Source organism: Bos javanicus, chromosome 7, assembly GCF_032452875.1.
Source record: "Bos javanicus breed banteng chromosome 7, ARS-OSU_banteng_1.0, whole genome shotgun sequence".
NCBI classification, from domain to species: domain Eukaryota; kingdom Metazoa; phylum Chordata; class Mammalia; order Artiodactyla; family Bovidae; genus Bos; species Bos javanicus.
In genome coordinates, this window is record NC_083874.1 from 16593131 (window position 1) to 16715026 (window position 121896).

Here is a 121896-nt window from a genome sequence, read left to right on the forward strand (position 1 = left end):
CTCTGTGGGAGAGGGAGAGGGTGGGAAGATTTGGGAGAATGGCATTGAAACATGTATAATATCATGTATGAAATGAGTCGCCAGTCCAGGTTCAATGCACGATACTGGATGCTTGGGGCTGGTGCCCTGGGACAACCCAGAGGGATGGTATGGGGAGGGAGGAGGGAGGAGGGTTCAGGATGGGGAACACATGTATACCTGTGGCGGATTCATTTCGATATTTGGCAAAACTAATACAATATTGTAAAGTTTAAAAATAAAATAAAATTAAATAAATAAATAAAAATAAATTTTAAAAAAAGTTAAATACAAAAAAAAAAAATAGAACTAGGCAAACATTTACACATACCCAAAGATCCCCTGGAGAAGGAAATGGCAACCCACTCCAATACTCTTGCCTGGAAAATTCCATGGACGGAGGAGCCTGGTAGGTATAGTCCATGGGGTCTCGAAGAATGGGACATGACTGAGCGACTTCACTTTGACTTTTCAAACACATGGTAGTGTTTTTTTTAAAAAAACATTTATTTTATTGAAGTATAATCGATTTACAGTGTTGTGTTAACTTCTGCTGTATAGCAGAGTGATTCAAATATATGTAAGTACATATTCTTTTTCATTTACTTTCCCATTGTGGTTTATCACAGGATTTTGAATGTGGTTTCCTGTGCTATACAGTAGGACCTTGTTGTTTATTCATTCTGTGTATAATAGTTTGCATCTGCTAAGCCCAAACTCTGAATCCATCCCGCCCCCACCCACTGGCAGCATTATTCCAATATTCACTTAGCCAAAGCTTATAGTGCCCAGTTAAGTCAACTGTGATATTATAACATGATCACATTGGCTGCTGCTGCTGCTGCTAAGTCGCTTCAGTCGTGTCGGACTCTGTGCAACCCCATAGATGGCAGCCCACCAGACTCCCCCGTCCCTGGGATTCCCCAAGCAAGAACACTGGAGTGGGTTACCATTTCCTTCTCCAATACGTGAAAGTGAAAAGTGATGGCTAGACAGTCATTAAAAATGCTTTTAATGCTTTTTAAGTGCATGAAATGATTTTCTAATGACACAGAAAGATTTTTTTTTTTAACAATATGACAAGTGTATGTGTTAGCTGCTCAGTTGTGTCCAGCTCTTTGCGATCCCCTGGACTGTAGCCCACCAGGCTCCCCTGTCCATGGGGTTCTCCAGGCAAGAATACTAGAGTGGGTTGTCATTTCCTCCTCCAAAAGATCTTCCTGACCCAGGGACTGAACCTGGGTCTCCTGCATTTCAGGCAGATTCTTTACTGTCTGAGCCACCAAGTAAGTGTTTTTATAAATAGTATTCTAAGGAAAACATGCATGCAGGTAGAAGCCAATATTTTTTTCTAGATTTTTCTGTGATTAAAGATCCCAACGGGGCTTCCCTGGTGGCTCAGTGGTGAAGAATCAACCTGCCAATGCAGGAGGCAAGGGTTCGATCCCTGGTCTAGGAAGATCCCACATGCCACAGAGCAACTAAACCCACGTGCCACAACTGTGGATCCTGTGCCCTAGACTCCAAGAACTGCAATTAATGAAGCCCGTGTGCCCTACAGCCCACGCTCCACCAAAGAGAAGCCACCGAAATAGGACGCCTGCGCACTGCAACGAAGAGCAGCCCCTGCTCACCACAACTAGAGAAAAGCCCTCACAGGAACGAAGACCCAGCTCAGCCAAAAAAATAAATTAATTAATTTAATTATTTTTTAAAAATCCCACTGCCAGGAGTCCCCTGGTGGTTCAGTGGTTAAAACTCTGCACTTCCACTGCAGAAGGCATGGGTTTGATCCCTTGTTGGGGGACTAAGATCCCACATGAGGCACAGCATGCTCAAACAGAAGAAGAAAAAAAAATCCCATAGCCTATGAAGCAATAGGAATTTTCATTCAGTGCTGGTGGGAAGGCAAAATGGTCTAATCACTTTGGGAGACTGTTTGGCGGGTTTTTATAAAACTAAACATATTCTTTTTAAAAATAATTTATTTATTTTGGCTGTGCTGGGTCTTCATTGTCGCGTGGGCTTTTCTCTAGTGGGGTGAGCAGCGGCTACTCTCTGGTTGCGGTGCTCGAGCTTCTCACCCTGGTGGCTTCTCTTGTTGCAGAGCGCAGCCTCTAGGGCGTGCGGGGTTCATTAGCTGCAGCTCACAGGCTCAATGGTTGTGGTGCCCAGCTTAGTTGCTCCATGGCGCGTGGGATCTTCCTGGACCAGGGATCAAACCCATGTCTCCTGGGTTGGCAGGCAAATTCTTTACCACTGAGCCACCGGGGAAGCCCCAAACTTATTCTCATCATACGATCCAACAGTCACCATCCTTGATATTCACCCAAGTGAGTTGAAAGTTCTTTCTACACAAAACCTGTGCAAAGATGTTTGCAGGCTTATTCCTAACTGTCAAAACATAGAAGTGACCTGGGTGTCCTTCAGTAATTGAGTGAATAAATAAACCGTGGTACATCCAGACAAGGAAATAATATTCTTCATGGAAAAAAAAAAAAAGAACTGCATCTTCTCTGTCGGTTCATCTGTTGTTGTGCATTTGGGTTGATTCCATGTCATGGCTATCGTGAATACTGCTGCAAAGAACACTGGGGTAGTGGTGGTGGTGGTTTAGTTGCTGTCATAATTCATTTTGAATTATGGTTTTCTCAGGGTACGTGACCAATAGTGGGACTACTGACGCATATGGTAGTTCTTCCCAGACGGCGCCAGTGGTAAAGAACCCGCCTGCCAATGCAGGAGACATAAGAGATGTGGGTTTGATCCCTGGGTTGAGAAGATCCCCTGGAGAAGGACGTGGCAACCCACTCTAGTATTCTTGCCCAGAGAAACCCATGGAGGGAGCCTATTGGGCTAGAGTCCATAGCATCGCGAGGAGTCGGACAAGGCTGAGTTGCCTTTGCGCAGCACATGGCAGTTCTATTTTTAGTTTTTCAAGGAATTGCCATACTGTGTAAAGCAATTATAGTCCAATAAAAAATAAAAATTTTAAAATTCACATCTTAAAAAAAAGAAAGAAATGAATTACCAAACCATGAAAAGACATGGAAGAACCTTTAGAGTGAAAGAAGCTGATCTAAAAAGGCTCTTCCAACTCTATGACATGCAAAAGGCAAAACTATAGAAAGAGTGAAGAGGTAGGTGGTTACGAGAGGTGGAGGGGTAAGGAAGGATGAATAAAAGGAATGCAGGGGATTTTAAGGTAGCAGAACTATTCTGTATGATACGGTGATGGTGAACACATGTCTTCACACATTGGTACCCATAGAGCGAACGACCCCAAGAGTGAACTGTGACGTCAGCTACAGACTGTGCTGGTTGTGATGTATCAGTGTATGGATGCCATGCTAATAGCAGGGCAGGCTGTGTGTGTTGGGGGGCAGGAAGTATTTGGGAACTGCAGGTGGTAAGGAACTAGTGGTAAGGAACCTGCCTGCCAATGCAGGAGACACAAGAGATGTGGGTTCCATCCCTGGGTTGAGAAGATCCCCTAGAGAAGGAAAAGGCAACCCACTCCAGTATTCTTTTCTGGGAAATCCATGGACAGCGGGGCCTGGTGGGCTACAGTCCATAGCATCGAAAAGAGTCGGACACGACTGAGGCAACTTAATATAGCACTTGTATTTTTTTTTTTTTTTGGCTGCTTGTGGGATCTTAATTCCCCAACCAGGAATTGAACCTGGGCTCCCTGCATTGGGAGCATGGAGTCTTAACCACCGGACGACCAGGGAATTCCCAACTACCTGTACTTTCGGCTCAGTTTTTTAATATCATCATTAGTAAATTTTTTGGCTGTGCTGGGTCTTCGTTGCTGCTCAGGTGTTTCTCAAGTTGTGGCGAGCAGAGAATATTCTCCAGTTTTGGTGCACAGACGTCTTGTGAAATACAGGCTCTAGGGCACTTGGGCTTCAGCAGTTGTGGTACCAGGCTCTAGAGTACAGGCTTAGTGCTGTGCTACAAGGGATTAGTTGCTCCATGGCATGTGGGATTTTCCCACATCACGGATGGAACCCACATCTCCTTCACTGGCAGGTGGATTCTTTACTACTGAGCCACCAGGGACGCCCTCTACTCAGTTTTGTTGTGAGGCTACAACTGCTGTAATAAATAAAGCCTATTTTAAAAAATAAAATCCTGAAAACTATATTCAATATCTTATAATAATCTATAAGGGAAAAGAATCTGAAAAAGAATATCAGTTCAGTTCAGTCGCTCAGTCGTGTCCGACTCTTTGCCACCCCATGCAGCACGCCAGGCCTCCCTGTCCATCACCAACTCCCGGAGTTCACCCAGACTCACGTCCATCGAGTCAGTGATGCCATCCAGCCATCTCATCCTCTGTCGTCCCCTTCTCCTCCTGCCCTCAATCCCTCCCAGCATCAGAGTCTTTTCCAATGAGTCAACTCTTCGCATGAGGTGGCCAAAGTACTGGAGTTTCAGCTTTAGCATCATTCCTTCCAAAGAAATCCCAGGGCTGATCTCTTCTAGAATGGACTGGTTGGATCTCCTTGCAGTCCAAGGGACTCTCAAGAGTCTTCTCCAACACCACAGTTCAAAAGCATCAATTCTTCGGCGCTCAGCTTTCTTCACAGTCCAACTCTCACATCCATACATGACCACAGGAAAAACCATAGCCTTGACTAGACGGACCTTTGTTGGCAAAGTAATGTCTCTGCTTTTGAATATGCTATCTAGGTTGGTCATAACTTTCCTTCCAAAGAGTAGGCGTTTTTTTATCTCATGGCTGCAGTCACCATCTGCAGTGATTTTGGAGCCCCAAAAAATAAAGTTTGACACTGTTTCCACTGTTTCCCCATCTATTTGCCATGACTTGATGGGACCAGATGGCATGATCTTCGTTTTCTGAATGTTGAGCTTTGAGCCAACTTTTTCACTCTCCACTTTCACTTTCATCAAGAGGCTTTTTAGTTCCTCTTCACTTTCTGCCATAAGGGTGGTGTCATCTGCATATCTGAGGTTATTGATATTTCTCCCGGCAATCTTGATTCCAGCTTGTGCTTCTTCCAGCCCAGCGTTTCTCATGATGTACTCTGCATATAAGTTAAATAAGCAGGGTGACAATATACAGCCTTGACGTACTCCTTTTCCTATTTGGAACCAGTCTGTTGTTACAACCATGTCCAGTTCTAACTGTTGCTTCCTGACCTGCATAGAGGTTTCTCAAGAGGCAGGTCAGGTGGTCTGGTATTTCCATCTCTTTCAGAATTTTCCACAGTTGATTGTGATCCACACAGTCAAAGGCTTTGGCATAATCAATAAAGCAGAAATTGATGTTTTTCTGGAACTCTCTTGCTTTTTCCATGATCCAGCGGATGCTGGCAATTTGATCTCTGGTTCCTCTGCCTTTTCTAAAACCAGCTTACTGAGCCACTTTGCTGTGCACCTGAAACTAACATGACATTGTAAATCAATTACACTTCAATAAAATATATATAAAAATTAAATTAAATTCTGTTGCCCTTATGCTAAATGAAAGAAGCCAGTCTCAAAAGGCTGCACACTGTGTGATTCCATTTGTATGACAGTCTCAGGAAGACTAAACTCTGGTGCCAGAGAACAAATCAGCAGTTGCCTGGGGAGCAGAGAGGAGGACAAGGTTGAGGTTACAAAGGCACACTGCAAGGCAATTTTGTTGAGTGATGGAACATTCTGTATCTTGACTACTGTGTGATTTTTTACGAGCATATTCAAATGCGCAGAGCTACATAACAAAGGGAAAAAGTCAATTCTACTTTAAAATACTTTTAAAAGATTTTAATATGCTGAAGAAGCTGAAGTTGAACGGTTCTATGAAGACCTACAAGACCTTTTAGAACTAACACCCAAAAAAGATGTCCTTTTCATTATAGGGGACTGGAATGCAAAAGTAGGAAGTCAAGAAACACCTGGCTGCTGCTGCTGCTAAGTCGCTTCAGTCGTGTCCGACTCTGTACGACCCCATAGACGGCAGCCCACCAGGTTCCCCCGTCCCTGGGATTCTCCAGGCAAGAACACTGGAGTGGGTTGCCATTTCCTTCTCTAATGCATGAAAGTGAAAAGTGAAAGGGAAGTCGCTCAGTCGTGTCCAACTCATCGACCCCATGGACTACAGCCTACCAGCCTCCTCCATCCATGGGATTTTCCAGGCAAGAATACTGGGGTGGGGTGCCATTGCCTTCTCCTAAGAAGCACCTGGAGTAACAGGCAAATTTGGCCTTGGAATACGGAATGAAGCAGGGCAAAGACTAATAGAGTTTTGCCAAGAAAACGCACTGGTCATAGCAAACACCCTCTTCCAACAACACAAGAGAAGACTCTACACATGGGCATCACCAGATGGTCAACACCAAAATCAGATTGATTATATTCTTTTCAGCCAAAGATGGAGACGCTCTATACAGTCAGCAAAACAAGACCGGGAGCTGACTGTGGCTCAGATCATGAACTCCTTATTGCCAAATTCAGACTTAAATTGAAGAAAGTAGGGAAAACCACTAGACCATTCAGGTATGACCTAAATCAAATCCCTTATGATTATACAGTAGAAGTGAGAAATAGATTTAAGGGACTATATCTGATAGATAGAGTGTCTGATGAACTATGGACGGAGGTTTGTGACATTGTACAGGAGACAGGGATCAAGACCATCCCCATGGAAAAGAAATGCAAAAAAGCAAAATGGTTGTCTGGGGAGGCCTTACAAATAGCTGTGAAAAGAAGAGAAGTGAAAAGCAAAGCAAAGGAGAAAAGGAAAGATATAAGCATCTGAATGCAGAGTTCCAAAGAAGAGCAAGGAGAGAGAAGAAAGCCTTCCTCAGTGATCAATGCAAAGAAATAGAGGAAAACAATAGAATGGGAAAGACTAGAGATCTCTTCAAGAAAGTTAGAGATACCAAGGGAATATTTCATGTAAAGATGGGCTCGATAAAGGACAGAAATGATAGGGACCTAACAGAAGCAGAAGATATTAAGAAGAGGTGGCAAGAATACACAGAAGAACCGTACAAAAAAGATCTTCATGACCCAGATAATCACGATGGTGTGATCACTCACCTAGAGCCAGACATCCTGGAATGCTAAGTCAAATGAGCCTTAGAAAGCATCACTACGAACAAAGCTAGTGGAGGTGATGGAATTCTAGTTGAGCTCTTTCAAATCCTGAAAGACGATGCTGTGAGAGTGCTGCAGTCAATATGCCAGAAAATTTGGAAAGCTCAGCAGTGGCCACAGGACTGGAAAAGGTCAGTTTTCATTCCAATCCCAAAGAAAGGCAGTGCCAAAGAATGCTCAAACTATCACACAATTGCACTCATCTCACACGCTAGTAAAGTGATGCTCAAAATTCTCCAAGCCAGGCTTCAGCAATACATGAACAGTGAACTTCCAGATGTTCAAGCTGGTTTTAGAAAAGGCAGAGGAACCAGAGATCAAATTGCCAGCATCCCCTGGATCATTGAAAAAGCAAGAGAATTCCAGAAAAACATTGATTTCTGCTTTATTGATTATGCCAAAGCCTTTGACTGTGTGGATCACAATAAACTGGAAAATTCTAAAAGCGATGGCAATACCAGACCACCTGACCTGCTTCTTGAAAAACCTATATGCAGGTCAGGAAGCAACAGTTAGAACTGGACATGGAACAACAGACTGGTTCCAAATAGGAAAGGGATTACGTCAAGGCTGTATATTGTCACCCTGCTTATTTAACTTATATGCAGAGTACATCATGAGAAACGCTGGGCTGGAAGAAGCACAAGCTGGAATCAAGATTGCCGGGAGAAATATCAATAACCTCAGATATGCAGATGACACCACCCTTATGGCAGAAAGTGAAGAGGAACTAAAAAGCCTCTTGATGAAAGTGAAAGTGGAGAGTGAAAAAGTTGGCTTAAAGCTCAACATTCAGAAAACGAAGATCATGCCATCTGGTCCCATCAAGTCATGGCAAATAGATGGGGAAACAGTGGAAACAGTGTCAAACTTTATTTTTTGGGGCTCCAAAATCACTGCAGATGGTGACTGCAGCCATGAAATAAAAAAACGCCTACTCTTTGGAAGGAAAGTTATGACCAACCTAGATAGCATATTCAAAAGCAGAGACATTACTTTGCCAACAAAGGTCCGTCTAGTCAAGGCTATGGTTTTTCCTGTGGTCATGTATGGATGTGAGAGTTGGACTGTGAAGAAAGCTGAGCGCCGAAGAATTGATGCTTTTGAACTGTGGTGTTGGAGAAGACTCTTGAGAGTCCCTTGGACTGCAAGGAGATCCAACCAGTCCATTCTAGAAGAGATCAGCCCTGGGATTTCTTTGGAAGGAATGATGCTAAAGCTGAAACTCCAGTACTTTGGCCACCTCATGCGAAGAGTTGACTCATTGGAAAAGACTCTGATGCTGGGAGGGATTGAGGGCAGGAGGAGAAGGGGACGACAGAGGATGAGATGGCTGGATGGCATCACTGACTTGATGGATTTGAGTTTGAGTGAATTCTGGGAGTTGGTGATGGACAGCGAGGCCTGGCAGGCTGCAATTCATGGGGTTGCAAAGAGTCAGACACAACTGAGCAATTGAACTGAACTGAACTGAATGCAAGAAAAGGAAAATCTTGTTGCCAGATATTCAGCTGTCCTCAGTTGACCCAAAAACTCTGCTGTGTTTGGGACTCTGAATCAAGGTGTTACATCTGAACCTGCTCCAAGCTAGAGATTCTCAGAAAAACGCACAAGGCAGCATATCTTACAAATAATTCCTGAGGTCCTCAGCCCACCCAGGCATCCCTCTTTGTGGAGCCCCACTTTGTCCGTGGGACCCTAGGCCAAAATCTAATGACTCTTCAGATCCAGCAGCACCTTCTTCATCTGTGGCTCCTCCCACGATCCCACCTCACCGAAGTTCCCCTCAGTCACCATGATGACACTTAGCCAGAAATTGGCACATCTTTTTCCATTCCTTCCTTTCCCTGCCTCCAGTCAGTTGCTTACATCTGTTGACCTTACCTCCTGAATGCCTCCCAAAACTTTTTCCAAAATATCTGCCCCAGAAATATAGCTGACAAAGAACCTGTGGTCCAGCATATACAAAGAGCTCCTACAAATCAACAAGAAAAAAAAGCAGGAACCCCAAGGGGAAAATGGGCCCCTCCCAAAGGATTATCTCCAAATGGCCACTGAATGGAACCATTTCTTGTGGAGGCAGCAAGAAAAGTGAAGAGTGGGTTTTAAAAGAAAATAACTTTCTGACAAGTACTAAGGAGACAGTTATAAGGACTTTGTTGCAGTGATGTTCATAAGAGTCAAAAGCTAGAAGTCACTGCAGTGTTCATCAGTGGGGTAGTAGAGAAATGGAAAAGAGGATGGTCCTGTGATGGAATATTACACAGGTGTGAAAAGGGAACAAATAACTTCATCCATCTCTGTCTCTACATACATGGATCTCAAAAAGATACTGCTGAGTGAAAAATGAAGAACCTGTTTGTGATAATAGTGTGATACTGTTTATATAAATTAAACACTGAGCTGTGTTGCTTCCACATATATCTCTACCTGCTTAAGTAAATACAGATCATGAAAGTGATTGTCCTTGCTGGCAGTGTAGTGATTTTGCTCTGGGTGCTTTCATCATTCAAGCATGTCTCCCCACACTTGTCTCCCCACACTTGTCTCCCCATTGTAGCTCAGTTCAGTTCAGTTGCTCTGTCGTGTCCAATTCTTTGTGACACCATGAATTGCAGCACGCCAGGCCTCCCTGTCCATCACCAACTCCCAGAGTTCAGTCAGACTCACATCCATTGAGTTGGTGATGCCACCCAGCCATCTCATCCTCTGTCATCCCCTTCTCCTCCTGCCCCCAATCCCTTCCAGCATCAGGGTCTTTTCCAATGAGTCAACTCTTCGCATGAGGTGGTCAAAGTATTGGAGTTTCAGCTTCAGCATCAGTCCTTCCAATGAACACCCAGGACTGAGGAGAGGGGCAGGGCACAACCTTTAAAAGAATGACAGAGACATAGGACATGACGAAAACTGGTTAGAACCAACTAGGTCTGAGATAGCAGAAGATCTGACTTCCAGTATTCCTTGAACCTCATCATATACTCATTGTAACATGTTAGCATCTAAATGACACACCCACCAGCACCATGATGGTTCTGAGGTCAAAAAGTGAGTGGTGGCCCAATTCCTGGAAATCACTGACCCTTCCCCAAAATAATTGGAATAATCCTCCCACTCATCAGCCTATGAAATTATCCAGCTCATAAAAAAACTAACCACATAATATTTTGAAGCTGTCTTTCTTGGTTTCTGAGATGGCTCATACTCTATCTGTGAAATGTGCTTCTTTCTAAAAAAAAAATCCACTTCTTACCTATCACTTCATCTCTGAACTATTTCATGATGAAGCAAGAACTTTAAATTCACTGGCAACAACCATAGTCCAATGGCCAGAGTGGAATGCTACCTGATAGTCAAGGCAGCCAGGCACATCAGTGTGATGGAGGTGGCCACTGGGGCCAGAGGGACTACAGATGGCCCCAATACCACCATATGTCCATCATATATAAAGAGCTCTTACCAATCAACAAGAAAAAGGCAGAAACAGCATAGGGGAAAATAAGCTTTTCACAAAAGGGAATCTCCAAATGGCCATTAAATTAAAAGATGCTTGTTATCATGAGTCGTCAGGGAAATGCAAGCTAAATAAAAATGCCATGTCACCTACAAGAACAGCTAACATGAGAAAGACCATACCAAGTGACGCTTCTGTGCTGCTGGAGGAGAGTAGAATAACACAGCCACTTTGGGACACTGGCAGGATCCACAAAGCCTAATCAACACCTACACTAGGAATAAACTGAAAGGAAATGTGGGACTTTCACTCTTGGAAAAACCTACAAGAATGTTCCTAACACCTCTGCTTGTAAGAACCCAAAACTTGAAACCATCTAAATGTCAAAAAAAAAAAAAAAATCAATAAATTGTGGTAATTTCACAAAATGGAATACTATACTGTAGTGATTTTTAAACTGGGGGTGATATTTACCCCTGAGGGAACATTTGGCCATGTTTAGGGACATTTTTTGGAGAAGACAATGGCACCCCACTCCAGTACTCTTGCCTGGAAAATCCCATGGACGGAGGAGCCTGGTGGGTTGCAGTCCATGGGGTCGAGAAGAGTCAGACACAACTGAGCGACGTCACTTTCACTTTTCACTTTTATGCACTGGAGACGGAAATGGCAACCCACTCCAGTGTTCTTGCCTGGAGAACCCCAGGGACGGGGGAGCCTGGTGGACTGCCGTCTATGGGGTCACACAGAGTCGGACACAACTGAAGTGACTTAGCAGCAGGGACATTTTTTAGCTTCCCGGTGACTCAGACAGTAAAGAATCCAACTGCAATGCGGGAGACCTGGGTTCTGTCCCTGGGTCGGGAAGATCCCCCGGAGAAGAGAACAGCTACCCACTCCAGTATTCTGGCCTGGAGAATTCCATGGACAGAGGAGCCTGGTGGGCTATAGTCCATAGGGTCACAAAGAGTTGGACATGACTGAGCGACTAACACTTTCACTTTCAGGGACACTTTTGGCTGTCAGAGCTTGGGACATGTGCTACCACCATTTCATGGGTAGAAGCCAGAGATGCTGTTCAGCATCCTACTTCTTGGACACCCCAAGAAGTATTCAGCCACAAATGTTAGCAGTCAGTTAGAAACTCTACAACCATGACAACGAACGAGGATTATGACCCAGAACAACGGGGAGAAAACTTGCCAATCCAATGCTGCCTGAAAGAAGGCAGAACAACCTGTCTGCTTTCATTTATAAAAAGTCTGAATGACAGGCAAAGTAGTTCTATACTAGTCAAACTCAGGTTAGGGGTTACCCTGAAGGGGAGCGGTGTGTGCAGCACGGGGACTGACAGAAGAAGGTACAGAGAAGACATCTGAGGATTGGTGACGTTCTGTCCTCCATCCATCAGGGTGCTACACAAGCTTGTTCACGGTGTGAAAACTTTATAACGTACATTTGTGACCTGTGCATTTTTTTTTTTTGGCATGTGTGCTATACTGAAATAAAAGATTCTAAAAGTTGAATATTTTCCCTCTTCCTTCCACTCCTCTGCCCTTTGCAGGCCTTAACAACTGTGCCCTGGGTGATTGCCCCACTTCTCCCCAGCCCGTCCTCCAGACAGCAGCCAGGGAAGTTCCTCCCTGCTTTGAACTCCACCATGGCTCCCTATTGCCCTCCCCCAAGGTTAGATCCAAGACTTTAAGGACTTCCTTGGCACCAGTGCTGCTTCTTTGGCAGTCTCCTATCCACCTCGTCTCTCTGCTGCTTGCACCATTAAGTTAATGAGCAACGCAGAACATACGGTTCAGACCTCTGGGTCTTTGTACCTACTGTCCTCTGCCTGACTGCCCTGACACACTCTTGCCTTCCAAGATGCCTTTGCTTCAGAAGCCTCCCCCAGCTCTCATAACTGGGGCCAGCTGGCTTTTGGACCAGAGAAGATTTTTTTTTTTTTTGGCCTTGGCTTGCAGGATTCTACTTTCCTGCCCAGGAGTCTCACCTGTGCCCACTGAAGTGGAAGCGTGGACTACCAGGGAATTCCCCCTGAAATTATTTTTCTTCTAGTCAAAGCACACACACACACACACACACGCACACACACACACACACACACACACAGTCTGTAAAATACAACAGAAGGCATTGAGTACTATGTGAAAGCCTTGACCCAATCCTCAGAATCTTTGTCTCCAGGGAAGCCCCACCCCTCTGGGACGCTCCAGGGTAGGGGTGGAGGGTCTGAGAAACTCCCCGGCTTTGCACAAAGACCACCCCTCCCCCAGTGGTAGCAAAAGGGGAAGTGGGGTGAGGTGGGGAAGTTTCCAGGGAGGTAAATTTAGGTCAGTCCCCCACCCATCAGCTCACATCCCCAGTCTGGCTCCCGGGCAGACCCCTGGGAGACTCAGCCAAGCCTGTCTCCTGCTATCTGCTGCCTCTCAGCCTATGTACCAGGCAGGCTCCACTCAGAGCCACTAGCTTTGCACAGACAGAGTCACTGGCTCACTGCCGGCTGAGCAGGAACATACTGCCCAGGTTCCAGCCTCAGCTCAGCCATTCACAGGCTGTGTGACTTTGGGCCAGTGCCCTAACCTCTCTGTTTCTCAGCTGCCTCACTTGCAAAAGCATAAGAGTACCCGCCTCACAGGGCTGTTGAGGGATCTGATAAGTTCGTTTAAAATAGTGTCTGTCGCTTAATGTCCCATAAGGGTTTCTGGTTGATGTTATTTTTAATAGATGAGAAATGGAGGGCAGGCCCTGCCTTTGAGAAATGGTCAGTAAAGGCCACTTCCCCCTCCCCACTCCTCGCTTTCCTCCTGTCCCAGGAAGATGTGAAGGTCAAGCTCAAGGTCTAAATTGATCTTTCAACTCTTGACCTTCAGCCTCAACTGTCCAGCAAAGCTGCTCAGTGAGCCTCCCCCGCCTGGGTGCTGAGATGGCCCCTAGCAGTTTTGGTGGGGTGGGGGGGGAGGGAACCCTCCTCCTCTTTCCCACTCCCCCTACAGAGGCTGGCCACCATGGGGCCTCCTACCACCCCATGCCTCTCCCCTGGGCTGACACCAGGGACCCTGCACCTCCACCTCAGACACACTGAATCTCCAGTGCATGCCTGGATTCTCCCGGCCAATCTGGCCTCTTCCCTCCCAACCTGCCTTGGCCCTGAGCCTACCACCACCACCGCCCCTCACCCACTCAGGGACACCCACATGGCCACCTGGCCAGAGAGGGATACCAACCTAGTTGCACAGTCAAGGCCTGCCCTGTGACCTCCCTCCCACCCCCATCTCCTTCCTCCAGCCTCCAGACACCCTCATCTCAGGAAACAAGCCTCTTTCACTCTGTTCTCCCCGTGCACCGCCCACGCTGAGCCCCGTGACCCTCCAGATTGCTAATCAGAGCTTGATGCTCTCCTATAAAAACTGGCTGTGGCTCCACTGAGTCTGAGCCCCAGGGCTCCCAGGCCTAAGAGGACAAGGCCCCCTCCAGCAGCCCCCTTGGGTCACACTGGGCTTTTGTTTCAGTGGAACCCCCGTGGCCCAGCCCCCTGCATCCCTACCCACTGTCCTCCTCGGCTGAGGGACATTCACTCCTTGGGAAGGTTGTCCTTACCTCCTACCCACGTCCTGGACATCCCATTCTCACCCCCACACCCAACCGCTGCACTGACCTGGAATTACCAAGGGGCCTTCTTATTAGCTTCGGCTCACAGGTCCCAGAGAAAAGCCCCTCCAATTAACAGTGGCCCCAAAACCCCAGGGGGCGGAAATAAAAGGGCTGATTGGAAGGAACCGTAACTTTCTGAAAAAGTGTCCAAATTGTGACAAGGAATTCATTTGAACAAGATGTGGGTTATAATTGAAACTACAGCTAATTCTTGAAACACATTCATTGGACTTTTGGCAAGGAGCATTCCCTTTATAAGCATCCTCCCTTGGACAGCAAGGAGATCAAACCAGTCAGTCCTAAAGGAAATCAACCCTGAATGTTCATTGGAAGGACTGATGCTGAAGCTGAAGTTGGCGCCCCAATCCTTTGGCCCCTGATTCAAAGAGCCGACTCATCGGAAAAGACCCTGATGCTGGAAAGATTGAGGGCAAGAAGAGAAGGGGACGACAGAGGATGAGACAGTTGGATGGCATCACCGACTCAATGGACATAAGTTTGAGCAAACTCTGGGAGATAGTAAAGGATAAGGAAGCCTGGTATGCTACAGTTCATGGGGTCTCAAAGAGTCAGACGTGACTGAGTGACTGAACAACAACAGATTTCCCTCACAAATTTGTATTTAATAGTTTAGTAATATTCCTGGTGGCTCAGATGGCAAAGAATCTGCCCATACTGCAGGAAACTCAGGTTCAATCCCTGGGTCGGAAAGATCCCCTGGAGAAAGGATAGGCTACCCTCTCCAGTATTCTTGCCTGGAGAATTCCACAGACAGAGGGACCTGGTGGGCCAAAGCCAATAGGGTCGCAAAGAGTCAGACACAACTGAGCAACTAACACACATACTGTGTAATATTCCAGAAGTCATGTAAGAATGTGAGAGTTGGACCATAAAGAAGGCTGAGCTTGGAAGAGTTGATGGTTTTGAATTGTGGTGCTGGAGAAGACTCTTGAGAGTCCCTTGGACCGCAAACGAGATCAAACCAGTCAATCCTAAAGGAAATCAGCCTTGAATATTCATTGGAAGAACTGATGCTGAAGCTGAAGCTCCAATACTTTGGCCACCTGACTCGAAGAGCCAATTCATTGGAAAAGACCCTGATGCTATAAAAAATTGAAGACAAAAGAAGGGGGAGGCAGAGGATGAGATGGTTAGATAACATCACCAACTCACTGAATCTGAGCAAACTCCAGGAGATAGTAGAAGACAGAGGAGCCTGGTGTGCTGTAGCCCATGGGGTCTCAAAGAGTCGGACACGACTTAGTGGCTGAACGACAACAACAGTGTAATATTTTAATAGCATTCTGGAAAAAGTCATTTTGGGGGGAAATAGACACACACAAGGAAAACAAAACAAAACAAAAATACCTGGGGGGCTATTGTGAGTTGAATTGTGTCCCCAGCAAAAGATAGGCTGAAACCCTAACTTCCATTACTGTCAGTGTAACCTGATTCAGAAATAGTGTTTGCAGATGTCATCAAGGCAAGAGGAGGTCACCCTGGAGTAGTGTATGTTTAGTTGCTCAGTCATATCTGACTCTTTGCAACCCTGTGGACTGTAGCCCGCCTGGCTCCTCTGTCCATGGGATTTCCCAGACAAGAATTGAGTGGGCCCTAAATCCAATGACCAGTGTCCTTACAAGGGAAATTTATGGACTTCTCTGGTGGTCCAGTGGTTAAGAATCTGCCTTGCAATGCAAGGGATTTGCAGGATTGATCCCTGGTTGGGGAACTAAGATTCCACATGACACAGCACAACTCAGCCCAAGAGCCACAGCTAGAGAGCCTACGTGCTGCAACAAAGATCTGATGCAGCCAAGTAAAGAAATAAACAAGAGAAATCTGGACACAGAGAAATAAACACACAGAGAAGTGAGGACAGGCAGAAACTGGAGGGATGCTCCTGCAAGCCTAGGTCTGTCGGCAGCCACCGGAAGCTATAAAGAGGCAGGAAAAACATTCTTTCCTAGGGCCCTTGGAGGTAGCATGGCCCTGCCAACATCTTGATTCCAGACTTTGAACTTTCAGAACTGGAAGAGAACAAGTTTCTGTCTCTAAGCCATCCGGTTAGTGATACTTTGTTACTGCATCCTCAGAAAAACTACACACAGGTCTTTGGGTCTGATTGTTCTGGTGTTTTGAGTCATCTCTCCCTGGAGCAGCCAATCCTTCCTTTGCCCGTGGCCCGCTTCTCCACTCTTTCTTGGATTGACCAGCAAGTCTTTCTTTGGCAATGACTTATCAGCGTTTTTGATCCCCATCCCACAGTCTCTTCCTTCTCACCAGGCTGCAGGGCTTTTCATACCATTTTGCAGTGGAATTGCATTGTGCTAGCACTGTTTTGCAGAGAAGGCAATGGCACCCCACTCCAGTACTCTTGCCTGGCAAATCCCATGGACGGAGGAGCCTGGTGGGCTGCAGTCCATGGGGTCGCTAAGAGTCGGACACGGCTGAGCGACTTCCCTTTCACTTTTCACTTTCATGCACTGGAGAAGGAAATGGCAACCCACTCCAGTGTTCTTGCCTGGAGAATCCCAGGGACGGTGGAGCCTGGTGGGCTGCTGTCTATGGGGTCGCACAGAGTCGGACACGACTGAAGCAACTTAGCAGCAGCAGCATTGCTTTGTGGATTGTTTATAATATCCTGCAACCAGAGGACTGATTCCTCTGCCCTCCCCACTCTCCCCAGAGACAGTCATGTTCCATGGGTGTAGCTCATTTCTGGGGAAAAAAAAAAACCAAACAAAAATCCTGGAGGTTTGGGTATGAGATTATGTCCTCTATCATCAATTTAGTAGTAAACAGCCTTCATATTGTGACAATTCTAATGTTTCTCCACATTTCAAAACTACCCTCCTGGCAGACATGACAGCTCTAGGGATCTTCCCAAAACTGCATCCAGAAAGGTGGATGAGGGACTTCCCCGGTGGTCAGGTGGCTAAGACTCTGCACAACGAAGATCCGGCATGCCACAGCTAAGAGCCGACATGGACAAATCAGTGCTGTTGTTGAGTCACCAAGTCTTTGTGACCCCAACCCAGGGATTGAACCCGTATCTCTTGGGTCTCCTGCGTTGGCAGGTGGATTCTTTACCACTGAGCCACCCGGGAAGCCCAACAGATACCATATGATTTCACTTATGTTTATGGAATCTAAAATATGACATGAACGTATCTGTGAAACAAAAAACAGATTCACAGACACAGAGAACAGACTTGTGGTTGCTAGGGCGGGTGGGGTAGAAGAGGAACTGAGTGGGAATGCGGGATTTGCAGATACAAACTAGTAAATATAGGCTGGCTGAACAACAAAGTCCTATTGTGTAGCACAGGAACCTGTATTCAATATCCTGTTGTTCAGTCGCTCAGTCGTGTCCGAATCTTTGCAACCCCATGGAGTGCAGCACCCAGGCTTCTCTGTCCTCCACTATCTCCTAGAGTTTGCTCAAACTCATGTCCATTGAGTCGGTGATGCCATCCAACCATCTCATCCTCTGTCACCCCCTTCTCCTCCTCCTGCCCTCAATCTTTCCCAGCATCAGGGTTTTTCCAATGAGTCAGCTCTTCATATCAGGTGACCGAAGTACTGGAGCTTCAGTTTCAGCATCAGATCTTCCAATGAATATTCAGGGTTGATATCATTATCCTATGATAAACTATATTGGAAAAGAATATATATATATATATATATGAATGAATCACTGCCGTACAGCTGAAATTAACACAACATTATAAATCAACTATACTTCGATAAAATGAATTTTAAAAAATACGATGGGGTGTGGACATGGCAGCTCTTATCAAAGAATAGTTAATCTCCTTAATATTTAAAAAAGAGTTTCTAGGTGTATCTTACCATAAATTTTTAAAGCCTCTATAACTATAAAACAAACAAACAAAAACTAAAACAAGAACATTTTTCCAGGAAAAGAATATAGAAATCTACCTTTTTTATTGGGAGGTGGTGGTCCTCTCAGTGGGGCTGGTGGGACTTTAGTTCCCCTGACCAGGGAGTAAACTAGGCCCTTGGTGGTGAGAGTGGGTTGCAGAACCGCCAGGACGTTCCCTTTCTTTGTGGGGGAGGGGCAAGAGCCACCTTTCAAAAACGGAGAAGATGCTCAGCCTCACCCTTTTAACCTCTCAGATTAGCAAAGTCTGATAGTGCTGCCATGGTGGAGGTTCAGGGAACCTTGTGGCAATGGCTATCAAATTTCTATCCTCACACATGCCCTGACCAGCAATTTTACTTCTACGAATTTGTGGTGATCTATTTAACCCTGACTCAGCCTCACCCCTGCACCAGGTTACTCGTTATACCATTGCTCAGATTAGAAGCGCCCTTCTTGCCCATGGATAGGGGACTGGTTCCCTCAAAAAGAACACTGTGGAAGGGACTTCCCTGGTGGTCCAGTAGCTGGGATTCCAAGCTCCCAATGCACGGAGTGGGGGATGGGGGTGCTGAGTTCAATCCCTGGCCCGGGAACTAGATCCCACATGCCTTAACTAAAATTCAGTGCAGCCAAGTAGATATAGATATAGATATATATATATATATATATATATATACATATATATATATATTTTTTTTTTAAAACACAGTGGCAAAAGCTGCCCAACTCTGTGGCTTTATTAAAAACCCTTGACTTGACACTGTAAATTGAGGAATTAGATAGTGCGTAAATTATCTCTCTAAAGCTATTACCAAAATAATAATAATAATAAACCAAAACACTCTTTTCCAAAAAACAAAAAAGAACAAGAGATTTCTTTTTGTACTGATATCAAAGCACTCTTAAAAGTATTACATTAAAAAAAAAAAAAACAAGATTCAGGGACTTTTGTGGCAGACCAAATGATTAAGACTCTGAGCTTCTATTGCAGGTGGCACAGGTTCTGTCTCTGCAACAAGAAATTGAAGTCAAGAGGCAGAATACAGAGGGAGAGGCAGAGAGGAAGTAAAGTCAAAAGAGTCTTCAGTCCTGCAAAACATCTTTTGGGACCTGGAAGGATTCCCCCTTGCTGCAACAAAATGGGGATTTTCAATGCACTTGCTTCACAGACAGGACTGCACAGGCTCATCTCTGGCACCAACCTGGTTGTGCAACTCAAACCAGTGAACGTGGGGCCCTGGGAGCTGAAAGGGCCAGACTGGTGCTGGAGAGAAGCCAGGTACTCTGAGCAGCTGGGGCTTTCCTGGTGGCTCAGACAGTATATTTATCTTGCCTGCCTGCAATATGGAAGACCTGGGTTCCATCCTTGGGTTGTGAAGATCCCCTGGAGAAGGAAATGGGAATCCACTCCAGTGTTCTTGCCTGGAAAATCACATGGACAGAGAAGCCTGGCAGGCTACAGTCCATGGGGTCGCAAAGAGTTGGACACAACTGAGCAATTAACACTCTCTGAGTACCTACCTTGCCCTCAGGTGAGGACACAGGCACCGAGCCAGGAGGGTGCTGGGGTGGGGGAAGGGGGAGGGGAAGCAGTAGGATAAGAGAGGAGCTGGACACTGCTCTGGTGGATGGGGGCAGGGGAGAACGTGAGATCCAGAGCCCCTGAGCAGGGGAAAGCAAGGCTGTCCATGCTCAGACACACACACGCAGATACCTTCACAGACAGACTGACACCAGATGGACACACACACACCTAGAGACACACCCAGACCAATAACCAGAGATACACACAGACAGACAGACAGACAGACAGACAGACTTCCAGACACACAGAGAAACACACAGAAACTCAGATGGACATAGAGACACACAGACACACCCAGCAAGCCCTCTTTCTAAGTCTTTCCTGGACAAAATCTATATCTTGTCTGGCCTCTCCTCATCCCCTCTGCCCTTAATGAATGTTTATGAAGCACTGCTGTATGCCAGGATCTGTTCTCGGTGGCAGAAGGTGGGTTTGATTAAAGAATCAAGTGGTGGGGGGCTTCCCTGGTGGCTCAGTGGTAAAGAATCCACCTGCCAATGCAGGGGACATGAGTTCCATCCCCGGTTCAGGGGAGGATCCCACATGCAACTGAGCCCGTGTGCCACAACTATTGAGCCTATGCTCCAGAGCCAGGAGAACTGCAACTACTGAGCCCCTTGCACAGCAACTACTGAAGCCCTCACTCCCCTCAACTAGAAAAGACCCAGCACAGCTGAAATTTTGTTGTGCAGTCTCTCAGTCGTGTCCGACTCTCTGCAACCCCATGGACTGCAGCAGGCCAGGCTTCCCTGTCCTTCACAATCTCCTGGAATTTGCTCAAACTCACGTCCATTGAGTCGATGGTGCCATCCAACCATCTCATCCTCTGTCACCCCCTTCTCCTCCTGCCCTCAACAGCCAAAAAAAAGTAAATACATAAATAAAATCATCAATAACGTAAAAAGAAAAAAAGGAATCAAGGGGACCCCATGGACAAGCAGGAAAAGTATTTCAGCAGAGGAATAGCCAGTGCAAAGTCCTCTCCTCTCCCCAATCCTCCCCACCCTATCTCCTCCCCCAGCCCTGACTCAAGCCATTTGGAATGGGGTAGAGGGGTCCCTCTAGGATCCCCCCACCCCACCTAGCCTGATTATCTTCCATCCTATAGAAGAGGATCCACGGGACTCAGAGAGGCTGTGTCACACACCCAAGGTCACACAGCATGAACATGGGCTCAGATCTGTCAGAACCGAGGGCCTCTGTCATCAGGAAGAGAAGCCCCTCACTGAGGGCAAGAACCCTGATGGGCAAAGGCTGGGCCAAGGAGGTCAGTCAGCCAAGGGCTTGGGACACCTATCCAGTGTGAGGAGCTGGAGTGAGAGTCATGAACTGGATTCTCCAGGGCACGGAGAGGCAGTGACAGACACCTGTGACTCCAGTCCTTGCCCCACCAGGCCAGGGAGCAGCAGCCCCTGAGACCACCAGAGTGGGCACAGAGTCCAAAAAATGGGTGATGGGGACACGTAGCAGGGGGTGTGGGTCTGACCTGGGTGGGTCCTCAGACCCTGGCTGGGTTGTGGGTGCTGATTTTGAAATCGTGTCAGGATCAGAGGGAGACGGGGTCTGACAGCGCAAGCAGGACTCTGGATGGGAGGTTGGGGCTCTGTCTGGGTCTTCTATTGCTACAGTGACAAACCATCAGAAATTTGGTGGCTTAAAACAATTCACATTTACTATCTGACAGTTCTGGAAGTAGGAACCAAAATGGGTCTCACGGGGCTAAAATCAAGAGGTCAGTAGGGCTGGATTCCTTTTGGAAGTTCTAGGGGAGAATGTGTTTCCTGGCCTTTTCCAATTTCTAGAGGCTGCCTGCCTTCTTCCTCCACCTTCAAAATCAACAGGTCAGCATCTTCCCATCTCTTTCCCTCTGACTCTCCTCTCTCTCTCTTATAAGGTCCCTTGTGGGCATTCCCTGTTGGTTCTTCAGTGTTAGGGACTCTGAGATTCCACTGTGGGTGGTGCAGGTTTAATCCCTGGTCAGGGAAACAAGATCCAATATGCCGCACAGTGAGAAGGGCATGGAAACCCACTCCAGTATTGTTGCCTGGAGAATCCCCATGCTATCCTGGCGGGCTACAGACCTTGGGGTTGCAGAGTCGGACACGACTGAGCAACTAACCACAACCACCACATACCATACAGTGATGATGTTGGATAATCCCCCCATCTCCAGATCCTTAACTTAATCAGCCATGCAAAGTCCCTTTTGCCTTGTAAGGTCACATATTCACAGGTTCCAGGGGTTAGGATGTGTGGACATCTTTTTATTCCGTCTAGCACAGGGCTCATTGTCCAGGGTCTAGAGTCCAGCCTCCAGGCCTGGCCATGATGACCCCCAGGGTCTGGAAAAGGCCACTGGGACCAGCCATCTGATGGCGGGGTGGGGGCACAAAAGGGACAAAGAAGCCCTCAGTTTATTACCTGGATCAGGTTTATGAGCCTCCCCAATCCTACCTTCCTGTCCCACCCTCAAGTACAGAGGGTGTGAAAGTGTGGAATGAAGGAGGCAAGGAGCTCCCCAAGTCTCCCTTCCCACAACCCAGACACCCTAATTGGATCCACCAACTTAGAAATGACTCCTTCCCCCTACTCTCACCACCCAGGACCTGGCCTCCTCTGATTCCCCCATATCCTGGCAATTTTACTGCTAAATCCCTCTGGAGTTCCTCTCTTCACTCCTGTCTACAATTTCCGGACCAGACCCCAGCTGCTCCTGCTGCTGTCCCATTTTAAATCTGATTGTGTCTAACTTCAAATCTGACTATGCCTTTCCCCAGAGAACCCTGGAGGGCCTTTAGTGACTGGTCCAGCCCTGTCCTCTCCTCACTCACCATTGGGCCTTAATTCAGCTGAATCCCCCTGGTTACAGATGTTACCTCTTCCAGGAAGCCTGCCCTGAACACTGCATGCTCACAGCTGGAGTGGGGAGTGGGTGGTCACAGAAGGGCAGGGAGTAATGGAGAAGCGGCCCATGTACAGAAGGTCCAGCTTGCATCTCTTTTTGCCAGGCAGAGCCCTTCCTCCAGCCTCCCCACTTCTGCCCAGAAAGTACCTCCCACCTGAAATCTCTCCCTGACCCCAGCCCACCCAAATCCTCTTTGGAGGACCTCCCCTCTACATCTCCAGGAACCTGCTGCTCCTCCTCTGGGGCCTGGACTGCCCCCATTCTACCAGGTCTCTGGTGTCATTATTAATCCAAATGGCTCTCATGTTCTGCACACCCCCAGGTGCAAGGTACCGTGGACATGACTAAGCGACTGAACAACAAAATTTTCACAATGCTGAGAAAAAGAGTATTGTTTGACTTTTCCTCATGTGCAAAGGAGCTCTTGGGCTTTCCCGGAAGCTCAGCAGTAAAGAATCTGCCTGCCAATGCAGGAGACAAGGGTTTGAACCCTGGGTGGGGAAGATCCCTTGGAGAAGGAAATGGGAACCCACTTCAGTTTTCTTGCCTGGGAAATCCCATGGACAGAGGAGCCTAGTGGGCTACATACAGTTCATGGGGTCACAAAGAGTTGGACAAGATTGAGTGGCTAAACAACAAAAGAGCTCTTGGAGGAAGGGGAGAGAATAGAAGGGTGAATATGGATGGTGGGGCAGAGGGGAAAGGGGGGCTCTGAGGACCAGACTGAGAGCTGAAGGAGAAGGATGCACACATTTGGGACAAGAAGGGACAGCCCAGCAGAGGGAACAGAAGGTGCAAATGCGGTGAAGCTGGATAGAGTGGGACAGCTTCAACCACGCTTGCAACAGATATCTGGCTCTGCTGTCCTCCCCCTTTGTGTGTGTGGAAATCAATCTCAGAAGATGTGAAGCAACTTGCCACTGTCAAAATAACCTGGGGTTCACCCATCTCACCCCGGGTCTGCTACAGGGAGCGATTTATTGTTCAAAGGTGAGCCACTTGCCTAGATGTCGTGGGGTTGGCCGGTGGTTCTGGAACCCTCTTCCCTTCAAACTGGCTACAGCTGGACTGCAAGTCTCTTAGATGCTGCCCAGGTGCTCACAGACTACCTCTGCGTGATGCAGGATTGCCCAGCATTCATGGCTTGTCCTGGCTCCCTGCCCCTGTGAGCCGGGGGCCACCTTGTGTTCCTCCCTACAAGAGGGAGCCTGGGGTTTTTCTGCCACCAACACTGTCCTACCTCCCCGCCTTTATCTTCCCAGCTCTGCCGCCTATCTCTGCACCCCACTGAACCACAGACTCACCCACCTGCCCTATAGGCCTCCCAGCTCGCAGGGGGGTTCCTTGGCTTCCCAACTCCGCAGTCGGTCCCATGAACCAAAAATTGGACCAGCTCGGCCTGAGAGCTGGGACAGGTCACCAGACCTTGGAGGCACTGGGGGTGGCCTCCGAGGTCTGAGGTGGTGAGTCGGGGGGCCTTCTGCACAACACCCAGCGGTGCACTCAGGCGGGTCCAGGAGCGCATGGTGTGTCGGCAGATACACGGATGGATCAGAGCCGGGCCACCAAGGAGGACCCCGGAGGGTGCTGGAGAGGACTTGCAGAGAACGGAAGAGAAAGGGGGGCCGGACTGAGCGCGCAGCGGATGGGGGTAGGTTCAAAGGAAAGAGCTACAGCAGAGCGAAGAAACCTGTGGTGGGTTCAGGCTAAACAGCGCCGCAGGGCGGGGCGGGGCGGGTTGGGACTGGAGGCCGGGCCCCTTATGCGGGGCGGGGGTCTAGGAAGCGGCCTTGTCGCACAGAGGGGCCCGAGCGCTTCTAGGACCCCGAGCCTCGAAGGACTCAGCCCGGCCCCGCCCCGGCCCCGCCCCCGATCCCGCCCAGCGCTGCCCCCAAAGCCTGCTTCCCGGCCCCCCGCAGAGGCGGTGCCTGGAGCAGAGTCCGGGTGCCTGGTGCCGGCTGCGCGCGTCTCCTCCTCCGTATCTGCGCCAGGCTAGCTGTCCGCCACCCACCCTACCGCAGGCCCCTGGTGCTCCGGGCCGCCTGCGCCCCCCAGGTAAGTGAGACCCCAGCGCTCCGAACGCGGCCCGGAAAGCCACCCTAGCAGCGAGCTCCGGCCCCGCCTCCACGGCTATGGCGTCCACGGGGGTCCCCAGACACAGCCTCTGTCCCCCATCACCTCGTCCGGGACGGCCTCCCGGGGCTTACCGTCTGGTCCTAGGCCCCGGCCGCCTCCCTGAGAGAGCCCCGCTCCCCCGAGGGCCGGGACGCAGCTAGCGCAGGAGGACGAGGCGGCTGCGTAACGGGCGGGCGGGAGTGGGGACGACCCTAGCGTGGCGGGGGCGGGGGTCGTGGGGAGTCCGGAATGTGTGAACGAGAGGAGCGCGATGCGGGGGTCTGTCGGTCGGTCACCAGAGAATCTATACCTGCTGGGGATGCAGCCGGGGCCCTAGCCTCAGAGCCCGTAGCCCGGCCGCGTAGACTGCTAGGACCCGCGTAAACAGACACAGATTATGCCAGTCCATGCACAGTGCGGAGAAGACCACACCTCTAGGAGATGGGCTAGGGTCACGGAGGAATTCTCGGAAAAGGTGTCAGCCGGGCCTGAGAGAACCAGACAGCGAGGGGTTTTTAGGCCCAGAAAACAGCAGAAGATTATGAGGCAGGGCCCAAATTGGCGTGTCTGCAGAGCGGAAAAGAGGCGAGCGTGGCTCAAGTTCAGTGAGCCGGGTATCTGAGGTGCGAAGACTTTGGCCTCGGGCCACGAAGATAACGAGCAGTGTGTGGATTCCGTTCTCAGGTCTGTGGGGACCACGGAGGCTTAGGACAAAGTGAGTGACCGGGTCCAGCTGTGTCTTAAAAAGATCCCAGCAGCTACTCTGCCCCCCAAAAAGAGATGGGAGGAGGAGACTGTTGGTTTGGACCCGACAGGAAGGGGGAGATGGAAAGTGGGCGGTTTGGGGTTCTTCTTTGGCAGAGGGACTTCGCCTGCATTCCCTGCCTGCTCAGAAGAGGGGCAGAAGAAAGGGGCATGGAAGAGATTTCTGGTGTGGGCAGCTGGGAGTGTGGAAGGATGGGGAAACCGAGGGAGAAGCAGGTCAGCGGGTGTGAGGCTGTTATGACTCAGACTGATTTGAAAAACCTGAGATGCCACCCGAGGGGGGACGTCCTGAAGACACCACTGGGAACCCAGGCCAGGTCCAAGGCGACTGAGTGCAAGGGGGCAGCCTGGATCTGTCGTGTGGGGCCACTTGAAATAGAAATTCTGGAGTGCAGAGGTGTCTTTGAAGCCCCCAGAGTTCCCAGCCTCAACTCAGCCCCCTTCCAGGAGCATGTGTATGTGCTCAGTTGTGTCTGACTCTGCCACCCCATGGACCATAGCTCGCCAGGCTCCTCTGTTCATGGAATTTTCCAGGCAATAATACTGGAGTGGGTTGCCATTCCCTTCTCCATGGAATCTTCCCGACCCAGGAATTGAACCCATGTGTCCTGCATTGGCAGGTGGATTCTTTACCACTGAGCCACATGGGAAGCCCCTTCCAGGAGCAGCTGCTATGAATAAACTTGGCAGTGATGGGAGTTCCTGGAACCTCACTCAGCATACCTGGGTCCCTGAGGCCCCAGCCAGGCTGCAGGGAGGAGGCAGTCGGAACCTTCCTAGCCTGGCCTTCTCGCTCACCTATTTCCAGCTGGGAGGGAGCCTTGGTCATTGCATTGGCCTTGGGGCCCTAGAGAAAGTTTTCCCGGCTTCAGTTTGTCCATCTATAAAATGGGTCCATAGTACCCGTATCTGGGAATGATGTTCCAATCAAAGGCAGCCTCAGCTAAGAAATAAAAAGGGGTTTGGCTAATCCCAGGGGCAGCCTTATGCCTCGGCTGCAGCCCTGGTGGGAGTTCAGGGCCCAGTGAGCCTCCATTTCTTGCTCTGAGAAATGGGAAGAACTCATAAGTGCGTCCACCTCTAGAACCCACAGGCGTCAACAGATCAAGTGAGTCAGGCATGCAAAGTGTTTGGTTGGCCCAGCGCGAAGTGCTCACTGGGCACAGGAACTGCTGTCATGATTGTAGTTGGCCGTGGGGAGCAGTCCAGTCCTCCCACCGCCCCTGGGACTCCCACAGGAAGGCAGGCACTGGGGGGCACACTCCTGTCTTATCTGGGCACTGCAGGCTGTCCCCTCTCTGGCTGCTGGAAGCTGCCTCCGAGCTCATCCTGCCAGTTTGAATGCAGTGCTCCCAGGCTAGTGACTTCGCCTCAGGTTCAATTTCTTCACCTGTAAAATTGAGAATAATAGCAGTCATCACCTCAGAGGTGAGCGCAATGCCCGTTTGGTAATAATAACCACCTGGTAAAGCAGAGTGGATGCCTTGGGGGGTGGGGGAGGCAGAAGGAGGAGCCCAGAGAAGTGACCTGACTCAGCCTTGGGAGGGGTCAGGAGTCAGGCTTCTTGTTGGAGGTGACCATTGGCCTGGTTACTAAAGATGGTTAAGAGTTCATGGGCAGGACTTCCTTGCAGGTCCAGTTGTTAAGAGTCTGCCTGCCAATGCAGGGGATGTGGGCTCGATCTCTCTTCAGGGAGGAGTCCATGTGCTGTGGGGCAACTAGGCCCATGCACCACAGCAGAGGAGCCCATACTCTAGAGCTGTGACTACTGAAGCCTGCATGCCATAAAGTCCGCAGCAAGAGGAGCCACTGCAATGAGAAGCCCACGTGCCACAACTAGAGAAAGCCTGTGCACAGCAACAGAGACCCAGCACAGCCAAAAATAAGTAAATAAATAAAAACTTTTAGTTAAAACAGTAGAGTTCACGGGCAGAGAGACCAGTGAACAGAGATGTGGAGGAGAGTCACCTTGGGTAAATGGGAGAAGCTGGGGGCATGGAGCCAGAAAATCAGCATGAGAGAGACTGCACTGGTCCGGACCATGATGAGGCTGGACCAGGTGGAGGTGTGGTTGAGTGAGAAGTGAGTAGATCCTGGATAGACTTGAAGTTGGACTTCCCCAGTGGCTCAGCAGTAAAGAATCCGCCTGCAAAGCAAGAGACACAGGAGATGTGGGTTTGATCCCTAGGTCGGGAAGATCCCCTAGAGAAGGGAATGGCAACCCACTCCAGTATTCTTGCTTGGGGAATCCCCATGGACAGAGGAGCCTGGCAGGCTACGGCCCATAGTGTCGAAAAGAGTTGGATGTGACTGAAGCAATGCATGCACACCTTTGTCAGTATGATTCTGTCACACCAGGTCTCCACCCTGAAACAGCAGGAGTGCAGCCCTCTCCCCACATCCTCCTAGGCTTCCCATTTGGCTTCAGGGCCCCGTGAGTATGTCTGGGGAGGGGGTCAAGCCCCTGCCAGCCAGCCCCTGGGGATCCCCTTCTACCTTGTGCTGGTCCCCAGTTCCCACCCGCCCCGTCTGTCATTGATTCATTCAGTACGTGCTGATGAAGTGTGCGTGCTGGGAAGCAGTGGGGCCTAACAGGGAACAAAAGGAAGCTTCTTTGCCACCCCCTCCCCAACCACCAGCTCATGGGTGGAGCAGATGTTCTGGGAAGGGGGCAAGAGAAACCTGAAGGATGAGAAGGAGCCGGCCAGGCGGACATCTGGAGGAAGGGCATTTCAGGCAGAGGGACCAGCATGTGCAAAGATCCTGAGGCAGGACCCAGCCCGGCATGTTAGAGGTTTAGCAAAGAGGCCCGTGTGGCTGGAACAGCATGAGCTAGGGGGAGAGTGTCAGATGAAAAGACTGAGGGTCCTTAGGGCCTCAACCCAACAGCTGCAGACCCTGGGTGGGTCCCTGCTCAAGGGGGAGTGAGGTTGCTGGGCCCACTGCTGTGCAATCTGCTTTGGTGTGTTGTTCCCTGTGTGGAGTGGACAGTGTGCCCCAAAGGCAGAGGAGGCTGGCAGGAGGAAGGAAGAGAAGGCCAGCCCTTTCCTGGTGGGCAACGCTGATGCTGGGAAGGATTGAAGGCAAGAGGAGAAGGGGGTGACAGAGGATGAGATGGTTGGATGGCATCACCAACTCAATGGACATGAGTTTGAGCAAACTCTGGGAGATAGTGAGGCACAGGAAAGCCTGGCGTGCTGCAGTCCATGGGGTCGCAGAGTCAGATACAGCTGAGCAACTGAACAACAACAAAGCTTCTCCCCTTCCTTCTGCACATGCTGGGGCCTCTGATGACCTGGGAGGCTTCCTGGAAAGGCTGGAGGGAGTGGAAGGAAGGAACAAGGGGGAGGGCGCTAATGGAGGCAGAGAAGGGGGCCAGGGAGGAAGAGAAGGACACAGAGCCCAGAGCTGGGTGTTGGGGCAGCATGTTCACAGGGAGGTGACAGGAGATGGCAGGCAGGGGCCTGCTGAGCCTTGAGGACGAGCAGCAAAAACCCACGCAGGTGGCCCCCCCACCAGCCCACAGTCACTCCCTTTCCAGGTGTAGGAGAAAGGGTTTGGCGTCCCGCCCCAAACCCCCTGTGAACCTGGTCAGCTGCGCCTGTTCACCTTTCCCACCCTCACCATTCACCCGGGTGTGCACCAACCCCTCCAGTTTCAGACGCTCAGCGGTTGTGGTGCGTGGGCTTAGTTGCCCTCTGCCAGTGGGCCCTTAGTTCCCTGACCAGGGATCGAACCCTGAGGTCACAAAGAGTTGGACACAACTAAGCAGGTATGCATGCATGAACACAGGCCTACAGACCTGTCAGGGGGCCAGAGGAGCCAAGGGTTGAGACAGAGGCAAACCGCGAGCTTTGGAGAAAAAAAGCCAGCCTGGACAGATCTGCTGTTGCATTGCAAGGCAAATTTTTAACCACTGGTCCACCAGGGAAGTCCCTGAAGACAGGCTTAGGTTTCAATGAATCCCAACTCTCCACTTCCTACCCGTCCCCTCCCCTGTGCCTCAGTTTCTCCAGCTGCAAAATGGAGATGACAGAAACACCAGGCACCAGACACCAGCCACAGCTTCCTGGGGGCCTGACCAGGGAGTGGAAGGAGTTGGGGGCAAATTAGACCCTGGGGCGGGACACTTAGGACTTTCCTGTGTATTCCTAGAATTTTTCAGAAACGTGTGAAGAATGAGGAGGGGGGGCTACTTTACTTCTGGTAGCCCAAGTCTCTCTTAAAGGTAATGTGTGTGTGTGTGTGTGTATCTATCTATCTATATATATATATATTTTTTTCCCCTCTTTGTAGGTTTCAAATCTTTCATTTTAGGATAAAAAAAATTTTTGGAACCCATTCTTCAGGACAAATGCCACAACCCTTTAGGATGTATGTGATCAGTATGTTACCTTCCAAATGGCTAATTTCTGGCGTCCAAGTCCAGTTTCCCCTCTTCTGCTGAGTGTCAAGTTTTCTCTTGTCCTAGAGGCTTCTCTGGGCTGCAGTTTTTGTTTTATTTTATTTTGAGGTGGACCATTTTAAAAAATCTTCATTGAATTTATTACAATATTGTTTCTGTTTTATATTTTGGTTTTTTTGGCCTTGAGGCATGTGGGATCTTAGTTTCCTGACCCAGGGTGAAACCCACAACCCCTGCATTGGAAGGCAAAGTCTTAACCACTGGACTATCAGGGAAGTCCCTGGGCTATAGATTTTAAGGCTATTCTTAAAGGAGGTATCAGGCTGTACTCCGGTACCTGCTTCCTCTGATGTAGTTCTCACTGGCAAAGTAGTAACTCTGAATGTTGAAACTGTCACCTTTTCTACACAACCAAATTCACATGACTCCACACACGTGTTGAGGTTTTATAGAATAAGATGCATTTATTTGATCTAAGAACCTGGCTTCCCAGGTGGCACTAGTGGGAAAAAACCCACCTGCCAATGCAGGAGACATAAGTAACGCCGGCTCGATCCCTGGGTCAGGAAGATTCCCCTGAACGAGGGCAGGCAACTCACTCCAGTATTCTTGCCTGGAGAATCCCGTGGACAGGAGAGCTTGGTGGGCTACAGTCCATGGGGTCACATAAAGTCAGACACGACTGAAGCGACTTGGCACGCACACACACGAAGAGCCCTCAGAGCAAGCCTGAGTTGTGGGTCCTGGGTATGCCGAGGTTGATTCCGAGGTTAAGAATTTTCAGAAGCTTTTCCAGGGGTACAGCTATGGACTATAGTCTTTGTGCTTGAGTTGATAAAATCAGGAAGATGCTTGCAATGATGTCTACAAACCAAATAGCTGCAGACGCTTGCCTGTTTCAACCCGTTTCAACCAGTGACACTATTCAGTCAAGGCTCTGAGTGAAATTAACCGACTGAAATTTTAAAACTCGATGAAAAGGTCATGCCTTCGGACCTTGGGAAGTCCAAAAAGCACACAAGGCATCTGCATACCTTGCTCAAACATTACCGAGAAATAGGTCAAAAAATAGTGAGAAACCATCACTGTATGGACATTTGCAGCCACAGCTTTCTTCAGAGCAGTCATTTTTTGTTATTTTATTCATTTCTGGCTGCGCTGAGTCTTCATTGCTGCACAGGCTTTTCTCTAGTTGCAGCGAGCGGAGACTACCCTTCTTGCAGTGCGCAGCCTTCTTATTGAGGTGGCTTCTCTTTGATGGGAAAGGTGGGCTCAAGGTCCCTCGGGCTTCAGTAGCTGTGGCTCAGGGGCTCTAAATCACAGGCTCTGTAGTTGTGGTGCACGGGCTTCATTGTTCTGCGGCATGTGGTATCTTTCTGGACCAGGGATCGAACCTGTGTCTCCTGCATTGGCAGGCGAACTTTTTAGGAGGACATGGCAACCCACTCCAGTATTCTTGCCTGGAAAATCCCATGGACAGAGGAGCCTGGTGGGCTACAGTCCATGGGGTTGCAAAGAGTCAGACACGACTGAGCAACTTAGCACAAACGCCATGTTTCTGAGATTTGAACAGACCTCAGGAATCGTGGCCATGGACTCCAGGCTGAGAAGCATGGAGTCTCGTGGCTGAAGGAGGTTGGCGGGGTAGCGGGGGCCAGGCCAGAGCCAGATCATATAGACCTTGGTGATAACCCCAGGCACAAAGGGAAGATTGACTTCCCACCCCCAGCAGCCCAGTCTCCAGTGTGGGGGAAGGCTTTTAGAGTGGGACTCTGGGACTGCTGTGGGGAAAGAGGAAGTACTCTTGTTACAGCAACACCCCTGGGTCTTAAAGGGCCCATACACAGACTCCCCCTGGGGACTCTTCCCTTGGCTTTGGAACCTCCACCTACCCAGAGGGTGAGCCTTCTCACACAAGCCCAGCTTGGCTCCCCACCCTTACCTGGGAGGGCGGGTAGGTAGGCAGTGGGGTGATGACTACATCACTGAAGGCACTGCTAGCCTGGGGCCACCTGGCAAAAGTGGATCTGCCCAGGCTGGTTTTTTCCTCCGAACTCACAGTTTGCCTCTGTCTCAACCCTTGGTTCCCCTGGGACCCTGACAGCGCTGCAGGCCTGTGTTCATGCATGCGTGCTCAGTTGTGTCCAACTCTTTGTGACCCTGTGGACTGTAGCCCTCCAGGCTCTTCTGTCCATGGGATTTTCCAGGCAAGAATACTGGAGTGGGTATCCATGTCCTTCTGCAGGGGATCTTCCTGACCCAGGGATCGAACCTGGGTTGCCTGCATTGGCAGATGGATTCTTTACCACTGAGCTACCTGGGAAGCCCTTCTTTAGGTTACTCACTTTAATGCTGTTACCAGAAAAGCAGCATTCCATTTCACTTCTCCTTGCTTCTGTTCCCTGTTGTTGAATACTTTAGAAACAACATCTACTAATTGAGAAGGGTTCAATTCAAATACACTGCCAGGGTCCTCTGTCCTTAGGATTCTCCAGACCAGAATACTGGAGTGGGTTGGCCATGTCCTTCTCCAGGGGATCTTCCCAACCCAGGGATTGAACCTGGGTCTCCTGCATTGCAGGCAGATTTCTTTACTGTCTGAACTACCAAACTACCAGGGAAGCCCATACACCATCTAATTTCTGTAATGTTTTAATCTCTGGGGCACTTCGCCTGATGCAGGTCATCTGAGGTCCCAAGGACAGCCCACGTGACAGGACTATTCACAGGAGAATCACCCCGCTTCTGGGAACATCAAGGCCCAAGGCTCCTGTTGCTGCTGCTGTGTCTTTAAGGCCCAGGTGACAACATTTGCCAACTTCCGCTTGAATGCTTAAACCAGGAGGGCTCAGACCTGGGCTGGCAGGCTCCCTAGAGTTCAGTACCTGCCAGGACCAAATGTCATCCTACTTACATTGTGTTTGTTTTATGCCCACTTTCTGCTTATGATGCTGACACTGGCTCTCTTTTTTCCTTTCCCATTAAAATTTATTACATGATATTGAATACAGTTCCCTGTGCTATCCAGTAGGTCCTTGTCGTTTATCTGTATATAGTAGTTTGAATCTGCTAATCTCAAACTCCTCATTGATTCCTCCCCTCACCCTTATCCCCTTTGGGAACTGTAAATTTGTTTTCTATGCCTGGGAGTCTGTTTCTGTTTTGTAAATAAGTTCATTTGTATCCTTGTTTTAGAGTCCACATGTAAGTGATATATGGTATTTGTCTTTGACTGACTTCATTTAATATGATATCTAAGGTCCCTCCATGTGACTGCAAATGGCATTGTTTCATTCTCTTTATGGCTGAGTAATATTCCATTGTTAATATGCACCACATCATCTTTATCCATTCCTCTACTGATGGACTTCTAGGTTGCTTCCATGTCTTGTTTGCAAATGGTGCTGCTGTGAACACTGGGGTGTGTGTATCTTTTCAAATTAAAGTTTTCATATTTTCTGGGTACATGCCCAGAAGTGGGATTGCTGGATCATATGGGAGCTCTATTTTTAGTTTTTTCAGGAACCTCCCTACTCTTCTCCATAGTGGCTGCACCAATTTACATTCCTATCAACAGTGTACAAGGGTTCCATTTTCTCCACACCCTCTCCAGTGCTGGCTTTTCTCTTTCAGGGAAGGAAATGTGGATGGAGGGAGGCAGCCTGGGGAAAACCAGAGGCAGGGGACTTCCCTGGTGGTCCAGTGACTAAGATTCTGAACTCTCAATGAAGGGGGATCAGGGTTCGATCCCTGGTCAGGGAACTAGATCCCTCATGTGGAAACTAAGACCTGGTGCAACCAAATAAATAAATAAAAATAAATATTGATAACATTTTTAAAAAGAAAAGTAATACGAGAGGCAGAGAGATCAAGGTGGAGGTAACCACGAGAATTGAGATCAGAGACGGGTCCTTGGTAGTGGGAATTGAGCGGAGAAGAACTCGCTTGATTATTACGGGAGAGACAGACGCAATTGCAGGACCTGGAGAGTAGCTGAGTGTCTGGGGTGGTGGGGGGCGGAGGTGATGAGGAAGGGTCTGAGATGACTCTCAGATTCTTGTCCCCAAAGACTGGGTACATGGTGGGATGTTGGCCAAGAAGCACACTTACGGTGGAGGATGAGTTGAGTGAGATATATCTGGGCAAGGCATAGCCAGGCGCTGTTGGGTTAACCGTTTTGACATTGGGAGAGAAACCTGGAAACTGCAGGAATCTGGAAAACCAAAGCACAGGCTCACTGATAGTGGGGGTGAGATTTCCCAGGGAGAAAAGCTGGTGTGAGAGGGTTCAGGACTGGCCTCATTTAGGGTCATAGGGGAAGAAAAACAGCTTGGATTAGATTAGCCAGGATGCCATGGTTCTTGGAAGGAGAGACAGACAAAAGGGGCAGATAGACCACTAGGAGGAATTGATGCTTTTGAATTGTGGTGCTGGAGAAGACTCTTGAGAGTCCCTTGGACAGCAAGGAGATCAAACCAGTTAATCCTAAAGGAAATCAGTCCAGAATATTCATTGGAAGGACTGAGGCTGAAGCTCCAATACTTTGGCCACCTGATGCAAAGAGCCAACTCATTGGAAAGGACCCTGATGCTGGGAAGAATTGAGAGCAGCAGGAGAAAGGGACGACAGAGGATGAGATGGGTGGATAACATCACTGACTCAATGGACATGAATTTGAGCAAACTCCAGGAGATAGTGGAGGACAGATAAGCCTGGCGTGCTGCAGTCCATGAGGTCTCAGAGGGCTGGACATGACTTAACAACAAGAACACACACCACTAGGAGGTCAGGAATCCACAGACAGAACTGACCACTGGGGTTGGCGTGGGCCAGGGGGTAGTCACTGAGGATCCAGGCAAAGCCCAGAGTAGATGGGCTGAAGTGTGGGCATAAAGGCAGCAGGTCCTGTTTTCCAAGAATGCAGGGGCTGATGTTCCGTGAGCCCATGTCCATCTAGAACACCGGGTGGTACGGGGCTGAGCTCACATGCAGCCTGGTCAGTTATCAGCTATGTGGCCCTGGGTAGATAAGTCAGTTCATCTGTGACAGGAGAACAGTAACTGTCTTTAGGATGGTACATTTTATGTTAGGTGAATTGTGCAATTAAAAAAAAAAGATTAAGTCACCTTGAAATACACCTCTTGTAAAAATCAGTGACTCACAAAATAAGTGGACCAGCTTCCCCCACCCCCCAGCTTCCTGATAGAATACCTCTCCGGAGTGTGGACGATATCCTTTAGAGCACTGCAATTGCACATGTGTTGGATCTTTTGATGTTGTCCCAAGGTCACTGAGACTATATATTTTTTTAAATTGTGGTAAAATGCATGCAAGCTAAACATTTTACCATTTTAACCATTTTTAATTGCATGACTAGGTAGCATTAAGTATATTCACAGTATTGTCCAGCCACCGCTGTCCATTTCTAGATACACATTTTTATTCAATCTTTAGTTTTTTCTTTTCTCTTCTTCTGTTCAGTATTTGTTATTATCAGTCTCCAAATTAGTTAGCTGTCTTTTTTACCATCTCCGATCTGCTATCAAGCCCACAGTGGGAGGGGAAAAAACACCAAAAAACTTTTTTTGGCTTTTTTTCTGGATACATAATGCTTTCTTTTTCTTCTTGTACAATGTATATTGTATTTTATCTATTTTTTAAGATATAGTTGATGTACAGTATTATATGTTTCAATATTATATGAATCACAGTATAGTGATTCACAATTTATAAAGGTTGTATTCCATTTGTTGTTATCATAAAATATTTACTATGTTCCCTGTGTTGTACAATATGTCCTTGTAGCTTATTTATTTTATATATAATAGCTTGTACCTCTTAATTTCCTACCCTTCTCTTGCCCCTCCCTCTTCTCTCTTCCTACCAGTAACCTGTAGTTTGTGGATCTGTTTCTTTTGTGGTATATTCACCCGCTTATTTTATTTTTTAGATTTCACATATAAGTGATATCATACAGTATTTGTCTTTCTCTGTCTGACTTATTTCACTAAGCATAATACCCTCCAAGTCCATCCCTGTTGTTGCAAATTGCAAAATTTCATTCTTTTTATGGCTGAGTCCACAGTCAATTTTTCTATTTTAAATATTGTATTTTTCAGTTTTAGAATCTCCATTTGGTGCATTTTTTTTTTTTATAATTTCTGCTTCCCTACTGAGGTTTTTGTTGTTGTTCATTCATTAGGAGGTACTTTTCCTTCACATCCTTGAATATATTTATAATAGCCACTTCAAAGTCCTTATCTGCTCATTCCAACATCTGGGTCATCTCAAGGTTGGTCCTCAGTAATTTCCTTCTTTCTTGGGCATAGGTCATGTGTTCCTGTTTCTTCACATGTCAAGTAATTTTGGATTGTATTCTGGACATTATGAAAGATACCTTGTAGACACTCTGGATTCTGTTGTGTTCCTCTGAAGAACATTGATTCTTCCCCACATCCCTTTTTTAAATTTTCACAGGCAATTAAACTGTCTGAACTCAAGTTCCAAAGTCTCTTTCCCCTGGGGTGGGAGGAGGGTGATATCTTACTTTTCTTTAGCTTTACCCAGGCTGGTTGAAGTCTGCCCTGCACATGGTTCAAGGGTTAGCAAGAGACTTGCACAGCAATTTTGGATAGAATTTGAACCTGATTTTTGGTTGTTGCTTTTTGGCTTTTTCCTTTCCTGTGTGTTCTGCCCCATTGTTGAACTGTTATAGTCCCTTTGGATTCTGTCTTATCATTTTTCAATCCAGTTTCTATTTCCAGTGAGAAATGGGAAGCTCACTCCATACCATTCCCTTAGAACAGGTAGAGACTCCCCTCCAACTTTTGCCTATTTTTGGTAACTCTCTAGAGCTGTACTGCCCAGTAGAATTTTTTGCATTGATGGGAATGTTCCATACCTTCACTACCCAATATGGTAGCCACAAGCCACATGTGGCTATTAAGTGTAGAAATGTTCGTAATACAACTGAGGAACTGAATTGTAGATTTTAATTTTAATTAATTGGAAGTTAAATGAGCACATGTGGCTAATGGATACCATATAGGATGTTGGAACACCAAAACTTCAAGGTATAAGAGTTTTTTAGCATTTAGTCCAGAGTTTATCATTATCATCTCCGAGAGGGCTGGTCTGATGCAGCTAACTCCACTGTTATAAATGCCAAGGACAGAACTCTTTTGGTGGTTTTCCATTACATGAGTTACATATCAGTTCCTTAGTGTCTCTGGATTTTGCTTTCATTTTTTCAACTCAGTGATACTACCAAGTCCATGAGCATAGCTTTCCCTCCTCTCTTCATCCCAATTTGATCATTTTCTTAATTAAAAATTATTTTAATTGTGGTAAACCACATATAGCAAAAAAATTATCATCTGGACCATTTTATACAATATTCACATTGTCATGTAACCCATCTCCATGACTTATTCATTTTCCAAACAGAAACTGTTTTCATTGAACACTTAACTCCCCATCCAGCTACTCTAGCCCCTGGCACCCATCATTCTACTTTCTGTCTCTATAAATCTGACTCCTCTAACTAAGGACCCCCTGTAAGTGGAATCAGATAATATCTGTCTTTCTGAGATTGGTTTATTTCACTGGGCATCATGACCTCCAGGTTGGTCTTCCTCCTCCTTTTAAATGCTTATGTAATATTTCATAGTATGGAATCCTGAATTTCTGATGGAATTTCTGATCCCCAGCATTGGACATCCAGGTTGCTTCCAGTTCTCACTGGAAGGGAGAGAGGGAGGAACTCCAAGGGAAGCAAGAAAATTTGGGGAGTGATGGATATGTGTGTGCTCTTTGCTATCTCGTGGACTGTAGCCTACCAGGCTCCTCTGGCTATGAATATTTTCAGGCAAGTGTACTAGAGTGGGTTGCCATTTCCTCCTCAAAGAGATCTTCCCGACCCAGGGATCGGGCCCACAGCTTCTGCATTGACAGGCGGATTTTTTCCCACTAAGCTACCTGGGAAGCCTATAGTGATGGATATCTTGATCCAGGTGATGAGTTCCATCAGTCCATACATATGTCAAATGCATTGAATCACACACTTTAAACATGCATAGTTTTTGTGTGTCACTCAATAAAGTTATGTTTTTGGTTTTTTAAAAAAAATTTTGGCTGCATCACATAGCATGTGGGATCTTAGTTCCCCGACCAGGGATCAAACCCATGCTCTCTGCAATGGAAGCACAGAGTCTGGACCTCCAAGGAAGTCCCAGAGTTGTGTGTTTTTGTTTTTAACTAATTGCCTGAGCAGGAGACATAGGAGATGCAGGTTCGATTCCTGGGTCAGGAAGATCCCCTGGAAAAGGAAATAGCAACCTGCTCCAGTATTCTTGCCTGGGAAATCCCATGGACAGAGGAACCTGGAGGGCTACAGTCTATGGGGTCACAAAGAGTCAGACACGACTGAGCACACACTCAGCAAGCACTCTCCTTACAAGCCCATCAGTTTGCTTGACCTCTCTGAGTCCTGTGCAGGTAACAATCAGATCCTGCTGCCCCACCCCCCTTGCCTCTGGGGCTGGATCTGCTCACTTGCCCACAAAAACTTCCAGAGACCTGATCTCTCTTCCCTCCGTCCTTCTTGAAACTACCCTAACCAACTCCCAACACACCCCTACACTGGGTGATGCTGGGGACCCCACAGGTCTCTTCCTGGTCTGACCCTCCCTCACTGGTAGGAAGGCTCAGCTCTCTAAGCTCCCTGGGGCCAGCCAGGGCTGAACAGAAGCTTTGAAGAAAGGCCCTGGTGGGGTGGGCGGGACTAGGGAGGGAGCTCTGCTTCCTTAGGGTAGGAAGGATAGAGAAGGCCTCTTAAGTAGGGAATTTAATCTGACCCAGGTCTTAAAGACTAGTACAAATGAGCCCAGTGAAGGGGGTGCCTAGTGAAGGGGTGTGGGCACTTAAGGAAAAAGGCACCACCTGTGTAAAGGCTTTGCCGCCACTGGGTGGCGCCCTTGGGGGCTCTAGCACCTGGGATATTCCAGGAGATGTAGGAGGGAGGGAACAGATTCCAGGAGGGTGGATGGATGTCCCACAGTCAGCCCTCAGGCATCTGCAGATCAACCCTCACAGCCCTCCCTGATGGTTACTTTATTAGGGAGAGGGGGCAGTGGTAGGGGGTTGCATTGCCAAGGGGTGATTCTGAGAAGGTGCAGCCAGGGAACCTGGAGAAACAGGCTGTAGTGATGAGGGGTGGCCAATGGGCTGGGGATTCCAGGGAACATGGGCTAAGACTCTATGCTTCCAATGCAAGGGACCAGGGTTCCATACCTGGTCCAGGAAAATCCCACGTGCCATGGGGCAACTAAGCCCATGTGCTGCAACTACTGAAGCCTGCACACTGCAACAGAGACTCAGCACGGCCAAAAGTAAGTAAAGAAATAAATAATTGTAAGCATTAAAAAAAAAAAAAAAACAGTTCAAATGGGATGACAGGACTGAAGCAACAAAATTGGGTAAGGAGATGGAATAATATGATGGCTTCTTTGGTAGTGATCTGAGAAGAATTCTCCAAGGAGGTAACAGTGAAGCAAGATGTGAATGATGAGACAGAACTAGACAGGGGTTGCCTGGGAGAACAGCATGTGCAAAGGTCCTGAGGCAGGAATGAACTTGGTGAGTTGGTCATAGCACATGTAAAGGTCCTGAGATGGGAGTGAGCTTGGTGAGTTTTGGACACAGCACATGCAGACCCTGGAGGAGGAATCTGATTGGTGAATTGGAAGCCCACCAAGCAGCCATTGCAGTGAATTGAGTTGGGGGAGGGGGTGTACCAGCAGGGCCAGAGCATGAAGGGGAGAGGCAGAGCCCTGGACTTGGGACACCCCCCCGCTTAGGATCCTTGAAGGTGGTATCTCCTGGCCTGGCTACATCTCTGGTCGTGAGCACCCCGCAGGGACCCTGCTCAGAGAGGCCAAAGTGGAGGAGCCGGGGCTGGGTGCAGGAGTGGCTGTGGTTATCTACAAATAACCCCCTCTTAGCCCATCACGTGCTCCCTGCCTGGGCCTCTAGCCGAAGGAGTCAGGTGACCCCAAGCAGGCCAGGCTGTGGGGGCAGTGAGTGAGTATGTGTGTATGTGTCTGTTCTTCCCTGCACAGCCCAGACAAGCCCTGCACTTCCAGCCAGATTTAAAATAAAACGTGTGTGCACAGCTCTGCTCTGCTGGGTGTTGCCAGGGCAGGGGGGTGGGGGGCGGAGTTCAGGGGTGCTCTGCTCATCCTCCCCCTCCCCGTGTCAGCACAAAGCCCTGATCGCTGTCTTCTACTTGCCCCTCCAATCTGGGGATATTTTTAGGCACTAAGAAGGATTATCAGAGTCTGGCTCCCAGGTGGCAGAGGCAGGGCTGGGAGTGGGGCCAAAGTGCCTTTGAGAAGCAGTCCAGGCTGGGAGACCAGCTTGGGGAGGAGGGGGAGGAACTCGAGGGTGGGAGGGGAGATGAGGATAAAACCACAGGCTGGTTAGGCCTGACCAGCTGCCCCCTTGGTGATTCTCCAGATGACCCTTCAGCAGCCATCCTGAGCTCATTCATTGGCTACAGCTTTAAGGAAAGGCTGCAGAGGGAGGCGGGGGAGGAGCATGGATGGGAGGATGTCCCTGGGAGAACCACTCAGAACCTGCAGGGATCAATGCCCTCATTCCCAGACTGCTTCCCCCACCCAGCTGCTAACAGTAACTGCATTTTTACTCAGAGCTCACTCCACCCCAGGCATCATTCCCAACCCCTCCCCCACATGGCGGGCGGCAGCGGGGGTGGGGCGGGTTGGGGGGTGGGGGTGGCATTGTTATTCCCATTTTACAAATGAGGAAACTGAAACAGTGGTGAGGTCAATGGCAGGTAAATTGGAGGAATCAAATCCATTGCAAGACCAGCGTGGAGCATACAAGCCACCCAGCTTCCTGAACCTGTACAGGGTGCAGCAAAGCAGAAGATCTGGCTGTACACATTTTTCAGATGGGGCACCTTGAGGCCCAGAGAGGCAGAGGGTCCACAGGGAACAAGCAGAGGAGTTGGAGTCCAAAGGAGAAACAAATGAAAGTTATCCCTCACCACCCTGAGCCTTGCTCCCGCCTGCCCCTTCGGAGGAAGGCATCTGTTAGAGGAGGGAGTGGAAAAGAAGTTTGAGGCTTGCGGGCCATTGATGCATAGTTACAGCCATACCTGAGCCCCTTCTGCATGTCGGACACTGCCCATGTTTTCCACATGCAGGCTCACTGGCCTGCTTGACCACAAAGAAAGGAGGTGGGTGAATTCTCAGAGTTCAGTGTCTCTTCTTTATCAAGAGAGTGAAGGGGGTGAGTGAATAGACAGACACAGTTTAGAGAAAGGGTTTTTCCAGTAGTCATGTGTGGATGTGAGACTTGAACCATAAAGAAAGCTGAGCACCAAATAATTGGTACTTTTGAACTGTGGTATTCAAGCAGACTCTTGAGAGTCCCATGGACTGCAAGAAGATCAAACTAGTCAATCCTAAAGGAAATCAATCCTGAATATTCATTGGAAGGACTGATGCTGAAGCTGAAGCTCCAATACTTTGGCCACCTGATGTGAAGAACTGACTCATTGGAAGAGACTCTGACGCTGGAAAAGATTGAAGGCAGGAGGAGAAGGGGATGACAGAGGATGAGATGATCGGATGGTATCACTGACTCAATGGACATGTTTGAGCAAGCTCTGGGAGTTGGTAATGAACAAGGAAGCCTAGCATGCTGCAGTCCATGGGGTCATGAAGAGTTGGACATGACTGAGCAACTGAACTGACTGAGGAGGTCCAAGGCTGAGTCTTCTGCAGTCTGCAGCCCCCTTTGGAAGGCTCTGAGATTTGGAAAGTGCATTTCTGTTTTCCCTTCTGACTTGATGACCAGACAAGGCTATGCCTGCTTCAGCTGAGAGGACTAGGCATTGAGGTTGGTCATGCTCCCTTCCTTCTCCAACCCCCCTCTAAAGAAGGGCTGTCTGGCCAGCTTCCAACATCACAGTGAATGAGGCAGGGCTGGCAGAGGGTGCTTTAACTGGATCTGAGGTGGGAACAATTGAGAGGTGCCTCCAGGAGGAAGTGGCAACTGAACCGGGTTTTGAAGGATGTGTAGGAGTTTGCCAGACAGGAGAGGTACGTTAGCCCTGTGAGGGCTGAGACCTTACCAGTTTTCATCATCATTTTGTGTTCTCACTACTCAGCATGGGGCAAAAAATATTAGATGGTCATTCTAGGCAGAGGACGGCATTCGTAAAAGCTGGGGTGTGTGCTAGGAGCAGAATGTATCAAGCAGTGGAAGTGGGCTTTGAGCTGGGGACATGGGCAGAGGCCTGGGATTATGGGATGCCACTGCTTGCGTGCATTTTCACTTGTCCCCAAAGCTCATCGTGACATGCCAGCACCATGGGTGCAGGGGACTCAGATCTTGGGAAGAACATGCGGCTGGGGGCCTGGACTTCTGAGTTCTGGCTCCAGCTCTGGCTGGCTGTGGGCCTTCCCAGGCTGCCCAGCCTGCTTACATCTGTACTGAGGGGTGTTCAGATAGGTGTGAGGGCCCTTGAGAAGGCTATAGATACCCTGTCGTGAATGTAGCTCTTGCTGGGAGGTTGTGTGGGGGTGAGGCCAGAAATTCTGGGCAGGGCATGTGCACTCATGCCCCTGTGGGTGCATGGGATCAGGCCAAATTTTCCTGTTAGTGAATTTTTTATGTGTTTTTTTTTAACCATTTTTAAAAATTGAAGTTTTGTTAATTTATGTGTTAGTTTCAGGTGTATAGGACAGTGATTCAGTTTATATATATATATGGTTAGTTGTGGAGAAGGAAATGGCAACCCACTCCAGTACTCTTGCCTGGAAAATCCCATGGATAGAGGAACCTGATAGGCTACAGTCCATGGGGTCGCAAAGGGTCGGACGCAACTGAGCGACTTCACTCACTCATGGTTAGTTGCTCAGTCATGTCCAACTCTTTGCGACTCTATGGACTATAACCCTCCAGGCTCCTCTGTCCATGGGATTCTCCAGGCAAGAATACTGGAGTGGGTTGCCATGCCCTCCTCCAGGGGATCTTCCAACCCAGGGATCAAACCCAGTCTCCCACATGCAGGCAGATCCTTTACCATCTGAGCTACCAAGGAAGCCCAAGAATACTGGAGTGGGTAGCCTATCCCTTCTCCAGGGCAATCTTTCAGACCCAAGAATCGAACTGGGGTCTCCTGCATTGTAGACAGATTCTTTACCAGCTGGGCTACCCAGGAACTATATATATATACTTTTTCAGAATTCCTTAAGTTCTTTTATATATATATATTCTTTTTTAGATTCTTTTCCATTCTAGTTATTACAAGATATTAAATACAATTCCTTGTGGTATACAACTGGTCCTCTTGTTTACCAATTTCATATTTGTGTGTTTAGTTGCTCAGTCATGTCCGACTCTTTGCGACCTCATGGACTATAGCCCACTAAGCTCCTCTGCCCATGGGATTCTCCAGCAAGAATGCTGGAATGGGTAGCCATTACCTTCTCCAGGGCATCTTTCTGATTCAGGGATCAAACCCGGTCTCCTGCATTGCAGGTGGATTCTTTACTGTCTGAGCCACCAGGGAAGTAGTGTTATCTGTTATATGTTAATCACAAACTCCTAATTTATCTTTTTTTAAAGACATCAACCACTTGGGCAAAAGTCCCTCCATCCTCCTATCCATCTGTCTGTTCTGTCTGGGTCTCCTGAACCTTGTGGGCCTAAACTAACCACTGTCACACACCTGTCTTAAGGAAAATTGCACAAGAGGAGAGCTGTGAGTTTACTTTTTATTCAGAGTCTTTATATGTGCGCTCAGTCGTGTCTGACTCTTTGCAACCCCATGGACTGTAGCCCGCCAGGCTCCTCTGTCCAAGGGATTTTCCAGGAATAGAGGTGTAGGTTGCCATGGCCTCCTCGAGGGGATCGTCCCAACCCAGGGATCAAACCTGTGTCTCTTGTGTCTCCTGCATTGCCAAGGGGGTTCTTTACCACCGCGCCACCTCAGGGTCTTCTGGAGACAGCCAGTTGGTAGCTCTGAGTAAACAGCTCCAAAGATGAAGGGGAGGAGCCAGAATATACATGAATTTTGCGGGGTAGGAAATACATGCAGTCCAGCACACACCTTGGGAAAATATGATTGCCTGTCATGAAGAATAGATAAGATAATCATTTTCGTGCTTTTCTGTGTTTGGGAAGATGCGAGAATCTGAGGTCATTGAAATTCTTCTGGCTACGAGTCTAACTATCCAGGGACCCTTTTTGTCCAAAGCACAGAATGCCTCATCCTGTTTTTCTCCTATCCTGAATTCCCCTGTGGGCTCACTGCCTGTAGGTTGCAATTTAACCCTTCATGTAACTGGATGGTGAGCAACACTCTTTGTTCCCTTTTTTTTTTTTCTCACTTTTACCCATCTGTCAGGCTGGGGCCTCTTGGTGTCCCTCCCACGCCAGCGTGTCCAGTGGTGGTGGCTACTCTTCATCACTTCACTGATGCCTGAACTCGAACGCCCTCTGCCATGGTCTTTGGGCTGATTCCTCATGTACACTTCCTCCCTGGGGGATTTCATCCATTACCTGCCCCAACCCCGGAGGAGCTCCAGCCGAATCCTTGGCCTCAGGGACATCCAAGGCACGGCCCTCCAAATCCACCCAACTCCTGCCCCCCAAATCCACTGTCCACTGAAAAAAAAAAAAGCACAACCTAAAACCTGAGAATTATATTTTACTCTGTGGACATTCTGAAGACTTCAAGCCCAGAGACAGCCTCTCAGATAGCTCTGAGGAAGTGCTCTGAAGAGATGAGGGAGGAATCAGGATATATAGGAATGTTTGTAACAAAGACCAGGTAGTCGGAACTTCAAAAGATTACTGCTAGTTAAAACCAGGGCTTCCCTGCTGGTCTGGTGCTTTAAGAATCCACCTGCCGATGCAGGGGACACGAGTTCAATCCCTGACCCGAGGAGATTGCATGTGGCAGAGGGCAACTGGCCCGGTGCCCCACAATGACTGAAGCCCATGCTCCGTAACAAGAGAAGCCAAAACATTGGGTCCTAGATTTTTTTCAAGGCAGATGTTTTAATCTGCACAGAGGAGGGCGCACAGCGTGGAAGCACAGCTCAGCGTGTTTTCTCAACCAGAATACCACATGCATCAGGAGACAGGACATTCCAACCCCCAGCAACCTCTCCTGGCCCCTCTGATCCCTGCCTGCTCCTAAGAGTAACCCCCCTTACCTGGCAATGTGCGTGGGGAGAAATAACGCCCCCCTTAATGACGTCTGCATCCCAATCCAGAACCTGGGGGTATGTGCTACCCCATGTGGCAAAGGGAATCTGAGCTTTCAGGTGGACCTAAGGTTGCTAGTTGGCAGATCTTGGTGGGGAGGCGGGGAATGTAGTAGCTTCTCCGGGTTTATCTGAGTGGGCCCCTATTCTGGCCTCCCAAAGCCACTTCCTGTCTGGGAATCCACCCCCACCCTTGCCATCTCACCTAAAATAAAACTGAGGGCCATAAAACTCCCAGACTTCACAAGATCAAGTGTAAAATGGTGCAGCCACTCCAGAATACAATTTGGTAGTTGCTCATCAAGGAAGATATGCAGTGAAAGTAAAAAAGTGAAAGTGTTAGTCACTCTGTCATGTCTGATACTTTGCGACCTCATGGATTCGGGCAAGAACACTGGAGTGGGTTGCCGTTCACTTTTCCAGAGGATCCTCCTGACCCAGGGATCAAACCAGGGTCTCCTGCATTGCAGGCAGATTCTTTACTGTCTGAACCACCAAGGAAGCCCAAGTATGACCCAGTAATTCCACTCCTCCGGACAGACCCAGGAAACAGAAAGACATCTATTCACACAAGACTGGGGACGTGAATGTTCTGAACAGTTTTGCTCATAACTACCCCAAACTGAATGCATCTCGGATGTCCATCAAGTGAATGATAAGACTTTCTTGGTGGTCCAGTGGTTGATTGGATCCCTGGTCTGGGAGGATCCCGCAGACTTCAGAGCAACTAAGTCCATGGGCCACAACTACTGAAGCCCACGTGCCCTAGAGCCCGTGCTCCTCAACGAGAAGCCATTGCAACAAAGCCTGCTCACTGCAATTAGAGAGTAGCCCCTGGTCACCACAACTAGAGAAAAGCCTGCATGCAGCAACAAAGACCCAGTGCCGCCAAAAAAATAAATAAAACAAATACATTTAATAATAATAAGTAAAAGTTAAAAAAACAAGTGAATGCCAACCAACTGTGGTATATTCATTTAGTGGGGCTTCCCTGGTAGCTCAGATGGTAAAGAATCTGCCTGCAATATGGGAGACCTGGGTTTGGTCCCTGGGTTGGGAAGATCCCCTGGAGAAGGGAACGGCAACCCACTCCACTATTCTTGCCTGGAGAATTCCATGGATTGAAGAGCCTGACAGGCTAACAGTCCATGGGGTCGCAAAGAGTCGGACACCAGTGAGCAACTTTCACTGTTCATTTAGTACCAACAATTTGAGAATTAAAGCTACTGAACTTGCAACAACAGAGGTGAATCTTGAAAATATTATACAAGTGAAAGAAGCTAGACACAAAGATGGGGTTTGTGATTCCATTTATATGAAGCTCTGGAACAGACAAAAGTAACCCCCAATGGAAAAAAAAAAACTGGAGCAGAGGTTACCTTTGGACGGTGGAGATGGAGGTTGACTGAGAAGGGACTGAGAGAGAGAGAGAAGGTGATGGAGGGAGGAGAATGTTTGTGGCTGGAGGTTGGTTTACATAGGTGCGTGTATTGGTCAAAACTCAGCAATTGCGCACTTAATGTTGATGCATTGTGCTCTAGTAAATTTTACCTTCAAAGAAAAAAAAACACGTAAGTCAATATTGAACTCTAGTTAATGATCTGCATGCTGAAATATTTAAGGGTGATGTGACTTGATGTCAGCTACTTTTTTAAAAGAATTTATTGAAGTATGGCCCTAGTGGCAGTGGCAAAGAATCCGCCTGCCAGTGCAGAAGATGCAAGAAACTCGGGTTCACTCCCTCAGCGGGGAAGATCCCCTGGAGGAGGAAATGGCAACCCACTCCAGTATTCTTGACTGGAAAATTCCATGGGCAGGGGAGCCTGGTAGGCTACAGACCATGTGGTCGCAAAGACTTGGACACACCAGTGTGCATACATGCACCAGTGTGCATGTACATGGACACACCAGTGCACACACGGTTGATTTCCACTGTTGTGTTAGCTTCAGGTATACCGCACGGTGAACCAGTTATACACGATATATATTCTTTTTTAGATTCTTTTCCATTACAGGTTATTACAAGAAATTGAGTAGAGTTCCATGTGCTATTCAGTAGGTCCTTGTTGGTTATCAGTTTTATATATAGTAGTATATTGGCACCCCACTCCAGTACTCTTGCCTGGAAAATTCCATGGACAGAGGAGCCTGGTAGGCTACAGTCCATAGGGTTGCAAAGAGTCAGACACGACTGAGCAACTTCACTTTCATATGTATTTTAACCCCAAACTCCTAATTTATTCCTCCCCCTAAGCTGCTTATTTTGTGGGTTTCTGTTTGCTTTTAATGCAAATTCAGATCAGATCAGTCGCTCAGTCGTGTCCAACTCTTTGCAACCCCATGAATCGCAGCACACCAGGCCTCCCTGTCCATCACCAACTCCTGGAGTTCACTGAGACTCACGTCCATCGAGTCAGTGATGCCATCCAGCCATCTCATCCTCTGTCGTCCCCTTCTCCTCCTGCCCCCAATCCCTCCCAGCATCAGAGTCTTTTCCAATGAGTCAACTCTTCGCATGAGGTGGCCAAAGTACTGGAGTTTCAGCTTTAGCATCATTCCTTCCAAAGAAATCCCAGGGCTGATCTCCTTTAGAATGGACTGGTTGGGTCTCCTTGCAGTCCAAGGGACTCTCAAGAGTCTTCTCCAACACCACAGTTCAAAAGCGTCAATTCTTCGGCGCTCAGCCTTCTTCACAGTCCAACTCTCACATCCATACATGAGCACTGGAAAAACCATAGCCTTGACTAGACGAACCTTTGTTGGCAAAGTAATGTCTCTGCTTTTGAATATGCTATCTAGGTTGGTCATAACTTTCCTTCCAAGGAGTAAGCGTCTTTTAATTTCATGGCTGCAGTCACCATCTGTAGTGATTTTGGAGCCCAGAAAAATAAAGTCTGACACTGTTTCCACTGTTTCCCCATCTATTTGCCATGAAGTGGTGGGACCAGATGCCATGATCTTCGTTTTCTGAATGTTGAGCTTTAAGCCAACTTTTTCACTCTCCACTTTCACTTTCATCAAGAGGCTTTTGAGTTCCTCTTCACTTTCTGCAATAAGGGTGGTGTCACCTGCATATCTGAGGTTATTGATATTTCTCCCGGCAATCTTGATTCCAGCTTGTGTTTCTTCCAGTCCAGCATTTCTCATGATGTACTCTGCATATTTATTATTAATAGTATGCCAATTTTATGCTAATATCACAGGATTTTACAACTTAACAAATAGTTATTAAAGTACATTTAGAAAAGAAATGTCAAAGAATTAAAAGGTAAGATAAAAAGACAGCAAATCAAGACGTGGTAATGGTGTAAAGATGGAAATATAGATAAGTGCAACAGAAGAGAAAATTCCATAAATAGATTTTGAAATATAATAACTTTTTAAAAGCTAAAATACTTACTAAAACAAGATAGGAAAGGTGAGCTACTAAGTGGTACTTAAAGAACAAATTGAGAAAAAAGTTCTGATTCCCAGCTTAGTTGTCCCAGCCAAATAAATTCTAAGTAAAGTCTTAAATACACATGTATATGTATGTGCATATATAAAATCACATTGTAGAAACTGTAGTAATAAAAATAGAATATGTATTAAATTGGAGGGTAAATCGCAATCTCTGAAGCAGCAGATAAAATCTTGAGAATAAGTCTTCTTTAAAAAACCATATTATTTAATCTTGAAAGAAGTAAGGCGTTAGTCGCTCAGTCGTGTCCAACTCTCTGCAACCCCATGGACCCCATAGCCCACCAGGTTCCTCTGTTCATGGGATTTCCCAGGCAAGAATATGGAGTGGGTTGCCATTTCCTCCTCCAGAGGATCTTCCCAGCTCAGGGATGGAACCCAAGTTTCTTGCATCTTCTGTATTGGTAGGTGGATTCTTTACAGCGCCAACAGTCTGAACCTGGGTCTCCCGCATTGCAGGCAGATTCTTTAACATCTGAGCCACCAGGGAATGATGTCTTAAGATTAAAACAGCATTAAGAGGAGCTGATTCTTTTGTTGGTTCTCTGCTGTCATAGACTTTGGGGTGATAAAAGTTCTCCTGGGCTGAGCAAGAAGCAACGTTGTGGTCCCCCAGCTGTTTTTTTGAAGTCCACCCAAAAACGCACTGGTGGGTGGATAGAGGGATGGATGGATGCATGGGCAGATGTGTTATAAAGCAGCAGAGCAAAACGCGAATGGTAGCCTAGTGGTGGGTATATAAACACTCACTGTAAATTTGGCTTCTCTGTAAGATGTTGGAGGAAATCATCTGATTCCGCCTCACAGTCCACAGAGCATGACCTGCCCCCACCCCCTTCCTGCACTCACCTCCTCCCACTCTCTCCCCTTGCTCACTCTGCTGCAGCCACAAAGGCATCTTACTGGTCCTCCCCTGCTCAGTGTTGCTCAGTCCTGCCTCAGGGCCTTTGCACCTGCCACTCTGGAAAGTCCCTCCCAGCCCCTCTCCCACCACCACTACCCACTTCTGCACATACCCAAGCCTTCCTCATCTCTAGGTCTCAGCTCAGATTGTGTTTCCTTAGAGACCTTCCATGATAAATCATGTCACCCTGTTTCTACCAGGCCCCATCAAGAAGTGTTGTCTCATTTATATATGAATCTGTTTACTTGTGGGCTGGCTGCCTCCCCCTGCAGGGCTGTGAGCTTCATGGGAACAGGAATGTGTCTGCTTTGTTCCCTGCTGTGTCTCCAACATCCAGCCTCAGGCTCTGGCATGTATAAGCCACTCAGAGAACATCTCATGGATGGATGGGTGGATAGATAGGTAGACAGATGGGTGGATGAACGGATGGATGAGTGGATGGATGGGTGGGTGGATGAACAGATGATAGATGAATTGATGGATGGGTAGATGGCTGGATGCATAGATGTAAAGGTGGGCAGGCATGTGGCTGGCTGGCTGAACAGATGAATAGGTGTGTGGAGGGATGGACGGATGAATAGATGGACAGTGGGTGGGTGGATGGATGAACAGACAGGTAGACAGACAGGTGGGTATGGATGTGTGGACAGGTGGATGGATGGATGGGATGATGGACAGGTAAATGGGTGGATGGATAGGTGAATGGATGGATGGATGGATGGATGAACTCGTACATGTACAGGTGGGCAAGCAAATGATATGGCTGGATGGATGAATAGTTGAATAGGTGGACTGAACGGATGGATGGGTGGGCTGATGGGTGGATGGATGGATGGACGGACAGACAAATGAATGAACAGACTTTGCAAGTGAGGACCAGTATAGGGGTTGGGGCACTTGTTTTAAATCTTGGGAACCAGAGAAGCTATTTGGGCTCCTCAGGACAGCTGGGCCCCACAGCAGCTCCCCAGCAGCTCTTGGTGGAAAGCTGGCCCACCTTGACCATTGCTCCATTATCTGGCAGCAAGCTCGGTTAGACTGTAGGTACTTGCCCAGCCGTGGTCAGGAGAAAGTGAGACAGCTGACATTCACACCTCAAGGAGAGTCCATGCGTGGAAGGATGGCCAGGGAGGGAATTGTGGATTCCTTAAATCCTTCATCTTTGGGCTGTTTCAGAGGAACCTCCCCTCAATGACAGAAAAGCTTCCCGGCTGCTTGAGAACTCAAGGTCATCACCCTAATCAGCCTCTCCCTTCTGCCTGCCTTTCTCATGTCTGTAAAGTACAGTATAATAACTACCATCATGAGCTACATTTAAGGGTCAGTAGTCACCAGGCTAAGCACTTTGTGCACCTTATGAAGCTGGGCTGTGAGGTGGATATTGCCATTCCAGTTTTACAAATGAACTTGAGATTCAGAGAGGTCAGGTCATTTGCCTGAGGACACACGGCCCCAGTCTAACCTTCACACTGGCTCTAATAAGCTCCAGGTTGCCAGGGGCTGGGGGGAAGAGGGCAGGTTGCCCGGTCCTCCCACTCAACGTGTCCTGTGTGCCGAGCTGTCCATTCACTGGACCCTGTGTCCACAGGATGTGGTCCAGCCTGAACGACTGGCTGTGGAACGAGAGGTTGTGGCTCCCCGCCAACATCTCATGGGCTCAACTGGAGGACCACGATGGCCTGGTCTTCCCCCACCCCCGGGACACATTGATGGCTGTGCCCCTAGCGCTGGCCCTGGTGGTCGTTCGCTTCACCTTCGAGAGGTAAGTGACTGCGCCACCCACCCTGCGCTCTCCCATCTGCAGGATCGCATCCTTGTGTGTCCCTGGAGGGAGCCTGGCTTTGAGTCACAGTGCTCTTCTGGCTCCATCCTGCCCCCTACCCCAGCTGCCGCCGCCCATATTCTGAGGGTCTCCGAGGCCTGGGACATTGGCTGCAGGTTTCTGGAAGTGCCAGCATCTCGGAAAACAAGTGGGGGCCTTGGGGGGGCAGGGGATGCTCTTGCTTTGCTGACCTGGGATGGGTCTACAGAGGCCAGTCAGTAAGTAAAGAACTCCCACCCACTCCCTCATCCTTCCTTCCTGTATGAGTGCCTCTCCTCCCTCCCTGGGCCCCACTCTTCCTTCCTGGTTCCTTCCAATGCCTCCCCTTTGATCTCCTTTGTAGCCAAAGGAAGGGCTAGGGTACTCCAGCCCCCACTTTGGGACCCCTGTCACTCAGCTCCTGTAGCCGGGCCCCTGGCCCTGAGTGTATGCTGAACGCACCCATGGGTTTTCAGTTATTTCTCATGCGATCCAGACGCTGCCCCAGACTGCAGTTCTTCTTTCCCTGGCCGTCCGTCTCCTGGGTCCCTTCCCTCTGTCCCACGCTCTTCTACCTGACTTACACTGTGGTCACAGCTCCCACATCTGCCTGGCCCCCACGGCCCACCCGCCACAAGGTTTGCCCCCCTCAAAGCTTCCCACTCGGTGCTAGGGGCCCCTCCCGCTCCCCTTCCTGCACAGCTCACATGTGATTTCAGATTCCACCTTTTTCTAAAAAATATGTATGATCTTCGCTGCAGGATGTGGTATCTTTAGTTCCAGCATGCAGCAGCTGTGGCATGTGGGATCTAGTCCCCTGACCAGGGGTTGAACCTGGGCCCCCTGCATTGGGAGCATGGAGTTTCAGCCACTGGACTGCCAGGGCCGTCCCAGGTCCCCAACCTTCTTTGCAACCCCCTGGCGTTTCTACACCGTGCTTGTCCCACTCACACGGAGCTTCCTGGAGTCAAGGTTCCTGGGACACAGGCTGGACATGGGGAACCCAGGGCCCATTCATTGACATTATATTTACCAGACACTCTTTGAGCTTTTACTCTGCCAACCCCTGCTCTGAGCAGTTTGCCTGTCTTAACTCAGCCCTCATGGCCACCCGGTGAAGTGGTACTGTTATTATCCCCATTTTACAGAAGAGGAAATGGAGGCACAGAGAGGTCAAGTGACCTGCCTGGGGTCACACAGCAGGTAGGTCATCTAGGACCAAGGCTTTGCCTGAGGGATTCTGGGAGGCCCAATTCAGCCAGGCCTTGAAGGCTGGGTCTGTTTTCTCACCTATTTAGCCAATGGCTCCAGCTGAGACGGGCATGTTAACTCCTCCCAAAGATATCCCTTGCTTTTCTAAAGGGCAATGAGGTTGTAAGTAGCTTTTCTGGGGTCAAACACAGGCAGAGGTTTTCCCCATTAAGGGAAAGTGACTCCTGGGCCTGCCTTTCGCTTGCTGTGTCGCCTGGGGTGGATCTCTGGCCTTCCTGAGCCTCAGTTTGCCTATCAGGACAATAATAATAGGGTTAAGTGAGCGGCACACAAGGTGGACTTAGACACGTGCTTGGCAGATCGTACGTTTCAATAAATGGCAGTCGTGGGGCCTCCTAGTGGTCCAACGCTTACGAGTCCACGGTTCAGCTGCAGAGGGCCAGGGTTCCATCCCTTGTTGGGGAACTAGGATCCAGAATGACCTGAGGCATAGCCAAAAGAAAAAAACAAAACATGGCAGTCATGTCCCATTCCTGCCTCCTCCCTCCCTGCCCCCCAGCATGAGTGAGTCTGGAATGAGTCCCTTGCTGCGCTGCCCTGAACCTCAGTTTCCCCCAGTGTAAGGTGATATTGACACGGTGGACACGCAGCTTGGTCCTGACCCTGGTCTTGGACACCCCCTTGTGAGCACTGTGGTGATTGCCTCACCAGGGTCCCAGCTCCTCCAAATGTCCACAAGGGAGGAGGGGATGCGGGGAGGGAGGAGCCCTGAGAAGGAGCAGACGTGCTCCTGCCTATGGGGGGCCCCCACCCAGGTTGGGGGGCGCAGATCAGAACTCAGGCAGTGAAGGGATGCTCATCCCTGCTTTGGGATGGAGTGAAGGTGCCTGCTGTTTAGTCACTAAGTCATATCCAACTTTGCCACCCCATGGACTGCAGCACGCCAGGCTTAACTGTCCTTCACTATGTCCCGGAGTTTGCTCAAACTCATGTCCATTGAGTCTATGATGCCATCCATCCATCTCATCCTCTGCATCCCCCTTCTTCTGCCTTCAATCTTTCCCAGCATCAGGGTCTTTTCCATTGATTCAGCTCTTCACATCAGGTGGCCAAACTATTGGAGCTTCAGCTTCAGCATCAGTCCTTCCAGTGAATATTCAGGATTGAATTCCTTTAGGATTGACTGGTTGGATCTCCTTGCGGTCCACAGGGCTCTCAAGAGTCTTCTCCAACACCACTATTCCAAAGCATCAATTCTTCGGCGCTCAGCCTTTTTTATAGTCCAACTCTCACGTCCAGAGCTACCTGAGTACCACCAAAGTTGATCATCTCACATCCTGAAGACCAATCCAACTACCTTTTTTTTTTTTTTTTCAATTTTTGGCCGTACTCCGAGGCATGTAAGAGATCCAGCCTGTGCCCCCACCATTGGAAGGTGGCGTCATAACCACAGGACCACCAAGGAAGCCCCCCGAGCTGTCTTTCTTAGGTCGTGCCCATTGCAACAGGCTACCCCCTGCAGGCTCCCAAACTATGGCCTCGCCCCAGTGACCCCTGTTTCCCCACTTGGACTGACAGGCTTTGTCTCCCCTGCACCCAGATTCGTCGCCCTGCCCCTGAGCCGGTGGCTGGGCGTGCGGAACCAGATCAGGAGGCCAGCGGACCCCAATGCCACGCTGGAGAAGCATTACCTAATGAAAGGGCGGGAGCCCACGGAGGTGAGATCCCCGACCCTCTCCTCCGTCCCCGTTGGCCTGCTTGGGTGCCCTGGGGGTAGCTCTGGAAGGGGTGCAAGAAAACCCCCACCGCCAACCCCTTGAATCCCAAGGCCCATCAGCCTGTGAGCAGGACTGGGTTTTGGGTTTTATCCTTATTTTCGGCTGTGCTGGTTCTCTTGTTGCTCTGCACAGGCTTTCTCTGCTTGTGGTGAGTGGAGGGAGGGCTGCTCTCGAGATCGGCATGCAGGCCTCTCATTTTGACTTCTCTTGTTGCACGGAGCATGGGCTTCAGGGCGCTCAGGCTTTTGGCACACGGGTCTGGTGGCCCTGAGGCATGTGCAGTCTTCCTGGACCAGGGATTGAACCTGTGTTGGCAGACAGATTTTTAACTGTTAGACCATCAGGAAAGTCCCAGGGCTGGGTTTTTATAAGGCCTGCTTTGGGGGGCTCCACCCTACGGACTTCCCCATGGCTCAGCAGTAACAAATCCACCTGCCAATGCGGGAGACTTGGGTTCAATCCCTGGGTTTGGGAAGATTCCCCTGGAGGAGGAAATGGCAACCCACTCCAGTATTCCTGCCTAGAGAATCCCAAAAGAGTTAGACATGACTGAAGCGACTGAGTACACACACATCACCCTGTGAAACCCCCTATTCCCCTATCAACATAGGTAGACCACCCCACAGGTGAGGTTTAGGACCACGGCGCGGGGAGGGGGTATGCAGAGCTGGGTCTTGGCTGTCCTGGGACAGTGGCGGGAGGCCACCTCTGTGACCCTGGCCCCCATCACCCGCTCTCCAGTCCCAGATGAACCTCCTGGCCACGCAGTGCGGCCTCACGCTGCGGCAGACTCAGTGCTGGTTCCGGAGACGCCGGAACCAGGACCGGCCCTGCCTGACCAAGAAGTTCTGTGAGTCCAGGTAAGCCCAGGGTGGGGCTGGTGAGGGGGTGTCTGGGGGTGCTGTGAGGGGGGCAGTCTGCTCCTTTGGCAGCTTGCTTCATGGGCTCCCTCCCCACCTGCAGCTGGAAGTTTGTCTTCTATCTGTGCTGCTTCGTCTGTGGAACCATGGTTCTTTATCACGTGAGTGTACCTCATGTGTACCTGCCATACAAGTGCCTACTATGTGCTGGGCCCAGACTGGATTGGGGAGGGGTGTGTGGGGCTCAGGCAGGGGGGGAAACGTGCAAAGGCACAGAGAGGGCGGAAGGAATGTGGCAAGGTTACAGTGAATGTCCACTTGATGGGTGGCCCGTTGAGGACCTACTGTGTGTCAGGGCTGGGGATTCTGAATAATAAGCCTCTGGTGTACAGTGAGAGGGCCTTCCAGGTGGCACCAGTGGTAAAGAACCTACTTGCCAACGCAGGAGACATAAGAGATGAGGGTTCAATCCCTGGGTCGGGAAGATCCCCTGGAGGAGGGCATGGCAACCCACTCCAGTATTACAGTCCATAGGGTTACAGTCCATGGGGTCACAAAGGGTTGGACACAACTGAAGGGCCTTAGCACACACACACTCATGCCCACACCCTACAGTGAGAGCAGGGCTGTAGTTGGCGGGAAACAGCCAGCCTGAGTGAGAGCAGCACGTTGAGAGCCAGGAGCCCGGGAGGAGGACCCAGGCCGGGGTGGGAGTTCTGGGTGCTAACCTTTGGATATCCTCAGACTCCCCCCGTCCCTGCAGGAGTCATGGCTGTGGACGCCGGTCAAGTGCTGGGAAAACTACCCACATCAGGTGAGTGCCAGGGCGGGTGTTTGGAGGCTGGTGGGAAGATCAGCATGGTCAGAGTTCCTATGGTCACAGGCAGGAGAGCCAAAGCGGGACATCCTACCATCATTCCCCTGAGTCCCACTCTATTTTTTGGCTCCCTTGTGGAATGGAGAGGGGCCAGGAGTCAGGACACTCAGAGCAGGAAACCACAAAACCACCACTCTTGGTTACCTTTACGGACAAGGAGCTCATGCCTTCCTCACTCATTGGGATTCATGTGTGGTGGGTTTGAGCAAATGGGGAGGGCCTTGCCCCATACCCCATGCCCTGTGGGCGCCTCCACTCCCCACAGCTAACCTTGCACCCCTGCCACAGCCCCTGAAGCCAGGCCTGTACCACTGGTACCTCTTGGAGCTGAGTTTCTACATCTCTCTGCTGATGACACTGCCCTTTGACACCAAGCGCAAGGTGAGGCCAGGCCAAGACTCTGGCTGAGGAAGTGATGCCCTGGGATGATTATGACCCAGTTCCAGGTGGGGAGGGGTGGCCTTATCCCACACCCCAAGAACCTTGGCACCTCAGGGAGGTGGCAGGGTATCCATCCTCCAAGCAACCTCCCTGGGAGGGCCTGCTCCAGCCACCCAGCGTCATCCCAGCTGTAACCCTCCCTCTCACACAGGACTTCAAGGAGCAGGTGATTCATCACTTCGTGACCATCATCCTGATCAGCTTCTCCTACAGCTTGAATCTGCTGCGCATCGGCTCTCTGGTGCTGCTGCTGCACGACTCCGCCGATTACCTGCTAGAGGTGGGCGGGGCCCAGCCTGACTCCTTCCGGCTTCCACCCCACCCCCCGCCCCGCCCCGCCCCACCGTCCCTGGTGCCCCTGGGGTTGAGGCCCCACCCCCTGTCACCCCCTATCTGCAGGGAGCTGAGGCACCACTCCCTGTCAGTCTTGAGAGGTGAGGCCCCCACCCCTGTCACCCCTGCAGATCACACTTTACCTGTCTAGGCAGTTCCTAGAGATAAGACCCTGCCCCAACTCACCTGGCCCAGCCCCGTGGCCCTTTTTCCCTGGAAGGAGGCCCTGCCATTTCTTGGCCCTGCCCCTCCCACGTCTATTTCTCTCTGCTGCCCTCCCCAGGCCAGTAAATTGTTCAACTACATGCACTGGCGGCGCATGTGCGACACTCTGTTCATCATCTTCTCGCTGGTCTTCTTCTACACTCGCCTTGTGCTCTTCCCCACCCGGTGAGTCAGCCCTTCCGCTGTGGGGCGTGGGGGTTCGGGGGGAGAGGTGGCTGAGATACGGGTCTGCCTCGCCATCGGTTCTTGGGTTCCCCAATCCAGGGAACTGGGGCCGTTGGCTGGGAAAGGGGTTTCCAACACAGGGCACAGCCTGTGCAAAGGCCCAGAGGTAGGCAAACAGAGCATTGGGCTTAGCCATCATCGGCCCCGGGTGCCTGGAACACGGACTGGGAGACCTGGTCGGGTCCCCGTTTGGTCAAGTCTTTGGGAATTTGCTGAGCCTCCCGCCTCCCTCCTCTTTCACGCCAGCAGAGGGAACAGCGGGAAGGTCCTGTGGAGCTGACACTGGTGGATGGAGAAGTATAATAGGCAAACAAGTGGGTTTCAGAATATGTGCAGCCGTGATTGTGCTAAAGAGAAGAAAAGTCAGGAAGGGCACAGGAACTGTGTGGAGAGTTGGAATTAAGGTGGTTGGAGAAGGCCTCACTGACAGCATTCTAGAGGCAGGATAGTGTCCAGCATGTTGGAAGAACAGAGTAGAAGATCCCTGTGGGGGAAGCAGAGGGAGAGAGGGAGGAAGTGAAAGTGGAGAACGATGGGACAGAGTATGCAGGGCTTTGGGGAGAAGCGGGCCCTTATCCCAAGTCACTTGGGAGCCCTGAGAAGAGGACTGGAGGGACCCGATGTGGGTGCTCACAGGCTCTCTCTGGTGGCTGCTGGGGGAATAGCTGGTAGGAGGCTGGGGCTGAAGCTGGGGGCCAGGGCCCAGATGACAGCACTGGCCCAGGTAGCCAATGACGGGGCAGGACCAGGGCAGGTGAGAGAAGTGTGTGGGCTCAAGGAGATGACTCAAGGGTTATGAGATGGGAATGGGGTCAGAGTTGCTGCTTGAGGAACAGGAGCTTCGCTGTGACCGTTCTGGGTTTAAGGGGCTGGCAACACCCCCAGTCACCACCACAGCCACCGAAAAGTGGAGGAAGCGGTGGACACTAGCCTGGGGTCCTGGGGAGAGGGGCAAATGTTCAGTGTTTTCATCCACGAGACTGGATGGGGTCACCGGAGACCAGGTGTTGACAGAGAGGCCCAATTCTGGGGTTGTGGGTCAGGGGAGCCTGCAGAGGAGATGGAGAGGGAGCAGCCATGAAGTGGGGACCTGGGAGTGTGGGTCCCTGAAGGTTCAAGGGGAAAGAGGAGGTGGGCGGGCCAGCCAGGTGCCTGCTCTCTGATCAAGGCAGGTCACTGATGACCCTACAGCTGATCTGGGTGGAAAATGACGGGGACCTGAGAAGGTGTGAAAGGACCACCCAGGAGAGCTACTGGGACACTAAGCTCCCCCTAGGGGTTCAGGGTTATGGCTGCCAGTTGGCCAGCTTGTGCATTCTATGAATTTAATATAATCAGGTGAGGGGATTACTAAACTGCCCAACTGAAGAGCACAGGCATTACTCTTTGGTGGGAGGAGAGTAATGGGGAGCCATAGAAGGTTCTAGAGCAGGGAAGGTCATGCAAGTTAGAGATTCCCAGGACTGGGGGCTACAGCAGCCAGTAAAGCCCTGCCTCTCCCTCCCGCCCACCCACCATAGGATCCTCTATACCACTTTCTTCGAGTCCACTGGCAACTTCAGCCCCTTCTTCGGCTACTACTTCTTGAACATACTTCTGGTGATTCTACAGCTGCTGCATGTGTTCTGGTCTTGGCTCATCCTTTGCATGATCTACAGCTTCATAAAGAAAGGCCAGGTAGGGAGTCTGGTGGTTAAGACTCCATGCTGCCAATGCAGGGGGCGCAGGTTCAATCTCTGGTCGGGGGAACCAAGATCCCCTGTGCGGTGCTCGGGGCCAAAAAAAAAAAAAAGTTAATTAATTAACAAATTTATAAAGGAAAGAAAGACCAGATAGGGCTGGGGTAGTGTTGGCTAGCGGCATGCCTCTCTGGGGCCCCAGCCAAGCCAGTCCCCTGCCTCCTCCTCTTCCCCAGATGGAGAAGGATGTTCGCAGTGACGTGGAGGAGTTAGACTCCAGCGATGGGGAGGCAGCCGAGGAGTGTCCTCAGATGAAGAATGGGGCGGCACAGCGGCCCGGAGCAGCCCCCACTGACGGCCCTCGGAGCCGGGCAGCCGGTCGCATGGTTAACCGGCATACACCAGCCACGTAGCCGGCCAGAGGACTGGCCGCGAGGGGGGCTGCCCCAGCGTCGGGGGCAGCTCTGATATGTGGGGCGGCTGGACTGCGGGATCTCGGGCAGACTTTGTGGAGACAAGGGAGGGCCCCAGGTGGCGCTGATGATCGGTCTCCAGCCCCTTCCTTCAACCCACCCTCCCACCTTCTCTGAGCAATCGACAGAGCTGGGGGAAGAGGGGCGGCGGGCAGCTACAACGACACGCCAGCCCGCTAGCGCCACCTGCAGGCTGCAGCTGGCAACTGTGAAGAGCGCCGGGCGGAAAGGGGTCCAATAAACCTTGACCGGAGCCAGCTTCTCTGCCTGAGAGCTTGTGTCCCCTTACAGCTCCTCATCCATCCCCAGAGGCCCCAAGGCAGCCAGGACTTGGGTACCCCACCAACGGGACCCTCAGTGCCACCCCAAGATACATGCTCACCCCTTGGAGACCCAGAGAGCAGGCAGTGCATAGAGACCCCCTTGAGTGAGTGCCCATCTCCCAGCCAGCGCCTGAGCCAAGCCATCTCCTCCCACAGCAGGGCAGCCCTGCATTAGCTACTCACAGACCCTGAGTACAGATGAGCAGGTACTGAGCTCAGACAGGCGGAGTCCTTTGCCCAAGGCCACACAGGTCCAAGCAGATGGGCAGAGGGGAGACTCACGCCTGTCCTGCAGTTCCCTCTCAAGGCCATCGCCAAGGTCCCCAGGACCCCCCTGAAGACAGTGAAATAGTGGCGGGGGTGGGAGAACATACTTCAGGCTCCTTCTCAAGGGTCCACCTGGGAGAATTCAGCATCTCCTTATGAGCTGTGCAGAAGGGTACCCCCACCCCACTGCTCCAGAATCCACAGCCTCAAGGTTCCACACAAGACCGGAAAGGGGTGCCTTCTGGAAACACCAGAGACGGGGTTGGAGAAGAGAAAGGGTAGGGACACCAATCTTGCCTTCTGTGCTTCTCAGCAAAGAGGAGAGGGTGGGAGTAGGGAGAGATGGCAAAGAGGAGAAAGGTTCCTGTTCTGTGTCCACTGAGAGACAAGGACAGAGGGAGAGGAAGGCGGAGAAAAGAGATTCATGTGATCCAGCAACCCCAATCCCGGGCATATATCCAGGCAAAACTAATTCAAAAAGATCCATGCACCCCTGTTTATAGCAGCACTGTTTACAACAGCCAAGACATGGAAGCAACCTAAGTGTCCTTCCACAGATAAATGGATAGAAAAGATGCATATACACACAATGGAATATCACCCATAAAAAAGAATGAGATAATGCCATTTGTGGCAACATGAATAGACCTAGAGGTTATCTAGATAGACCTAAAGTACAAAAGTGAAAGTGTTGGTCACTCAGTCATGTCTGACTCTTTGCAACCCCATGGACTATAGCCCACCAGGCTCCCCTGTCCTTAGAATTCTCCAGGCAAGAATACTGGAGTGGGTAGCCATTCCTTTCTCTAGGGATCTTCCTGACCCAGGGATCTGCTTGGGGCTCTTGCATTGCAGGCAGATTCTTTACTGTCTGAGTCATTTATATATGAAATCTAAACTATGACACGAACTTATATTTATGAAACAAATAGACTCAAGGGGGCAGGGGAGGGACACATTGGGAGTTTGGGATTAGTAGATGTAAACTAGTATGTAGAGGATGGATCAACAGTAAGGTCTTACTGTATAGCACAGGGAACTATATTTAATGTCCTGTGCTAAACCATGATGGAAAAGAATATGGAAAAGAATATACATATCTGAATTACCTTACTATACAACAGAAATTAACACAACTTTGTAAATCAATTATACATCAATAAAGTAAAAAAAAAAAAAAAGAGGCAGATGTTAAAGATGCCAGAAAGAGGGACTGAAAAGATGAGAAGGGAAAACAGTAAGAACAGCTGAAATGCCATGGGAAGGAACAGACAGGAAAACAGAAGGGACGGTGTGGGAGGCAGAAGAAGAGGAGGCGTTGGAGAGAACAGAGAGAAGAGGGAGAGCAGACTAGGAGCTTGGTGGATGCCATCTCTGAAGATGGAGTGACCTAGAGGGAAGAACAGGAGAGGAGAGGAGAAACGGGGGGCAAGGAACAGAAGAACGAGCTGTGAAGGGTTGTCACGCAGAAATGTGAAATAGGAAATGTGACGAGAAAGAATCAGATCCTGAGGGGAGAGAGGGATGAAAAGGTGCGCAGTGGTCCACACAGGACAGAGGTGACAGACAAAAAGATGTTCAGGCTCCCTTGATCTACTACTGCTGCTGCTAAGTCGCTTCAGTCCTGTCTGACTCTCTGCAACCCCAGAGACGGCAGCCCATCAGGCTCCCCCGTCCCTGGGATTCTCCAGGCAAGAGTACTGGAGTGGGCTGCCATTTCCTTCTCCAATGCATGAAAGTGAAAAGTGAAAGGAAAGTCGCTCAGTCGTGTCCGACTCTTATCGACCCCATGGACTGCAGCCCACCAGGCTCCTCCACCCATGGGATTTTCCAGGCAAGAGTACTGGAGTGGGCTGCCATTGCCTTCTCCGCCCTTGATCTGAGTAAAGCGCAAATTAAACCGAAGATGAATGCCGATTCTCCTTGCTGTCCCAGCAAAAACAGAGTGACAGCACCCTCTGTGGGTGAGATTTGCAGGGGAAAAGGATAGACCCGGACCACGCCCCACCTCACCCCACCCCGGTGTGTGAGCACACGCACACACACACACACACACACCCCTGGGGGTTTCGGCAGTAAACAGAAGGATAAATGCCTTACCTCTTTATCCCTAAAGATACATCCAGTTTTTCCTAGTACATCTACAGCTCAGTCAGAAAAGGACAACTGACCTAAAAACTAAACAGAAGCAAAAACCACAACGGGCATTTACAGAAGAGATGTTGCTGTTGCTAGTTGTTAAGTCGTGCCTAACTCTTTGCGACCCCATGAACTGTAGCCCGAGACGCTCATCTGTCCATGGGATTTTCCAGGCAAGAATATTGGAGTGGGTTGCGATCCTTACAGCCAATGAGCATATGAAGACATACTCAAATCCCAATATCAATCAAGGAAACACAAAGCAAGACGGTGAGATACAATTTCAGACCCATTCAGTTGTCAAAAATAAATTGGCCAAAGCAAGTGTTGGAGAAGATGGGAATCAATAACCTCACATATAGGGCTTTCTCTGGTTAAGAATCTTCCTGCCAATGCCAGGGGCATGGGTTTGATCCCTGGTCCAGGAAAGATCACATATGCTGCACGGCAACTAAGCCCACGCACCACAATTACTGAGCTGGAGCGCCTAGAGCCTGTGCTCTGCAACAAGAGAAGCCATGGCAATGAGAAGCCTGGGCCCCTCAGTAAAGAGTAGCCCCTGCTCAATACAACTAGAGAAAGTCCACATGTAGCAACAAAGACCCAGCACAGCCAAAAATAAAAATTAATTAATTTTTTTAAAATTAAAAAAAAATTTAAATAACTTCACATGGGGGGTTATAAATTGGTGCAACCACTCAGGATCTATAAAGTTCAGAAACAACTCAAACAAAATGATGTATGGTTTAGACGTGAACATCTATTAGTAGAATTATTTCTGTAATAAACAGAAAACAAACACAAAATTCAGAAAATTCATGTCACTTTTGATCTTGGGAGGCAGGGGGATGGGATTCAGGTAGATTTAAATTACTAGCACTGTTGTAGCTTTTGAAGTTGTGGGGTGTACAGACACCCATTCTATTATTAATAAATACAACTTAAACGGGACATGCAAAAAGACAACCAGCATGGTGGGAGAAAATATTCACAAATCTTATATCTGAAAAGAGTCTCAGTTCAGTTCAGTTCAGCTGCTCAGTTGTGTCTGACTCTTTGTGACCCCATGAACCGCAGCACACCAGGCCTCCCTGTCCATCACCAACTCCTGGAGTCTACCCAAACGCATGTCTATTGAGTTGGTGATGCCATCCAACCATCTCATCCTCTGTCATCCCCTTCTCCTCCTGCCTTCAATCTTTCCCGCATCAGGGTCTTTTCCAATGAGTCAGCTCTTTGCATCAGGTGGCCAAAGTATTGGAGTTTCAGCTTCAACATCAGTCCTCACAATGAACACCCAGGACTGAGCTCCTTTAGGATGGACTGGTTGGATCTCCTACAGTCCAAGGGACTCTCAAGAGTCTTCTCCAACACCACAGTTCAAAAGCATCCATTCTTTGGCGCTCAGCTTTCTTCACAGTCCAACTCTCACATCCATACATGACCACTGGAAAAACCATACCCTTGACTAGACAGACCTTTGTTGGCAAAGTAATGTCTCTGCTTTTGAATATGCTATCTAGGTTGGTCATAACTTTCCTTCCAAGAAGTAAGCGTCTTTTAATTTCATGGCTGCAATCACCATCTGCAGTGATTTTGGAGCCCCCCAAAATAAAGTCTGACACTGTTTCCACTGTTTCCCCATCTATTTGCCATAAAGTAATGGGACCAGATGGCATGATCTTCGTTTTCTGAATGTTGAGCTTTAAGCCCACTTTTTCACTCTCCACTTTCACCTTTATCAAGAGGCTTTTTAGTTCCTCTTCACTTTCTGCCATAAGGGTGGTGTCATCTGCATATCTGAGGCTATTGATATTTCTCCTGGCAATCTTGATTCCAGCTTGTGCTTCTTCCAGCCCAGCGTTTCTCATGATGTACTCTGCATAGAAGTTAAATAAGCAGGGTGACAATATACAGCCTTGACATACTCCTTTTCCTGTTTGGAATCAGCCTGTTGTTCCATGTCCAGTACTAACTCTTGCTTCCTGACCTGCATACAGATTTCTCAAGAGGCGGGTAAGGTGGTCTGGTATTCCCATCTCTTTAAGAATTTTCCACAGTTTATTGTGATCCATACAGTCAAAGGCTTTGGCATAGTCAATAAAGCAGAAATAGATGTTTTTCTGGAACTCTCTTGCTTTTTCCATGATCCAGCGGATGTTGGCAATTTGATCTCTGGTTCCTCTGCCTTTCCTAAAACTAGCTTGAACATCTGGAAGTTCACGGTTCACATATTGCTGAAGCCTGGCTTGGAGAATTTTGAGCATTACTTCACTAGTGTGTGAGATGAGTGCAATTATGCGGTAGTTTGAGCATTCTTTGGCATTGCCTTTCTTTGGGATTGGAATGAAAACTGACCTTTTCCAGACCTGTGGCCACTGCTGAGTTTTCCAAATTTGCTGGCATATTGAGTGCAGCACTTTCACAGCATCATCTTTCAGTATTTGAAATAGCTCAACTGGAATTCCATCACCTCCACTAGCTTTGTTCATAGTGATGCTTCCTAAGGCCCAACTGACTTCACATTCCAGGATGTCTGCCTGGAGATGTGATCACCATTGTGATCATCTGGGTTGTGAAGATCTTTTTTGTACAGTTCTTCTGTGTATTCTTGCCACAGAGTCTAGTAAATAGCATACGTAAGGAACACTTACAACTCAACAACAAGAAAACATTTTAGAGATGAGCAAAGGACTTCAGTTGACTTTGCTTTTGGAGTCGATTGCTATTTCCTGCTCCAGGGGATCTTCCCAACCCAGGGACCAAACCCGCCTCTCCTGCGTCTTCTGTATTGGCAGGAGGATTCTTTACTGCTGAGCCACCAGGGAAGTCCAACTGATACAACAATATTATCCAAACTACAGACCATCAGAGTTTTCCAATTGTCCCCCTTGTATGCTATATAGGATGCAACCCAGGGTCACATGATGCATTTAGTTATCCTTTGTCTCGTCAATTATCTTTTTCAATTTCATCTAACCTGGGAGAATTCCTCAGGCTCTGTGTCTTGAGTAACTTTGCCTCCTGATCAGCAGAAGTCTGCTGTCTTTGGACACACACTCTTATCATGTCCTAGGTGAATACATGATGTCCCAAACAGGGGACTCGATCAGGCCTCCTGTGTCCCAGGAGAGGTTGTGGCTCATCGGTGGAAGGCAAGGCTGTGTGGAGCCTGCTGGGTGGACCTGAGGTCTCTGAGAGCCTCCGATGAAACCTCAGAGCCCGTAGACCACTAAGAGGAATTCGAGGACATCCAAGGGGAAACTGAGGAACGGGAGCAGAGTTGCAGCTGCAGGAACAAAGGGGAAGGACCAGCCTGGACTCCCCCAGGGCCAGCTGGCAAACAGGGATCCAGGGCTTCTCACAGACCCAGACACCCCCTGTCCCCTAACAAGGAATCCTGCTTCTAGTGCTGGCCCCTGCCTCCAGCCAGTCCTCCTTCCTGTGCTTGTAGGCTTCCCCTTTCTCTTGGACATGCAGACACCACCAGTACCTTCAGCCTGACCCACCTCAACCAAGGCAGTGAGCACCTCTGCTTCCTGAAAGGGGATGGTAGAACTCCAGCCTCCCTCCCAGAGAAAAACAAGATTAGGGCATCAGGCCTTTTCTCTGTTCACCGACCTCTGATATGATACAGCACTCCTGGATCTTGCCTGACCTGAAGGTGTCCTGTCCATCTAGTGCCCCATGCCCTTGGCCCACTAGCCCCTCAGGATGAATTAGGAATTCTGGTGATTTTCATTCCCTGCTGCTTACATCCTGCAGCTGCTCATGTTTGTTCCTCCGTGTGTATTCTCATGGGTCCTGTGGGCTTGTGCATATTATCATGTGTGTGTTGTGTGCTTTCCCCACAGAGGATGTTTTATTCTACAGAGAATGTGTGCATCTTTATAGGGGGCCTATATGGAGGGCCCAAAAGTCTTCTCCAAGGTGCTGAAAGTTCACCATTCAAGATCCACATCCACTCAGCTTCCCAACTGAGTTACTCCTCCAAGAAGACTTCTCGGATTGCCCCCACCTCCTCTTCAACTAGGGGGGATGCAACATCCACTGCCTATGCCTTCAAGCCCCCCAGCCTCCCTCCCCTGCACTTGGCCCTGCAAAGCCTGGCATCACCTGTGCAGAACCTAGACTCACAAGTCAGGACTGAGAGCCCATCAGCTTGACCAGGACCTCCTGACTGGACAACAAGCACCTTGCCAGGGAGGGAGGCTGCACTCAGCCAGAGAGGTGACCTGGCACCAGATTAGGACACGCACAATAGAGAAAACCCAATGACACAGGAAAATAAGGAACTAACACAGATTAAAGAAATCAACAAAACAGAGGGCAAAGGAACAAAACATGGCAAGGATAAAAATTCTGACTCTGGGAACATTAATAAGAGAACCGCCTGAAGAGAATGAACAAGAAGGAAATGAGGAGAGTTTTTAAAATACATACGGGAAGACTAAGAATAATTATGTATCAAAAAGACAAGAGATAACAAATGTTGGAGAGGATGTAGAGAAAAAGGGAACCACAGTGCACTGGCGGTGGGAATGTAATCGATGCAGCCACAGTGGAAAACACTACAGAGATCTCCCCCAAATTAAAAATACAATGCCATTTGTTGTTGGGGTTCAGTCGCTCAGTTGTGTCTGACTCTTTGTGACCCCATGGACCGCAGCACCCCAGGCCTCCCTGTCCATCACCACCTCCGGAAGTTTGCCCAAGTTCGTGTCCATTGCATTGGGGATCCAGCCATCTCATCCTCTGACACCCTCTTCTTCTTCCCTCAATCTTTTCCAGCATCAGGGACTTTTCTGATGAATCGGCTGTTCGTATCAGGTGACCAAAACACAATTACCATCTGATCTAGCAACTCCTCTTATGGGTTTTTATCTGAAGGAAACAAAATCACTGTCTTAAAAAGATAAATGCACTGCCCCCCATTTCCACAGCAACAGTATTTACAATAGCCAAGATATGGAAACAATCTTAAGTGTCCACTGACAGATGAATAGATAAAGAAGATGTGATATATATACAATGGAATATTATTCAGGCACAAAAAGGAAATCCTGCCGTTTGCAACCCCATGGATGGATCTTAGAGGCATTATGCTAAATGAAATAAGTCAGAGAGAGAAAGACAAATATTGTATGATCTCACTTACATGTGGAATCTTAAAAAGAAAACAAAAACCAAGCTCATAGATACAAAGAACAGATTGGTAGGTACCAGAGGCAGGGGAGGGAATGGGACAGACAAAATGGTTGAAGGCAATTTTTAAAAACTATATAAACTATATGCTAATAAATTTGACAATCAAGATGAAATGAATTTATTTATGGGGAAATATAAAATGCAAAAATGGTATCATGAACAATCAGAACACTTGACTAGACCCATAAATGTCAATAAACTTGGAATAATGGTAGAAAACAGAAACCTACCTCTCCTTAAAGCACAAAACCTAGAGGATTTTACAGTCAAGTTTTATCGCCATTACAAGCAGCACATAATTCCCATCTTATTCAAATTGATACCAAGATTAAAAAAAAAAAAAGTAGGGTGCAGGACTTCCCTGGTGGTCCAGTGGATAAGAATCTGCCTGGCAATTCAGGGGAGATGGGTTCGATCCCTGGTCCAGGAAGTTCCCACATGCCATGGAGCAGCAAAGCCCAGGCACCACAACCACTGAGCCAGTGCTCCAGAGCCAGTGCTCTGCAACGAGAAGACACCGCCAACAGAAGCCCGTGAACCGCAACTAGAGAGTACCCCTCGCTCGACACAAGGGAAGGCTTGTGCGGCAACAAAGACCCTGCCCAGCCTAAATAAATAAATAAATCCTTTAAAGTAGAGGTAGGGTAGAATACCCAACTTCTTTTAAGAGGATGATAAAGACTACAAACCATAACCAAATAGGGCTTCAACATGGCCAAACCTCGAAAACCCAGTATGCCAAGTGAAAGAAGCCAGATTTAAAAGGTTACATATTGTATAATTCTGTTTATATGAGATATCCAGAACAGGTAAATCTACAGAGACAGAAAGCAAATTGGTGGTTACTAGGGGGAGGGGAGGAGAAGGAATGGCACATCTGTTTAATGAGTACAGGGTTTCCTTTTGGGACAATGGAAATGTGTTGGAACTAGACAGAGGTGATGGTTGCTCAACATTGAGAGTGGCCTAAATTAGTCCCTGAATTGTTTGCTTTCAAAAGGTTGATTTTGTTCATGTGAATTTCACCTCAATGAAGAGAGATAAGAATATGGAGCAAGGTAGGAAAATTCATAACAGTTTTCAATGATGTCCACAGAAGCAAAAATCTTAGATAAAATACTACCCACAGATATGGAAGCAACCTAAATGTCCATGGACAGATAAATCGGTAAAAAAGATGTGATAGATATAAATTATAAATACAGTGGAATATTACTGAGTTATTTTTTTAAAAGAATGAAATAATGCCATTTGCAGCAATGTGGATAGACCTAGGGATTATCACACTAAGCAAAGTAAATCAGAAAGAGAAAGCCAAATATCACATAATATCATTTATATGTGGAATCTAAAAAAAAAATGATACAAATGAACTTACTTACAAAACAGAAATAGACTTCACAGACACAGAAAACAAATTTATGGTTACCAAAGAAGAAAGGGAGGGAGAAAGGATAAATTAGGAATTTGGGATTAACATATACACATATGTAAAATAGGTAACCAACAAGGACCTACTGTATAGCAAAGGGAAATATACTCAATATCTTGTAATTGCGTGCACGCATGCTCAGTGACTCAGTCTTGTCCAACTCTTTGCAACTGTAGCCCACCAGGCTCCTCTGTCCCTGCGATTCCCTAGGCAAGAATACTGGAGTGGGTTGCCATTTCCTCCTCCAGGGGTATCTTCCCTACCCAGGGATTAAACCAGCATTTCCTGCAGCTCCTGCGTTGGCAGGAAGGTTTTTTTACCACTCAGCCAAAAGAATCTGAAAAAAAAGAAAAGCAAAAAGAACCACTTTGCTATACCCCTGAAACCAACACAAAACTGTAAAGCAACTATACTTCAATAAAAACGTTTGTAAAATATGCTACTCACATCTCACAGTGTGGGGAGGAAAATTACATCATGGCCAAGGACAACTTGGCCAGAAGAGCATGGAGGAATCAGCCTCAGAAATCCAAAGCTGATTGATCTCTGTCAGCAAATGGACTTGCTTCTAACATAGATGCTTATTTTTGCCTCCGCACCACGTGTGTGTTCCAGGATCTGGGGACCTGAGAGGGTTAGGACTGGTGCAGGAAGTGGGGGTGGGGGTGGGGGTGGGGGTGGGGGTGGGTGGGGGCGGGGCCAGGTCAACATCCTGGCAAACCTGAAGACAGAGCCTTAACAAGAGCAGAAAGGCGCTTAAGAAGAACACCAGTAGAGTTTAAACGTTGAATTTTTAACTGTTACATTTCAAATAGGCATCAAAAAATATAGGAACTCTTCTTTTTAAAAAATTCAGAGGGCTTCTCTGGCGGTCCTGTGGTTAAGATTCTGTGCTTCCACTGTAGGGGGCAGATTAAATAAATATGAATAAAAATTAAATAAATTTAAAAGAAAGTGATTCAGAAATTCTGACATATGCTACAACATGGATGAACCCTGAGGACATTATGCTGAATGAAAGAACCAGTCACAAAAGGATAAACACGGTATGAGTCCATTAATGTGAGGTCCCCAGAGTAGTCAAATTCATAGAGACAGAAAGTTAGAACAATGGTTACCAGGGGCTGGGGAAAGGGAAATGGGGAGTTAGTGTTTAATGAGCACAGAGTTTCAGTTTTGCAAGATGAAAGGAATTCTGGAGCTGGATGGTGGTGATGCTTGCAGAAGATGAATGTACTCAATGCCACTGAACTGTGCCCTTAAACTGGTTAAAACGGTAAATTTAGTGTTACATATAATTCACCATGAAAAAATACAAAGGTGGAAAACCAAAACAACAAAGAAAAACAATTTTTAATAAAGATAAAATAAAAACCCAAAGGTGAAGGTCGCTTGATGGAAAACAGAGTGAGGAAGGATGCAGGCAAAGGCGAGTGAATAAACGCCCCGCGGGGAAGAAGCGGAAAATAAGCACGTGGGCAAAAGGAAACCCATGGCTGGATGTACGTCAATCGCACGCAGAGAGCGCCACCTTCTGGTGACTTCCTGTGTTCGTCAGTTCAATTCAGTCGCTCAGTCGTGTCGGACTCTGCGACAAGGGGCTGAAAAAGCAAGCTTAGAATTCACTGCCATTTCCTCCTTATACCAACATCATTCCCCACCCCCACCCCCACCCCCGTTTACCAACCATTGTGGCAGAACAGACAGCATCACTGAGAAAACAAAAAGCAGTAGGAAAAAATAACTTCTATCGCCGCCACCCCCCGCACCGCCGCCACCTCCCGCCCCACCAACCTGTGACCTGAATCCAGAACCATGCACCAGCCCATCCCCCCTTCCTGCTTCTATGAGGAAACAATTTGCCCTGATCCAGCAAATCCAGGCCACCTCCACCAGCTCCCACCGGACTGTTTAACGAGTCTCCCCAACTGTCCTCCTTCTCCATTAGATTATTCCCACCAGCAAACAAGTATGCTGATTCATTTTTCACCTTTTTGTTTTATTATTGAGATGAAATTGTCATAACATAAAATTAACCATTTAAAATAAACGTCAGGGGCTTCCTTTGTGGCTCAGTGGTAGAGTTCACCTGCCAATGCAGGAGACACAGGTTCGATCCCTGGTCCCGGAAGATCCCATATGCCTCGGAGCAGCTAAGCCCGTGCACCACAACTACTGAGCTTGTGCCCTAGAGCCCAGGAGCCACAACTATCGAGCCCACATGCTGCAACTACTGAAGCCCGCACACCTTAGAGCCGGTGCTCTGCAACATGAGAAGCCAGTGCTCCGCAAATAGAAAGTAGCCCCTGCGCACCACAACTAGAGAAAAGCCACGCAGCAATGAAGACCCAGCACGTCCAAAAAATATAATTATTAAAAATAAGATAAACTTCAGTGCATTTAGTGTATTCATAAAACTGTGCAGCTGTCACCAACATAGAGTTCCAAACATGTTCATAGTGCAAATGAGCACATGAAAAGATGCTGCACATATATCATCAGGGAATTGCAAGTTAAGACAACAAGAAACCAGTACACACCTTTGAGAATGGCCAAAATCCAGAAAACAGACAACACCAATTGCTGGTGAGGGATTGCAGCAACAGGAACTCTGGCTCATTGCTGGTGGAATGCAAAATGGTCCAGTCACTCTGGAAGGCAATTTGGCAATTTCTTACAAAACTAAACATACTCTTACCATATGATCCAGCAATAGCACTCCTTGGTACTTACCTAGAGCAGCTGAAAACTTACGGGCACACAAAAACCTGCACACAGCTGTTTATAGACGCCTAATTCATAATTACCAAGAGTTGGACACAACCAAGACATCTTTCAGCAGGTGAGTGGATAAATTGTAGCACATCCAAACAATAAAATGTTATTCAGAGCTGAAAAGAAATGAGCTATGAGGCCATGAAAAGACATGGAGGAGACTTAAATGCATATGACTAAGTGAAAGACGCCAACCTGAAAAGGCTGCTGCTGCTGCTAAGTCGCTTCAGTTGTGTCCGACTCTGTGCGACCCCATAGACGGCAGCCCACCAGGCTCCCCCGTCCCTGGGATCCTCCAGGCAAGAACACTGAAGTAGGTTGCCATTTCCTTCTCCAATGCATGAAAGTGAAAAGTGAAAGTGAAGTCGCTCAGTCGTGCCCGACTCTTAGGGACCCCATGGACTGTAGCCCACCAGGCTCCTCTGTCCATGGGATTTTCTAGGCAAGAGCACTGGAGTGGGGTGCCATTGCCTTCTCCGCTGAAAAGGCTACATACTGCATGATTTGATCTCTATGGCATTTTGAGGAAAGGCAAAACTATGGAGACAGTAACAAGATCAATGGTTTCCAGGAATCAGATGGCAGGGAGAGATGAATAGGTGGAGCACAGAGGATTTTTAGGGCAGTGAAAATATTCTGTATGATGCTGTAACGGTGGATACACATCATTATTGTTGTTGTTGTTTAGTCACTAAGTTGTGTCTTTGCCACCCACGGACTGCAGCACACCAGGCTTCCCTGTCCTTCACCATTTCCCAGAGTTTGCTCAAAATCATGTCCATTGAGTTGGTGATGCCATCCAACCATCTCATCCTCTGTCACCTCCTTCTCCTCCTGCCCTCAGTCTTTCCCAGTATCAGTGTCTTTTCCAATGAGTCGGCTCTTCACATCAGGTGGCCAAAGTATTGGAGCTTCAGCTTCAGCATCAGACCTTCCAGTGAATATTCAGGGTTGATTTCCTTTAGGATTGATTGCTTTGATCTCCTTGCAGTCCAAGGGACTCACAAGAGTCTTCTCCAGCACCACAGTTTGAAAGTGTCAATCCTTTGGTGCTCAGCCTTCTTTATGGTTCAACTCTTACACCCATACATGACTACTGGAAATACCATAGCTTTGACTATATGGATCTATATGTCGTTACACATTTGTCCAAACCCATAGAATGTACAGAACCAAGAATGAACTAGAAGGCAAACTACAGATTTAGGGTGATAATGACATGTCACTGTAGGTTTATGAAAGATTGTAAGAAAGGTACCACTCTGGTACTCATAATGGGGGAGGCCATGCATGTGTGGGGCCATGGAATATAGGGGAAGTATCTATAGCTACCTTCCTCATTTTCCTGTGAACCTAAAACTGATCTAAATACAAAGGTTTTCAAATAGTTTTTATCACCACTTATTTCTTTTAAAGTTTTATTTATTTTCTGGTTGTGGTGGGTCTTCTTTGCTGCACGAGGGTTTTCTCTAGTTATCTCAAGCAGGGGCTACTCTTGGTTGTGGGGCAAGGGCTTCTCACTGAGGCGGCTTGCTGCTGTGAGGCACAGACTGCAGGCTCACGGGCTTCAGTAGCTGCAGCAACCGGGCTCAGGAGTTGGGGCACACAGGCTTAGTTGCCCCGTCACATGTGGGATCTTCCCAGACCAGTGACTGAACCTGTGTCCTTTGCATTGTGAAGCAGATTCTTAACCCACTGAACCACCAGGGAATCCCACCACCTATTTAGTAAGCAGTTGTTTCCCCTTACCTGCTCCCCACCAGCCCCTGGCAACCACTGATCTACTTTCAGTCTCTGTATCTATTCTGGACATTTCACAGGCTAAATGAACTCATACACCCTGACTTTTTGCCTCTAGTTTCTTTTGCTCTGTGTACGTATTCAAGGTTCAGGCACATTGTAGTGTGTGTCAGAACTTCCTCTGTTGTCATGACTGGATAGCACTCCATTCTGGTCAGACCACATTCTATATGTCCATTCATCCACGGCGGGATACATGGATTATTCCCGTCTTTTAAGTAATGTGAATAACGTTGCTAGGAACAAGCAGGTACACGTATTTTCCTGAACACCTGTTTTCAGTTACTTGGGATACATTCCTAGGAGTGGAATTTCTGGTGATGTGGTAATTCTACGTTTAACTTTTGAGAAAGCGCCAACTCTCTTCCCCAGTGGCTGCATCCCTTTACACTGCCACCAGCAACTTACTGAGGTTCCAATTTTGCGGTAACCCCCACCTTCACTTATCTTCTGTTTTTGCTCCCTTCCCCCAATTAGAGCCGGTCTCCTGGGCATCTTCCACTTTAAGGCAAAAAAAAAAAGAAAGACTGAGCGCCCTCCCTGTCTAGCCTCTGCCCTAGTCTCAGCCTCCACTCTGCCCCACCCCAAGAAAAACTGTAGAAAAAGACGCCCACACACCCTTTCTCCTTCTTACTTTATCTTCAACCTGTGGCACTGCTTTCGCCTCCATCACCCCCACGGTGTTAAAGCGCGGGTCTCGCTCTCGGGTTTTACGGGAAGCCTCGTGGCCTGGGCCCCGATGGTGCTCTTTTATTTGATTCACTCCTTCCTGAACTCTCCGGGTTTCCTTCTCATCCCTATGGTCGCTCCTTCCTTCCTAATTCTTCCTCACCCCCAGAAACCGCTAGTTATGGGGACACTCCCTCCTCCTCTCCAATCCAGGGACACCCACTGAGACAACTAAACTTCTCTCTCCAACCCACAGTCCGAGCGCCTTCCTGATCTCTCCATGTGGGGGCCCCGCAGGTCCAGAGCTCTACTCCCAGTGGTACCCCCTCCGTCCTCCCCGCCTTCCCCATCTTCCTCCCCAGAATGGCGGGCTCCATCCTTCCGCAGTTCACCCCAGGTACCTCAGAGGCGCTCTTGCTTCCTCTTTCTCACGGCCACAGGAGATCGACTTTCCCCTAGAAACAAATAGAGAATCCGACCACTTCTCACCCCCTGCACGGCCCCACCCTGCACCAGCGCCATGATGCCCTTCCTGGACCAACATGATCGCCTCCAGGCTCCCACTTTAGTGCCCATCCACCGTAACAGTGTCCCCCCTCCACTATCATCAGAAACACCCTTCCCACTTTAGGGGGCTTTTTCCTTTATTGCTGCATCCTGTGCACCTAGAAAAGTGCCTAATACCTAGTATAATACCATTCAGCTATCTTTTTTTTTTTTTTTGGACTTTGGCTTTTGGGATCTTAGTTCCCCAACCAAGGATCCTACCCCAGTCCCCTGCAGTGGAAGCATGGAGTCCTCACCAGTGGACCACCAGGAAGTCCCCAACAAATATCTTTTTTTTTTTTTTCTAATTGCATCAGTCTTAGTTGCAGCAAGAAGGCTCTTAATTCTGGAGCAGGGGCTCTAGAGTGCCTAGGCTTAGGGGATGGGGAAAGGAATGACCCCAAATGGGGAGGGAGTTTCCCTTTGGGGAGATAAAAATGCTTTGCAGCTAGATAGAGTTGAGGATCACACAACACTGCAAGTGTACTAAATGCATGGTAGACTTTAAAATTGTTTAGTCATTAAGCTGTGTCTGACTTTGTGACCCTATGGACTGTAGCCCGCCAGGTTCCTCTGTCCATGGAATTTCCCAGGCAATAACAGTGGAGTGGGTTGCCATTTCCTTCTCCAGGGGATCTTCCCTGCCCAGGGGTCAAACCTGGGTCTCCTGAATTGACAGATGTATTCTTTTATCGCTGAGCCACCAGAGAAGCCCAGACTTTAAAATAGCTAATGGCTAATTTAACACTATGTGAGTTTCCCTCAAGGTAAAAAGAGAGAAATGGTGAGAGCTGGAGAGATATATACAGACGCACACACACACCCTGGACCCCCTCTCTATCTTCACCACTGCAGCCCCCACCCCACTCCATCCCTTAGCTTCTCAGGCCCATCAGAATTCCCCAAGTGCCAGGACCCAGGCGCACCGACCATGTTCCCCTCCTTGTGGGCCCCCCTCCCTTTTCAACCTGGACCCTCCCTGGAGTATCCTGAAAGTGACTCACTGGGCTTGTTGCCCACAGGACAGGATGGGTAACTGGCAGCACACGGTGACCCTGCTCAAGAGAACAAAGGCCACTAAAATCCAGGCCTGCTCATGCGAGACAGGTGTTTGTAACCATGGCTGCCCCAGTGTGCCAATGACAAAGCTGGCCCTCGGACAGCAAAGCCACTTGCCCACGGTCACTCAGCAGGCTCCAGTGGCCAGGAGTCACCCACCACAGCCTGCCCGTTCCCGGCCCTCTGTCCCCTTGGTGGCCCTGATGAACCAGGCCTCCCTGGCGTTCATGCCCTTGTGGGGTCACCAGCTCTGCCCCTGACACACATCTGGGCTGACCTGAAACTCCACTGAATCAGCAGAGCACGGAGGAACTGGTGGCCCAGTTCTACGTCTGAGTGTTAGAAGCTCTGGGGGCTTTGGCTCTCTACTTTTGGGGAAGCCCGAGTTGTCAGAAAAGGACTTCGGTCATCCCCCTCGGGTCATCACATAGAAGGGCCAACTGGAGAAGCCACGCAGAGGGAGAGGTCCAGCTGTCCCAGGCACCCCCACCCACCTGTGCACCAGACATGACCCTGGTGCCGTCCAGTGACACAGTGACATCCAGCCAGTCCAGCCCCGAGATGCCAGCAGCCACCATTCATGGGAAAATAAAGAGACACCAGCCAGGTGAGAGAATATACCAGTGGGAGTTTGGGGCCGGTGGGTACAGAGTGGTTTGTGCCACTGATCACTGGAAACCCAGCTGACACCGGAGGAAGATCCAGACCTTAGACCTCATCAGCTCAGGTGGCGTCTGACACCAGCCTCGCACCCCCTGACCTGCCTCCATGGCCCACTCTGGCTGGCCACACCTGAACAAAAATGAAGGTGGAAAAAAAAAATCTTAAAAAAAAAAAAAAGAAAATTCTACCCTCTGGCATAACTCCTTCCTGACAACCAGAAGCCCATCAGTGTTCCAGTTCTGCAGCATGAAACGTGGGCCCAGCTTGGGGGCTGGGGGTGCCCAGCGGGCACCAAGGGAAGGCCTTGTACCCCAGGAGGCTGGGCACCCTCTGCTCCACTGTTGATCAAGATCCCCTATCCTGGCTGCAGCCCACCTACCAAGCCCCCACAGCTGTCTGACAGAACTCGAGCCCCCAGCACGCTGCCTGAGGCCCAGACTTCAAATCCCATGGGCAACTGCCCAGTGGTCTAGTGGTTAAGACTCACTTTCACTGCCAAGGGCGCAGGTTCAATCCCTGGTCAGGGAACGAAGATCCCTCAACCCTCGTTGTACAGACAAAACAAAACAAAAACAACCCATCTCCTATGGGAGCAGGGTCCCAAAGCTGAACTTTCATACCCCCAGGAAACTCTGTCCTCTCCCAGCATCTTGTCATCAGGGGCCAGCTCTCCGCCTGCTGGATATCTGAGCCTCAAGACACTGTGTGGGTACCTGGGTGCTTCCCCAGGCTACCAGGGCCCCAGCCACCCCATTAGGACATGAAAGAAACGAGAGTCAGGGAAGTCTGTCCTCATCACTCCACAGCTAGAGTATATTAAGCACACTTCCTGTATTCTTTGTTTTTTTGGCTGCACCACATAGCCTGAGGGATTAGCTCCCTGACTAGGGTTTGAACCCACAGCCCGGGCAATGAAAGCTCAGAGTTGTAACCACTGGACTGCCAGGGAATTTCCCCTTTCTATAGTCTCAACACCCTGGCAGCTGGGGCCTCACTGCCCAGGAACGGACTGTCCCTCAAGGAGTAAGCGAGTTACTGGAGATAATTAACAAGTCACCAGTGACTTGTGCCTCTTGTGTGCATACCAACCAACCCAGAGCCACCATCCCCCTGTGCTGCTCATCCCTGGGGCCAGTGCAGTGTGACTGCCTGACGGTAAACTTTTCTCCTTTTTTGGCCACGCCACTCAGCATGCAGGATCTTAGTTCCCTAATCAGGGATCGAACCCATGCCCCTGCATTGGAAGCCTGGAGCCTTAACCACTGGAAGTCCCTGACACTAAGCTTTCGATTGCTGACGTCCATCGTGAATGTTGTGAACAAACGCATCACCAGCTGCACAACACAGCTACTAGCCAAAGCATGTGGAATCTTCCCAGAGCCTGGATTGAACCCATGTCCCCTATACTGGCAGGCAGATTCTGGACCACCATGGAAGTCCTCCCCACTCTGATCTCAGTCGGGGGCCTGCCGTGTACCCTCCAGGACCTTCAGGACAAATCTTGTCCCTCAAAGTTCCTTGATGGCCAGGACTTCCCCAGCGGTCCAGTAGTTAAGATTCTGCCCTTCCAGTCCAGGGGTCATGCGTTTGATTCCTTGTCGGGGAAGTTCTGCATCACGCAGAGTGCAGCCAAGTGGTTTTTCCGGAAGTATATCCCGCACTGGTCCAGCTGCCACACTGGCTCTGGTTGGGGAGCATCTGTCGGGGTCTCGCTGTAACAGGGCCCCAGCGGGTGCCCTAGGTGGTGCTCTCTGATAGCCTCGCTGTTGACAGGGTGAGACATTTATAACAGTCCGTGCCGACACCCCAGCTGCTGCTGCTGTTCACTCAGTCGTGTCCAACTCTTTGCGACCCCATGGACTGCAGCACACCAGGCTTCCCTGTCCTCCACTATCTCCCAGAGCTTGCTCAGATTCATGTCCAGAGTCAGTGATGTTATCTAACCACCTCATCCTCTGCTGCCTCCTTCTCCTTTTGCCCTCAACCTTTCCCAGCATCAGTCTTTTCCAATGAGTCGGCTCTTTGCATCAGGTGGCCAAAAGATTGAAGCTTTAGCTTCAGTATCAGTCTTTTCAGGCCTCAGCATGCCTGAATAATAATAAAACCTACATTTTGAAACAAGGTGGAGACCAACCGGGGGACATCCAGCTTCTGTCTCAAAGACAGGAAGCCGAAACGGATGGAGGCCCCCCAGCCAGCACTCTAGGAGGCACCGCCCAAGATCTGCTCCTCTCTGGGAATGCAAACTGTTCCCAGCCCCACTGTCCCCTGTCCTGATTCCAGGAGGCAGAGTGGCCAAGAGGGTGCCCAGGGCTGGGTCCCTGATTCCCACCCTCTATAGGCAGGCATTCCCCCACAGAGAAGGGGCTGCACAGAGCCCCCAGACCACCCAGGCAGAGGGAGACAGAGGCCCAAAGGTAGACAAAGGATGTGAACTAGCTTTAATCACTACTCTCAAACAGAGGTAGCAATAGTATCTGAGTAAGGGGGCCGCCCCAAGAGTGATCCAGGGCCAGCCCCTCAGTTCCAGCTATGGCATGTTCCCCATCCAGGCTCCTCGTGTCCAGGGGAGGATCCAGGCAACCCCAGCCTCCAGGGTCACCTATCCAGGAGCGCAGGTGCTTGGCACTGTGAGGACAGAAGAAGCCAGGTCTGGGGGCTGATGTGGTAGCAGCCACATGTGGGTCCCCTCTACCTGCCATACTTGGGGGACGTATGATGTGGGGGTGAGAGCACATGCTCAGAGCACCGAGGTCTTCTTCTCTGGCTGCAGTGACCCCTTCATGGACACCAGCAGTCCCAGCGGGGCCAGGCATCCCTGGGCACAAAGCCGGGACAATGCAAACAGGATGCCAGCAGCCAGACTGATGCTGAGCACCGCTGTGGGGAAAGAGAGAGGGGAGTGGGTAAGGGGGTACCGGGAGTCCCCCACATCCACCAAGCTCCTAACACACCAGAAAGGGGAGTATGTAGCTTGTCCATTCTCCAGGGCAGCTTCCAGGTGTGGGAATGGGGGCAGGAGCTGTTCATATTACCTACAGCTGCAATAATCCCATAAACATTTCGGTTTCCGGACTGAACGGAGTCCCGGTCCTCGATGGTGGTGACTGTGGCATTACTGAGGTAAGTGACATTCTCCAGGGTCACAGGAGTCCCCGTGGACATGGTCCTCCCCTCCTCGTGGGTCTTGGTTCCTGCAACAAGTCCAGGCATTCAGCAGCTGGGCAGGGAGCTCTGGGGCTGGAAGGATGAATGGGGGTCCTGGTGCCCCGGGATGAGGGAACCTGGGACTCACCCTCCAGCCCCAGACTGAGTGAGCAAGGCTGGTAAGCACTTGCTGCCCGAGTGCCCTCCTGCATTCCCATGGATATGCGGGCTCAGGCAGACACACATGTGCACCCTCCCAGCCTCGTCACACACTGGAATGTGTCATGCGTCCTGCTCTACTGACCAAGCCTCCCTGCCCCCATAGCCACACACCGCAGCCAAGCTCGTCGCTGTAGTCGGAACAGTCCCGGTGGCCATCGCAGAGCCACGTGCTTGGGATACACACACCATCCAGCGGGCAGCACAGCTCGCCTTCTGGGCAGGGCTGGGGCCCGCAGTTGAGAAGATTCTTATTGTGGTCAGGGCAGTCATCCATGATGTCACAAGGGGAGGGGCTTCCATTGGGTACCTCAGTACCTGGGGGTACATGGTGAGTCAGGCCAAATACCCACCCAAGAGAGCACAGGTACTCCCCACCCCTCACCCCACTGCGAGCCCCACCTTCCGGAGAACAACTGACCCTATAAGGTCTGCCCATCCCAAGGGCTCTGCCCTTCTATTAGCACCACCTTCCAACCAAGACCCCACTAACTTGCTGCCCTGCAAACCCATCTTTTAACTTAAAGATCCAGCCGGCCCTCCTTGAGGCCCCGCCCACCTCAGAGTTCCTTGCCTGAAACCCACACCCCTTCCACAAGCACCTCCTCTCATGGCCCCGAAAAGCCCCACCCCAGGGCATGGCCACTCACCACACTCTTCTTCATCACTGCCATCAGGGCAGTCCTGGTCAACGTCACAACGCCAGATGAGGGGCAAGCAGCGGCCATCGCTCCGGCACTGGAAGTTGGTGGGCAGGCAGGAGCCTGCGCTGGGGCCTGAGGAATGCACACAAGTGGGAGGTCTGGACCCTCAGCTAGGAGGACAGTGTCTCAAGCTGCGACCACCAGGAGAAAGCCAGGTCCCAGGAACTACACTGGTGGTCACCACCTTTGCTAAGGATGCACTGTGTGAGGGGCCTGGAGCCCAGCAGTTCACAGCCTCACCAAGAGCCCTACTGGTCAGATTCTACAGCCATGCCCATTCTACAGAAGACACACAGGAGAGGAAAGGCCTGAGGCTACAAGCTAGTGGCAGAGTCAGGGTTCAAACCCAGGTCTCACTGATCCTGGGGTCTTTACCAGGCTCCAAATGGCCAGATGGTCTCCCCAAGGGTCTCTCCAAGCTTGTGGTTAAACAGACTAGGGGAGGGGCCATCTCTGAACCTGGCCTGGCTCAGGCCCACCGTCGGGGTCAACAAGGCCTGTTATGTCCCAGCTATCCTTAGCAAAGGAGAAGACTCTTGAGAGTCCCCTGGACAGCATGGAGATCAAACCAGTCAATCCTAAAGGATTATCTGATTATCTCAACCCTGAATATTCATTGGAAGGACTGATGCTGAAGCTGAAGCTTCAATACTTTGGCCACCTGATGTGAAGAGCCAACTCATTGGAAAAGACCCTGATACTAGGAAAGATTGAGGGCAGGAGGAGAAGGAGATGACAGAGGATGAGATGGTTGAATGGCATCATCGACTCAACGGACACGAGTTTGAGCAAACTCCAGGAGATGATGAAGGATAGGGAAGCCTGGCGTGCTGCAGTCCATGGGGCTGCAAAGAGTCAGACAAGACTGAGTGACTGAACAACAGCAACTTAGAAAGTGAGGCCTTGCGTAAAGGACCTGCTTGGTCACCATGGCTTGTTGACCCACCCACTGAATTCCTCCCAGAACTCTGACCACTTTCCCCATCCTGACTGTGCCACCTCTTCCCCAGGTTCCCCACCCCCATCTCCCTCAGACACCAGAGACCTGTCAGAGTCACACCATTAGGCCACCCACCCTTGCCTGCCCTTTGCTCAGCCTCTCACAGCCTACATCCTATATGTGGCCGGTAAGTCCTGACCAGCCCTGAACCGTTCCTGGACCTTGCTTCCTCCTACATTCCTCCTCTTCATCAAGCTCCCTCTGGCCTAGCCACCATGCTGCTGTGGCAAGAGGCCTGGCCCATTTCCACCTTTTGCCCTTGCCGTTCCCAGGCCCAGTACTCCCTCTCCTCCCTCCTCTCTGCATTTCCATGATTTCCTCTTCAGACTTCACGTCTCCAGCTTATTTCCTGGGAGGGGTCTCAGGTCCCTCTCAGAGACCCCTGAAGCCCAGTGTCTTAGAACAATGGCCCTTGAACTGGTACCTGTGTAAAGTGGACACTTAGTGATGGTCAGGGCTGTGACCTTTTGACTGTAAACCCAGGGTACTGCCTGATGATAAATGGACACAGCTCACACAACGGTCTGGGCTGTATCCAGCTGAGATATGAGCCTTCCGGGACCCTGAGCAGGAGGGACATAGAAGGGCCTGGAAGCTGGGCCAGCAGACTGGAGTCTGAGGGACCGAGGAAGGGAGTGGCCCTTATAGCTTCCTCCTGGATGCAGCAGGGTGGGTGGCAAATACCTGGCTTGGCCCCAGCCTAGCTCTGTTCCATTTGATTCTGGTCCTCTTGCCCCTTCCACCTCTGCTCACAGGGGCAAAGTTGAGTAAAGCCCCACTCCAAGCTCCCACCCTCCACAGCCAGCCAGTCTGCAAGCTGGCCTCCAGGCCCAAATAACCTGTAGGCCCCACCGTCCCTGAGTTCTGTGGAATGGCCTGGAGCCGACTTCCTTCCCTTCCATGGGGATCCGAAAGCCTACAGCTCCCTCCCCAAGTCTTGCCCCTCTCCGTAGCAATCTCTGACCTCCCTCCCTGGAGTCAGGCAGTGTGTGTGTGTGTCCTATAAAGTGGGCATCAGAGCAGAGCCAACCGGGCCTTACAGGGCCGTGGTTTGGCGAGATTAGTGACTGCCCCTCCCAACCTCAGTTTCCCGACCTGGGAAAGGGGCCACGCTAGGAGTCCCTACCTCAGGGTGCCGAAGGAAAGAGACTGCTTAGGTGTAAAGAGCCTGAGCTTGGTTAATGTCTTGATCCTTGAAGGCAGGAGGAACACTTAGCTTGAAAAGGCAGGAATAAGAAGGGGAACCAGATAAGACAGGACCCGCGGGTGTGTGAATCTGAGTCTACAGCTGAAAGTCGGGGGCACCAGTGTGCACAGGGAGGTCATTCTAACCTGTCCCACTGCCTCTAGGAACCTCTGAGAGAGCCACCTCACTGAGGCCAGGGCAAACGTGTCCTAGGGCCTGGGGTGCCAGGGAAGATCCTTCTTTCATAAGTCCAGAGAAGGAAGGTGCAGAGGTTGAGAGGGCGGGAGATGGTCGCCGAGGAAACTCAGACAAATCGCCCCGGGAAGCAGGCGCCAGATAACCAGCCGCGTTAAGGTTGGAGGTCGGACAACCAGAGTCTGTAAAGAACTTTCCTGCTTGTGCTGGGGTGAAGGGCAGCTTGGAGGTGACAATGAGGCACGACAAAGCAGAGCAGGTGCCGGGTGTGAGAGGGCCGAAGCAGGGCAGTTAAAGGCAGGCACGGCAACCCGGGCAAAGAGTCCACCACTGGGGAAGGCTCTTTCAAGGGCTAGGCTCCCCTAGACCCAAGTGCGGAGGGAGTGTCCTGGACAGACTTGCGGCGTAGCCAATGGTGAAACGCTGCTGGCGGGCGAGGGCGGAGCTAGACTGCAGTGGGAGAGGGCTCGCGGGCTGCAAGTTCACTCACCTGGGGCCTGGGTCGGGGACCAGGTCTGGATCGGAGTCGGGGCGATCTCCAGGCACAACCCGAAGCAGAGAAGTACCCGCAGCCCCAGGCCTAGGGCCGCAGCACGCCGCGCTAGACCCCGAGCCACCCAACCGTTCATCGTACCACCCCAGCTCAGCGCCGGCTGGGTCCACGCGCACTCCCGGGCTCTCTCTTATCCTCGTGCACGCCTGCGCACATACCCGGGGGGCGGGGCCCACACCCGGGGCGGGGCCTACGGCCAGAGATCCCGCTGCAGCCCCGGGGTTTGAGTACCGTAAGTGTCCGAATACCAGGGAACCCCCGATTTGAGAGTCTTCCCCTGTTTTCCCAGAGACAGACATATCGAAAGGTATGGGGCCTATTTGAAATTAGAAACCTCTGGAGATGCAAATGAACTCGTACTGACAAGTATTGTCATCTTACGATAACGTTCCACATGCACCAAATGTTCTGCCTAATTATCTTAGGAATGCCTCATCCCCTCCCTGCTCCTGCTTCTTTCGAGCGCCCGAGCTTATTATATATTTTATTTACTAATAGTACTTTGATTTATTGATTCCCCACTAGATGTCAGACCCAGGAGAGCAGGAATGCTGTGTTGCTCCTTGTATCCCCAACGCCTGGAGCAGAGCCTGATAAATCAACTAAACGTCAATTCTTGGCTTTCATTCTGGGTGCTCTGTCCCTAGCCCCAGGATGTTCTCACTACCTCCTAATCCTCACAGACTTCACAGGGCGGGTCTTACACTTTATTTCGGAAGCAAAACAAGCGAAAGTAGCCTCGGCTTTCTCTTCTCACGCACACCCCTTAGGCATACAAAATTCAAACTTACAGGTTTTCTACCCAGCTGCTGTGTTTTCTTCTTGACTATAAAAGCTTTTACCCGCAGCTCTGTCCTCAGCAGAAGCAGCGCTACTGCACAGCAGGCCCCCAGGCAAGTCGCCATCCTTAGCTGTGCGTGTTTCCTGTGAAGCAACACTAACGTGTCCAGATTTTCACAGCAGGGGCTCTACTTGCAGGTTGACGACATGCTTACTATTGAAAACGTTGGCGATGGGCTTTCCTGGTGGCTTAGTGGTAAAGTATCCACCCACCAATTCAGGAGACACATATTCCATCCCTGATCTGAGAAGATACCATGTGCCCTCAGGCAACTAAGCCTGTGCACTGCAACTGCTGAGCCTGTGCTCTAGAGCCCAAGAGCCCCAACTACTGAAGCTCTAAAGCCCTTGCTCCACAACAGGAGCAACTACCCCAGTGAGAAGCCTATGCACCCCCAACTGGAGAAAAGCCCTCCTAGCAACAAAGACCCAGGACAGCCAAAAATAAAAATTAAAAATAATGTGTCATATAAAATGGTGACTTAAAAAAAAAGTTGGAGATTATAGCCATGTGAGTGTGTGTGTGTGCTCAGAATAATCTCCAATTCCCAGGAGAAATTGGGTAAGAGACAAAGAGGCAGTGGTGCAAATGCAGATGGAAGGGCAGCAAGCACGACTGCCTGAGGGAGGGGAGAGGAAGAAGTGTCCCACAGCACCACCTGTGGGGCTTGGCATCTTGGTGAGGTTGGCCTCTGGGATCCAGGGAGAAGCATTGAAGAAGCTGTGGGTTACCCAGCTGGCAATGTGTAGTCGTTGAACACAGACTCCTCAGCAGCTAGGTTCAGGGTCAGCTCTCAGGGAGCCTGAGAGAGTTCTTGGTCTCCCCACACCTGTTCTTCTTTCACTATGACCTCACAGGGACTCCCCAGGTGGCTCTAGTGGTAAAGAACCCACCTGCCAATACAGGAGACTGAAGACGTTGAGTTTGATCCCTGGGTTGGGAAGATCCCCTGGAAACGAGAACGGCAACCCACTCCAGTATTCTTGCCTGGGAAAAAACCCATAGCCTTGACTAGATGGACCTTTGTTGGCAAAGTAATGTCTCTGCTTTTTGAAATGCTGTCTAGGTTGGTCATAATTTTCCTTCCAAGGAGTAAGCATCTTTTAATTTCATGGCTGCAATCACCATCTGCAGTGATTTTGGAGCCCCCCAAAATAAAGCCTGCTTCCACTGTTTCTCCATCTGTTTGCCATGAAGTGATGGGACCAGATGCCGCAATCTTAGTTTTCTGAACGTTGAGCTTAAAGCCAACGTTTTCATTCTCCTCTTTCACTTTCATCAAGAGGCTCTTTAGTTCTGCACTTTCTGCCGTAAGGGTGGTATCACCTACATATCTGAGGTTATTGATATTTCTCCCAGCAATCTTGATTCCAGCTTGTGCTTCATCCAGCCCAGTATTTCTCATGATGTACTCTGCTGCTGCAGACTAAGTCACTTCAGTCATGTCTGACTCTGTGCGACCCCATAGACGGCAGCCCACCAGGCTCCCCTGTCCCTGGGCTTCTCCAGGCACACTCTGCATATAGGTTAAATAAGCATGGTGACAATATACAGCCTTGACGTACTCCTTTTCTTATTTGGAACCAGTCTGTTGTTCCATGTCCAGTTCTGTTGCTTCCTGACCTGCATACACAGCACGTATCTGGCACACAGGATGAGCTCAAGACGTCAGACCTCTTCCCTACTGCATTCCCTTGCCAAATTTCAAGTCTAGGTTATAACACGTTTCTTTTTTCTTATTGGCTTACAATTTATTTTCTCAAAATTCTGATAAGTTCAAGATCATGGTGCCAGGAGAATAGTCATCCTCATTGATAACCATCTTTTCACTGCAACCTCACTTGGCAGACTGGGTCATTAACTTTATTCAGAAACCTTCAATGGCACATCTCATCCAGGGTTATTAAGTTCTTTGGTGTTACCTCCTTATTACCTCTGCACACTTTGCCCAGTCTTCTCCCTCCTGATCTTTCTAAATTCGATTTCATCCTTTGCTCAAACCAGAATCCCACCTCTTCTAGGAAGCCTTCCCAGGGGTTTTTTCCTCCTGATAATCATTTAGCACTTGTACTACCCACTCTTGGAGCATTTATACCTTCCCCTATGACTGTGACCTTTTCCCTCCTTGCTCCAAGCTTCCAGAGGGTGAGGCAGCCTCAACACTATCCTGGCACACAGCTGGACGTCACCCACTGACAGGTTTTGGGGGTTCTTCCATGGGCACTCACAACCCTGCCACACTGGAGGGCACTGTGTGGCCCCCCCTTTGCACCTGTGACCAGATGAAGGCCACTGCCTTTTCGGCTTTCACCCCCTAATCATTCCTCTGTGGGAAGAAGCCCTTTCCTCTCCTAAGCTAACTCCGCCCCACACCCCCAGGCCTGCGCAGTAAAGTTTCTGGTTCAGGGAGGCCTTTCTGCAAGGGCCCTGGGTGAAACTTCCTTGTGAGCCACTTCACCATCCCCTGGGGCCCCTGCTGGTCAAGAAAAGGTGGGGGCCCTGGTGGGAGGTTCTGGTGAACATCCACAGTAGAGTGGCTGGGGCGGGGAATGGGGGTGGGGGAGGCATCTCTTAGGAGAGGGAAGTGAGCAGGTTTTGTTCCTCCACCACCATCCTTTACAGTGAATGCCCCCTAAACACCCTGGAACCCGCTCCATCGCTCTGAAGGGTGGAGCCAGGCCCTCAAGGAAGGGACGGTGACATCTCCGTGCCCAGTGAGAGCATGTCACCCTAGAACTCCAGAGCCATTCTCCTGCCCTGTTGCGGCGCGCTCACAGGGTTCAGAGATTCAGGATACAGCAACAAGAATGCCCTGGCAGTCCAGTGGTTAGAACCTGGCGTTTTCACCGCTGGGGTCTGGGTGCAACCCCTAGTCAGGGAAACTAAGATTCCACAAGGTGTGTGGTGTGGCTAGAAAAGAAAAAAAGAAGAGATGTGGCACCAACTTCACCCTGAAGTCCAAGTAAGCCCATATGTCCTTTCAAAAGTAAAAACAAGCGATTCTTGGGAGCACAATATATAATTTTTATAAATGAGGTCACGTTCTGCCCAGAGGGAATCAAGGAGTCCAAGGAGGAAGAAGCACTCTGGTGGCCCTGAGGGCTCAGCCTGGCGCCCCCAGCCAAAGTCACAGGTAAGGCTCATCCTGGGACAGCTCCCACCTCTTTATGGGAGGAGCCGGTGACACAGCCTTCTTCTCAGAGGCTGCTACAGCTGAGCTGGAAAATGAAGAGAGACTTGAGTCAGCAGTGGGGAGCAACCTGAGGGAGCACCCCCTTGAGGTAGCAACATATCTGCTGAAACCAGAGATGTGGAGGCCAGATTGCAGGGTGTTTCAGAATGCACAGGCTTCTCTAGTGGGGTTCCCCAAAGGGTCAGCTGACCACCTTCTGCCCCCAAGCAGTAAGACTGTCCTGGTTCCTGGTCTCAGAAATAGTGTGAAATGCTGGACTCTTCCTCCAGCACCCCTTCCCACTGGCCCCCGCCTCCCGCTGCCCCAGGGCAGGACACTGGCTCCAGAAGGGCCAAGCAATCAGATGACCCATGTCCCCAGCAACTCCTCCCCTCGGATTCTGAGCACCTACTACATGGCAGGCACTGTATGCAGGAAGCGCTAATGACATGAGGGCCAGCCAGTCTACTGGGGCTCAGTTAATACGTAGTCAAAAATGACCTTTTGGTCCAGGGTAAGGCCTAAGGAGACACTGTGCAGCAGATCTAAGGCAGGGACCCACCCGGCCCCTGGGGTTCCAGGGCCTCCCCTCCTCCCTTCCCCCACCTGAAGGAAGTTGAAGAGGTAGAAGGCAGCCTCCCTGGGAAATGCAGACACCCTGGGGGCAGGTGAAGCGGTGAGGGGGAGTGGGGCAGCCTGCCAGTCTGGGGATGGGCTCTGGTGAATCTGAAGACCGCAACACGGGCCATTCATTCACTGAGTTCTAAGCCACTTGGCAGGCCCGGCCGCATCACCTTACCAATCTCATCACACTGCAAGCCCACCAACCCCATCTTACAAAGCAGCAGCTGAGGCTCAAGAAGGCCAAAAGACTGGTCCAAAAGACTGGTCCAGGACCACAAGGTGAATCAGCTGCAGAGCCCAGATACCACTGGGAGGGACGGGACAAAATGCTGTGAAATTGCACTTCTGCCACCCACGATCTGTGTGACCTACACAGAGCACCTGGCCTCAATTTCTTTTTCTCCAACAGAGGTCATCACTGCCTAACTTGTAGAATTATTAAGAGGTAGACGTGCCACTGACTCCATTCTAAGAGCTTACAAATAGTTCATTATGTGAATTAAGCCTCATAATGACACTGCTATAGACAATGTTTGTTTCCACACAAAATCCATACGTTAAAATCCTATGCCTCAGTGTGACAGCGTTAGGAGGTGGAGCCTTTGGGAGATGACTAAGGTGGAGCCCTCATAAGAGACCCTTCAGACCCCTGACCCCTTCCCCCATGTGAGGACATGGCAAAAAGATACCACCTAGAACCCAGGAAAGCACCCTCACCAGACACTGAAGCTGCAGGGGCCTTTCACTTGGACTTTCTAGCTTCCAGAACCATGAGAAGCAGTTTTCTCTTGTTTATAAGCCACCTGGTCTGTGGGATCCTGTCCTAGCAGAACCCTTAAGTAAACACCACTACTCCTCCTATTTAACTAAGAAACACTGCCTAAGGCCAGGGACCAAAGTGGGTTTTGAGAGGTCTGAGGTTTACACAATTCTCTCTCAAGAAAGACATAAAATTACAAAAACAACAATGCCTAGGCTTCTTCCAAAGCCCTTGAAGGCCCCATGAAGCTTCCTCTGCTTTGCAGGAAACCCACCCCAGGCTGGGTGGGGATTTATTTGCTCCTCAGATGAAAAGCCCCCGGCAGGACATTTCCTGCCACAGCTGATGCTAGACCGACTTTCGAACTTCAAAAGCACAAGCAGGATAGAGGGGTGGTCTCAGAAGGGGCACTGAGGCGTCCTCACCTCTCTGCGGGCTTGCCTGCCACCAGCACCTTCTGCGAAGACATGACAATCGAGGGTGGCATGGCTTCCCGGCGGCCATCTCGAGTACAGTAGTAATTGTTGGAGAGTTTGTGGCTGGGGCCCACGGGGAGCTTGGGAGGAGGCTGAGTTCTGAGAAGAAAAAACATGGGCACTAAAGCAAAGTGACAGTTGTTCTCTCTGCACGGCTGGGCTGCAGCATGGGCCCATCACCTCAGTCACAAGGCCTGGCGTAGGCAGCCACTGGAATGTGCTGGCGGCCAGGGGTATCCCTTGATACACTGCTGGTGGCACAGGCCTGGGGAAGGGCTAGGGCCCAGAAGCTGGTGGAAGCCCCGGCACTGGATGTGACGGTGCTGGGAGGCGAGTTGTGGGTCTGCCCTAAAAGTGGAAGGCATGGAGGAGCCTTTTGTGAGGGAGGCCTGTTCCCACCCCAGAGCTTGGCCAGAGCTTGGCAGCAGGCTTCATTTCCACCCGCAGGTTCTCAGGAAATGAAAAGGCTCTGTCCACTACCTGTCAAGCAGGCGTGGTCAGCAAACCAACCCTGGGGGAACAGCCGCAGACTCCGCTCATTCTTAGGGGCCTTGTCCCCAGGGGCCAGCCTGCAGAACCTCTGGGCTTGCAGTTCTTTCAGAAGCTCTCTGAAGAACTCTACAGAAGTGAAAGGAATTCTCCAGGCAAGATAGGGAAGTGGGTAGAACCAAACCTGGGTCTCCTGAATGGCAGGCAGATTCTTTAACATCTGAGCCACCAGGGAAGCCCAGGGGATCAGTGCTTATTACTCAGAGCAATTTATCCTCTGAGGTTTCTGCTGCCACCTCGTGGCCGCTGCCCCCAGAAGAAGGGTAAACAGAGCTCATTCCTCACTTGGGTTAAAGAAATATACAAAGTTTGAGGCCTGAAAAGGAATCGCTAATCTCGCTAACCCCATGGAAAAGAAATGCAAAAAAGCAAAATGGCTGTCTGAGGAGGCCTTACAAACAGCTGTGAAAAGAAGAGAAGTGAAAAGCAAAGGAGAAAAGGAAAGATATAAGCATCTGAATGCAGAGTTCCAAAGAAGAGCAAGGGGAGATAAGAAAGCCTTCCTCAGCGATCAATGCAAAGAAATAGAGGAAAACAACAGAATGGGAAAGACTAGAGATCTCTTCAAGAAAATTAGAGATACCAAGGGAACATTTCATGCAAAGACAGGCTCGATAAAGGACAGAAATGGTATGGACCTAACAAAAGCAGAAGATATTAAGAAGAGGTGGCAAGAATACACAGAAGAACTGTACAAAAAAGATCTTCACGACCAAGATAATCACGATGGTGTGATCAGTCATCTAGCCAGACATCCTGGAATGTGAAGTCAAGTGGGCCTTAGAAAGCATCACTACGAACAAAGCTAGTGAAGGTGATGGAATTCCAGTTGAGCTATTTCAAATCCTGAAAGATGATGCTATGAAAGTGCTGCACTCAATATTCCAGCAAATTTGGAAAACTCAGCAGTGGGCACAGGACTAGAAAATTGTCAGTTTTCATTCCAATCCCAAAGAAAGGCAATGTCAAAGAATGCTCAAACTACTGCACAATTGCACTCATCTCACACCCTAGTAAAGTAATGCTCAAAATTCTCCAAGCCAGGCTTTAGCAATACGTGAACCGTGAACTTCCAGATGTCCAAGCTGGTTTTAGAAAAGGCAGAGGAACCAGAGGTCAAATTGCCAACATCCGCAGGATCATCGACAAAGCAAGAGCGTTCCAGAAAAACATCTATTTCTGCTTTATTGACTATGCCAACACCTTTGTGTGGATCACAATAAACTGTGGAAAATTCTGAAAAAGATGGGAATACCAGACCACCTTACCTGTCTCTTGAGAAACCTATATGCAAGTCAGGAAGCAACAGTTAGAACTGGACATGGAACAACAGACTGGTTCCAAATTGGGAAAGGAGTATGTCAAGGCTGTATATTGTCACCCTGCTTATTTAACTTCTATGCAGAGTACATCATGAGAAACGCTGGGCTGGAAGAAGCACAAGCTGGAATCAAGATTGCCGGGAGAAATATCAATAACCTCAGGTATGCAGATGACACCACCCTTATGGCAGAAAGCGAAGAGGAGCTAAAAAGCCTCTTGATGAAAGTGAAAAAGCAGTGGAAAAGTTGGCTTAAAGCTCAACATTCAGAAAACGAAGATCATGCCATCTGGTCCCATCACTTCATGGGAAATAGATGGGGAAACAGTGGAAACAGTGACAGACTTTATTTTGGGGGGCTCCAAAATCACTGCAGATGGTGACTGCAGCCATGAAATTAAAAGACGCTTACTCCTTGGAAGGAAAGTTATGACCAACCTAGATAGCATATTCAAAAGCAGAGACATTACTTTGCCAACAAAGGTCTGTCTAGCCAAGGGTATGGTTTTTCCAGTGGTCATGTATGGATGTGAGAGTTGGACTGTGAAGAAGGCTGAGCACTGAAGAATTGATGCTTTTGAACTGTGGTGTTGGAGAAGACTCTTGAGTCCCTTCGACTGCAAGGAGATCCAACCGGTCCATTCTAAAGGAGATCAGTCCTGGGTGTTCATTGGAAGGACTGACGCTTAAGCTGAAACTCCAATACTTTGGCCACCTGATGCAGAGTTGACTCATTGGAAAAGACTCTGATGCTGGGAAGGATTGGGGGCAGGAGGAGAAGGGGACGACAGAGGATGAGATGGCTGGATGGCATCACCGACTGGATGGACATGAGTTTGAGTGAACTCTGGGAGTTGGTGATGGACAGGGAGGCCTGGAGTGCTGCGATTCATGGGGTCGCAAAGAGTCGGACACGAATGAGCTACTTAACTGAACTGAACTGAATCTCGCTAGCAAAAGATGTTAACAACAACAACAAAAATCACTAACAAAAGATGAGCTTTCCTAGAAACTGTTGCAGAGAGGGAGGGCAGAAAAGAAAGAAAAATCATAAAAGGATCAGGTTTTCATTCACTGGGGTTTTACCAACTTTTTCCTGATAACCCCAGTATTTAAATTTTTCTTAAAACAAGTGATAGTTATGTATCGAGTGGGGAAAAAAATACAGAAAAAACAAAGTTTAAAAACTTAATATTAAAGGACTTCCTTGGTGGTCCTGTGGCTAAGCTCCTTGCTCCCAATGCAGGGGCCCGGATTCAATCCCTGATCGAGGAACTAGATCCCACAGACTGCAACCAAAGATCCTGCACGCCAAAACAAAGACCCGGTACAGCCAAATGATAAATATTTAAAAGAAAAAAAAAAGAAGCAACATCCTGTGTTGAAGTTAGAGTCTGCCTAATCCCTAGAGTGCAAACAAAACCCTCTGCTGGGTATGGATCTATAGAAAACAAGCAGGAGCAGTGTGCTCAGTCATGTCTGACTCTTCAGGACCCCATGGACTGCAGCCCACCAGGCTCCTCTGTCCACAAAATTTTCCAGATAAGTATATTAGAGCAGGTTACCATTTCCTTCTCTGGGGATCTTCCTGACCCAAGAATTGAACCCGAGTCTCCTACATCTCCTGCACTGGCAGGCAGATTCTTTACTACTGAGCCACCTGGGAAGCCCCAGAAAACAAGCACAGAAAGGGTAAAAAGAACCGTGACCAACTGAAAAGGCCCAAAGGAAGCACCAGGGGGCACCATTATCCTTTAAAAAAAAAAAAAAGTTGAAAATTTTACAAAACTGTTTCCTCAACTGGGCTACCAGTTTTCCTAGGACGGAAAAATACTTTAAAACTTGATATCTGGAATCAGTCACAACATAGAGATATTCACATAGATTTGGTTATTTTAAGGCTATTGTTTTTCCTTTCCTGCTAGTCCTCCCTGGCTGCCTTACCTCTGCCTGTGACACACACACACACACACACACACACACATATGCCACTATTCCCCATTCTTCAAAGTTTTTCAGCCACACTAGTCTTCTTCCTATGTCTGGCTCTGTCGGGCTGCACAGCCTTGGCACTTACTGCTCCCTCTGTCTGGAATGTTGTTTTAATCATTATCCTTTGGCATTTCAGCTGACTCCAAATCCAATCCCTGAGACCTTTCCTGATCACTTAACCTGAGGTAGCCACTCTCCATCTGGTCCGTTTTGTTTCCTCTTCAGAGCATTCTAAAACGGTGTTTTTTACTTGCTGTGTTTATTTCCCTACTATGCTATGTCTCTGCCTCCTCCCTGGGATATAAGCTCCAAGAAAGGAATGAGAATTTTTCTAGCTCCCCTAGGACTCCCAACGGCTGAGGACAGAGCCCGGCCTTGTAAATGTCAACTAATTTTCGGACTCGAGTTAGAAATCAAAGACACTTCTGGGTTCAAATTCCGGCTGTCAATTTCTGGCTTCTGAGTGATTTTAAGCAAATGATTTCGTTTCTCTGAGTCTCAAATATTTTCATACGTAGCTTGGGGATGATAATACTGTCAGGACCACACTGGAGGCTGCAAATCACAGAAAATTCCCACTCAGAATTCACCCCCCATCTGGTTGTGCAGAAGCACCACAATGTCTGAAACAGCGCAGCAAGATGAAAGGCAAACCTCTGCCTTCACAGCCAGCTAAGGGACTGGAGCCAGGATCTCGGCCCAGCGTTTCAGGGGTCTAAAAGAACAGGGGTTTGGGGTTTTGATAGACGGAGGGCAGGATTGCGGTCTGGGCAGCGAGCGGGGTTTGCTCACCGTTTGGAGATCTCCTGGTAGCGCAGCTGCAGTTTCGCCTGCAAGTCTCGCTGTGGGAGAAAGGATGGAGATCAGTCCCCAGCGCACCCCAGAAGAGAAAACCAGCTAACGGGCATTCCCGCACAGGACAAATTAAGAGAAAGGTGGGACATGTGTCTTTGAAGACAGGATACGGGCCCTGGAGGTGAACAGGGGAGCTGGGGGCCAGAACAAGATCCCGAAGCTAAGAAGGTACGGGCCTAGGGAGACCCCAGGCCTGAGGGGTACCACAGCCAACGGCTGGGGAGGGTGTCCTGGGTTGAAGGGGTCACGAGTTCGGGGTTCCAGGCTGAGGAGAATTCCCTACTTAGGGGAATCTCGGCACTAATGGCCTCAGCCCCAGAGATGCAAAAAGGAGGTGAGTAGTGGGAGCGGGTCAGGGCGCGCAGAGCTTGCAGCATCCACAGCCCCTTCCCGCCCCGCCCCGCGCACCCCGGATGCCCAGTTCCGAAGCCACTGGATGAAACGGGTAGCGGACGCCATCTTTCACCGGCGCTGAAGGGCGCCGGTGACGTCTCCACTGCAGGGACTGCTGGGAACATGGCGTACGGTATCGCGAGAGCGGGAATGGGCGGAGCTAGGGAGTCGTATAAATACTCTCTCCGAAACACGTGACTCCTCTCCGCCCGACCGCCGCCGCGCCGCCATCATGGACACGAGCCGTGTGCAGCCCATCAAGCTTGCCAGGGTGAGGCGGAGGCCCCGTTTTGAGGGCCCAGATGAGGGAGGAGGGAGTAAGGGAACCGGGTGGGCTAGATCTGATTCCAGTTTCTTCCCCCAAGGTCACCAAGGTGTTGGGCAGGACCGGTTCTCAGGGACAGTGCACGCAGGTGAGCGGGGGAGGCGGGGAGCGAGGGGATGTTTGCGGGGTGGGGCTTCTAAAGTTTGAATCTCGAGGATAATTTCTGTGCCCCGGGTTTTGTTCCCTGGTATCTGGGAACCGATACGTTCCCTATTTCCCGGAGCTTACAGAAGGTTGAGGGTCGGAACTTAGGCAAGGCCCTGCCCACTGGATCTGGGCTCTGGCGATCTCATTCCCCGTGTTCTGACATAGTTCGTTGTCCTGGTTCAGCCTGTGCCAACGACCACAGTGGCTCCATGCTCTCACGACAAACCCCAGTTGTCTCCCCTGGTGGCATCTTCTGGCGCTCGGGAGCTTTGTTCTCCACGCCTTGGCCCCTCTCCGGCTTGTCTCCTATCCCAGTCCTGCCTTCCCAGCCTCAGCCCCTTTTAAGTGTCTCTAAGCAGAAACGTTCTCTGGATCAACATCAGCCACTTATCCCACGGATCCTATTCTCAACCGACTCTGACTTCTTCCCGTCCTTCCTGTGGGCCCCGTAGGTGCGCGTAGAATTCATGGACGACACGAGCCGCTCCATCATCCGAAACGTGAAAGGCCCCGTGCGCGAGGGCGACGTGCTCACCCTGTTGGAGTCAGAGCGAGAGGCTCGGAGGCTGCGCTGAACTTGGGACTGGTGAGTGCACAAGTGGAGTGGGAAATTGAGCAGCTCCTTGTTAGACCCTTGCCTGGGGGCGGGGAGATTTCGTCAGGGCTCAAGGATCAAGGGCTGTTGGTCGGGGTCTGCTGAAGTTAGCAAGATGGGGGAGGGAGTTTCCCTGTTTGGGGTGGGGGCACCTTGTCAGCATTTCAACGCTTTGGTTTGTTTACAGGGTGCTGGATGTCTGGGTTGTCGCCTTGGCCCACCAGGATGATCTGCTGTTAATAAAGTGTTTGTATCGTATGTAAACCTGAGGTTTTGTCTGGGTTGTCATTAGATTTCCAAAATCCTTCTGTGGGGCCCCCAGGTGGTCACTGACCCAGTGTACTCTGAAAATGGGGAGTGTTCGCCAACAAGGCATTTTCTTTGTGAGGCGGGAGAACCATGTGTCTATGTACACCTCCAAAACAGGACAAGATGAGTTAGGAAGGTTTTATTAGGTAAGAAGCCTGGAGGAATGGGTAGACTAGGGGCTGTGTCACTCCCTCAGCTGCCTCCTCACCCTGTGTGGTTCAAGCTGAGCCTCTGACCACAGACCTCTGCCCAGAGATCAAGACCTGACTCCGCCTCCCCGACCCAGATGTGTTAGGCCAGTCACTGGGGCAGGGGGTCCTCTCCACTGTCACTGCAGCCTCCTTCACCAGGCGTGGCCGTGGATGAATCAGGGGACAGCTGGTGAGAGAGGTGGGGGGGAGGTTCCTGTCAGTCTCCGGCAGACAGGACACTGGGTTTCAGCCCCCCTTAACACTCAGAGATGCTTAAGCTACTGGAGGTCACTTGTTTTCACCGACCCTAAGTGGAACCCCACCTTGCACAGTAGAGCCAGGCTGCCAGGATTTGAATCCAGCCTCTGTCTCATCTGACCTGGAAGAGGCACTTGACCTCTGTGGTTCTTTTCCCACACATGTACAGGAGAGTGCAGGAAGGGGAGACTGGTAGGGCAAGTTTAATTAGGAAAATGCTGGCACTTTTGCTTATAAGCACCTCCCTTTTGGGGACAGACTGAATCCTCTTGCCCTGCTCCCTAACTCTAAAGCGAAAGTGTTAGTGACTCGCTTGCTCAGTCATCTCCAGCTCCCTGCAACCCCATTGATTGTGCCTGCCAGGCTTTTTTATCTATGGGATCTCCAGGCAAGAGGACTAACTCCAAAGGATGCTTTTATTCCTTTGCTCTGGGCCTGTAATGGGAGTCCACAGACATGATGGTCTGAGCTAGGTCTAACAGCTCTTGTCTGACCTTAGGGCAAGCCCCCCTGGAGGCCTCAGGCTCATGACCTTCACTTTACATGTGAAAGTGTGTCTAACCCTTGGGGTGTTCTGAAGATTGAACATCAGACCCAGGTTCCTGCCACCCAGTGCTCCCTCTGTGGGTGCACAAAGAAAAGCCCCTTTTCTGGGAGCACACTTGGTATCCTTGAGCTGTGCAGCTGGTAAACTCCATTTCTGCAGGATGGGGTCGCACTCACCTGGGAGCCAGGCTGGCCTGAGCTCAGGTGGGCATGCAGCAGAGCGGCCACCTCGTCCTGCTCAGCCTCCAAGGCAATGGCCAGGGCGCTGGTGCCCTCCTGAGGGATCGTGGAGATAGTCAGGTCCCTGAATCAAGGCACCACTACCCCACACCAGCCCCATGGTGGCTCACGTTGTCCAGGAGGGCAGGGTCACAGCCTGGCTGGGCCAGCAGCAACCGCACAGTGTCCAGGCGCCCATACTCGCTGGCGCACATCAGTGCCGTGGCCCCGTCTGCATCTTGCACGTTCACGTCTGCCCCGCATTCCAGCAGGGCAGCTACCATGTCCTGGCGGCCGTGGCTGATGGCCAGCATGAGGGCTGTCTGTCCTGTCTGGGGAGAGGGAAAGAAGGGGACAGGGCTGGTGTGGGCTCTGCAGGAAAGGGAGGGGGGTCTCAGAGACTTGGCTCCGGAAGTGAAAGTGCCACCTGGACTCAACCAGGGAGGAGGCATCTATGCACCTGGCTGGCCTTGGCGTTAACGTTGCCCATTTCAAAGAGTCTCTGGACCACAGCCATGTCCTCCTCTCGCCCCACAGAAGTAAGTGCCGCCAACATGAGGGCAGAGTAGCCAGCTCGATTCTGGTGGTCAATCTTGCAGACCCCTAGGAAAGCGAAGAGGCATCAGTTCAAGAAGCCGACACCTAAATTTGTCCACTCACTTCCCTCCAAGCATCAAGTTCACCATCTGTTTAGCCAGCTTGGTCACTGAGGGTCATGCATGATTTTACTTGTTCCTCTGCCTTACAAGGCTCTTCCCTCTCCAGGAGCCATGTGGCCCTTCTCACCTTTAGAGTTCTGTTTCCATCTCACTGAAAGGTTTCCTCACCTCCCTATTACAAACAGGTTTGGAGACTTGGTTCTGTCCAAACCATCGTATCCCCCAGTACCTAGAGCAATACCTCCCACTAATTGTTCAGTCACTCAGTCGTGTCTGACTGCAACCCCATGGACTGCAGCACACCATGCCTCCCTGTTCTTCACTGTTTTCTGGAGTTTGCTCAAGTTCATGTCCATTAAATTGGTGATGCCATCCAACCATCTCATCCTCTGTTGCCCTCTTCCACCTTCAATGTTTCCCAGCATCAGGGTCTTTTCCAATGAGCTGGCTCTTCGCATCAGGTGGCCAGAATACTGGAGCTTCAGCATCAGTCCTTCCAATGAATAGTCAAGGTGATTTCCTATAGGATTGACTGGTTTGATCTCCTTGCAGTCCAAGGGACTCTTTGAGTCTTCAACACCACAGTTGGAAAGCATCAATAAAAGGACTACTGTCCACAAAGCCACCATTGTTGTTTCCCCAGAGAACTGTCAGCTGGGCCCCCCTGGTGTCCCAACTCCATTCCAGTTTCCACACAGCAGCCAGAACAGATCAAAAGAAATTTGGCCCCATCACATGAATTTGAGCAAACCTCCAGGGCAAAAGAGCCTGGCATGCTGCTGTCCATGGGGTCACAAAGAATCAGATACGACTGAGCAACTGAACAATTCCATATGACTAGTATCCTCAGAAGAAACAGATCGCCATGTGATGCTGAAGGCAGAGATGAGCTGCCATCAGTAGAAACTTGGGAGAAAGGCATGGAATAGTTTCACTCTGACCCCTAATAATGAACCAGTCCTGTGAACTTAATGGCGTCCTGAACTGCAACACAATTTGTTCTAAACAAATTGTGGCACTTTGTGGTACTTTTTACAGCAGCCCTGGGAAACAGCTTGGTTGTTGCTGCCTGTCCTTTACAGATGAACACAAATGTCAGCTCCATTTCCTCTAGGGTCAGCTCTGTTGCCATCTTGGCCCCCTCCCACACATCATAGCACCTACCTCTGGATCTCATTCCCCAGGGTGTTCAATGCTTGGGTACCCCCACCATTCTGAAAGCTCAAGACTAGGTGCAGTTTGGGGAGATGAATGGTGGGAGAGGTTTGGGGAAAGCAGGGGATCAGGGTATTGGAGTAGATGTCCTAGTCAGAGGAGATCTGAGACAGTGGGCTGAGAAGTAAACAGTTTTAAGTCACAGCGCTTCCCTGGTGGTACAGTGGTTAAGACTGTGCTGCCAATGCAGGGGGCCCGAGGTTCCATCCCTGTTCAGGGAGCTAGATCCCACATGCTACAACTAAGATTTCGCATTCCACAACAAAGATCCTGCATGAGACAAGACCTGGCACAACCAAGTAAATTTTTTAAAAAGGTGGGATAGTTAAGTCAGGACTAAGGGCATCCCCCAGTTGTGTGGCCTATTGTCTAGGTGTCCATTCCTCTCACAAGCCTCTGTGACCCTGGTGGAGGATGTTAGGTGCAGAAGGGGCTCAAAGTAACCACAGTGGGGTGTCTGCAGCTCGCCAGGCACCCCATCTATCTTCCCCCGCCTGCTTTTCCCTTCTGAGGCCTTGCTAAGGAAGGATCCTAAACTAAAGGATTACCCTGTTTCTTGATTCCCTTCCCTGATTTTATCTTGTCATGGCCCTTACCTCTGTTGGAAATTATGTTTGATACTTATCAAGTAAAACTGATCCTTCTCTCCATTCCCTACACGCACCCACCCAGAGCTCCCATTCATGAAAGCTCATTCATTCAACAAACACCAGAGGGTCTACTGTGTGCCTCAATGAAGTCTGATAAGCAAGCAGGATGAAGTGAGGGAAGGGCAGCAGGAGGATTTTGAGAGAGTACATAAAGGAGAAGTTAATAACAGGCCAGAGGGGGAGCAAGGAGACAGTGCAGTGAAACTGGGTGGGAGCAATGGCTACTGGTCCCACGAGCCCCAAGGATTGTGGGAGTCGGACAACAGGAGACAGTGACCTGAGATGATGGGAGGTGAGAGTTTAGGTGAGAATGCCAGTCCTCCTCTGCATCCTTGGCAGGTGTAGGATGGCAGTGCCAGACCAGCACTACCCAGATTCCCCCTTCCGTGGGTCCCTATTCTCTAGTGCCCTCCCCACCCCTCCTCAATGCTGACCCGTATCCAGCAGCAAGCTCGCGATGGCCAGGTTCCCATGGGACACGCTGTAGTGCAGGGCTGTGTTTCCGTTGCCATCCGCCAGGTTCACCACGTGTTCCAGCAGCTCTCGCCCCAGGCGCGCCACCGCGCCCAGGACCCCGGCCACGGTCTCCGCTTGAGAGCGCCGCTGGCTCGACACCCGAAACCACTCCTGGGCCACCAGGCGCGCCGCGCCCTGCCAGGACAGGAGAGAGACATCAGCGAGGGCCCAGGGCAGGTGTGGGGGCGGGTCTGGGAACCCAGGCAGGGGGGGTTGGTCCCTCCGTATTTGAAGAGGGGTGTGGACTCGTGGGCCGCACCCCTTTGGAGGAGGGAGTAGTGTCAGTGTGGGTACGCGGCCCCAGAGGGCAAGGATGCTCTCCTTCCCGAGGAGAGCCTCCGAGAGAACCAGGAGTGGAGGAAGACTGTGAGCGCTTGTCTTTGGGGAGTCCGGGATGGGGTTGGGGCCGGGGTGGACCCTTCTGGGGAAATCAGATAAAAATCAGCCCTGTTCTGGGGCGGAGATCCCTTTGGAGACCTTGGTATCCATGGAGGGCCCTGGCGCGAGGTGACGGAACTTGGGGCCCCCTTAACTCTAAAGAAGGCGATGCTCTTCCCTAGGCGGGCATCAGACTCCTGTGACGGGCTCTCTATGCACTCACACTGTCGCGGGGGACCCCGCGGGGCCGGCTCAGCTGCCGCTGCAGGGCTGCACACGCCTCCCTCAAACGCGGGCTCAGTTCGCACCTAGGAGACGGAGAGGCTCCAGGAGAGGTCGGGATGGAGAGTGGGAAGGCGGGGGAAAGAGCAGCCGTCCCCATTCCGTGTCCCCCGCGCGGCTCACCTCCCCTGCGCACCCGGCTGAGGTTCCTGCTCTGCCTCCGGCTCAGCGTCCCGGTCCTCCTTGCCGCTGGGAGCGCCAGGGGTCTCGGAGTCGGATGCCGCGCCGCTGTCGTCGCCTGAGCCCGAGGAACTGCTCCTCGGGGGCTCGGCAGCACCATCCTCGCTGTCGCCCTCGCTGGACGAGCTCTCGTACCTGGGGGCAGGGTGGGAGGTATATGCTGAGCCTCCCCCGTGGGCTCAGTCTGGTGTCCTGCGAGGTGGAAAGTGGCTGTCCCCATTTTACAGATGTGGACACTGAGGCCTGCCTAGACCACGCTGCGAGCAAGGGGCAGAGCTGGGATTCAAAACTCCAGTCTATGTCCCAGCAGATGCTGCCATGGGGAGGGGAAAAGTGCTCACTCTCCATTGAGGACCCCAACAAACTGCAGGCTCTTTGGTCCGGGGCTGGTTTGGCCACCAGGTTTACCGTCTTTCCTCTTCATGATGGATTTGAGGGTGCCTGGCGGAGATCAGATGAGACACTGAGTTCGAATTCAGCGGCCAGCAAGCCAGGGCTCAGCGAGAGACGGGGACTCACCCGCGGGTGCCACGGCCCTGTCCCCATCCGTGGATCCGGGGGGGTTCTCCGGCATCGGGGCTGGGGCCTCCTCTGGAGCATCGGTCTGCGTGGTCTTCTCCACATAATCCCACGAGGTCTGGGTGGTAGCCACGCACGGCTGGGGCCGGGACGCCTCGGCCTCGGCCTTGGCCTCCTCAGCAGCCTCGCGGGCTTCCTCCAGCTCGCACAGCCGGCCCCGCAGGAGCTCGCTCACCCCGCGCTGATGCTCCAGGCTGGCGCGAAGTAGTTCCAGCTCGCGCTCGGCGGCCGCGGGCAGCCCCAGCAGAGCTTCCGTCACCCACGCCTCCGCCTCGAGAGTCTCAGGAGCTGCCCCCACGCCGGCCTCCTGGGTCTCCGGCACCGCCTGGACTCCCGCCTTTTGGGTCTCCGGCACGATCTGGGTGCCTGCCTCCCGTGTCTGGGGCGCCCGGTCGAGACCCGGCGGCGCACCCTCGCTGTGGCTAGAAGCTGACCCGTCCGGGCCGTCAGCCCCGGGGCTGGCCCTGGCGCGAACGCCGCGCTCAGAGGTGGCCAGGCGCTCGGTTAGCCGCCGCAGCTGAGCAAGCTTGTCCGGGCGCCCCTCGGCCTCCCCGTCGGAGTCCGGCTGCCGGCGCGCAGCCAGCAACCGAGCCTTCTCGGCGCGCAGCGCGCGCACCTGCTCCTGCAGCTCGGGCAGCGCGCGCGCTTGTTCCTCGAGCTCGCGCAGGCGCCGCAGGGCCGCGGCCATCTGTTCGCGCACCAGCTGCAGCTGCGCTGGGCCCGGCGAGGCCAGGGCCGGATTGGGGGCAGGGCTGCTGTGGCCAGACCCGCGCGGGCTGCGCGGGGCAGCGCGGGCCGGGCTGGGCGCACCCTCTTGCGCCTGCGCTAGCTCCAACCGCCGGCTGGTCTCCAGGAGCGTGCGCTCGACGCGCGGGTTGCGCACGGGTGCGCGCGGGGACAGCGGCGGCAGCATCAGCGTGGACGGCGCACCCGGGGAGAGTGCGCCCGGCGCTGCGCCATCGTCACTAGCCAGGGACTCGCTGGAGGTCCAGGCGCCTGGGCTGCGCGCACCTGCGAGGCCGGCCCGGGGCGCGCGGGGACGGCGCGCGGGCAGGGGCCCCGCAGAGCGGCGGGCAGCGGGGCCGCGCTCCAGCTCCTCCACATACTTGAGGAAGTCCAAGTCCAGGTGGAAGCCGTAGGGGGTCTCCACCGAATAGGGCGAGCTCGGGCTGCGGGCGCCCCCAGTCGCGCTGGGGCACAGGCGAGGGCCGCCCAGGTCTGCGAACATGACAGGGGCGTGGAGGAACGTCAGGCCGGGGAGACGCAGAGAGACTAACAAAAGGAGCGCCTCCCCACCGCCCCACGACATGCTTTCACGACGCCACCTGCTCCAAACCCTGCACACCTGCGGTTGCACACCGAAGTTTATACACCTATCTGCACCCCAAAAGTTGTGCATTCACGTGTTGAGCACCTACTGTGTACCAAACGCTGAGGACATAGCAATGAACAAGACAAGCATCCTTGCCCACTTGTAGGAGACAGATAAACACAAACGTTCAAAAAAGGTCCTTAGGGCAATAATAAAAATTTCAAGATGAAACAGAGAGCAACTGACAGGCTTTGGCTCTGGCTGTCCCAGCAGATTTCTGCGGAGGGAACTTAGAAGTTGAGCCCTGAATGAGAGGGAGAAAGCAGCTGGGACGGGAGGTTCCTAAAAGAAAACAGCGCGTGCAAAGGCTCTGGGGTGGAATGAGCAGGGTGGACCTGAGTAAAAGCGGGATGGAGGTGAGAATGTGCAGAACAGAGTGAAAGAAGGGAGGAGGGAGAAGACTAGAAGAGGGGGACTTGGGCCAGACTGTGAGGAACCTTCTGGGCCACTGTGAGGAGCTGGAGTTTTATTCCACCTGTAATAGGGCACCAGAGGCAGATTTTAAGCAGGGCCAGGACATTATACACCTTTATAAAGGGCCCTCTGACCACTCTGCAGAGGAGGGAACTGCAGGGCTGTGTGGGCACCTGGGCGCCGGGTGTGGATCTGTACACACACAAACACCATTTTGCACACTTACCCGGCAGGTTCTGATTCAGGGCAAACTTGGCCATGTTTCCCGGAATAGCAGCCACCTTTTTCACACCCTGAAAAAGGCCCCCAGAGGGGTGAGGGTGGGTAGGGCTGGACCCTACCCCTCTGGCTGTGCCTCTGGGGTCTGTCTGGACTCTGCATGAGTAAACAGACCCAGCGCTCCTCTCCACCCCCCAACACCCCCACTACACACACACAGGTCCTCTCCTCCCTCCTCCCTCAAGTGGCCTTGAAAGTTTGGAATGAATGACTGTGGGGGCCCTCCTGTGCCAGGCCTCCTCAGCCTGCTGGGCGGGAAGGGCATCAAAAGAAGAAGGGATGGTGATAAGAGAACCAGAGCAGCTGGGGGCGGGGCAGGGGGCGGTGCTTTCCAGACCTGCGGAGATTTCTGTCAGTCCCTGAGGGAAATTAGAAACTGACGCTCAAAGGGGTGGAGTGTGATCATTCAGAGGAGGAAGGCGAGAGTTGGAAGCCTTTTGCGGGCTCATTAAAAACTCATCTGGTCAGATTCTGCATACTGAAAAGAAACAAACAGAAAACAGAATTCTTACATTTTTTTTTCCTTAGAGTGCAAACAAAATATAATTGTACATCCAAATTTATATCAGTGTCACTTGTGAGATCCTTTAGGAATGATGAAGAGTTCTCCAACAGAGGCACCAAGGATGCAAAGTCTCCTTGTGATGTCTCTACTGGAGTGCCACAGGGCTCTGCCCTTAGTTCGTGAGAAATTGTAGTGGAACCACAAGCACCCAGATTGTGAGAGCTGTGGCTATGTTTGGGGCTAAAGGGAGAGAGACTCTTCAGGTGATGTGATGGAGGCTCTAAGAAACTGAGGGAGGGGCTTCCCTGGTGATCCAGTGGTTAAAAATCCACCTGCCAATGCAGGGGACATGAGTTCAATCCCTGGTACAGAAAGATCGCACAAGCAGTGGAGCAACTAAGCCCCGTCTGCCACAACTACTGAAGCCCACATGCCTACAGCCCACGCTCCACAGTAAGAGAAGCGACCACAATGGGAAGCCCGTGCACTGCTGCAATGCAATGAAGAGTAGCCTGGGTTTGCCGCAACTAGAGAAAGCCGCAACAACAAAGACGCAGTGCAGCCAAAAACAAACAAATAAAAATAAATAAATCTAAAAAGGAAACTGAAGATTGGGTCACATCTAATAATGTGATATTTAACAGGGATTTTTCCAGAACTTTGTTATTGAGTCCACCACAATCAAAGTTACTGTGCTTTGTTTCAGAAAGCACAGAGCAGGAAAGATGGGGCTTTGAAGAGCCCACATGAAAAACCCTCAGAGAACTGCAAGCAGCTTGTATCGAGTGCCTACTCTGTGCCTGCTCTCATTTAATGTACCTCCCCCAGTATAAACCTGCAAGGAAGGATGGTTCCCCCTTTTCCAGATGGGGAAGCTAAGGCATAAAGCAATTAAGTCGATTACCTATAGGAAATGTCCTCAGACTGGGTTCCACTCATCTTCTGGGGAACTCTTGTCTGCCCAGCCCTCCACCAGCAGGTGCCCACCAGCCCCAATCTGTACGCTTCCTGACCTACTGCCATCTGCACTAACCACCTGGCAAATTTCCCCATCACCTCTTCAGGTCTCTTGCACTCCTGATGACCACCTGCATACCTAACACCCACCAACCACCTGTTGGCCCACCTGACTCATTTTGCTCCACGGCTGGGTATATGGGCCCACTCGCCACCTCTGTCCAGCCTGGGTCCCTGACATCCCCCCCACCCCCACTCCCCAAGGGAGGAGGGAGTGGCGGGGAACTTGCCGTCCTGAAGCAGCTGTTTCCTGTCCCTCACACTGGCTATAAGGGGCCGGCCAGTGGGGCAGCACAGAGGACAGTCAGTGCCTCTCAGGACTTGTTTTCAGGAAGCTCTCTGGGAAGAGCTGGGTCATGGAGAAAACCTGGACTGGGGCTTAGGGGTCTGGGCTGGCCTCACACACAGCTGGCCAACTGCCTTAGTGGGATCAGCCCCTTGCTTCAGGGACCTGGCCACACCCAAATCCAAGACCCTGGGAATTCAAACAAACAAAAAAACAGCTCTGGGCCATTCCCAAGACCCAAACAAGCTGGAGCAGCCAGACCCAGAAGTTGGCCTGAAAAATGGGTGGATGCCCCCAAAAAGATGCTTTTCTGGTGGCTAGATGGTAAAGAATCTACCTGCAATGAGGAAGACTTGGGTTCAATCCCTGGGTCGGGAATATCCCCTGGAGAAGGGCATGGCAACCCTTTCCAGTATTCTTGCCTGGAGAATACCCATGGACAGAGGAGCCTGCCAGGTTACAGTCCATGGGCTCGCACAGAGTCGGACACGACTGAAATGACTAAGCAACAGCAGCAGCCCCAGGAAGAGTAAATAGCAATATAATAAAAACGTTTGCATTTGCTATGGGGGTAGCCTCGATTCTAAGCAATTTATGGGTATTAACTTAGTAAAAAAACAACAACAACAACAAAAAAACTCCTAGGCCCTTTGAAGTAGATTTTCTTAGCATTATTCTTTTCCCCCCTTCCCCATTGTGCAGATGGAGAAACTGAGACTCAGAGATGAAGTGACCCAGCCAAGGTTGTACATGGGCAGAAGCAGGTTTTTGAACCCAGCAGCTTGGCCAGTATTTCATTCTTGCCTGGAGAATCCCATTGCTAGAGGAGCCTGGCAGGCTACAGTCCATAGGGTGGCAAAGAGTCGGACACGACTGAAGCCACTTAACACACACACCCACTGCATTGCCCACTCCACTTGATAGCTTTCTATAAACAGCCCTCCACTCACCATGAGGGGCAAAGAGCTAGAGGGGGTCGGCCCTCCCAGCCTGCACTCCTGCCTGTCTCCTGCGTGTGTCCCTGATGGGAAGAGCAGGGCCAAAGTCTGGTGACTCCAGGGGTTGTACCCTCGCCAGAGCGGGGGCGGGGGGCGTGCAACCGCTCTCTCTTGTCCTCCGCTCCCTGCCCGAGGAGCTGTCACGGCTAGATCCACATCCTCTGCCTGAGACCCTTCATTAGGCCGTCAGAGTCGACGCCACACGCCCCCACTCCCGCCCCAGGGATTATTTTGGGACTCAGAGCTGTGATCGCAAAACCTGAGGGGTAGGGGAATACGGAAGGCAGTTCAGATCCCGGTCTTGGGGAGGGGGGCGTCTTCCCAGATTGAGGCTCTGGGTGGAGGCACCCCCTCTAATGTGGGGAGGGACTTTCAGACCCCTGAAGTAGGGTGGAGGCTGATGATGGTGCCAGGGGAGAGGTACTGAGGTCAGCACCCCGTCACCCCCATGTCCCCTTAGGACAGCCTCACAGAGACAGAGCAGTTTCCTGCAGGAAACGCTGCCGGGCGGTTCCATCCGCTGCCCATTGTCTGCCGGCCCCGGGGGCCATCCGTCCCTCCTCCCAACGCGGTTTCCGAATCACCCTACACACACACACTCAGGTCCAGAGGGAGGGGATGGACTCGGGTCCCCCAGCTGTCCCGGAGCGACTCCGGGAAAGGATCCCGAAGTCGTGGAAGCACAGGGGGCGAACGACCCCTCCCCCAGCACACTTCGCTCCTGAAGGGCGGGAGAAATGAGACCTCACGAATCCACAGGGCCCCAACTCTGCTCGCTCCCCACCTGGGGCTCCCAGTGTGGGAATGGGGGGGGTCCCAGGCAGAGAACACTGTGCCCTCCCCATCGCTACGCGCTGAGCCAGCAGAGGGGCTGGAAGCGCAGCGCCCCGTCCCGGTGCGTACCCCTGATCCCCGCCCCCCAGATTCCCCATCGGTGCCCAGAAAGCTGGTGCTTTACCTGAAGCCGCAGCCCCAGCCGCGCCCGCACCCGAGCCCGCCCCCTCGAAGTTCGGGGACGGGTTATCAAGGCCTGGACCCTAACTGACAACCACGTCAGCCAACCAGGGCCCTTTGCTCTCCGAACTGTCCAATGGTGAGGCGGGGTGGGCCGCACTGGCCCGCGCCCAGGGTTTGGGGGCGGGGATAGGGGCGGGGCCTGGAGTGACGGTCTTTGAGGGCTTTCTGTCCAAGGTGGGGAGCTGAGTGCTGACCGGCTCAGGGCGAAAGGGCTTGGATCTCATCCACCAGGCACAGGGAGCCATGGGAAGACTCTAAGTAGGAAAGTTACCCCGTGGGACTTGTATATATGGAAGATCCCTTAGGTGGAAGCTGGAAAGACTGATGCTCCTTTCCCAGTGTCTGGGTGAGGGATCCGGACCCTGGATCTTTTCGACCTCAGGGTCTTCGTGCATGCTCTTCCATCTTCCTGAAGTGTTCTTCCCTGCACCTGTTCACTTGGCCACCTTCTCCTATCTTTGAGGGCTCAACTTATGTGTTTCTGTCCTCTAAAGACCTAACGTGGACCTTCTCCAGTTACGAACCTGATAGCTACTTTCACTATCTGGAAAAAAAAAAAAATATATATATATATATATATAATTTATTTGTATACTTATTTGCCATCTGTCTCCCAGTAAGGACAGGGAATTGATTGATTTTGGTCACTGCTTTATCCAGTGCCCCGAGCACACAGTAGGCACTTAATAAATGTTTATTGAAGACTCACAGACATAGAGAACAGATGTTGGTTGCTAAGGAGGGGTTGGGAGAAATAGGAAAAACTATTATATAGAGAATAAGATAAACAACAACATCCTATTGTATAGCACAAGGAGCTATATTCAATATGCTAAGTCACTTCAGTCTGACTGAGTGTCCGACTCTTTTGCGACTCCATGGACTATAGCCCTCCAGGTTTCTCTGTCCATGGGATTCTCCAGGCAAGAATAGTGGAGTGGGTTGCCATGTCCTCTTCCAGGGGATCTTCCCGACTCAAGGATTGAACCCGTGTCTCCTGCATTAGCAGGCAGGGTCTTTACCTCTAGAGCCACCTGGGAAGCCCGTGCTATATTCAATACCCTGTGATCATCCATAATGGAAAAGACTATGAAAAAGAATACATATATATATATATGTATATATATATATATGTATAACTGAGTCATTTTGCTGTAGAGCAGAAATTAACACAAAATTGTAAATCAACTACACTTCAAAAAAAAGTTTTTAAATGTTTGTTCAGAGAATGATTTGACATTACATTGAACTCTGTAACCCAGTTGGAATGTAGTATGATCTAAAGTGACCCTCCAGATCTTTTTCTCAATTAATTTAGCATTTATTGAGCACATACAGTGTTCCAGGCACTGTGCAAGTCCTTGAGGGGAACATAGTCCTTGCCATCCTGGGCCTCAAACCTGAGAGGAGGAGATAGACTTTCAAGTTATGGTTTATGCTAAAGGGGTGAGAGGGGTGGGAGCTGGAATCTATGGGAACAGAAAGGGGGGCACATCATTGACCTAGAGTGTCTGGGTAGGCAGCCTGCAAGGATGACACTTAGGAAAGGTGCTCCAGATAGTAGAAATTGCACATGCAACAGGTGATATGGTGAAATTTGACTAAGTCGTGATGTTGGTGGGAGGCGAGCTGGAGGGATAGGCAGAAGGGTATGTCTGAAGCAGCTCAGACTTAATCTGCTAAAATGGGGCCCACTGGAGGTAGGTTACTTTATTTCAGAGATTCATCCGTTTGTCCCAGTGCCACTCTGTTTTAACCACAGTATCTTTAGAATATATTTTAACATCTAATACTCCACTTTTTGCAAAATTCCTGGGTTGTTTCCATTGTCTTTTTTCTTCTTCCAGATAAGCCATAGAATACTGTTGTTTCCCCCATAAAAACTATACTGGAATAGATAGATAGATATTACAAAACAGAAACATACTGACAGACTTCAAAAACAAATTTATGACTACCAAATGGGAAAGGTTATGGGGGAGGGGTAAGGGGGGAGGGATAGATTAGGATTTTAGGATTAACATACACATACTACTATATATAAAATGGGGCTTCCCAGGTGACGCTAGTGGTAAAGAATCCACCTGCCAATGCAGGAGACGCAAGGGACTCGGGTTCAATTCCTGGGACAGGAAGAGCCTCTGGAGTAGGATATGGCAACCTGCTCTAATATTCTTGCCTGGAAAAATTCCATGGACAGAGGAGCCTGGTGGGCTACAGTAATAGATAAACAAGGACTTACTATATAGCACAGGGAACTCTACTCAGTATTCTTTAATGACCTGTATGGGAAAAGAATCTGAAAAAGAATAGATACATGTATAACTGAATCATTCTGCTGTACACCTGAAACTAACAAAACATTATAAATCAACTGTAGCACGCTCTCTCTGGAAGTCACTCAATGGTGTCTGACTCTTTGTAACCTGCCAGGCTCCTCTGTCCATGGAGTCCTCCTGGCAAGAATACTGGAGTGGGTAACCACTCCATTCTCCAAGGGATCTTCCCGACCCAGGGATTGAACCTGAGTCTCCTGCATTGCAGATGCAGACGAAGTCTTTACCATCTGAGCCACCAGGGAAGCCCTAAATCGACTATCAGTTCAGTTCAGTTCAGTTCAGTCGCTCAGTCCTGTCCGACTCTTTGCGACCCCATGAATCGCAGCATGCCAGGCCTCCCTGTCCTGTCCATCACCAACTCCCGGAGTTCACTCAGAATCACTTCCATCGAGTCGGTGATGCCATCCAGCCATCTCATCCTCTGGCGTCCCCTTCTCCTCCTGCCCCCAGTCCTTCCCAGCATCAGAGTCTTTTCCAATGAGTCAACTCTTCGCATGAGGTGGCCAAAGTACTGGAGTTTCAGCTTTAGCATCATTCCTTCCAAAGAAATCCCAGGGCTGATCTCCTTCAGGATGGACTGGTTGGATCTCCTTGCAGTCCAAGGGACTCTCAAAAGTCTTCTCCAACACCACAGTTCAAAAGCATCAATTCTTCAGCATTCAGCCTTCTTCACAGTCCAACTCTCACATCCATACATGACCACAGGAAAAACCATAGCCTTGACTAGATGGACCTTTGTTGGCAAAGTAATGACTCTGCTTTTGAATATGCTGTCTAGGTTGGTCATAACTTTCCTTCCAAGGAGTAAGCGTCTTTTAATTTCATGGCTGCAGTCACTCCAATATAAAAATTAAAAAGTAAATAAAGTGCATGCACACACAGAGTCAGATCCAAGAAAGCACACAAAATAGATGCATAACTTAAGACACTCCTGAGCGACAGTTCTCAACCAGGAGTGATTATGCCCCCTGGGGAACATTCAGCAATAACTGGAGCCCTTGCTGACTGTCAGGATGGAGTGGGGGAGGGCTGTTCTTGACCTCTACTGGGTGGAGCAGGGATGCTGCTAAACATCTCGTGATGCACATGACAGTCCCACACAACTAACTGTTATCTGACCTGAATGTTGATAGTGCTGAATCTGGGAAACTCAGCTGGAAGATAGACATCATTCTAACCCCCACCCAGGTCCACAAAGAGCAAATCACCAGCAACCCCAGACGCCCTTCCGACAGGCTGTGTCTCAATCACGGTGCTTCCTCACTCTGAAAAGCAACCACTGTTGTGACTTGTGTAATAATCACTGCCTGGTATTTCTGAGTAGTTTATCATGCAAGTTTGAATCTCTAGATACTGTGGTTTAGTCTTGCCCATGCAAAAAAAAAAAGAAAATGATATGTCTTTTAAGTCTCTTTTAATTCATGGGTTCCCCCTCCATCCCTTTTCTCCATTACAAATGAATCAGTTGCACAATTCAGGCTGTTTCCCACGGTCCGGGTGGTGTTGATCCCATCCTCATGGTGCACGCCGGCATGGTCCTCTGCCCTTCATCTTTCATGCAAATTGGCAGTTGTTTCCAGAACCAGGATTAGACTAGGGTTTAATGCCTTTGACCCGATGGTGAGTGTTGTTGGTTCCTTCAGATCAGGCTCACTCTCCTTGTCTCTCCTTGCATGAGGTTAGCAGCCATTGATGACGAACTTGTCGGAGGTTGCAAAGTAGTGATGTGTTCTTCTTCGCATTTTGTCCTCCTTTATTAGCTAAACTTCTTCCCTTGCAGATGCTTCCTCTTAAATTCCATTTGGTTACACTTTTCATGTAAAAGTGCTTGATTTTTTCCCTTTAGAGACTACTTTTCTAAATAGTGAATTAATTCCCCATAAACCTCTGAAAGTGACAGTCTTTTTTTTTTTTTTTTTTTTTGAAGTTGGTTTAAAAATGGCCACCCAATCCAGTATTCTTGCCTGGAAAACCCCATGGACAGAGGAGCCTTGCAGGCTACAGTCCTTGGGTTGCAAAGAGTTGGACATGACTGAGTGACTGAGCATGGATGCATTAGTTTAAGATGTACAGAAAAGTGATTCTTTTCCATTACAGGTTATTACAAGACATTCAGTATAGTTCCATGTATTATATAGTAAGTCCTTCTTATTTATCTATTTTGTATGTAGTGTGTGTGTGTGGTGTATGTCTTTTAAACTCAAACTCCTAATTCATTCACCCCTATTTCCCTTTGGTAACCATAAATTTGTTTCTCTCCCCCCCTTTTTTTTTGGCTGCACCATATGGCTTGTGGAATCTCATTTCCCCAACCCAGGATTGAATCTGGGGCACAGCAGTAAAAGCACTGAGTCTTAAGCACTGGACCTCCAGAAAACTCCCTCCATAAGTTTGTTTCTATGTCTATGAGTCTGTTTCTTATATTTTCCTAACTAGCTGCTTTTAACATGTTAGGGTGCTATTGGGATTGTGTATTTGTGTTCCTTTGTTGTGTCCTGCCTTTTCTTAGACAGAAAGGAGAACAAACCAATCAATCCTAAAGGAAATCAACCCTGAACATTCATTGGAAGGACTGATGCTGAAGCTGAAGCTCCAGTACTTTGGTCACCTGATGAAAAGAGCGGACTCATTGGAAAAGACCCTGATGCTGGCAAAGACTGAAGGCAGGAGGATAAGAGGGTGACAGAGGATGAGATGGTTGGAGAGCACCACTGACTCGATGGACATGAGTTTGAGCAAACTCTGGGAGATGGTGAAAGACAGGGAATCCTGGCGTGCTGCAGTTCATGGTGTCACAAAGAGTGAGACACAACTGAGCAACTGAACAACAACAACCTTTTTTAGAAACACCAAATGAGATAAAGGTGGGGAGGTGAAAAAGAGATGGAGCTGGCAGTGGAAGGGGAGGCAGATGGAGGTGAGACTCGAGAGGTGATAAAGACAGGACTTCAGGCTGGGTGGAACTATAACCAGGTTGAAAGGTGAAAGAGGGACCAGTTGAGGGGCAAAGTCATTATCCTTCCTCTCATGGCTCCCATCTCACTTAATATAAGAACTAAAATCAACTTCCCTGGTGGTCCAGTTGTTAAGAATCTACCTGCCAATGCAGGGGACTGGTCAATCCCTGGTCCAGGAAAATCCCACATGGCACGGAGCAACTAAGCCCCTGTGCCACAACTACTGAGCCCTGGGGTGCAATTATTGCAGCCTGCATACCTAGAACCTGTGCTCTGGAGCAAGAGAAGCCAGCACACGGCAACTAGAAAGTAGCCTCCACTCACTACAACGGGAGAAAGCCGTGAAGACCCAGAGCATCCAAAAATGAATAAACTAAAATCCTTAGAGTAGTCCACAAGATCATGCCCTTAGATCATGCCCTTCATGATCTGCTCCTGTCACCCCTTTTTAAAATTTTATTTTTATTTATTATTATTATTCATCTTTTGTCCACACTGCATGGCATGTAGGATTCTAGTTCCCTGACCAAGGGTCAAACCCATGCCCCTTGTGTTGGCAGCATGGAGTCCCAATCATGGACAGCCAGGGAAGTCCCTCCTGCCACCTGCTGACTTCTTCTCTCCTCTCTCTCACTCTCTCCCTTGCTCCTTCTGCTCCACTAGGCACAGTTCTGCCTCAGGGCATTTGCACCTGCTGCTCCATCTATGGGAATGCTCTTCCCATAGATGTCCACACAGCTTCTGCCTCACACCTTCTGATCTTTGCTCAAATGTCCCTGTGAGGCTCCCTTGGCTGCCTTCCCTGAATTCTCCACTCAACACACCTCCTTAGCCTGCATTAATTTTTTTCCCCTAGCACTTATAACATTCTTATACCGTGTCTGTTCCTCACTGGAATGTCAACCCCACGTGAGCAGGAAATTTTTTGTCTGTCTTCCACATTGCCTGGTCCCTAGAGCCTCAAACAATGCTTGGCACACAGAGGGGCTCTATAAATACTTGTTCGCTGAATGAAAGGAACAGAAGGTGAGCTTGAACATCACGTGGACCAAGGATTTCCGATAGGGGCTGGATAAGCATCCTAGCCTTGCCAGCCAGCATGGAGATATGTAACAGCAAGAAAGCACTTTGATTGGGTGGGTGAGGGATAAAGATGCAATTAGTTTTTTGTTTTTTGATTGCACAGCAGGTTTGTAGGATCTTAGCTTCCCCACCAGGAATCAAACCTGGGCCCCCCTAGCAGTGAAACCACTGAGTCCTAACTACTGGACTGCCAGGGAATTTCCCTTAGATTTCTCAAAAAACTCCCCCACCCTTCAGATTCCTGACACCATTCAAGGTAGAACATGTGATGTTTCTCTGCCACAGGCTGAAGCTGGAACCAGAGACGAGGAGACCCAGGCTCCTGGCCACTCCGGCACACACATGAGCCTCTTGGAAGCCACCTTCAGCCCCTTTGCCAGGTCAAGGGCCTCGGAAATGCCAGAGCAGTTCCCGCCCAGGTCTGGAATGCCTGGCTGCCCCAGAGAGGCTCAGTCTGTCCCTCAATACTCACATCCCCAGCCCTGAGGGCTCATCAGCCCCAGGTGAGGGTCGCAGAGGACAGTATCCCCGGATTGCCCTCCATCCTCTTCCCGGGGTTCAAAATCTAAGCAGTCCACATCCTGTAAGTTTCACCACCTGAGTAGTTCTGGAATTCATCCCCATTTCCCCATCTAGTGAATCAAAGACCCTACCATCCCAGGCCTGTCTTTTGCCCTCCTGCCCTCATCTCCCAATGCATATTTGCAACTTTGAATAATTTGTATTTATCTCCAGGGGGGAATGTTTTGGGGTTTCACATGTCCTGATGCAGGGTTTACCAAGTGGTCCAGTGGTAAAGAAACTGCCTGCAATGCAAAAGACACAGGAGATGCGAGTTCAATCCCTGGGTTGGGAAGATCCCTTGGAGGAGGGCATGGCAACCCACTCCAGTATTCTTGCTTGGGAAATCCCATGGACAGAAGAGCCTGGTGGGCTATGGTCCATAGGGTCACAAAGAATTGGACATGACTGAAGCTACTGAGCAGGCACTCATATCCTGATGAATCCGTTTCTGATCCTGATTGAAAGTTACATGGATGTGCATTTCAACCCTTTGGGGGCTTTTTGTTCGTTTGTTTTTCCTTTTTGTGTTTATTTCTTTGGCTGCATCAGGCCTTAGTTGCAGCCTGATGGGATGCAGTTGTGGGATCTAGTTCCCTGACCAGGGATCAAACCTGGGCCCTCTGCATCAGGAGTGCAGAGTCTTAATCACTGGACTTCCAGGGAAGTCCCATTTCATCGCTACTCTTTCCATTTCACACATAGGTTAAAAGCAGCCTTTTGAGTGTATTCAGTGTTTATGTAGAACAATTATTAAAAGCAACCAATCAGGACAATTGATTCAGGCAAGAATCATCAATGGATGCTGAAACTGGTGAGTTAGTTTCATGAGAAACAAGGTACTTGCGTAGCTTCTCTGTATCTGCCCATAGAATACATATTTATGACAACGGAAAAGATTGTCATTTCACAGAGGAGAAACAGACAGACAATGTCTTAATCAAGGGATCATAGTTTAAATGACCAGTAATGTAGCAAAGGGACAAATCGAATCTTGATACACTGCATAGAAAGGGACACACTATCACTTCTGTGGTATTTCTTCCAAAGATGCTTAACCTGAATCTAATCACAAGGAAAATCAGACAAATGCAATGTCTCAGACAAGAACATTCTACAAAACAACTGGCCTATGACCTTCAAAAATGTCAATGTCAAGAAGTCTACAAATAACAAATGTTGGACAGGGGGTAAAGAAAAGAGAACTCTTCCATACTGTTGCTGGGAATGTAAACTGGTACAGCCACTATGGAAAACAGTATGGAGGTTCCTCAAAAAACTAGAGTTGCCATATTATCCAGCAATCCCACTCCTGGGCATATATATCCAAACAAAACCACATTTCGTAAAGATGCATTCACGTCAATGTTCATTGCAGGGCTATTTATAATAGCCAAGACATGGAAACAATCTAAACGTCCATTGACAGAGAAATGGATCAAGAATATGTGGTACATAAACACAGTGGGATACTCAGTCAGTTCAGTCCCTCAGTTGTGTCCGACTCTTTGCGACCCCGTGAATCGCAGCACGCCAGGTCTCCCTGTCCATCACCAACTCCGGGAGTTCACTGAGACTCACGTCCATTGAGTCAGTGATGCCGTCCAGCCATCTCATCCTCTGTCGTCCCCTTCTCCTCCTGCCCCCAATCCCTCCCAGCATCAGGGTCTTTCCAATGAGTCAACCCTTCGCATGAGGTGGCCAAAGTATTGGAGTTTCAGCTTCAGCATCAGTCCTTCCAATGAACACCCAGGATTGGTCTCCTTTAGGATGGACTGGTTGGATCTCCTTGCAGTCCAGCAGACTCTCAAGAGTCTTCTCCAACACCACAGTTCAAAAGCATCAATTCTTCGATGCTCAGTTATAGAAGCAATGGTTCTCAACTAGGGGAGAGGGCGGAGATGGGGCACTCTTCTGTCATCCAGGGGAGATTAACTAACTTGTGAAGGCATTTTTGGCTGTCTCAACCAGGGATGTAGGGACATGTGCGCTACTGACATCTAGTGGGTGGAAGCTGGGGATGTTAAAAATCTTACAGTGCACAGGACAGCCCTCCACAGCAAAGAATTATCTGCCATCAGGGTCAAGAAGGTAGAGAAACCCTCTGTAAGAGAAGGTCGTTTTTCTCGGGAAATATAAATTGAAGTATTTAGGAATAAGGAGGAGTCATGTCTATGGCTGGTTTGCAAAAGGTTCAGAAAAACATGTGTATCTATGTCTATACCTGTCTATATGAAACAGAGCAGGACGACTCTATGGTCCTTGCCCCCCCAGCCCCACCACCTCATGTCCTCTGCCTGCCTTTTTAGTCTGTGGAAAACTTTAGTCAAAGAATAAGTTTAATCAGTGAAATGCAGAAACAAAAGAAAACAGTCAAAGGAGGTAAAATAATAATAATGTGAAACAGAGTCAAGGACCTTTAGTTCTTTCACAAGGGCTGTAGATAATCTTCTGAGCCACACCCACTGAGCTGTCTTACAGATGCTAAAACCCCAGGTGGAGAAGTTAGCTACATGATGACCAGACTGTACTCATGCCATAAGCTGCCACAAGCTTGATAACTGGCCTCAAAGAGATGGGCACAAACAGACCCTGGAACTGAAGATTAACTGTACCCAAAACAACCAAGATGACACAGGTCAGACCACCGATGATCAATTTGAAGATGACTGTCAGGAATGACTGTTCTGTTTCTGCATGTGGCCTCCTCCTTCTGTCTATAAAAGCCCTTGCCCCACCAGTTGCTGGTATTGGGGGAGTGGGCCTTTGGACAGACATCTGCGTGTCCCCTACCCCCAGCTGCTAGCATCTGAAATAAAGCAAACTTTCCTTTCCACCAGCCTGGCCTGGTAATTGGCTTTTGGGCAGCGAGCAGTCAGACCCCACACACACTCTTTTGGTAACATATATACTCACCTGTGTGTATGTGTTCCTTAACCAGATTCCTAAAATGGTAATCTGTTGCTATGTTTGGGTATTATTCTTTTCTCAGTCTGTCTCTCTCCCCTGCCCGCCCACCCCTGTTTCGCCCTGCAGGAACTTCTTGCTGCTGCTGCTGCTGCTAAGTCACTTCAGTTGTGTCCGACTCTGTGCGACCCCATAGACAGCAGCCCACCAGGCTCCTCTGTCTATGGGATTCTCCAGGCAAGAACACTGGAGTGGGTTGCCATTTCCTCCTCCAATGCATGAATAGTGTTCCTCAAACACATCAGAAACCTCAGGCGTTTTGCACTGGCTATTCCTTCTTCCTAGAATGTCCTTCCCCCAGATATCTGCCTGACTTACTTCTTCACCTCCTTTGCCTCACTACTCACACAGCCTCTTCTCCATGATTCGGGTCCAGACTTGTTGTTGTGGCTCAGTCACATCAGTTTTTTGGTGCTCAGCCTTCTTTATGGTCCAAATCTCACATCCATATAAGACCACTGGGAAAACTATAGCTTTGACTATATGCACTTTTGTCAGAAAAGTAATGTTTCTGCTTTTTAATATGCTGTCTAGGTTTGTCATAGCTTTTCTTCCAAGAAGCAAGCACCTTTTAATTTCATGGCTGCAGCCAGGTCCAGACTACTCTATTTCAAATAGCCAGGGGACTTCTTTGGCTGTTCAGTAGTTTGAGCACCGCAGAATTGATGCTTAAGAACTGTGGTGCTGGAGAAGACTCTTGAGAGTCTCTTCTACTGCAATGAGATCAAACAAGTCAATCCTAAAGGAAATCAACCCTGAATATTCATTAGAAGGACTGATGCTGAAGCTGAAGCTTTAATATTTTGGCCACCTGATGCGAAGAGCCGACTGACTGGAAAAGACTCTAATGCTGGGAAAGATTGAAGGAAGGAGGAGAAGGGGACGACAGAGGATGAGATGGTTGGATGGCATCACCAACTCAATGGACTTGAGTTTGAGCAAACTCTGGGAGATAGTGAAGGACACAGAAGCCTGTCCTATGCACGCTGCAGTCCATGGGGTCGCAAAAAATCGGACACGACTGAGCAACTGAATGACAACAGCAATCCTGTTTGATCCCTGGTTGGGGAACTAGGATCCCACCTGCCACGTGGCATGGCAAAGCTTTTTAAAATAAATAAATAAGATTTCCATCCTCCCCTCATTCCATATCTCCTTTCTTCAATTTATTTTTCTTCTTAATACTTATCACCATGTAACATGCTATACATTTTCTCTGTTTACTGTGTCTTTCTCACAGACACTGTGCCAGCTCCATTAGGGCAAAACACATTTGTCCCCAGTGTTTGGAACGGGGCCAGGCACACAGTAGGTGCTCAATTCATTGACGAATAGATGAATTGCTGTTAAGTAAATGAGATGGTCTAACGAGAAGAGGAAGTGGGGGGCGGGGAGGAAGAGGAAAGTTGCCGCTCATCACGTCCACAGCTCCCTTTGACTCCTCCTTTGAATCGCTTATCTTCCAGGACAAAACCTCGAGGACACCCCCGGGGACCTCTGACTTCAAGAGTCTCGCACAGGACAGGGGGGACTCAGCAGCCGGGAACACTGTCCTTTCCTCCCGGGGGCTGCTCTCTGATTCGCCACCAGGGGCGCTTCTCCCTAGCCAAATCCCAGGGTGCGAGGCTGGTCCAGGTATTACTTGGGAAGCAATTTTTCTTCAGAAAAAAAGAAACAAAAAGTCATATCTAGCTTTTTCTAACTGTTACAAAAATTTTTAATTAGCCTGTTTATCATAGAAAATTAAGAAGCTAAAGAGAGAAATAAAACTTGGTGCACCAGCCCACCAATATTGAATCCACCAACATATTTTTACTTGAATCTTTTACGTATTCAAAAATTTTATTTTCACCTTTTAACTTGGAGCGTTGTGAACCAAGAAGTAGGGAGATGCTACTCAACTGTACACCTAAAAGGGGTAAAGATGGTAAATTTTGCATGGTGTATCTTTTCCTGCTGGTCTTCCCAGTGGTCACGAATAGTTGTGAGAACTGGAACATAAAGAAGGCAGAACAACAAAGAATTGATATCTTTGAACTGTGGTGCTGGAGAAGACTCCTGAAAGTCCTTTGGACATCAAGGAGATCAAACCAGTCAATCTTTAGGGAAATCAACCCTGAATATTCACTGGAAGAACTGATGCCAAAGCTGAAGCTCCAGTATTTTGGTCATCTGACTCGAACAGACAACTCATTGGAAAAGCCCCTGATGCTGGGAAAGATCAGGGGCAGAAGAAGAGGGCATCAGAGGATGAGATGGCTGGATGGCATCACTGATACAATAAACATGAACTTGGGCAAACTCCGGGAGATGGTGAAGGACAGGGAAGTCTGGCATGCTGCAGTCCATGGGGTCCCAAAGAGTCGGACACGACTGGGCGACTGAAGAACGACAACATATTTTCCCAAAATGAAAAAAAAAGATTGTATAATCTGAACACCAGTTATCAAGTCTATTTTGTTTCATCTCCCACCTGGGTTCCCACTTCCTCCCAGTTGGATTATTTTGAAGCAAATCCCGGCCATTTCATTATCAGTAGATATTTGAGTATGCATTCTAGGAGACACAAATCACTTTTTTAGGACATTTCTTTAAACAAAATACTACCCATATGTTGGGACTTCCCTGGTGGTCCCGTGGCTAAGACTCTGTGCTCCCAATACTGGGTTTCATCCCTGGTCAGGGAGCTAGATCACACATGCCACGACTAAGACCCAGTGCATACAAATAAATTTTTTAAATTAGATTTAATTAAAAAATAAAAATACCCGTATAACATTATCACACTTTTAAATTTCTACATCATCCAATGTCCAGTAATTTAATGTCCATAAATTTTATGATTTGTTGTTATCCTTTGTTTTATTATTTTAGAGATAGTTTGAATCAAGTTTCTCAAATATCCATACGTTACCTTTGGTTGAAATGTTTTTAAATCTCTTTTGGGGACTTTCCTGGTGGTTCAGTGGTTAAGACTCTGTGCTCCTAGTGCAGGGGGTAAGGGTTTGATCTCTATTCAGGGAACTAGATCCCACATGCCACAGCAAAAGCTCCTGTATACCTCAACTAAGACTTGGTGCAGCCAAATAAATAAGTATTTTTTAAAATTGCCATTAAATCTCTTTTAAACTAAAAATTCCTTGACGCACCCCTTTCCCAGTTTGGAGGCAGTTCATTGTTCCATGTCCACTTCTTTTTTTTCTTTTTTTACTTTACAATATGGTAGTGGTTTTGCCATACATCAACATGAATCCGCCATGGGTATATACATGTTCCCCATCCTGAACCCCCCTCCCAACTACTTCCCCACCATCCCTCTGGGTCATCCCAGTGCACCAGCCCCAAGCATCCTGTATCATGCATTGAACCTGGACTGGCGATTCGTTTCACATATGATAATATACATGTTTCAATGACATTCTCCCAAATCATCCCACCCTCTCCCTCTCCCACAGAGTCCAACAGACTGTTCTATACATCTGTGTCTCTTTTGCTGTCTCGCATACAGGGTTACCGTTACCATCTTTCTAAATTCCATATATATGCGTTAGTATACTGTATTGGTGTTTTTCTTTCTGGCTTACTTCACTCTGTATAATAGGCTCCAGTTTCATCCACCTCATTAGAACTGATTCATATGTATTCTTTTTAATGGCTGAGAAATATTCCATTGTGTACATGTATCACAGCTTTCTTATCCCTTCATCCGCTGATGGACATCTAGGTTGCTTCCACGTCCTGGCTATTATAAACAGTTCATGTCCACTTCTAACTGTTGCTTTTTGACCTGAATGCAGATTTCTCAGGAGGCAGGTAAGGTGGTCTGGTATTCCCATCTCTTTAAGAATGTTCCAGTTCATTGTAATTCACATAGTCAATGGCTTTAGCGTAGTCAATAAAGCAGAAGTAGATGTTTTTCTGGAACTCTCTTGCTTTTTCTCTGATCCAATGGATGTTGACAATTTGATCTGTGGTTCATCTACCTTTTTTAAATCCAGCTTGAACATCTAGAAGTTCTTGGTTTACAGACTGTTGAAGTGTACCTTGACTGAAACTAAAAATTGTCTCACCATCTTTTTGTTGTTTTTAGTTTTTTGCTTAAAAAGAAAAAAAGATTTGTCCGCTAATATCTCTCACAGTTTGGATTGGGCTGACCCCACCCCTTTGGTGTCCTTTAAGATGTTCCCCTGTCTTCTGTATTTTGTAAACATTGGCAGCTGGATCTAGGTCTAGATCTAGACCAATGCTGTGTAATAAAAATATAAGGTGAGCCACAAATACGAATCACAAGTTTAATTTAAATTTTTCTAGTAGCCACTCTAAAAAGTAAATTAAAGAGGACAAAATTTGTTTTAGTCATTTATAACTATTTATTTATTTCGGCTGTACTGGGTCTTCCTTTCTTTTGCCTGGGCTTTCTCTAGTTTCTCTCTCCATCACAGAGCTCAGGCTTCTCATTGCAGTGGCTAGTTTCGGAGCACGGGCTCCAGGCACTCCGACTTCAGCAGCTGTAGCACATGGGCTCAGTAGTTGCGGCCAGCAGGCTTCGTGGCTCAGCGCCATGTGGGATCTTCCAGGGCCAGGGATCAAACCCGTGTCCCCTGCACTGCAGGCAGATTCCCATCTGCTGCACCACCGGAGAAGTCCCAGTTTTATTCATTTTTAATAATTAATTGTATTGAAATATAACTGATTTATGATGT

At 49.7% G+C, this 121896-nt stretch overlaps 5 protein-coding genes and 1 non-coding gene across 12 annotated transcripts; 2 read left to right on the forward strand and 4 right to left on the reverse strand.

The window, feature by feature from the left end:
• Nucleotides 1-24511: 24511 nt before the first annotated feature.
• On the forward strand, nt 24512-59739 carry CERS4 (ceramide synthase 4). 2 transcript variants are annotated; one of them, XM_061422364.1, is made up of 12 exons: nt 24512-24679; nt 32592-32710; nt 51166-51339; nt 54191-54308; nt 55110-55228; nt 55332-55389; nt 55992-56042; nt 56394-56486; nt 56698-56826; nt 57163-57269; nt 58850-59006; nt 59245-59739. In XM_061422364.1, the coding sequence occupies exons 3-12, from the start codon at nt 51167-51169 to the stop codon at nt 59419-59421; spliced, it is 1182 nt and encodes a 393-aa protein (XP_061278348.1). In that variant the 5' UTR covers nt 24512-24679; nt 32592-32710; nt 51166; the 3' UTR covers nt 59422-59739. The 2 variants fall into 2 exon arrangements, with proteins under 2 accessions (XP_061278348.1, XP_061278347.1); XM_061422363.1 differs by lacking the exon at nt 32592-32710 and having other exon boundaries at nt 24513-24679.
• Nucleotides 59740-78786: 19047 nt separating this feature from the next.
• Nucleotides 78787-83523, reverse strand: CD320 (CD320 molecule). Of its 2 annotated transcripts, none has more exons than XM_061422366.1 (5): nt 83304-83523; nt 80379-80504; nt 79843-80046; nt 79398-79556; nt 78787-78990 (listed from the first exon to the last, which is right to left on the reverse strand). In XM_061422366.1, the coding sequence occupies exons 1-5, from the start codon at nt 83440-83442 to the stop codon at nt 78965-78967; spliced, it is 654 nt and encodes a 217-aa protein (XP_061278350.1). In that variant the 5' UTR covers nt 83443-83523; the 3' UTR covers nt 78787-78964. The 2 variants fall into 2 exon arrangements, with proteins under 2 accessions (XP_061278350.1, XP_061278349.1); XM_061422365.1 differs by having other exon boundaries at nt 78787-79242; nt 83304-83522.
• A 3684-nt stretch (nt 83524-87207) lies between these two features.
• On the reverse strand, nt 87208-94474 carry NDUFA7 (NADH:ubiquinone oxidoreductase subunit A7). Its single transcript, XM_061422373.1, has 4 exons — nt 94365-94474; nt 93894-93943; nt 89189-89338; nt 87208-87425 (listed from the first exon to the last, which is right to left on the reverse strand). The coding sequence occupies exons 1-4, from the start codon at nt 94413-94415 to the stop codon at nt 87335-87337; spliced, it is 342 nt and encodes a 113-aa protein (XP_061278357.1). The 5' UTR covers nt 94416-94474; the 3' UTR covers nt 87208-87334.
• Nucleotides 94475-94514: 40 nt separating this feature from the next.
• On the forward strand, nt 94515-95680 carry RPS28 (ribosomal protein S28). The gene is made up of 4 exons (XM_061422374.1): nt 94515-94620; nt 94715-94762; nt 95274-95407; nt 95604-95680. Exons 1-3 carry the CDS (start codon nt 94582-94584, stop codon nt 95394-95396), a joined length of 210 nt encoding a protein of 69 aa, XP_061278358.1. The 5' UTR covers nt 94515-94581; the 3' UTR covers nt 95397-95407; nt 95604-95680.
• A 169-nt stretch (nt 95681-95849) lies between these two features.
• KANK3 (KN motif and ankyrin repeat domains 3) lies at nt 95850-107297 on the reverse strand. 5 transcript variants are annotated; one of them, XM_061422371.1, is made up of 12 exons: nt 107228-107297; nt 103801-103941; nt 103411-103477; nt 101339-102616; nt 101161-101260; nt 100763-100954; nt 100581-100665; nt 99898-100114; nt 97400-97542; nt 97071-97271; nt 96898-96996; nt 95850-96103 (listed from the first exon to the last, which is right to left on the reverse strand). In XM_061422371.1, exons 3-12 carry the CDS (start codon nt 103442-103444, stop codon nt 96026-96028), a joined length of 2427 nt encoding a protein of 808 aa, XP_061278355.1. In that variant the 5' UTR covers nt 103445-103477; nt 103801-103941; nt 107228-107297; the 3' UTR covers nt 95850-96025. The 5 variants fall into 5 exon arrangements, with proteins under 5 accessions (XP_061278355.1, XP_061278354.1, XP_061278353.1 ...); XM_061422370.1 differs by having other exon boundaries at nt 101339-103477; XM_061422369.1 differs by lacking the exon at nt 107228-107297 and adding an exon at nt 106222-106699 and having other exon boundaries at nt 101339-103477.
• Nucleotides 107298-114819: 7522 nt separating this feature from the next.
• On the reverse strand, nt 114820-114892 carry TRNAR-CCU (transfer RNA arginine (anticodon CCU)). Its single transcript has one exon. It is a non-coding gene; the product is annotated as a tRNA-Arg (tRNA).
• Nucleotides 114893-121896: the final 7004 nt, after the last annotated feature.

What these genes read in the sequence shown, in the direction of transcription:
- CERS4 (XM_061422364.1), top strand. Translation starts at nt 51,167, where the DNA reads ATGTGGTCCAGCCTGAACGACTGGCTGTGGAACGAGAGGTTGTGGCTC. An exon ending in GTTCGCTTCACCTTCGAGAG is followed by an intron (nt 51,340 to 54,190) that starts GTAAGTGACTGC and finishes CCCTGCACCCAG; the next exon opens with ATTCGTCGCCCTGCCCCTGA. An exon ending in CCTTTGACACCAAGCGCAAG is followed by an intron (nt 56,487 to 56,697) that starts GTGAGGCCAGGC and finishes CCTCTCACACAG; the next exon opens with GACTTCAAGGAGCAGGTGAT.
- CD320 (XM_061422365.1), bottom strand. Translation starts at nt 83,442, where the DNA reads ATGAACGGTTGGGTGGCTCGGGGTCTAGCGCGGCGTGCTGCGGCCCTA. An exon ending in CAGCGACGAGCTTGGCTGCG is followed by an intron (nt 79,557 to 79,842) that starts GTGTGTGGCTAT and finishes GACTTGTTGCAG; the next exon opens with GAACCAAGACCCACGAGGAG. An exon ending in TGGGATTATTGCAGCTGTAG is followed by an intron (nt 79,243 to 79,397) that starts GTAATATGAACA and finishes CTTTCCCCACAG; the next exon opens with CGGTGCTCAGCATCAGTCTG.
- NDUFA7 (XM_061422373.1), bottom strand. Translation starts at nt 94,415, where the DNA reads ATGGCGTCCGCTACCCGTTTCATCCAGTGGCTTCGGAACTGGGCATCC. An exon ending in TTCGGAACTGGGCATCCGGG is followed by an intron (nt 93,944 to 94,364) that starts GTGCGCGGGGCG and finishes TTTCTCCCACAG; the next exon opens with CGAGACTTGCAGGCGAAACT. An exon ending in TACCAGGAGATCTCCAAACG is followed by an intron (nt 89,339 to 93,893) that starts GTGAGCAAACCC and finishes TTTTCTTCTCAG; the next exon opens with AACTCAGCCTCCTCCCAAGC.
- RPS28 (XM_061422374.1), top strand. Translation starts at nt 94,582, where the DNA reads ATGGACACGAGCCGTGTGCAGCCCATCAAGCTTGCCAGG. An exon ending in AGCCCATCAAGCTTGCCAGG is followed by an intron (nt 94,621 to 94,714) that starts GTGAGGCGGAGG and finishes TCTTCCCCCAAG; the next exon opens with GTCACCAAGGTGTTGGGCAG. An exon ending in CTCAGGGACAGTGCACGCAG is followed by an intron (nt 94,763 to 95,273) that starts GTGAGCGGGGGA and finishes TGGGCCCCGTAG; the next exon opens with GTGCGCGTAGAATTCATGGA.
- KANK3 (XM_061422370.1), bottom strand. Translation starts at nt 102,797, where the DNA reads ATGCACAACTTTTGGGGTGCAGATAGGTGTATAAACTTCGGTGTGCAA. An exon ending in GCGGGGTCCCCCGCGACAGT is followed by an intron (nt 100,115 to 100,580) that starts GTGAGTGCATAG and finishes CTGTCCTGGCAG; the next exon opens with GGCGCGGCGCGCCTGGTGGC. An exon ending in GAGCTTGCTGCTGGATACGG is followed by an intron (nt 97,543 to 99,897) that starts GTCAGCATTGAG and finishes TCGCTTTCCTAG; the next exon opens with GGGTCTGCAAGATTGACCAC.